Consider the following 144,179-nt stretch of genomic DNA (forward strand, 5'->3'; position numbering starts at 1 on the left):
TCATTTGGGGAGGAAAGGTACCCAGGGTCAGTAGATCCTTACTTCAGAGATGCAAATTAAGTGGAGGACTTGCACTACCTAACTTTTTATATTACTACTGGTCAGCAAACATTCATAAATTGCCATTCTGGCTGCGTGCTCCAGACGCCCCATGGTGCCAGCTAGAGGTTCAATCTCTCACTTCGACTTCGCTCTCTGCTTTACTCTGCTCCTCTCTCCAAACATGCCCCTCGCGCTTTACTAGTAATCTTATAGTTCTCTCTACACTGAAGATTTGGTACCAATTTCGCAGTCACTTTAAATTTTTCTCTGCATCTCTTCAGGGTCCTATTGTTAGAAATCACCTATTTCCTCCCTCTCTGATAGATGACGCGTTCTCTGTCTGGAAAAGGAAAGGTATAAAGACATTCCAAGACCTATTTGTAAATGACACTTTCGCTAGCTTCCCCATCCTGGCCTCTAAATTCTCCTTACCTGCGTCTCATCTTTTCCATTATTTTCAGATTAGGCGTTGTGTCTCCTCCCATTTTCCTGACTTTCCTGCTCTACCTCCCAAGCAACCTTGGGATAATTTATTGACTTTACTGCCTCGACAGAGGGCAGCCATTTCTCAAATCTATTAATCTATTATGTCGCTAGATACACATTCCACAAACAAAACTAAAGCTGCTTGGGAACAAGAAATGGGGGTTGAACTCACTGAGGAGTGGTGGGATGAGGCAATTGACAGGGTACGAACCACCACCTCTTGTGCTCGTCTTGGGCTCATACAATTCAAAGTTTTACATAGATTACATTTTTCCAAATCCAGGTTGTCTGAAATATATCCAAATGTAAATGACAGCTGTGATAGATGTCATGCTTCCCCCTGTGACCTTAGTCATATGTTTGCTCATTGCCCTAAATTACAAACTTATTGGCATTCCATCTTTAAAACTTTATCTGATGTTCTTGAAATTACTCTGCAACCATGCCCCTTAATAGCCATCTTCGGGGTCCCTAAAGTCTTGTCTTCATTAAATCCTAAACAAGCAGACATTGTCACTTTCACAACTTTGTTAGCTCGTCACAGAATTCTTCTTCAGTGGAAATCTGCACAGCCCCCCTCCATTTCTACTTGGCTTAAAGGCCCTGACACACCAAACCGACGTCAAAGAACCAGCGGCGACGAAGGCCGACTGTTGCAAACAGTCGGCCTTGCGCCTGCGTCTGGTCCAAAAAGTTGCACTTGAACACACTGCAAAGACTACAGCCGACGGCCAACTAGCATGTGCGCCTGTGTGAGGGGAAATAACCATATGTCTGATAAGAAGTTGCAAATGGCACTGGCGTTGTCAGCCCTTGGTCTTTTGGTTGTGGAAGAAGAAAGGAAGAGGAGGAGGCGAAAAATAAGGAGAAACCGCACTAAATGGGTGAAATCATGAATACTCCAGCTGCAGGCTCAAGGGGCTTTCCCGAACCTGTGTCGAGAGCTGGAGATAAATGAAACCTCCGATTTTAAAAATTTCGCTCGGCTCTTTCCTGTTCAGTTCCACATGTTGAAGGAATTTATCAGTCCAATCATCCAGAGGCAAAACAATGAACTATCAATCAGAGTGATCTCTCTCACCAACGGGCTCCGACGCCGATTCAACATGCTCAATCGGCCGAAAAGCCGCCGACAGGGTCTGACTAGTGCCGACGGTGCGGGACACACCACAAAAACTAGGGACACCGACGCTTACCGACGGCCCGACATTGGCCGACGGCCGACCGTCGGCCTGGTATGTCAGGGCCTTAAGGATGTAATGTTCTTTCCTAAGCTTGAGAAAATTAAGTATTCTCTGAGGGGTTCAAATAATACATTTGTTACAAAGTGGCAACCATTTATATCATTCTTTAATGCTCTGCAGAGGCTTCCTTCTGATGAGGTTCTGTAACTTTAATGATTATAGGTACTGAGTCACTTTATCGCCACTGACCTTACATTAACAGTATGCAGTCCGGGCAATTTGCAAGTTTTATTTTATTCATTTATATATTTTTTTTATATATAAATCTTTTTGTTCCTACTTCATATCATCCTATTTAGTTTGTGCCTCTCTACTTGTATGTTATGTTACTCTGGCAATTAGTTATGGGGTCTGTGTATCAGTGTATGTGTGACGGTTTTGTAATATGTTGAATTTCATGCATACGTGTACACTCAGGGTTCACTTTGCCCATTACCTCTATTAAGAAATTGATGTTTGAAATATTGTGTAACTACTGCGATGACTATTTTGTCAAATTTGAAATTTGAATAAAAATATATGTGAAAAAAAAAAAAAGTGATTTTGACTGTATTATTGGTAATTGCTGCGTACATTATTTAAAAACTATAAAATATGAAAGGGATCTTGACAGAACCCAATATAAAGTTTCAAAGGGGAACCTGTAAAAAATAAAAGGATTTAGGTAGAACCAGGGTAGAATGAACAGGGGTTCTGTGCAGAACCACCTGGATAAATTCTAGGTATAACCCCAGGGTTCTTTACTGAATCCTTCTTAGAGGGTTCCATATGTAACTACCTACTGTGAGTTCTAAGTAGAACCATTTAGTAAGGGTTCTAGATGAATCCCTCTGAGAAGGTTCTAAGTCTAACCTGCAAAAAAGGTTCCACCTAGAGCCAAAAAGGGTTCTTCTATGAGGACAAGTCAAAGAACCCTATATGGTTCTAGTTAGCCCTTCTATTTCTAAGAGTGTACAACTACAAAAATTTTCCAGGTAGCACCAGCAGAACATTCAAAGATCTTCTCACGAAATGACAACACTAAGTTAACCTGTGCAACAGATACACAAATGCTAGATGCTAATAAGAACTTGGGCAACAAAGTGGCCTATGAACCTGATAAGCCTAGACAGGATGCTAATAAGGAATTGTGCAAGAACATATGCAGGTTTGCAAATAGAGGTAATAATTGTTGGCTAAATGCTACAAGCAATACTGTCAACCCCTAATTCTATGACAGAAATGTCATCTATGACAAAAAAAAATGCTATCCAAGCAGCTGTCCAAAACCCAGGATGAAAATTTTACCCCAAACAGCTCCATGAGGTTTTACAAGAAATAACACTGAAAGTCCCATCAGCATGTCTCAGCATAATGATCCACTTGATTTGATAGAACCACTGTTAGCTTGCATGTGCATGTGGTGCCCAAACAATTGTTAAAGCCAAACATATTGATAGTTGTGAAAAATGATTCATTTTTAATAATTAATAATGAATTAAGTGAGCCCCATTTTTTCTATTACCACCACCAGCTACACATGCCTCTCTCAGCTCTCTTTTCAACCACTCTATTGTCTGATCTTGCCCTGATATTTTAACCCTTCATGTGTCCTGTGTAGGTGATGGTACTATCACCTACACGTATTGTTTAGAAAAGCTCTAGAGACATTAAATATAGTCAACACAATAAAGGGTTTATCAACATTGGATACACAGTAAGTGGCTAAGGAAGATGTATGTTCCATGATAGCAAGTTTTGTGAAAGACACCCTTGTAGCAGATTTTCTTGGGGAAGTCCTACTGTACCTATGACATCTCTGATGATATTTGCAGTCAGCGTGGTGATCAGGCAGCACCTTTTAGCAAGACAATGAAACAACTTATACTGCATTTGGAGGAAGTGTCAGAACACAACATCGAGGAGTCTATTAACAGCTGTTCTACAGAGAAAAAAGCCCATGGAAAAACTGTGAGCAGAAAAGCACTTTACAGTTATTATCCTGCAATGTAATTCACACACCACATACTGCTTATATAACCAAACCAACTATGCTGCATCCAATATCATTGCATTTTTTGACAAATCCTCATTTTTGGCATTGTACACCTAAAATAATGAGACATGGCAAATCATAGCCATCACAAGCAACAATTAGTTATTCCTTTCACTTTATGAAGAAATTTCTGACTACAGCAAGCTTCTTTCTTATGTCATATGAGAAAACCCAGAGTATAAAATTACTCAACTTTCAAGAACAGGAACAAAATCACAGATGTACAGACAGATGCAAACAGCATCAAAAACCAACCAGAACCATACCAAAGCTACCCAAACTCAACAGGACTTTGATCATGTATCGAAAGGTGGATGGCTGAATGACAACACAATTGAAGAGTATAATGACCTCTTGCTCTCAAATGTTAAAGACAATGCTGCACATATTTGTTATCCTACTTTTGTGACACAAAAGTTGAGGAGCCTTTGGTGTGATGACATTAGTTTTCTTCCAGAAGTTCCAGAACCACCAGAAAATTGGTGGAACTTATTGTAAAATCCCATTGGGGAAGCATAGTTGTAGATTTCACCAAGAAAAGAGAGAATGGTAACAGCATAGTATTAGATGTTGAAATTATGGATTCACTGTTGCAGTGTGAGAAAGAGCTAGTAAAGTTATTTCATCCACTACAAACATTGCAGTACTTTGCACTGCATGGAAGAGGTGTAGGTATTGTGTTTTGTTTCAAATGTTATCATCAACTTCCTAAAACAAACTGATGGCAGCAGTTGTTGTATTGTCACTTGTTTGTACACCAAAGCTGTTCTGTTTGGTGTGAGCCTGAACACCTTCACTCAGAGTGAAAAGCAAAAGTAATGTATGAGTTGACAGAGCGAAAGTGAATTCTGTGATTACATTAACAAGAATCTTGTGTTTCTGCTCTAGGGACCCAAGCTGACACATTCAACCAGGACCAAGAAACATCCACATTTATTTATTTATTAATTATTTACATATTTAATATCTAATTTGTAACATTTATTCACACCTGCTGTTGAAACCGGGAAAAAGACTTGAGACTATTGTGTGTGTTTCAAATGTGTGTCTTTCTACAACAGCTTGGACCTAAATGTTTGTGTGTTGTGAAAGTACAGGGGTCCATTCCAGAAAGCAGGTTCAACAAACTTTGAGTCTAACCCTGAACTATGAGTTGATTAACCCCGAGATAGGAAACTCTGAGTTTTCGGTTCCAGAACAGCTGATCTGAGTTAGTTCAATCAACTCTGAGTATGTTCACCCTGAGTTAAGCACGTGCGTGACGACAATAAAAAGCCATCGTCAATGGAGCTCCGATACTACGATTCACCATGGCAACCGGCGAGAAAAAAAGGTCGTCCTACTTCACCCCACTGGCTCCCCTATATTCTCCTTTGTTCTCCGCTTCAAATCATGCCATCTTCTTTTGCAGTCTGAAGGTGTGTGTTTGGAAACACCAACAGCACTGACAGACTGGGATATTAAATCCCAAATATGGTTTCTCGCAGTCCCGGTTAAATTTCTTGCCTGAAGTTTTGAGGAATGCCTCTGAACCTCGTCCGTCAGGACTTGCAGCTCGCGGTCTAAAAAATTAATTTTTCTCTTTCTCTCTGCCATTGTCCTGCCTACTGTGTTCTTGGCGCAAAGGCAACATTTATACTTTGCCACACTGATAATTGCAATCAGACGCAAAACAGGGGCAAATTGCACTCAGTTGCAACAGGTTATGGGGGTGTTTGCGCTGGCATATCATTAGCGCAATATCTTTTGTGAATCGGTCCTTGAGACGGAGCAAATAGCGGCTGCAAATGATACGCAATTCATGGTGCTATTAGCGGCCGCAATCCATTCTTTGTGAATTCGCCTACAATAGTAGTCTATAGTACATAAACACAGCAAAAACATTTGTGGAGACAAAAAAGAAAGCGCTGCAACGTTGCCTTCCATTTTTGTTGAAGACAGGTACACTCACCTGTTGCCTTTTTATAGTGCTTACGCCTGATTGGTGAGTTTACAATTAAGCACCTAAGTGTCTGTACACCTGACGGCTGTGTTTGAACAATTGGTTATAGGTGTGGTATTTTGAAAGGCAGTGCCTTGAAATGGCAAAGAAGTGACATCATGTTAGATTTCTGTGTCTAATGTAGAGAAGTGTGTTTAGTGTTCTGCAAAACACTGTGTGTAGTGTTTTGCAAAAAGTGTGAGGCTGAGAATGTGCTTATAGTTGTGCAGATCTGGGCTGAGGTTTTGCTCTCTTGAGTGTCAGTTTCAATAATTGTGCTTTATGTGTCATTTTAGTGTGTAAGCAATTGTAAAAAACAGTAATTGTAAACTCACCAATCAGGCGTAAGCACTAGAAAAAGGCAACAGGTGAGTGTACCTGTCTTCAACAAAAATGGAAGGCAACGTTGCAGTGCTTTCTTTTTTGTCTCCACAAATGTTTTTGCTGTGTTTATGTACTATATTCTATTTAGAATATGTTCTGTTCTGATTTTCAGTGCAAAATGCAACCTTTGGAAATGCATGGATGTATTGACTGATTTTACAATGTGGAGAGAAATAAATATTTTCATCAGTGTGCAGTACTGGTCTTGTGTGTTGTGTTTGGTCAATATATTCATGTACTTTAACAATATCTCTGAAAAAGTCAAACCCAGACTATATCATTAGAAAAGTAGAAATGTTAAAAGTGTTTTAGATTGAGCACAGTAGTGTGTAACTGGTTTAAACAGAATCAGATCGTATGAACCATGTGTGTGCCATATGGTGACAAAATTGGGTTTTTTAAAATTATTGTATAGTTTTGAATGAAGTGTTTAATTTTGCAAAAAGATCTGAGGTGTTCTGCTACTTGTGTGTGTGGTTGTGTGAATTGTGTGTAGTGTTTTGACAAAATGAGCCCTGTTTTCAAAATCGTGCTTAAGCAATCAGAAAAAAACTGTAATATGAGGGGTTCTCTTGTCACATAGTGGTAGCCTATTGGCATTTTTACCCTGTAAAAGTTTACGTTTCCAACCATGTTAAGTCCGGTCCCCCTGTGAAAACTGACTGCCCCCCGTTCAATTTGTTCTGGCTACGGGGCTGGGGTGAGGGGTGTGAATTTGTCCCTCTCTGAGGTCTTTGTTTCAGCATCAGCTAGCAGTAGGGCCATTAAGCAAAACAAAAGACTGACAGTTTGATGGGGGAGGGGCGGCTGTGAGAGTAGAGAGAAGGAATCTCCTAAAGTTCATATTTCTCTGCCCCTCAATACTTAATGTTCATTCAGCGTCTTGAACCCCGGTCTCCCAGACCACGGACAACTGCGCTGACCACTCAGCCAAAGATCAGCTCTGCCAAACACACAGACCTGCAGATATTTATACATTCAGAGTGGAGCAGAGGAGAGAGACGGAGACAGTGATGTAACCTCGCTACGCTACGAGTCCCGACCTGCGCGCTGTTATTTGACATGCGGGCGCGCTAGCAATGAGTTCACTTTCAACTTTATTATTATTGATTATTAAAACTGTGTAGATAGATAAGTCCAAACTGTGTTGACGGATGGTTGGTTTAAATATCATAACACAAATGTGAGAGACAAAGAGACTGCATCTGGACGGCTCACATGTGCCACCTGGTGGTTGTTGGTGCACACTGCAACTACTCCTGGATAAATAATTTCACACTCTTCACTGCCGCCGCAGGATTACCGCGGTAGTACTGCAGTAATCAGGTCAATTGAAACGAGTGTTCTGTAAGTGTGTGTGTGTGTGTGTGTATATATATATACTGTGTGTGTGTATATATATATATATATATATATATATATATATATATACATATTCCTTTTTTGGGTTTTTTGTTTTTCCCAACAGTTACTGATGGTGTTGTCTGCCTTGTTGAGCCTCCTGCCACAACAGAACTCCTTGCAGTTGTAAGTACTCAATACTCCAGAGATCTTGCCACATATAGTAGTTTAAAGTATACCGAAATAGAATGGTGAGTATGATGATGATGATGAAGAAGACACGTTGTCTGCTGCCACAGAGAGGGATTCAGAGAGGCCTACAGAGGTATACATCTTAATATTATGTATGGTAGCTACTGATAGTTCTCTCCCCATTCACATTTCTTTACATTCTTGTGTGGAATTTGGAGTTTGACATTTACACTGAAGTGATGAGAATAAATAATGAATGGACAAACAACCTGCACATTCTTATCCTTTTTAACAGAGCATGGCTGGGCATTACCAGGAGGAGGGTCCATCAACCTCCACAGCACAGATTGACACATGTTCAGTAAATGCCAGGTTAATTCTGCATGTAGAACTGTAGAATTTAATGCCATCCTTATGTTTTCCCAGTTACTGGTAAAAGTTGTACAAAATACATCTCATCAAGAAGATGGCAAAAACTGACCAAGAAATGGTGTACTTGGGGCGGCAGATTAGAAAGGCAGAAAGGCAACGCCTCTGTTGTGCGCAATGTCCATCCATCTGTTGTGATTGCAACTCGCATAGCTTCTTTAAGTCCTCTATTATCCCTGATAAGAGATTTGGGATGCATTTTTCGCTAAAATGCTGTCTGGATGGCATAACATACCTAGGCTCTGATGTATGCACTAGGTCACGAAAACCTTTGTTTTCAACCACACTGTAAGGCCTCATATATCTTTACAAATGAAGTATGCAATGGCAGACGTTACACTCACTGCTCAATGTATCATTACATCCCTACAGCTAGCCAGGTGGTTAGAGCTGCTAGACCAGTATCATGACATAGTACACCGTCCAGAGAAATTGCACAGTAATGCAGATGGTGTGTCACGGTGCCACATGCAGTCAGAGGGCGCTGGGCAAATTGACCACAAATGTAATCCAGTAACACTAATCCAGTTACTTCATGTGGTTATTACAACATTTTGGGAATGTTATGTTTAACAAAAACATTCGCGCAACATTCTTAGAACGTTGTGGGAGGGTTACCTAAAAGGCTACCAGCAGGGAACCTCAGGGGAACATTACAAAAATTACCGGTTACAGATTCTGGAGCAGCAGCCACGGGTTCCCTGGTTTCAGATTCTGGTGCAGCTGCCACAGGCTCATTGTCCTCAGATCCACTGCCATTGTCATTGCCCTCGGCCTCAGAGTCACTCAAGGTAATCTCATCTGCAAAAGGATATCAACAAAGACACACAGGGCATAAAAAAAGGTTATTTTTTGCTTTTTAATTTGCTTCTTCTGGCCATGCTACTGTTCATTGATTTCTGTTGTATTTGTGATCTTTTAAATTGACTCATGTTCTTAATTGTGGTTATGTTACTGTTTTTGCCTCTTGGCCAGGTTGTCATTTTAAATGAGAATTGGTTCTCAATTGACTTGCCTAGTTAAAGGTTAAATAAAAAAAAAAAAACATTTTCAACACAATATTGAATTGAACATTTTTCACATGGTATGTGGGTCACTGAGGTTTTTTATTAGCACTTTTGAGGCAGTTTCTGTACAAACCTTCAATTTAAATTTCATCGAGAGATTTCCCTTGCATGCTGGAAAGTTGTCCTTTTTCCATTGCCAAAAGCAGTTTTGAAATTTTGGCCAGTTGTGTGGTGGGAACTGGTAATCTGTAGAAATCTCGATGGACCCGGATATCGTGACCCAGGAAATCTGCGACTTGATCCAGTTCATTATTTTTTAAGTTGAGGACTTGTGAGATTGTTGCCACATGTTTCTGGAGTTGTGTCGACCTGAGGTGCTCAGGGTTTTTTGCTCCGCATTGGCTTGCATGAATGCGCAGACAGTCCTGCCCTCTGTAGTAGCTCATGCATTTGGGTCTTGCAAACAAGAAGACGTTTGTGTCGCAAACACTACATTCAGTTCTCTTGCTGACCAGTAGTGAAAACGCATCCACCATGCTTGGTGTAAGCAGAATAGCAACCTTCCTGCCCCTTTTCCCCATGATCTCAATTCGGCTGAAATAGTTGCAGAGCCTCTGTTCAATTGTTGACAATCCCATAGCTTGTCTTGTCTCTTTCATAAAAACTTCTGAGACGCATTTTTGAAACCTCACCTGCACGTCGAGGTGATTTGTGCAAGTGTAACTTTTGCAAGTTCAACATAGCTCTGAGGGGTTGCTGTCTCCTTCAAGCTGCAAAAGGCACTTTCTGCAGATTTCTCAAGGTGCCTATGAAGGATCTGAACATCTTCAGTGAAGGGTACTGTCGATGGCTTGTTGTACTTTGCATCACTCAGTGTGTTCAGGGCTGTGTGAGACACCTACTCAGACCACTTGGAGGAGTACAACTTCTTGAACGTTTCAGTGGACTTTATCAGTACCTCATCTTCTGCTATGAGGGCCCTACAATGAATAATATCGCAGATTTTCTGCAATGAATGTCTCAATTTCAATGCAAGGCTTGGGGTTTGGTAGCAGTGTTTCTGTTCATCATAACCTGAACCTTTTTTTACTGCTCGTACAACTCTCTGAAAATTAAATGGTTTGATGGCCTCCTCTATGCTGTGTATTGAGGATTCTTTATTTATTTTTTTATTTTTTTATTTGCACACACATAAAACTGCATAAAATCCAGATAATAAAAAATGTGACAGGAAAGGTCAAGAAGCCACAGGCTTATACAATGGACCTCCCCTCAACTTAAGGAGAAAAACAAACAATAACATAACAAGAAGCACACAAACTGAGCAGAAAAATGAACCAATCAGTAGACAATAATCCAATAAAAACAAAGAAATAAATGAAAAACAATACGGGGAAAAAGAAGAGAAAAAAATAAAATGTAGATATATATATATATATATATATAGATACATATGTGGCGGACTCTATAGACATTATTTACCATAATCTGTGGTTTGGGTATGTTTAACACACGCAGTTATATTGTGTGTTTCTCAGGGTTAAGGAGACACGGTCCCTTTAAGAAAGTCTGGTTTTCTGAGTCTGACGTCAGCTCGATGTAATGTTGTGTTTTTGAGCGTGAGGTAAATTGTCTTGCTCTGTGGGTTAAAAATAAATTACACACGAGTTGGTGTAGTCAACGAGAGAAGTTGTCCGTCTCCGCATTCCTGCCACTTCTACACTGGTGACCCTGACGTTTGTCTGCTGGACGTTTCCAGTGACAGCTCTTCACGAACATGGCGACTAACGCAGTTTCCCTCAAACTACCGGAGTTCTGGGAATCATCGGCCTCGGCCTGGTTCGCCCAGACGGAAGCGCAGTTTGAGCTTCGGGAGATCACCGCGGACACCACAAGATACTTTTACGTGGTGTCGGCCCTTGGGAGTTCAACTGCATCCCGAGTGGTGAACCTCCTCAAAACTCCCCCGCTGCAGGATAAATATGAGACACTCAAAGCCCATCTGTTGAGAGCTTTTGAACTTTCCGACGCCGAGCGTCTCTCTGCAAGGCCTCGGCGACAGCAAGCCGTCTGAGGTCATGGACAGGATGCTGAATCTCCTGGGTGGGCACAAACCCGATTTCCTCTTTGTCCACCTATTCCTGCGAAAGCTGCCTTCCCAGGTACGGGCTGCCCTGGCCAACACCACCATCACTGACTGCCGTGCTCTGGCCGAGGTGGCTGATAAATTTTTCCTGGCTGGTCAACAACACTGCGCGGCCGCGCTGCTTCCTGCCCCAGCTCTTTCGCCACTGCCTGGAGGCACAACGGTCGCCGCCATAGCAACAGCTCCTCGTCGGCGGCAGGACCCCGGCCTGTGTTTTTACCACGCAAAGTTTGGGCCCAAAGCCAAGCGGTGCCGATCGCCATGCAGCTTCAGCGTGGCGGGAAACACCGGGGCCAGCGCTCAGTAGTGGCCCTGAGCGTCAGCCGAACAGGCAGGCTGCTGTTCATCCAGGACACCATCTCCGGACGACGTTTCCTGTGTGACACGGGCGCGCAGAGGAGTGTCCTGCCCGCATCGGGAGTGGACATTCTGGCAGACTTTGTCACGGCGAAAGTGTCCGTCTCCCTCCTCGGCACGGATTTCCTATGCATCTATGGACTGCTGGTGGATGTCAAACACCGCCGCTTGATCGACGCTGTCACCTTCAGTTCATACGCGTGTACACTCAGCGGAGCAGACCCCATCAGACTGTCTAGCATGCTCTCTGCCGCGGACGAGTTTCTCCGTCTTCTCGCCGAGTTCCCGGACCTCACGCAGCCCACCTTCTCGTCATCCACCACCAAGCACGGGGTGGAACACCACATCGCCACCATCGGCCCCCTGGTCTACGCCCGGGCCCGGCGCCTCGACCCGGCCAAGCTCGCCATTGCCAGGACGGAGTTCGAGACTATGGAGCGCCTTGGCATCATTTGCCGCTCCAACAGCCTGTGGGCTTCACCTCTCCACATCGCCCCGAAGCCCAATGGCGGGTGGCGCCCGTGCGGCGATTAGCGCCGTCTCAACGTGTCGATGCCGGACCGCTACCTGGTTCCGCACATCCAGGACTTTTCCGCCCACCTGGCGGGGAAAGTCATCTTTTCCAAAGTGGACCTCGTGTGGATACCACCAGGTGCCCGTCCACCCGCTGGACATCCCCGAAACGGCGGTGATCACCCCATCCGGACTGTTCGAGTTCCTGTGCGTGCCTTTCGGCCTTAAGAACGCCGCACAGACCTTCCAGCGCCTCATGGACTCGGTGCTACGGGACCTGCCTTTCCTTTTCGTCTATCTGGACGACATCCTCGTCGCCAGCACCTCCAAAGCGGAACACCTGTCCCACCTTCGGACTCTCTTCAAGCGGCTCAGCCAGCACAGGCTGATCGTCAACCCAGCCAAGTGCCAGTTCGGGCTGACCACCATCGACTTCCTTGGTCACTCTATAGACATTATTCACCATAATCTGTGGTTTGGGTATGTTTAACACACGCAGTTATATTGTGTGCTTCTCAGGGTTAAGTCTGGTTTTCTGAGTCTGACGTCAGCTCGACGTAATGTGTTTTTGAGCGCAAGGTAAATTATCTTGCTCTGTAGGTTAAAAATAAATGACACATGAGTTGGTGTAGTCAACGAGAGAAGTTGTCCGTCTCCGCATTCCTGCCACTTCTACACACATATATATATATATATATATATATATATACATCAAAAAATAATTAGACATCATGAATTAAATGTGATGACAATTTCCTTTTAAAATTTTCTAAAGATAACGAGCTCTTGATAACGTGTGCTTTAGCGTTCCATATCTGTACACCACAATATCTAAGGGAGTACTGGCCATGTTTCGTTTTGTAAAAAGGAAGGTGAAGATGATCAAACTGTCTAGTATTATATGAATGAATTTGGGAATTAAATTTGAAGAACTTGCTAAACGATGATGGTAGAGAAAAAGGCAAAAACATATATTTATATATAAACACACATATCTGATGAATATTTATGTCATATACTGAAAGAATGTTCAGTTTTCTGAACAGGGGGACAGAGGCCTCATTAGAGTTTGAGAAAGTTGCCAATCTTACAAATCGTTTTTGCAGCAAATAAAGTTTATGAAGATTGGAGGGGTATGTATTTGCCCAAACAATATTACCATAAATCAGATAGGGATAAATCATTGAATAATATAAAGTTAATAAACAAGAGACATTTATGAAGCTTCGTAGTTTGCTGATGATCCCCCAGCCAACATGTGTATGTGGGCCCCACATGGGTTATGCTTGGGCTACATGGGTACCTAGTGGGCATGGGCCCAAAATGGACATCTTATCTGGGGCCCATTTGGGTCAACTAAGTAGGTCCCACATGGGCGAACCCAGGTGGGCTCCCTATGTGGTTCCTAGTTGGGTCACTAATGGGAAATGAGTGCATGGGCTCAGAATGGGCAACACAAATGGGGCCCATTTGCGTTTACCAAATGGGTTAGACATGTGCAAACACAATCAATCCCATATAGGCTGATTACATGGGTCCGAGGTAGTACACAAATAGGTAATCAGTATATGGCTTCAGAATGGGGAAATACATATGGGGCCCACTTGGCCAAACCATATGGGTAAGACATGGGCAAACACAGGCCAAACATAGGTGTCTGTCTGTATGGGTCCAAGGTTGGTCAGTAATGGGTAAGAGGATATGTGGGATCAGGGTGGGCAGTAGGTCGGGACCCCTGTATTGGTTACATATGGGCAAACACAGGTCAAACCCGGCTGTAGCTTTTGTGTGGACCCAGGCAGGCGGTTTCAGAATGGTAAATGCATATGGGCCTATTTGGGCGAACCATGTGGGTAAGACATGGGCAAACACATATGAAACATAGGTGGGCTCCTATATGGGTCCTAGTTGGGTCACTAATGGGAAATGAGTGCATAGGCTCAGAATGGGCAACACAAATGGGGCCCATTTGGGTTACCAAATGAGTTAGACATGGGCAAACACAATCAATCCCATATAGGCTGACTACATGGGTCCTAGGTAGTACACAAATAGGTAATCAGTATATGGCTTCAGAATGGGGAAATACATATGGGGCCCACTTGGCCAAACCATATAGGTAAGACATGGGCAAACACAAGCCAAACATAAGTGGGCTGTCTGTGTGGATCCAAGGTTGGTCACTAATGGGTAAGAGGATTATGTGGGCTCAGAGTGGGCAGTGGGTCTGGAATCCATGTGGGTCAACTGTACAGTATGGGTTACAGTATAGGCAAACACAGGTCAAACCCAGGTGTAGTCGGCAAATGACCTGCATAGCAGACGTCTTTTGGAGTCTGAAATTGGGCGAGAGACTGTCGTACAGTCATTGCCATTAAATATCCCAAATGTCAACTTTTAGTGGTCTGATTTAAGCTATTGAGCTATTGTCCGACAAAACTAGCCCACTTATGGTATTACCTCCATCATGTTACTGCTCAATATTAATATGGTCAACAATAAATTATGGACGATATAACTTGCAAAACAACATTAGGGAAAATGAACAGAATTCAATATAGAGCAATTAGATTAGCTACAGGAGCTATGAAGACCCACATGTGCATCATAGTGGAAGCAGAAGACGTCCCGCTCAATTTAAGGTATGTCAACATTGTCAGCTTGGGTCAGATTACAAGGGAGTGTGGATAGCCATCCAACAAAGTCAGTTACATAAGTGTTGGGACTACTCCATGAAGGCAAAAGGGTTTGGGTGGAACATAGACAGATCAGCAGATCAGTTCAGGCTTGGAGTATAGTCCTGCAATAGCTATGGATACTTCCAGCCCCCCAAGTAAACATAGTGATACTAGAGAAAAAGAAAGAGTTCAATGATCAATAAAGTTTTGTGAGTTACAGTAAAATGTTTATCAATATAGTTATATTAAAATGTATAGGCTACAAATGGTTCAAAATATCCAGAAAATGGTCACTTTGGAATAGGAAGAATGGGTTACAGAATCAGTAGGCTATTCCGTAGAGATGACTGGGATTATAATGGCTTTAAGATGGGTGGAAGAAATCAGACCCCTAGCAACAGTCATATACTGATTGGTAGTACTGCAGAGTTTTATATATGGTCAGTCGGTTAGGGACAATTTAATTCTAGAGATGAGGACTTTTGAATATTGAGAGGTTAGGCATTTCAGTGATGAAATAGCCAAAGTGTCGATGAAAAAAGATGGAATGGAAATTTATATTTCTGTAGGTAAAATCCAAAATAAAGTCAGAAATCATGCAAAGGTGGCAAAAATAGGAGACAGAAGGGAAAGCAAAACACTATGGGATACAGAAAAGGATATCAAATGATTGCCTCGTTATCAAGCCCTTGACAAGACTCCTGTGTTAGGTTATTGCAGGCTAAGGATACTGTGCAGCATATCTGTATATTAATGATCAAATACGGGAGTACAGAATAATAAAGTGCAATTTCATTTATTTAGCATATTGTGTTTTGTGTTCAGTTTTATTTGTACAGTAGGCTACAGACTTTTCTTTTCAGTGGCAGAGTGGAGTGTAGCCTACTTAAATTACACCTGGTTACACCCACTTTATTAGGAACACTTGTGCACCTGAACACTAATGCAAATATCTAATCAATCATGTGGCAGCAAGTCAATATGCAGACACCGGTCTAGAGCCTCATAATGTTCAGATCAAACATCAGAATTGGGAAGAAATATGATCTACTGTGGACTGGTTGCTGGTGTCAGAGGGAGTGGTTTGAGTATTTTGGAAACAGCTGCTCTCCTGCCATTTTCACATCCAGTAAGCAGCAGTTCTGTGGGGCAGAAGCACGAGAGGTAAGAGGAGAGTGGCCAGGCTGGTTCAAGCTGACAGGAAGGTGACAGCAACTCAAATAGCCACACAGTGGCGTGCACAAAAGCATCTCGGAACACAAAACGCATCAAATGTTGAGGATGATCGACAACAACAGCAGAATGTCCTTATGCCACTGGAATAATTATAGACTTTTTAAATTATAGACTTTTACAGTAATTGTATTGTATGTCCTTAAGATTTAATATAGAATAATTTATATAAATTAATTAATATTTAATAAAAACAAATGTAATATTAATAAGAATAAGAAAATCTATTTTTAGAGATAAAAATAACCGTCATTTTAATTTTTTTAAGTCAATTAATATTTTTCAAGACATAAAAAGGAAACAGACAAACAAGGAACTTTAAATTTAATGATCTTTTTTTAAAACATACTTTGAGAAGAATTTTAAACCTTTTTCCCTGTCAATTTTCTGTTCATTGTTTCTATTCCATTATTATTATTATTGTAGCCGCGGACTCTACATGGATAATTCACCGAAACCTGTTGTGTAGTGTTGGTTCAGCATGGACTGTTATGTGTGGTGTTTACCAGGGACTGCTATGGGGACAAGTGCTCTTTTAAAGACGAGATGAAATGAAAAATGCCTTTTTAACCCTTTTAGATCACATCCCCGGTCATACTGTGCACCTATTTAACAATATATGCCAAAAAAAATACCAAAAATCAATTTCATTGTATTCTTATATCAAAATTCAATCATGTTTTCTTTCTGTAAAACAAAATATGCCGTGTGCTTACGTAAGCATGCCCGTAACTAATTTCAACCAATAATATCATGACATCCACCCATCAATCAATCTACAACTTTTAGCGCACAGAGCTAAGAGGCTAAGATTCATTAGTTAGCTAGCTAGCAACAGCATGGTACTTCGGTGTGTCTTCGGGTGTTATGACACACCCACTTTTCAACGTTCAAATCAAATTCCTCCCAACGTTATGTCCCGCCTGTCTTTCCTGTTTCACTCGGAAATACGTCACGATACGGAAGTTAGATCTCTCGAAATGCCGTTTCATCTCGACTTTAAGAGCCGGGTATGTCGGCGCCATTTTAAGGCGCTGTTATTGTTGTCTGTTTCGTATGTGAAATTACGGAGTCCCTCTGGGGTCACATGATGTGGAGAAAATAAACGGCCACAGGTGTGCAATTTTGTGTGTGTGAGTTTAGGACATGCGCATGCGACATGACCACTTGGCGGTCTTTTCTTCCTTTTCTTCACTGACAGCGAGCAGCGAGCAGCAAGCAAGCTTCTAGCGGTGAGTATCTGCCAATTTGATTATCTATCATGTAAATTTCTTTTAATAAACCGTCCTAGCAATACCGAAGTATTGTTTTTTGATAAAAAAGCTAAGACACTGTGGAATTACGGTAGCCAATTTGCTAATTTGAACTCAGCTAGTATTGTTCTAGAGTGTTTAGCTAGCTAGTACAAATCAACCTAAGTTAGTTGACATACTATTACTGGTCTTCATACAGCCCCTCCCGAAATCAAAGGCAGTATAAATAGTTAAAGTTTAAACACAAAACGTTTGTGGATCTTGAATATTTCTTTATTTTTTGTCATTCTCCCAATAATGTAAGCTTTTTACAGTGAAGTTCAGCAGCCGCCATGATGGCACTTTTTTTCTTATAGCCGCACCTGTTTATTTTTCTTTTCTTTTTATGTGCATTTCAGTCCGAGCTTTCTAAGTCAGTCTTTTTCTCGTCTTGACGTTCCGATAAAATCAAACATGTTTAATATTATTGGAAGTTTTTGGCTCTGTAAAACGGCTATAAATGTCCCCACGTTTTTGCGGACACGTAAGGAATTGTTATGTCATATTTCTTAAAGGGAGTTTGGCGTAACATTTTCCCCGGAGAGCGCAGGAGCTTTAGTTTAATTCAAACTGCTAATACCGGTATGTATATTTTTTTTAACGTTTTGTCATCACTACAGAAACACGATGACGTTGACTGCTGTTATTGGTTTGATTAATGGTTTACACTCTAATAATGTGTGTTTGTATTACTGACAGTGGCTGATCAGGCTAATTATCAGCTAATTGTACTCAGTTTCTAACGACAGTATGCTGTATACTGTAGGGTTAGGGTTTAGTAGTTTTAGTATGCAGTATACTGTGCCATGACGTTATAACGCTGTACCCTACAACAATCATGGCCTTATAGTTCACTAAGAAACATTAATAATCCATTACAGAGCTTACAGCTTGTTCTTTACAGCAAGTTATTCAACGGACAGTAAAAATAATTCAGTTGTTTATCCACTGTATTGTAAATATTGTACTTCAGAGATTTTATATACAAATATATATATATATACAAAATATATTTTCAGTTTACAGAATATGATGCAATGTTAAAGATTAAATTACCCAACAGTATATAAAATTGTTAAAAATAGCTTTTCTTTAACCAGCCACAACATAAAATGTTGCATACACAAAAATGCATTTGTAATAATAATTTAGTAATATAACTAACAGGGGTCATTCTGCTGCCAATTGAGTAATTTTACTTTAGATATTTTAAGTATATTTTGCTGCTAATACTTCTGTACTTTAACCTAAGTAAGATTTTGAACGCAGGACTTTAACTTGTAGTGGAGTAATTGTACCTAAAGGTATTGCTACTTTTACTTAAGTAAAAAAAGAAAATTTTGCCATGTGCGAATATAGAGTTTCCCCCAGGATATTGAAATCAGATGGACCGCGACGCATCTTATCTCATTATTAATGTAGTTGCAGTGTTTGAGGACTGTACACCTATACGTTTAGTATGCTGTGTGATGTAGCGCCACTGGTTGTTTTAGGGCTGAAACTATATTATAATTATATTCCAACAAGTCCATATTTACAGACCTCGTGCTATGTCATTCGGCTGACCGCTGCACGTGTTTAGTGGTTTCTGTAACTAGATTCCCCACCACCACAGAAAAATTCTGTGGGAAACACTATATGATTATTGTCTCCTCTGTGTATTTTAGTGAAATGGATTACCTTCATGGCAATTCACGGACAAGGAGGAGGAGAATCGAAGTCAGAGTGCAGCAGCATTTAATGAGCCTTGCCATGGAGGCTGTGGAACAGGCAGATCAGGCTGTGGACCAGGCAGTGCAAAATATCGAGGAAGATGTGAAGAACAATGCTGATGAAGCTGTAAATCTGGATTTTGACATTGATAGTGAAGTTGGCATAAGTAAGTATATATATATATATATATAAGTAAGGCATTTGTTTATGGAGGTGTGAATCCTTTCCAATACTTGGTTTTTGATGTTATAGTCCAATATATCCTAAATTTCCAATGGCCGAAATTTGCAAAATCATCTATCATATATATATATTTTTTCTTTTACTTTACATGGTGTATACAACATCAACGATTTCCCTGAAAAAATATGCAGCATGAGTTCAAAGTGTTAATGCTGCTTTCATGGTTGTAAACGCTTATGCAAAGGACTGCCAACTGCCGTTGTGACATAAACATGACATAATATGATGGGTAGTTAAATAAAAGTGGAATTTTAAAAGATTTCAGTCTCACCGTGTGCTCTAATGCTTTCTGCCATGGTAATATTTAGCTAACTTATTTGTGTGGTGTTGCTACTCAGATTTGCTTGATGATGGATTATAGGACAACATTTTTAAGTGTAACCATGTGTAAAAAATGCTGTGTGTCATGTTAACATAGTAGTATTTTTGACCTATTGTGCCATATCTATTTTGCATTAGTATTTACAATACTAGATGTAGCAGAAGTTGGGGTTTTAATTATACCCTCACTGTAAATGTGTACATCTAGGTCCAGTGTGAAACCCATGTGTGTGCAATCTGTATGGGGCCAACATGGAACCCGTGGACAAATCCACTTGCAACCCAGATTTCAGCCCATGTAGATCCCATGTAGCACCCACATAAAGCTTGAAGATGGGACCCAGATGGGTCTTGCGTATGTTGCCCAGTTGGGCCCCACCTAACACCCAGTGTAATCCTGCATGAAACCCACATGGGCAATTGGCATGGGGCCAACATGGAACCCGTGGACAAACCCACTTACAACCCATATTTCAGCCCATGTAGTCCCCATGTAGTACCCACACAGAGCTTAAAGATAGGGCCCATATAGGTCTTGCATATGTTGCCCAGTTGGGCCCCATCTAACACCCACTGTAATCCTGCATGAAACCCACATGGGCAATTGGCATGGGACCAACATGGAACCCGTGGACAAACCCACTTACAACCCATATTTCGGCCCATGTAGTCCCCATGTAGTACCCACATAGAACACAATTTGATGTAATTGAATGTAATAACTACATAATGTCTGGTGTGGATTTGTTTCCTATCGCTAGCCAGTACAACGGCTATTGTAAGACACTTCATGGAATAACATTACAGCAGCTATCCAAGTAGCCAGCTAAAGGCTACCGACACCTACTGTGTTGATGAGCTTGTAACGTTAGATATCCTTTTAATGGGATATAAATTTGTCCGCTACGGCTATCCAGAAAGACAACATAGCCGATGCAACCACATACACACGCACGGTAAGAATGTACGAAAACAGTGAAATTTCAACCTACCGTTCAGAGACATCTTGCTGTAACCGTGTCTGTAAAAATTCGGCAGCTGCCTCCTCTTGTTCGGTTGACAGATTCCGCCTTAAACATGTACGGCAGGGTTCCCCAATTAGTTTTCCCCAAGGGCCAAATTATGTCAAGCATGCCAAGCCAAGGGCCAAAACGTCCGGGTTTTTTTTTCCATTGCGCCAATAAAAGTTGTTTTATGTGCAGATGTTGTTGTTGCTGCTATTACCATTATTATTATTATTATTATTATTATTATTATTATTATAATTATTGTAGTAGTAGTAGTGGTGGTGGTGGTGGTGGTGGTCGTGCTAGTAGTAATAGCCTAATTTAGGCCTGGGATTCTCAAAGCCTGTGTTGAGGGTCACACAAGAAAATGAAAACTTGTATTTTGAGTTATGATGTTTTAAGATTGAGTTATGACATGGGATTAGTTTGGTAAAATGCCATCTAATCAAATCATCAAACATGGGTCTGAAAGTATGAATCATGACCTGAAATTACTCTTATCTTTAAATCTGCAAATATGAAGCTAAATAAATGTTATGATGACCCTTGACCATACGCGGCGCTGTGGGTGGGCCTAGGTGGGCCTGGGCCCACCCACTTGGAACCCAGGCCCACCCAATCACGAGACGTAAAATTTCGTCATGTAAACACTCATTCCGATCACTTTCTTTGGTTGGACTCTCTCGCCTCTTTCTACACATGCTCGCGCATTTGACATAAGTAACGTCAATTACGTTCTCTATTTTTCCGGGAGAATTTGAATGGATGTGCTTGTTATTTACCCCGGGGTAAGTGCTGACTCCGCCTAACCGGGCCAGTTTCGGTGTACGGCGGTGAAAATTACAAATGGACCCAGTCAGCGCGGGGGCAAAACAAAATGTCTTTTTCTGACACTAATGGAGTCCTATGTTGTGATAAAACTGTTGCTTTATCAGAAAGAACAGCAGTAAATCAACATGGTATGACAGGTGCGTTCACGTAAGTGCCAATGGGTCAGCGCGGGCCAGACATTTGGCTCTCGCGGGCCGGACCTGGCCCGCGGGCCGCCTATTGGGGATCCTAGTATAGATCCTTGTGGTATGCCACATGTTATATGAACTGTGTTTGAAGCAAAACCATTTATTAATACATATTGCTCTCTTTCACTCATGTAACTAGTTAACCACTTTAGTGTATCACCTTGGAAACTGTAGTGTTTTAATTTGGCTAACAAAATATCATGGTTAACGGTATCAAATGCTTTAGAGAGATCTAAAAAAAATACCAAGTGCAAATTTGTTATTCGTAGCTGCATGTATTTTGTCTACGAGTTGTAAAAGCGCCATATAGGTAGAATTATCCTTTCTAAATTCATATTGATGCTCATATAAGATGTTATTCTCATTTAAATGCATTAAAATTCTGGTGTAAATTAATTTTTTCTGAATTTTTGAAAAGCAAGGTAAAATAGATACAGGGCGACAGTTTGTAAAGTTACTTGGATCACCAGTTTTAAATAAAGGTATAATTTTTGCTTTTTTAAGATCCTTGGGAACAATACCAGTTTCCATAGATCGGCCTAAAATATGAGTGAGAGGTTCCAGTATGTATTTAGATACCTCTTTTACTAATGAACTACTAATTTTGTCATGGCCAGCAGAGGTGTTTTTTAGATTTTTAATGATATCCTTTACTTCATTTAGTTGTGGTGGCTCAAACTGTAACTTACATGGATATTGTTGTTCTGAGAAATCTAAAGGACTACCCAACGTGTTATCAATTTTATTAGAGAGAGAAGCACCCACGTTTGCAAAAAAATTATTAAAACCACATGAGATTTCATATGGATCACTAATTAGTTTATCTCCATTTTGAAACTGAGAAGCAGGGCCCAATGATGATTTCTTTTTTTTATTTAGTAGTTGATTAATAACATTCCATGTAGATTTTATATTATTTGTTGATTCTTTAAATTTCTTTGAGAAATATATTTTTTTTGCTAAACGTAAAATATGCACAAATTTATTTTTATATGTTTTATATTCTTTTAAGTTTAGGGGAGTTGGGTTTAAAATATATTTTTTGTATAACTTATTTTTTTTCAAAGAAGATTTTTTGAGACCTGAAGTAAACCAAGGTTTATGAAAATCATCATTCATCTTTTTTCTTGTCTTTTTGAGTGGAAAACACTTTCTCATGAAGGACATTTTCCCATGAGATATTTGCTATCTTAGACCTGAAATTGTCCACATTTTTCTTGGTATATACTCTGTGGTGATAATTAACAGATGAGATTATAAGCCACATTAAAAATAGGTAAATGATTAGAGATATCAGTATATAGTATACTGCTGGTGGAATCCCAATCAAAGAAATTTGTAAAAATATTGTCAATAAGGGTTGCAGATGTATCAGAGATCCTAGTTGCCATATGAATTAAGGGATAAAAATAATTTGAATACATAGTGTTTAGAAATTCTGCAGTTTGTGGATGATTCTCTTCCTTGAACAGATTGATATTAAAATCACCAATGAGATAACAAACTTTACCCTCTTTTGATATAAGTTTGAGAACATCCGATAACTGTTGATTAAAAAGATCAATATCTGAATATGAGATCAATATCTGGTGGTCGGTAAATACCTCCAACAATTGCATTTCTTCCCCCAACAGATTCTGCAACATTAGATTCAAAAGTCACAAGATCACCTCTGTTGACAAATTGGTAACTATTGTGGATGAAGAGAGATACACCTCCTCCAGTTCTCATTCCCCTTGTCCAGTGAATGGCTTTGTAATCAGGCAGTTCATATAATGAAACCACAGATTCATTTAGCCATGTCTCGGTTAAAGCTACAATGGAAAATTTATGATCCAGGCATGAGAGATAATGGGTCAAATTATCATAATTCTTGGGTACTATTACTTTTACTCTTCTGAGCCTAAGAAGCTGGGGAAAAACACAAAAAACCCCTTTCTAAAAAATACTATGTACATCTGGCATGAGGCCCAAAAATATATAGGGGAAACCCCCCCACTGTCAGGTTTCACGCCCATATGCCCATATGGGGCAATAGCAAATTTATACCTGGAAGAGAAGATGCTGGTTTTAAGACTTGGGCAGGCAAGGGATTAAGCAGGATAATGGAACGATGGAAAGCTAATGTCATTTACTGAACTACAAGAAAAGTATGATATTCCTTCAAGGCACTTCTTTAAGTTTTTCCAAATAAGAAATTTTATCTCTGTATCTCAAAACCACTCACTTTCAGCCACCTCTCTCAATGCCGGAAGACATTACAGTGAAACACGCTGTTGGTAGGGGACAGGTATCGCTGCTCTATAAAATGTTTGTAGATAAGTCACCTGAGTCTTCAGAAGATAAACTTAAAAGCTGGAGGCTAGATTTACAGGAGGAAATCTCAGAAGAGGAATGTTCTGAGGTATGCCTGAAGGCTCAAACACAAACAATTAACACGCGGCTTAAGTTGCTTACAATACAACTGGATTTTGAGAACATATATGCCACCATCAAAATTACATCACTTTAATCCCAACACACCAGACACATGCTTCAAATGTAACAATGCTAAAGGAACACTCTTTCATTGCTTTTGGGAATGTGATGTGGTCAAAAGTTTTTGGAAGGAGGTTCTTGACATGGTTAGCCAGATAACAAAACTGAGAATCCCTTGTGTGCCAAAGTTGTGCATCCTGGGTATTTATCCAAGTGATTTTATTAGTAAGAAGAGTGACCGTGCACTAATAGACTTGTGTCTCTTACAAGCTAAGAGAGCAATAGCTATAAGATGGAAAAATGTGAACAAACCAAATATGAATCAATATATTAAGGATCTATCATCATGTGTTGCTATGGAAAAACAAACACACATTACTAAAGGAAAGCTGGAAGTTTTTGAAAATATCTGGGGGAGTTTCATGGAGTTTTTGAAACAAAATGTTGGTAATGATCAATAAAGCCAAAGACTGGGGTGGGGGTGGGGCAACTGGAATAAGACTATGAAGTGGAGTAGCCCATGTGATCTTCAAGATTTCTGTACATTATAATTACGGTAACATCTGTATCTTCACCTCTGTTTTAATTACTATGTTTTTATTTACTTGCCTATTCATTTGATGGTATACTGTATTTGCTGCCAAGACTGACCTTTTTTTTTTTTTTTTTAATAACTACGGTTTGTTATAATTGAAAAACCCCAATAAAAATATTGTTACAAAAACTTATGTCGTTGATTTCTAGTGACAAAAAATAGAAGTTTTGTCTTTAACATACAGTGTTTTGCCATCTATTACCGAAATTAAATCATTATTATCAAGACCATGGAAAGGAAACTCCGATGTACATTTTTGACAGGTCCAATTAACCCACTCTACTGCATTTGGAAAATTCAAAGGTGTACATTTTGGATGATAACCACTTTTGCAGATATCACATTCATATACTGAACTTTTTATACTCTTATTACATACATTGCAGATCTTTTGGGAATATACTATGTTTGATATGTTATTTTGATTCATAGCAATACAGAATGAATACTGAGACAGTTACTAAGATAATATATGAGCATGTTATCAAATCATTCGTCATTTCATTCGTCAAATCATTCATGAAGAGCGTGGTTGGTGAACTATGAATTGATCATAAAGTAGATATGCAATCTGTCCCTTGTCACGTGCTTCCTTAAGTTTAGGCTGCTGCTCCATTCGTTTCTGTCTCACATTGTCTGTAAAATCTTTATTGATGAAGATCTTGGTGCCTTTAAGTTTTTTTCCTCTCTTTAGAATTTCTTCTTTATCCTTGAATCTGAGCAGCTTCATCACAATTGACCTTGACCTATTAGCTTGCTCTTCAAACTTTCCCTTGCGATGTACATATTCAACCTCAATTGATTTGGGGTCAAGTTCCAATTTCTCTACCAGCAGTTCTTTAACTTTAGATTCTGTGGCTTGCCATGATTCACTCCTTTCTTCAGGGACTCCATCAATGATGATGTTGTTCCTCTTTGACTGACTCTCCAGATACTCTGATTTTCCAGAAAGTTTGTCAAAAGAAGCTTGGATAGATGCAAACTCACTTGAAATGCTCTTAAGACCGGTGGCATGGTCAGAGAGTTTTTTTTTAAGATCATCTACATCCTTTTGTGAGAATTGCAAACTGATCTTAATGTCCTGTACATCTTTCATGATGTTGTCCATCCTTTGGAGTCCATAAATAATTGAACAAAGGTCTTCAAGTTTCTTTCCTGTTGCTCAATCAAGTCTTTGAAAAATGATTTCTGCTGATCAAGCAGCTCATGGATCATAGACGTTGGGCCTCATGCAAGAACCACTCGTACGAACAGATTCGTTCTTAAATCACTCGTACAAGCGATTTAAGAGAACTTGCCGCATTCACCGCATTTTTTCTCGTATTTAGAATTTTCTCTTAGGTACGAACAAAATTTACGAGTGGTCCAGACCTGTCGTACGAGTCACGTACAATCAACCTGCCGTTCTCCAAAGCAAAAAAAAAAACTTTGTTGTTGACTAATGGATTGTATCTCTGTCACTTTGAAGAAATGTTGAGTTTGAATATATAAATGACACTGTAAAGTAATGTATAATCATGTTGAGATTAACCAGTACAGTGGTTATAGTCATAGGAAAAATAGCAAGGGAGCACTTTTGGCTTTTTCAAAAGAAGGTAGTGCGTAATTTATTTTACCCGAGCCGCATAAAATCTCATAAGTATCCATGCGGGTTACATAGTAGCCTATAAGTGCGCTCAATACAAAGACAAAACAAAAAACACTAATTTGCCAGGTTATTTGACAAACATTCAGATGAGACAAAGGCAAGGTTAGATTGTATTGGGGGAAATACATTATAGAGGGAGATAAATCTGATTTCTAGGCTATTTTACTCCAGTTGATAACGTTAATGTGGGTGCAAGTGAATCTAAATTTAGGTCTTACCAGGTTGAGGTGCAAGTCGCTGTCCAGGGCGACATTGCTGAACACCTGACGCTGCTATATCGCCAATTATGGCAGGTATAGGCCTATTCTTTCATCTGTCTGTGTAACAGAGAATTCCTCCTGGCCCCCTCCTGTTGCAGTCATGGATCGCCTTGCTTTTTGCATCTAATTTCATGTCAAGCCATTTCTTTTTTTTTATTTCTGTGACGGTGCCCTAACGACAAATCACTATAGTCCTATAATATTCCTATAATACTCCGATATGGACTTAGAGTGTCTGTGGTACTCAATAGTGAGTTTATAGTGAACTTATCATGGTATTTTTGTCTTCTGTAGTATCACTATAATATTCCTATAGGGAATTAGCTTTGTTGGGATATTTATTTAGTATTCATCTAAAATGTATAGGAATACTATAGTTGTTTTTCGTAAGGGGACGCACAACAGACAACACTGCATTAACAGCACAAGTTATTTTCTCCCATTCCTTGGCTTTAGCAGGACCTTTGATTCCACTATTGAATTATATTAAATATTATATGCTTTGGTTGACTTATTTCTGATAGTAGGACTTCAGTCTCAGAGCTGGTAGACTTCTTCTTCTTCCGTGTCATTTTTATTATTGAAGCTTCCCGACATATGAGCCGGACGCCTAACCTTATATGGCATTATTGGGGCGTCAATTATGCAAATTCACAATTCTCATGAACGCGCGTTCATTTAGAACAGGTGCCATTCATCATGTTTACGCAAGTCATTTATGACTGTTTTCTTAAGATACGAGCGTTTGGTGAATCTGACGTGGCACACTCGTACGAGTCCACCTCACGAAAAAAGTACGAGAAATTTAAGATAAGAATACGAAAATGTTCTTGCATGAGGCCCAATGAATAGGAATCTTCCTCCTGGTTGACTTTTTTCGGCCCCATGGTGGACAAAAAAAAAGTTGTCAGGAAACTAAGAAGAAGAACGCCTCTGTTCCTAGTTGCCAAGATAAAAATTAAGCAATGAAAACTTACAAGCTGATGCACTTAAGTGTGCTGGTGCAGGTAGGCCAGGAGAGAGAAAAATCTGCAGGTAGGCCAAGAGAAAGGAGAATCCACAAACAATCACATCAATGTGAATGCCATCCATGACTTTAGATAGTATGATAGTAGATCTGATCAATTGTCTGTCAAAGCCGAGTAATTAGTTTTGAGTGTTTGCAGAAAATCCAGCAGTATATTTTTCTTAACTCAGGAGGCTTGTTGAGGCACACATGCAGGTGGCAGCCACCTTGAAGTTTACTGATGGTTTCAACCACAGTTCTTTGCGCAGAATCAACAATAAACATCCAGCTTCATGCAGCTTCTGTCATATGTATTCATATTTGGTAGGGTCATGTCCATGTTTGTTATAGAGTGACTGGGCAAGCTGAACAATAGAAACGTAATTTCGCACAACTGAGGCAATCTCATCACACTTCATGACACTGAGTAGCTTCCACACTCCACCCGAGATCTGCTGAGGGCATGCAGCCTCTGCAGCTGTAGCCAGTCCCAGCGCTTTGGTTCATCCAGGCTCTTCATTCACCATTTCTGGCTTAAAGGGGCATCTGCGGACATGTCTCTACAGCTCCTTATGCACAAACATTCCTTTGCAGTACATGCAGTGAATGAACTTTCCTGAAATGTCAATACTAGTATAGGAAATGTCAAATGCAAATGACATTATTAGGGCCCGAGCACCGACCGGTGCGAAGCCCTATTGTATTTCAAGGAATTATTAGGGCCCGAGCACCGACCGGTGCGAAGCCCTATTGAAATGCAAGGAATTATTAGGGCCCGAGCACCGACCGGTGCGAAGCCCTATTGAAATGCAAGGAATTATTATTAGGGCCCGAGCACCGACCGGTGCGAAGCCCTATTGAAATGCAAGGAATTATTATTATTATTATTATTATTATTAGGGGTCCTAGCACGTAGTGCTGGGAACCCTATTGTTTTTGTTCCGATTATTAGGGGTCCTAGCACGTAGTGCTAGGAACCCTATTGTAATTGTTCCGATTATTAGGGCCCGAGCACCGACTGGTGCGAAGCCCTATTGTATTTCAAGGAATTATTATTATTATTATTATTATTATTATTATTATTCTCTCCAGTGAATCGCATTTTTGAGGGGCTAAAGCTGCTCGAAAGCTCACCAAACTTTGCACATGCCTCACAAGTGCTGAAAAATTTAATATTTTATGGGTCTTGCGCATGGGTGTGGCAAAATGGCTCAATAGCGCCCCCTACAAAATTTCAACTAAATACCCCTCGCCGTACGTTTCACCTACATGTACCAAATTTTGTAGGCACATGTATCATGTCCAGACTTAAAAAAAAGGTCAATGGGTGCCATGACCTAAACCCAACAGGAAGTCAGCCATTTTGAATTTATTGTGGCATTTTTGGCCATTTACAGGGGTCATACTTTAACGAACTCCTCCTAGACGGTTAATCGGATCCACCTCAAACTTGCTCAGCGTATATAACACACCTTGACGATTACAAATTGGTAAATGCTTGAGTTTTCCTCGAACGGCGTGGGCGTGGCCTGGCGTCGAATTTCCATGTTACGCCACGAAACAGGAAGTGCTTTGTAACTCGGCCGTACATGGTCAGATCTGGCCCAAACTTCACATGTTTGATAAGTGTCATGGCCTCAAGACATCGACATGGCAATATTCACTTATAGTCATAGCGCCACCTACTGGCAAAACAGGAAGTGGTTTGTAACTCCACTGTACATGGTCACATCTGCCCCAAACTTCACATGTTTGATAAGTGTCCCGGCCTCAACATTTCTACATGCCAATTTTCAATCACAGTCATAGCGCCACCTACTGGCAACACAGGAAGTGCTTTGTAACTCCGCTGTACATGGTCACATCTGCCCCAAACTTCACACGTTTGATGAGTGTCCCAGCCTGAACACATCCACAGGCCAATATTCAGTTATAGTCATAGCGCCACCTACTGGTAACACAGGAAGTGGTTTGTAACTCCACTGTACATGGTCAAATCTGCACCAAACTTCACATATTTGATGAGAGTCCCGGGCTGAAGACATCGACATGCCAATATTCAGTTATAGTCATAGCGCCACCTACTGGCAAAAGGAAATGACATGTTTTATAATCAAAATTCAGAGCTGCGTCGACCGGTCTGTGTCCAGTAACGATGCCGCGGCTACGGCACACCCCAACGTGCGCGAAGTGCGAGGGCCCGATCATCGCTGCTTGCAGCTTTAATTAGGGCCCGAGCACCGACCGGTGCGAGGACCTATTGTATTTCAAGGAATTATTATTATTAGGGCCCGAGCACCGACCGGTGCGAGGACCTATTGTAATGCAAGGAATTATTATTAGGGCCCGAGCACCGACCGGTGCGAGGACCTATTGTAATGCAAGGAATTATTATTAGGGCCCGAGCACCGACCGGTGCGAGGACCTATTGTAATGCAAGGAATTATTATTATTATTAGGGCCCGAGCACCGACCGGTGCGAGGACCTATTGTAATGCAAGGAATTATTATTATTATTAGGGCCCGAGCACCGACCGGTGCGAGGACCTATTGTAATGCAAGGAATTATTATTAGGGCCCGAGCACCGACCGGTGCGAGGACCTATTGAAATGCAAGGAATTATTATTAGGGCCCGAGCACCGACCGGTGCGAGGACCTATTGAAATGCAAGGAATTATTAGGGCCCGAGCACCGACCGGTGCGAGGACCTATTGTATTGCAAGGAATTATTATTATTTTTCTTTATAAAAAAGAATCACATTTTTGAGGGGCTAAAGGTGCTGGAAAAGTTGCGAAAATTTGCACATACGTCAGAAGTGCTGAAAAATTATATATTTTATGGGTCTTGCGCATGGGTGTGGCAAAATGGCTCAATAGCGCCCCGTACAAAATTTCAAATAAATACTCATCGCTCTACGCTTCACCGACATGTACCAAATTTGGTAGGCACATGTATCATGTCCAGACTTACAAAAAATGTCAATAGATGCCATGACCTAAACCCAACAGGAAGTCAGCCATTTTGAATTGATTGTGGCATTTTTGTGCATTTTGGCCCATTTACAGGGGTCATACTTTAACGAACTCCTCCTAGACGGTTCATCGGATCCACCTCAAACTTGCGCAGCGTATATAACACACCTTGACGATGAAAAGTTATTAAAAGCTTGAGTTTTCCTCGAACGGCGTGGGCGTGGCGAGGCGTTGAATTTCCATGTTTCGCCACGAAACAGGAAGTGCTATGTAACTCGACTGTACATGGTCAAATCTGGCCCAAACTTCACATGTTTGATAAGTGTCATGGCCTCAAGACATCGACATGGCAATATTCAGTTATAGTCATAGCGCCACCTACTGGCAAACAGGAAGTGCTTTGTAACTCGGCTGTACGTGGTCACATCTGCCCCAAACTTCACATGTTTGATGAGACTCCCGGCCTCAACATTTCTACATGCCAATTTTCAATCACAGTCATAGCGCCACCTACTGGCAACACAGGAAGTGGTTTGTAACTCAGCTGTACTTCGTCACATCTGCCCGAAACTTCACACGTTTGATGACAGTCCCGGCCTGAAGACATCTACATGACAATATTCAGTTATAGCCATAGCGCCACCTACTGGCAACACAGGAAGTGGTTTGTAACTCCACTGTACATGGTTACATCTGCCCCAAACTTCACATGTTTGATAAGTGTCATGGTCTCAAGACATCGACATGGCAATATTCAGTTATAGTCATAGCGCCACCTACTGGCAAAACAGGAAGTGGTTTGTAGCTCGGCTGTACGTGGTCAAATCTGCCCCAAACTTCACATCTTTAATAAGAGTCCCGGGCTGAAGACATCGACATGCCAATATTCAGTTATAGTCATAGCGCCACCTACTGCCAACACAGGAAGTGGTTTGTAACTCCACTGTACATTGGTTACATCTGCCCCAAACTTCACATGTTTGATAAGTGTCATGGTCTCAAGACATCGACATGGCAATATTCAGTTATAGTCATAGCGCCACCTACTGGCAAAACAGGAAGTGGTTTGTAGCTCGGCTGTACGTGGTCAAATCTGCCCCAAACTTCACATGTTTGATGCCAGTCCCGGCATGAACACATCTACAGGCAAATATTTACTTATGGTCATAGCGCCACCTACTGGCAACACAGGAAGTGCTTTGTAACTCCACTGTACATGGTCACATCTGCCCCAAACTTCACATGTTTGATGAGTGTCCCAGCCTCAACACATCCACAGGCCAATATTCAGTTATAGTCATAGCGCCACCTACTGGCAACACAGGAAGTGGTTTGTAACTCGGCTGTACGTGGTCAAATCTGCACCAAACTTCACATATGTGATGAGAGTCCCGGGCTGAAGACATCGACATGCCAATATTCAGTTATAGTCATAGCGCCACCTACTGACAACACAGGAAATGACACGTTCTATACTGAAAATTCTGAGCCGCGTCGATCGGTCAGTGTCCAGTAACGATGCGGCGGCTGCGGCACACCCCGACATGCGCGAAGTGCGAGGGCCCGATCATCGCTGCTTGCAGCTTTAATTAGGGCCCGAGCACCGTCCGGTGCGAGGACCTATTGTATTTCAAGGAATTATTATTATTATTAGGGCCCGAGCACCGACCGGTGCGAGGACCTATTGTAATGCAAGGAATTATTATTATTATTATTATTATTTTTCCCTCCAATGAATCGCATTTTTGAGGGCCTAAACGTGCTGGAAAAGTTGCGCAACTTTGCACACGCCTCAGAAGTGGTGAAAAATTACGTATTTTATGGGTCTTGCGCATGGGTGTGGCAAAATGGCTCAATAGCGCCCCCTACAAAATTTAAAAAAAATACTCATCGCACTACGTTTCACCTACATGTACCAAATTTGGTAGGCACATGTATCATGTCCAGACTTACAAAAAACATCAATAGGTGCCATGACCTAAACCCAACAGGAAGTCAGCCATTTTGAATTGATTGTGGCATTTTCCTGCGTTTTTGGCCATTTACAGGGGTCATACTTTAACGAACTCCTCCTAGGAGGTTTATCGGATCAACCTCAAACTTGCTCAGCTTATATAACACACCTTGACGATTAAAAATTGTTAAAAGCTTGAGTTTTCCTCGAACGGCGTGGGCGTGGCTAGGCCTCGAATTTCCATGTTTCGCCACGAAACAGGAAGTGCTATGTAACTCGGCAATACATGGTCAAATCTTCCCCAAACTTCACATGTTTGATAAGTGTCATGGCCTCAAGACATCGACATGGCAATATTCAGTTATAGTCATAGCGCCACCTACTGGTAAAACAGGAAGTGGTTTGTAACTCCACTGTACATGGTCACATCTGCCCCAAACTTCACATGTTTGATAAGTGTCCCGGCCTCAACATTTCTACATGCCAATTTTCAATCACAGTCATAGCGCCACCTACTGGCAACACAGGAAGTGCTTTGTAACTCGGCTGTACGTGGTCACATCTGCCCCAAACTTCACATGTTTGCTAAGTGTCATGGCCTCAAGACATCGACATGGCAATATTAATTTATAGTTATAGCGCCACCTGCTGGCAATACAGGAAGTGCTTTGTAACTCCACTGTACATGGTCACATCTGCCCCAAACTTCACATGTTTGATGAGTGTCCCAGCCTGAACACATCCACAGGCCAATATTCAGTTATAGTCATAGTGCCACCTACTGGCAACACAGGAAGTGGTTTGTAACTCCACTGTACATGCTCAAATCTGCACCAAACTTCACATATTTGATGAGAGTCCCGGGCTGAAGACATCGACATGCCAATATTCAGTTATGGTCATAGCGCCACCTGCTGGCAACACAGGAAGTGGTTTGTAACTCGGCTGTACGTGGTCAAATCTGCCCCAAACTTCACATGTTTGATGAGACTCCCGGCCTGAACACATCTACAGGCCAATTTTCAATCATAGTCATAGCGCCACCTACTGGCAAAAGGAAATGACTTGTTTTATACTGAAAATTCAGAGCCGCGTCGACCGGTCGGTGTCCAGTAATGATGCCGCGGCTGCGGCACACCCCGACGTGCGCGGAGTGCGAGGGCCCGATCATCGCTGCTTGCAGCTTTAATTATTATTATTTTTCTTTGTAAAAAAAAAACGCATTTTTGAGGGGCTAAACGTGCTCGGAAAGTTGCGAAACTTTGCACACACGTCAGAAGTGGTGAAAAATTACATATTTTATGGGTCTTGCGCATGGGTTTGGCTAAATGGCTCAATAGCGCCCCCTACAAAATTTCAAAATAATACTCATCGCTCTACGTTTCACCTACATGTACCAAATTTGGTAGGCACATGTATCATGTCCAGACCTACAAAAAACATCAATACGTGCCATGACCGAAACCCAACAGGAAGTCAGCCATTTTGAATTGATTGTGCCATTTTTGTGCGTTTTTGCCCATTTACAGGGTTCATACTTTAACGAACTCCTCCTAGACGGTTAATCGGATCAACCTCAAACTTGCGCAGCGTATATAACAGACCTTGACGATGAAAAATTGTTAAAAGCTTGAGTTTTCCTCGAACGGCGTGGGCGTGGCGAGGCGTCGAATTTCCATGTTTCGCCACGAAACAGGAAGTGCTATGTAACTCCACTGTACATGGTCAAATTTGCCCCAAACTTCACATGTTTGATAAGTGTCACAGTCTGAACACATCTAAAGGCCAATATTCAGTTATAGTCATGGGCGGGGCGTCGCATTTCCATGTTTCGCCACGAAACAGGAAGTGGTTTGTAACTCCACTGTACATGGTCAAGTCTGCCCCAAACTTCACATGTTTGCTAAGTGTCACAGTCTGAACACATCTAAAGGCCAATATTCAGTTATAGTCATGGGCGGGGCGTCGAATTTCCATGTTTCGCCACGAAACAGGAAGTGGTTTGTAACTCCACTGTACATGGTCAAATCTGCCCCAAACTTCACATGTTTGCTAAGTGTCACAGTCTGAACACATCTAAAGGCCAATATTCAGTTATAGTCATGGGCGGGGCGTCGAATTTCCATGTTTCGCCACGAAACAGGAAGTGGTTTGTAACTCCACTGTACATGGTCAAATCTGCCCCAAACTTCATATGTTTGCTAAGTGTCACAGTCTGAACACATCTAAAGGCCAATATTCAGTTATAGTCATGGGCGGGGCGTCGCATTTCCATGTTTCGCCACGAAACAGGAAGTGCTTTGTAACTCCACTGTACATGGTCAAATCTGCCCCAAACTTCACATGTTTGCTAAGTGTCACAGTCTGAACACATCTAAAGGCCAATATTCAGTTATAGTCATGGGCGGGGCGTCGGATTTCCATGTTTCGCCACGAAACAGGAAGTGGTATGTAACTCCGCTGGACGTGGTCAAATCTGGCCCAAACTTCACATGTTTGATAAGTGTCATGGCCTCAAGACATCAACATGGCAATATTCAGTTATAGTCATAGCGCCACCTACTGGCAAAACAGGAAGTGCTTTGTATCTCGGCTGTACGTGGTCTAATCTGCCCCAAACTTCACATTTTTTATGAGAGTCCTGGCCTCAACATTTCTACATGCCAATATTCTGTTATAGTCATAGCGCCACCTACTGGCAACACAGGAAATGGCTTGTAACTCGGCTGTACGTGGTCTAATCTGCCCCAAACTTTACGTTTGATGACAGTCCCAGCCTGAACACATCCACAGGCCAATATTCAGTTATAGACATAGCGCCACCTACTGGCAACACAGGAAATGACACGTTTTATACTAAAAATTCAGAGCCGCATCGACCGGTCGGTGTCCAGTAACGATGCCGCGACTGCGGCACACCCCGACATGCGCGAAGTGTGAGGGCCCGATCATCGCTGCTTGCAGCTTTAATTAGGGTCCGAGCACCGACCGGTGCGAGGACCTATTGTAATGCAAGGAATTATTATTATTATTATTATTTTTCTGCCGAATGAATCGCATTTTTGAGGGGCTAAAGGTGCTGGAAAAGTTGCGAAAATTTGCACATACCTCAGAAGTGCTGAAAAATTACGTATTTTATGGGTCTCGCGCATGGGTGTGGCAAAATGGCTCAATAGCGCCCCCTACAAAATTTCAAAATAATACTCATCGCTCTACGTTTGATCTACATGTACGAAATTTGGTAGGCACATGTATCATGTCCAGACCTACAAAAAACGTCAATAGGTGCCATGACCTAAACCCAACAGGAAGTCAGCCATTTTGAATTGATTGTGGCATTTTTGTGCGTTTTTGCCCATTTACAGGGGTCATACTTTAACGAACTCCTCCTAGACGGTTAATCGGATCCACCTCAAACTTGCTCAGCGTATATAACAGACCTTGACGATGAAAAGTTATTAAAAGCTTGAGTTTTCCTCGAACGGCGTGGGCGTGGCGAGGCGTCGAATTTCCATGTTTCGCCACGAAACAGGAAGTGCTTTGTAACTCGGCCGTACATGGTCAAATCTGGCCCAAACTTCACATGTTTGATAAGTGTCATGGCCTCAAGACATCAACATGGCAAAATTCAGTTATAGTCATAGCGCCACCTTCTGGCAAAACAGGAAGTGGTTTGTAACTCCACTGTACATGGTCACATCTGCCCCAAACTTCACATGTTTGATAAGTGTCCCGGCCTCAACATTTCTACATGCCAATTTTCAATCACAGTCATAGCGCCACCTACTGGCAACACAGGAAGTGCTCTGTAACTCCACCGTATATGGTCAAATCTGCCCCAAACTTCACATGTTTGATGACACTCCCGGCATGAAGACATCGACATGCCAATATTCAGTTATGGTCATAGCGCCACCTACTGGCAACACAGGAAGTGGTTTGTAACTCGGCTGTACGTGGTCAAATCTGCCCCAAACTTCACGTTTGCTAAGTGTCACAGTCTGAACACATCTAAAGGCCAATATTCAGTTATAGTCATGGGCGGGGCGTCGCATTTCCATGTTTCGCCACGAAACAGGAAGTGGTATGTAACTCCGCTGGACGTGGTCAAATCTGGCACAAACTTCACATGTTTGCTAAGTGTCACAGTCTGAACACATCTAAAGGCCAATATTCAGTTATAGTCATAGCGCCACCTACTGGCAAAACAGGAAGTGGTTTGTATCTCGGCTGTACGTGGTCAAATCTGCCCCAAACTTCACATTTTTTATGAGAGTCCTGGCCTCAACATTTCTACATGCCAATATTCTGTTATAGTCATAGCGCCACCTACTGGCAACACAGGAAATGGCTTGTAACTCGGCTGTACGTGGTCTACTCTGCCCCAAACTTCACATGTTTGCTAAGTGTCATGGCCTCAAGACATCGACATGGCAATATTCAGTTATAGTCATAGCGCCACCTACTGGCAAAACAGGAAGTGGTTTGTAACTCGGCTGTACATGGTCAAATCTGCCCCAAACTTCACACGTTTGATTAGAGTCCCGGCCTGAACACATCTACAGGCCAATTTTCAATCACAGTCATAGCGCCACCTACTGGCAACACAGGAAGTGCAATGTAACTCCACCGTACATGGTCACATCTGCCCCAAACTTCACATGTTTGCTAAGTGTCCCAGCCTTAGCACATCTACAGGCCAATATTCACTTATGGTCATAGCGCCACTTACTGGCAAAACAGGAAGTGGTTTGTAACTCGGCTGTACATGGTCACATCTGCCCCAAACTTTTGATGAGAGTCCCGGCCTGAACACATCTACAGGCCAAACTGGAATTATAGTCATAGCGCCACCTACTGCCAACACAGGAAATGACACGTTCTATACTGAAAATTCTGAGCCGCGTCGATCGGTCAGTGTCCAGTAAGGATGCGGCTGCTGCGGCACACCCCGACGTGCACGAAGTGCGAGGGCCCGATCATCGCTGCTTGCAGCTTTAATTGAATTTGAATTTTGAGCCAAAAACTGCACATACAAGTCGCAAATTAAAATTAAAATGTAGGATTAGACAGGGATCATGTCATGATCCCTGTCTAGCCCTTGTGTTTCCCCTTCCTTGTGTTCCTAGTGCTCCCCTGTCTGTCTCTCTCCCTGTCTATGCTTTGTTTGTGTGTGGGCGTGGTCTCCCTTCCCTGTTCTCCTGGCTCCCAGCTCAGCTGCCTGCTATCAGCTCATCACCGGTCTGCTCACCTGCTTCCCATCTGCTCATCAACCCACAGTATATCATCCCCAGTTTGCCAGTCACTCCTCGCCAGATCGTTCCGTCACCCACAGTGGTAGCAACTCTCTCGGCCACTCAGTAGCATATCAAGAATTCTAGAGTTTATTCCCTGTGTTTCCTTGTGCCTGATTCCTCACGTTGTTTTTCCCTGTGTCTAGGATTCCCCGAGCCCGCTCCTCCGTGTGTCTCTCCACCTTACCTGTGGATTCCTCATGTCCTCTCCCCTGTGAGTTACCTCGCCAGCCCACGCCTTTTCTGCCACCCAGTCTGCTCATCTGTTTGTCTGCCTGCCAGCCAGCTCGGCCCAGGATCCTCCTTATCACTCAGCCTCGCTGCCGTCTACCTCAACCCCACTCTTCGTCCCATTCCCTAACCAGCCACCAACCTACCAATAAACCTTTTCCACCTCCTATCTCCTTACTCCTGACATTACATGACCATTTTACATGTTACATTTCCATTTGAATTATGCATGCGATACGCTTCCATAGTTAATGTGTTGAATCCCAAAGCATTTGGCAATAAATGGTACCGGTTTGCTCTACTGGCTTGTCTAATCCAGAGAGCTCTGATGATCACAGCGCTTCCCACACACAGTGTAGCCCCCCCTCCCTCCACTGAGAGTGGGGACTGTAGGTTATATATTGATATGCAAAGTAGCATATGATGTTGCGTTTAATTGCGGCGGTGCGCCACAATTAAACCTATGTGTGAGAAACCCTGCTTTCTTTGCAGCTAACTGGAGCGTTTAAATGCCAATGTCATTTTAGAGGACATTCTTTACATAGGGGGTAAGTGACCCAGTTAAGCCCACCCAAATCTAAGTTTTACATATATTCTCATAGGTATGTTAATTGCTTCCCAAAAGAATCAATCCAAAGATCAATCTCTCATCTTAACATTTGTGGTATATTTTATTGTAAATTGACAAAAATTAAATTACTTAATTTAACTCCAAACATGAAAAGTTGCAGTGGGCTTATAAGGTACATGTGTACCCTTTAAGCCCATATGTGTCCCAAATAAGCCCACAAGAGTTTCAACAATAAATAGCTCAAATTTTATTGATTAAACACTTGATATTTTATTGATCTTTAATGAACACGAGAGCTGTTTATTATGTGAATGTATATGGAACATTTTACAGTATTTTTTGTAAACTGAAAGGGGTAGTTCCATAGTTGTGTATTTAAACAATGAAAAATTTTCTAAATGCAGACTAGTTTCCATTGTTTTGTAATGAAGCAATAAACTTAAAATTCTGCCTTCAGTGTTTATACTATAACATACAAATTCAAAGACTAGTTTCCATTGTTTTGTAATGAACCAATGAACTTAAAATTCTGCATTCATAGTGTTTATACTAGAATGCATTAACACACATGAATTAACAGAGTTCCATGTCTGTGAACTCAAAGTGTTAAAAAAAGAAAAAGCAAATAAAACAGAAGGCACTGTGTATACAGTTGGCTATTAGTCATGGAACGATGTATCGAAATTCAATATCGCAATAATGTGACCATATGTATCGTGGTTCAGAAAAAATATAATTGCAATATTAGCTACATTTTAATCTGCTGTAGTAATAACAAATGAGATGGCTTGTCATCACAATTTTACAAGCTCTCCTCCTCTCTTGCCACAGGTGAATGAAATGTTCAACAGGCAATTTGTACCTGGTTCTTTCTGAACAAGTTTCTTTGTAGAAATGAAATAAAACTGCAGTTTTTATAACCAAAATAGCTGATACAAATAACTGACTGAAGAAGTCACCGATATGTTGTATATCGGAGTATACAATCATATAGTTCAATATAATTTCCATATAGAATATTTTTCATGTGGAGACATGAACCATAACATTTTGTCAACAAAACAGAAAACGCAAATAGGGCCTAGAAGGCATGAATCCAACAGCAACTTCAAATTCTTCAACGTGTGTCACCCGAGTACCCACCAAGGTGGCTTTAAGGGACATGGGAAGCATGTCACATATGCTTTGTATGTCCTCACTGGGGAACAGTTCTTCCGTGATGCATGGGGTACTTTGGAGTTCTTCAAAGTCTTCTGTCATCCAGATGAGCATGTCATCTTTCTTTGCTATGCCAACCAGTATAATTTTCTCAGTTTGCTCAATTGATGGAACGTCCTGTAAAAATGTATCATAAAAAGTAATTCACCAGCAGGGACCACGCCACAACAATATGCCATTTAAAGGTTTAATGGAAATTCTGAAATATTGGATGTTGAGGACAGGTGAATGGATGTAAAGGGGAGGGGTGAAGGTGGAAGGAGGATGTTGTCTGTTGGGCTGGTCTGGGAGGACGTACTGAAGACCGGGCGGAGGGAGACTAAGTGTGGGGGTTCCGTCTCAGGCGTGTTTCCACCCGAGCTGATTACAGGCCCCCAGACTGTACCTAGAATGACACGTGGGAGAGGTATGCACCGGATTGAGTAAGAAGGGATGAGGGGAGGAGGGAAGAGAGGATGTGGGTAGGGATGAGCGGAGGGAGGGATGGGGTAGGGACGAGGAAGGAAGGTGGATGGATGAAGGGAAGGGAAAGGGAGGGTGGGTCGAGAGATCTGAGACAAACAGGGCAGGATGGGTTGACCAGGTATAAGTAGGCTGGGCAGGTGATTAGAGGTGTGGTTGAGGCGTGGCCCTGCTCCCGAACCTAGGTTAACAAGTTAACTTCATTTAATGGCTGTTTTCACAGATAAATTTTAAATTAAAGGAATAGTTCACCCAAAAATTAAAATTCTGTCATTATCTGTTCATTCTCATGCCAGTACAAACTCGGGTGAGTGTTTTTTCTTCATACAACTTACCTGGAGTTCTCCAGGCTCGCTGCTGGAGGAGCTTTCCATGTACCAGGCAGTGACAATGTTGATATGAAACGTACAGTTATTATGCATCAGACTACTGTAATTTGCCCTTCAGGGTGATCACGGTGTTCAGGCTGGCTGCAGCCTGTTCCAGTGGCACTAATGTCGACGGTGGAAAGATCAGCATTCTCATAGTACTCTTCACGTCTATTGGTGGTTCAAAGTTTCCAGCCCGGAAAATAGTTGAGGTCGGCTTGAAAAAAAATTGGCATAGTTGGCATAGTGGCTTTCGCTGGAATCAGTCCATAGTCGCGCAATATGTAGCACTTGTTTTCTTCTAACTCGACGGCAATTTTTTTTCATCACCTCTTTGTCCGCTGTTGCCTTAATGGCGTTCAACATATCACATAGACCGTATTGGACAGTCATTTTTGTTTTCTTGGCAGTGATGCCTTGCTCACTGAATGAGTACTCGGTAATTTTTGTAAGTGCTCTTTTGCACACACACGTACATCTGACTGGCGGTGACAGCCTTTTGTCGGAGAGTTCGAAAATGACATGAGGTCCTCAATGGACATAGCCTTGCTGCTGCTAGCCAGGTTGAACGTTCTGCCGCACGTGCTCTCATCCAATGGTCTAACGGAAGCTGTTCTTCTTCTTGTTCTTCCTCAGTGATAGGCGCTTTTCATTGGTTACTAGTACTATCAGGGATTTTTTTCCCATTGCTCGTTATTAGGGAAAATCAGTTTACAATTCAGTGTTTGTTCTGTATGCGGAGTTGGTCTACTAACAATGTTTTATTCCTTAGTGCAGCCATGTAGGCTTTGTCAGAAATTATGTTTGTTTGGAAATATTCCATAACAAATAAATAAATAAGAAGACAAATACGAACAAAAACAAAGTGAAAATGAAAATATCCACTATAAAAATAGCCACAAGGGAACAAATTAGAAGACGTGAAGTTAGCTGCTGACAGTGACGGACTGGGATCAAAAAACAGCCCTGGCATTTGCAACACAACAGCCCTATTTCCAAACTCAACACCAACCCCAATTGTTAACATAAAAAGCTTGAGATAAAACCATACAGACTGACTAGAATGCAGAAATTCGGAACACAGAACACACACGCAACCGACACACACTACAATCGCTGATGAATGCCGACAACAATGCACACAATACTGTGAGCGGCAGAGCACCACGACATGATACGCGCAACTAGTAAATTAAGGCACATTCGGCACAAATACATAGGCCAGACTTATTAAGCCTCAGTAAATAATAATACAATAGCTCTACCAAAACATGAAAACTGCCAGCTGTATAATTCTAAAATCAAACTCCAACACAGCAAAGTAATATTTGAATTCTTTAGTTGGCTTATTCAACTTCAGTTGTACATGTTTCTCTCTCTCTCTCTGCTACCGCAACTATATCCGGGCTCTCAGTCTCAGTCAGCGGCGGACTGTTTCGAAAATAAATTATTTTAGCACATTTTTCACCCTCTGCCAGCAGAGCTTTCTTTGTTTTTTCTCTCTTTTTCTCTGCCCCACCCTTTGGTCGTTTGGTGCCCCGATTCATTTTCTTTTAGCCTGGCGTAATTTTTCTACCATGTTCTGTCTATCGTATAATACCTCCCATCATCCCTTGTCATTTCCACTAGCTAATGTTGCGTTGCGTAGCAACGAGTTGATTGCGAGAAAATGCGTGTGTATTTATTAAAAAGTACAAATATATGAGGGCCAATATAAAATGTTTTGGGCCGCTGAAATAAGTTATTTTCAATGAAAATCATCAAAGACAAAATTATTTCGTTTTTCTTTTTTTCTTTTCTTTTTTAGATCAATGTAATAATCCATTCTGAGTGGCCCAAGCAGCCCATAGTCTGGTGGCCCTTCTGGCATTTGCCCACCTTGCCAGATGGCCAGTCCATCACTGGCTGCTGACCATAATGTCTTGTATAAAAACTTTTTGAGTTTATATTTTATTAAGTTCGGTTGTGGTCCTGTGACTTGTGTGGAGGTGGGCGGGGTTTGGAGTTGTTCTGGACCACACTCCGTCCCTGGTCCACACTCCGAAGCAGAAGGTGGCAGTAATGCACGTATAACGCTGGTTGTCAACAGCCGTTAAAGACAAGAAGAAGAAGAAGAAGAAGAAGAAGAAGAAATTTCCGCATTGGCTTGAAAATTCAACTGCCTTCTGATCATCAGCAAAAGGTAAACTGTTTTAAGAGGTATAATGTAAGGTAAACATTAAGTAATGCACGTTAAACGGCATTGACCATCTAGGCCTACATCTTTCAAGCTGCTCTGTGGAGGTACAATACATATTTGTTGTATAGTTGTAAAGTATTAGCTAGCTATAGCTACCTAACTTACAAGAAACACACGTTTGTGTGTGGCATAAAGAGTGTGTGCTTACTGTATATATCACGTGAGTACACTACAGTGATGACGAGAGACCTGCTTTTGAGAAGCAGTTTATAGAGTAACTCAGAGACATATGGTGCATTCCACGATTTAATCGTCAAATCCAATAAGTGAGCACCCTTATTACACAGGGATGTGATTTTTCCAGATTTTCCGACCTGAAAATGTGACCCACGTGAATCATGCAGATCCGTAAAAAAAAATGAACTGCCCGATTGAAATGGAGAGGATTTGAGGACATTTATAGGCTGAAGTGCGTGAAGATTTTTTTTCCTTTCCAAGTATCCACAAGGATGTTTGTTTGCGTTCAGCTCGAGCTCAACATGCCCAATTCCACACCTGCGTATCCCAGTCACGCTCGTGCGTCAGTAGGCTCGTTTGAGATGACAGCACTACAAAACTAACCGCGAAAAGTAACATTGTTTCTGCCACACTGGACAAACTTTCCACTGATAAAACATTGAGGCTGTAAAAATATTTTCTATTCATAAAGTTGGCCTCATGTTCTTCGGGGCTGCGGTAATGGAATATGAATGCAACAGCCTACATTGAACCACTGTCGGGAATCCAGTGAAAAAAATTCAGTGCAAATTCTGTTGCACTTTTAATGACATCAGACAACAAACAAGGGTGTGCTTATTGATGATGTAGAGTAGACACTACTGACATTGTAGGCTGTTTGGGATAAAACTGTTAGTACACATAAACACTCACCATACTGTGAGATGCGCATCACTTCCTCTGCAACACTACTACTTCCCGCCAGCGTACTACCCAGTACACTGCCACTCAGAATTGAAGAATAAAAGTGAATGTTTTGCCACAAAAAAGTAATCACATAGAGCTTTAAGTATTTAGACATCTCAGTCACCCCTGCGCTTAATGAATTATTTCAGATAAATTATCCACCCACTCAAGAAAATTAAACAAGACTTAGTCAAATGGTCTTCCTTACCAACCTCCCCTTTCGGGAGAATTAATAATGAATATACTCTCCTGGCTGAATTACTTGTTCCAGTCTCCCATGCTTTCTTTCATTCACCTTTTTTAAAAGACTGAATACTCATATTTCTAGATATAAATGGAATAATAAAAAGCAGAGAATTAAGTTTTTGTTAAAATGGTCAAATGAAGAATAAAAGTTAATGTTTTGCCACTGGAGCATCATTGCCCAATCTCCAGCTTTACTACTGGTCTGCTCAAATTAAAAATTACATTTAAAATTGGTTTCTGGATAGGCATGACTCACTATTGATTAGCACTGAATAATTTTCTTGCCACTCAAGACTGCTTAAATCACTCCCCTTTATTTATAATATTGATCAGGTGGAGTCTTTAACTGGTAATTTGATTGTATACAACACACTTTTAGCTTGGAAGGATGTGAGAAAATATTGTTTAAGTTTACAAAGTGCTTCACAACCAGTAAAAAAAACAATAGACAGATAAAAAAACAAAAAAAAAACAGAATAGAATAGAAAACAGAATATCAAAAGGTACATAAAACAATGCAGGTTATAAAACAGAGTAGAAAGACAGCAGGTAAGGTATAAAATGGGGTAAAGAACAGTTACAAAAAGTTTGCTTATGAAAGTGAGCTTCAAGAAGGGATTTGAAGGATGATACAGAGCTTGCTAGCCTTGCTAGCCAAAGAGACATGATGAGACAAGAGACATGATGCCTCAGTGTGATTAGCTCACAGGACAGATCATGACGATCATGACGATCATGATGGCTAGAACAACGGACTGTGAGAACGGATATGGACCCAAGAGCAGACCCGTGCAGTTGTGGGAAAGTACCGAAGAACTGGAGGGGGCTGAATATTCATCTCACCAAGATAAGCTGCTCGAGCTCAACGCAGCCAGCTACATGCACAAGGCACAGCCTTGGTGAGACTCTGTCTCTCGCTCTGTGGTTTGCCAGGAGACAAATCACAGAGCGAGGAGCCTCCAGGAGTTAGTTGAGGTGAATGTGGATAGCACTGAAGGTGTGAGTGAGCAGAAGCCCAGCCAGAGTACAGATGGCGCAAGTAACAATAGCCCAAGTCAAGAGCAAAGCACAACATGGTGGAGAGAGAGAGAGTGCTGTGTCCCAAAGCGACCTAGAGGAACAAGCGGGCCTGATTTGACATGGACATAGACACTGTGCTGGAAAACATACTGGAAGGAGGAGTGGAGAGGAAATTGGAGGCCCTAACCACCTACATCCTGCGATGATGCCCGGGCACAGAGTCTTACAGGCTTCTCTGTGTTGAAGTATCCAGGAAGAGCACTCACTCGAACGATTATTAAAATATTGGTGCTAGGGAGAGAAGATACAACAGCTAGGTAACAGACTGAAAAGGTAATGTTAGATCCGAATGAGGCACTTTAAGCAGAGTTCTTTTAGTTTGATAAGGCGTGGGCCTATGGGTAGGAGTGTAGACACTGAAGATTCATGTGAACATGCAAGGTCTGGGTGTGTGCAAGCTTTAACGTTTTTGAAAACAATGGCTGTAGTGAAGATTTGCACTAAATAATAGTGTGTATATATAGGTCTTTTCCACTCAGTGTGATTGTTTGGCCTCAGAAAACTTGGATTGTGCTGCATGAGCTGTATGGAGTAATTTTATGGTCATTTTTTTCCTATTTTGGAACTCTAAAGAACTGTTTCCCCGCTGACTTCAGTTGTTTTGCAGAAGGCAATCTCTCTGTGGGTTATATGGACAAAGAAACTTCAGCCGTGTTTCAACTGGCATATTTGGGTGAACTTTGAGGACCACTGCCTTAAAACAAGGAAGGGGGCTGAGCTTGCTTTCAAATGCACCATTAAGTACTCCTAGTACACATACATTATTAAAGATTTTACTTGTACTACATGAACAACAGTTGGTCTTATTGTTTGTATTGCTGTGATAAATATGCACAGTACATGTGACCGGTGTCTACATTGCTTCACCTGTGTGATTTACCTGTTTAGCCCTGATGAAGACCTTCAAGGTCAAAACCAGTTGGTTGTTTTTAAAATTATATCTTAGATATACTACAACAATAACAGCTTTTTAACTACACCTATAGTTTTCCTTCCCTCTCTGTGCAAGAGTGCCTGAAGATTACAGCCTATGACTTTATTCTAAGTTTTGTCTTTTTTTTCTCCAAAATATCCTAATTTCACACCAATTCCCTAAGAAATCTCCTTACATTAATTTAGAAGTTATATTCAATTTAATACACTTGAACATACCAAACATATTTTACATCTGTACAGCTTGTTTTTTGCAATGATACCACAAGACTCAAAAACAATTCAAATGTATCTGTACTGCTTTAACACTATACATTTGGTTACTATTTATCCATGATGCTCATGTAATGAAACATTAAATGTGGTGACATAGCCTATTTCCGAGTTGTGTGACATTTGTTTTTGCTTAGATTTCCATAGATCCTCTACAATGGAATTCAATTCATAGACTTGGTTGCTCACTCCAAGTTTAGCATTTTTTGGCGAATCTTGGTCTATTTTTCTTACAATCCTGCATTTCTTTGTTTCTTGTTTGTCCATTTGTTTATTGTTTGCTCTATTACTGTTCTGTTTAAAGGATACTCATTAGCAATAAAAGAAAAATAATGACTGCAAATTGAATGTTTATTAAGCATCATTGTCATTCATTACAAATTAATATACTGCTATTACACGCACATATGTGACAAATGGGCATTGAACCACAATATACACTGAGATGCTTTAAGCAGCAGAATTGGGCAGAAAGACATATATGGTTGAAACTCTGTCTTCCATACATTTCCTGTCAAGTAGAGTATTGAGATTAAACTCATCAAGTGCCATTGAGCATGTTGTAGCAGGTTGCAGTTGCTTTGAGCAGAACTGTAGTAGTTCTAGCTAGTCATAGTTTAGTCTTCGTTTTGAGTCTGCTCCCATGATTTGTGTTAGTTGATTTAACACAAGACTCTTTCTCCTCAGTGTGATTAAGAATTGAGTTTCTCCAGTCTCAGTCTGGACTTGGTCTGACCAGGCCAGGAGGGTTATTCCAATAAGGATACATGACTGTAAAAGCTTCTCAAGGGTTACTAATAAGAGATTATCAGTTGCTATTTTTGCAAGACATCTGCTAGAACCATTATTCAAGTTTAGTTTTAATAAATTATTCAAAACATTGAGTTGCATAGAATTATTTCTCGGTTTTAACGCAGAAATCCGGAATCCTAAGTCCACAGTGGCAGAACAGTCACAATAGGCCCTTTTCACATTCTGTTTCTCAATGCTTCTGCATTGAGAAACCGGTGCATTACAACTTCCTGTTGCCAGGTTTGGCCTTCACTAAATCGCTCCACAACCTGCCCCAAATTTTTTATTTGTTACATTATGTGTCTAGTGCTAGTAACCATTACAATTTTGTTGTTTTTGTTGGATTGGTTTGTCAGTAAGTTGCAAAAATAAACTTGCCACAGGAAGTTATAATGCACCGGTTTAGATGTTACCATGAGAATGTGAAAAGGGCCTATACCAGCCCCCGATTGACCGACAATGAAGTCATTCCAGTGGGTGTGTCAGTTCAAATGCTGCCAACTTGCCTGAATGGAAGGATTTTAGCAACTTTTAGCGAGGGGAATCAATCAATCAAGGCCAAGAGTGAGTTAGTCTGAAACTGAAAAAAATGATGGATTTAAAAAAACACAAAAAAATATTATAAACAATAAAATTGAATCCTCAAACAAAATCAAATTTTAACAATGTCTTCATTAAATATCTTTTGAAATGTTTTAATTCCTGTAATAGGACCCCTTTAATACAAACACTGGGAGTAGAAACAATTCAAAACGTACCACTGGGCTGTATCTTTCTCTCTTCTCAGTGTCCTGACTTGGTCTCTAGATTTCATTGCAAATTTAAAGGTCTATAAGCCTTTGATTCATAGTAGGAGAAGGCATAGACACATATACACATGTTAGGCTAACTGAGAACAAGGTGGATCATCACTGTCCAGGCCAAGAGGCTCTGAGGTTGAGGAGAATCAGAACATCGCAGGGCGCCAGACAATAAACGCCCAACTCATTCAATGCCGACTCAGGTGAAGGATTCTCCTCTCCTCCTCCTCTCGTCTCCTCCTCTGACTCCCTGAGGAGATCCCTCAGCAGGAGAGCAGAGCCCACGTTAAGACACAGGATGACACAGGCCTCCTTAACACTGGGGAGGGATGGATAGGGAAAGAGACAGAGACAAAGTTATGGCCATTTAAAGTTATGATGTTGCTATAGCTCCACCTATTGGCAAAATGCCACCAAATTGTGCAGGGAACCCAGGGAAAAAGAATGTTGTTTATATGACTTACAGTTCAGAAATAATAGGCCACAACGTGAAGCTGGTTGTTATAGCAGCACCATCTGGCCAATTAGTATAATTTGTATTATCTGAGTAGTGGCTGGGACTTTGAACCTATCTGCCAAGTTTGGTTGCTGTAGCTCATATGGTTTCTGAGATGCAGATACTTTTAGGGCAGAAGAAGAAGCGGAATAATAATAATCCAAACTAAAACAATAGGGCTCCAGCACCTGCAGTGCTTGGACCCCTAAATATAGCTGCAAGCAGCAATATGGCAGCCAGGAACAGCTTAGCTGTTTAGTCATGAGGAAAAAAGACAAAATTTAAATTCCTTAGGCCTAAATAACGTCTTTAAAGTATTAGAGGAAGATTAGCATAGTAGCACTGGTGCCTACACCATAGAGTGGTCCAGTGATGAAATTTTTTTACAGGCCAACGCGGATGTTAGCTCTGCCATGGTTCAATGGCCGCAACCCCACTATCTTGTCATACATTTTGTTATATGAGATAATTTGGACAAATCAACACTGCTTTCATGAAACAAAGCATAATTGTAATCCATATTAGTAAAAAGCTAACGCTAGACTAACCTGTGAAAAAAATTAACTACAGCAGAGGTTGCGTTCCTCCAACGTCATGAACACTCAAAGGTTCAGTTTCAGGCAAGCTAGCATGCTAGCAATTTCAAAAACCTACAAGTGCAAAAAATCATATATCACATCACATATAAATCATTTAAAAAAGAGCGCGAGAACCACAGTTAAGAGGCTTTATGGCAAACTATTCTGTGTTATGACATGTTAACCCATTGTAGTAATTTGTTAGCAACGTACTTTATTAGAGCGCATAAAACCTTCAAAATGAACTAATGGTATGTTTAATAGTGGGGACCCCCACTATTAAACCCCCACTATTATTTTTACTATTAGTAAAAATCTAATATTTAATATAATATTTTCAATCTAATATTTAATTAAAAACTAAGTAAAATATCTGCTCTGTGTACATTTAGATAGCATAGTTGCATTTGGAGTGCTACACCCCCTTTCCAACCCAAGTGGTATATTCATACCCAAGCTAAAAATAGTCTACACTACCTAGTTGCATACACCACAGAAGATGGGATGATGTGATCATGAATGGAGTGACAGCAGCATAACTGTTTTGAACAATGAAATGCCAGCTACCATTGCACAATTTATGGGCAAAGAAAAGGAGAAAAGGAAAAAACAGTACAGGTAGAAGACCTGAAGACCTTGACTGTGTGACAGAGGTGAAAGGCAAAAAGTTATGTGACCTAGCATTTAGCTAGCTAGCTAAAACTGTTGTTTTTTTTAAGAGATTGGGTTGGCTAATGTTCCATTTTGTGTTCTGTGTGCCGAAGGCAAGCTATCTAGCAAAGCTAAAGTGAGATGTTTTCAACAGATTATTGAAGATGATACTGTTAGCAGTGTCAGCACAGCAGAGCAACAGGTAGGATGCCAAAGCAAAAGGATAATGTTAGAGAAAAAAAGAACTATGATATTCAAAATGAATTAATAATGTTTTCATGTAACTGGCTTATTTGTCATTTTGTCGCATCTCACATGAAGGAAGTGTCGGCAGCAGTTACAGCTGCTAAGGAGGTTTTTTTGATGAACGTATAGTTTAATTTTTCAGTGTTATCGCAAATATTTGCATGTATGTTTTTTTGTCTCAAACTAAATCTTGTTAGTCTTTAATGGGGTTAAGTTATTGCAAACCGACAAAGAAAACATGCCTATTTATTAGGCATTTTCAAAAGCTAGGTGTCCCCAAACTTTTGACGGGCAGTGTATATACTGTATATACCAAGCATTAGGGGTAAAAATTGTTTTTTATGTGGTAAACAAAGGCCAAATTCAATGTATAGCAAAATCACAAAATGACCTCCTAAATTCCAAGTCCTACCCTATACTAACCTTACCTCATACCCTAACCTAAACAAGAAAACACACAGACACACACACACACTCTTACTGCTTAAAGAAGTTCTCAGGTCTTTTGCAGTAGTGTCCAAACAGAGGAAACAGGTTCCTGGTCATGTCAAACTGGAGCTGAGCTGCCCCACCCTCGTTGAAATGATTAGACATGATCACCTGACAGACAAACATATGGATAAACTGACATGTGTAGATACACATTCTAATAAAACAGTTGTATAGTGGGGTATATCATATATTGACTTGCCTATAGCAAATGTATTGTCCCTCTTCATTATGTCAAAGACATAAGTCTTAATTTATTGTGATACGTCACAGATTTTTTTAATAGAGAAAAGACTGTTTCTTACGTTGCCTTGCTGTTTTTAATTTCAGAGAGAATTGATTATTTAATTTCTGAACAGTCTGATTATTGTACTCATTTCTATTTGTTAATAAACAGTGACACCTCACATATATTTATCTAACGTTGTATTATGAATTTTATAACCTACATGATTAGAAACAGTTGAATTTATTGGACAGAATTACCTTTTTCCATCACACAGACACTAGCATGTAATAACTGTTGAATTAAGATATATATATATATATATATATATATATATATATATATATATATATATATATATATATATTTCCACATGATTAGGCAGCAATGCCATGCAGCCATAACAACAATCTGTTAAAAACAGTGCTATATTGGAATTTTATTCTTTATGCTTACTGTGCACTTTTACATGATGTGTTGTTGTTAGGAGAAAGTCTAGGTAATATGCGTCTTTTAAAGCTACACTAAGCGATTTTTTCTGACCACTAGAGGGTGATAGAAACCTCAACACATTTTGTAAACACACACAGCAAAGCTACTGGTCTACGGCAGCCCTTAAGGACAAACCGTGCATAAAGGCTAATGTCTAAAATAAACGTACCTATGGAGAAATATCGCCGGTTACCAGTCTCGATTTGCCAGATTTTTCTCCCACTGAAGGTTACATGTGCCACAATGACAAGTGAAGAGGTAGGTAGCAGGTTTACTAGTTGAAAACGTTTACTCGCTCGGTTTATCGATCCGCCATTACTCAGGCCGAATTTGACAACAAGCTTTAGGAAAGAGGTGAAAACAAAAACACAGCTGGCCCGCGTGTGGCTGTTTGTTTATATTATTACGTCTCATGGAAATCTCCACGTAGAACACGTTATATATATTATAGTTTCAGGATTGGTTACAGGGTCTGAAATCGCTTGCGGGTTTAAATCGTGATCTGATCAGTGATCAGCGGATCACACTGTCTCAAAATCGGAATCGACCCCAAATAACCTAATCAATGCATCCCTACTTTGGAGTTTAGGTTTTTACGATACATGCTCTGTGTTAAATCAACATGAAACAGAAATGGAAAGGAAATTTCCAGTAGTTGTCAATCTCTTACATCCTGGTAGAGGAAGTTGTCCAATCTCTCGGCCAGGCCCTGCCAGGCCAACTGGAACAGTGGAAGACTCAAGACCTGATTAAGGTTCAACAATCTGTCCCTCACACAAAGCATCATGGGGCACGCTGAACTGGACAGGGACATGGTGGACTGGTCATACTGGGATGGTAGGGACAACCACCTGATAGAGAAACACAGAGCGAGGGAGAGGGAGAGATGGACTAAATCAGTGCTAACCTGTATACTGTTTGTTAACAGGTTGGCCGGAGCCTATTGAGTCAAAGCAGTAGAAACAAGCACAGATCCTGTACAGACCCACGGTGTGTGTTCAAGTCTATGCACTGAAGCACTGCGACACGGTTAAATGACCTAATTCCACTAACGTTACTTAAATACCACAAGATGACGTCACCTACCGCTAACGTTTGTAGGGCAGCAAAGACGAGTTACTGTCTGCAAATTCCCGTTACTAACTATGGAATGTTAAGTTTCACTTTTGTTATCACACCGGAAGACTCTGTGGATTGAGTTCAATGCTGCTGGTCTGCTGTCTGTACATCTCCAAATTATAGACATGATGTGATGTGCACATCAGGTGCATTAAAGATCGATTTAGATCCATTTCTACACACTGACCAACTTTTGATTTTGTGCCTCTGTATGGGAAACTGCATCTGCATCTCACAGTCAAAAACGCCCTCTAGAGGCCATCTGACGAAGTGCCTCATCTCACTAAGCGTTACCTGACTGACTGACTGACTGACTGACTGACCTGAATTTGGCTTGTGATGCCCTTGGCTGCGCCATGGGCAGAGATGCATACATTTAGTTGGTTATGGGCAGAGGAAATATATCACTCTCCCAAGAAAACAATACTGGAGACCACGCTGCCATGGCTGAGTTTCTCTCCATGTAGACTAAATTTGTATAGCACCTTTCATACAAAATTGTAGCCCAAAGTGCTTCATATAATCAAGAAAAAAAAACAGGAAATTAAATAGACGTAAAGAAGTTAAACATAAATACTTAACATTCAAGCAGTAAAATTGTTGATGCAAAATAAAAAAAATTAAACAGGTTATTAAAAGTAAGAATGAGAAATTTACATAAAATCCTATGTACACAGAATAACCTTAATTAACAGCCACATAAGAAAGATATGTCTAACTTTTTCTTGCAAATACCAACAGAGCTCGCCATTCTGGGATCTTGTGGGAGGGTATTCCATAGTTTATAGGTGTAAAAATAGAAGGCAGCTTCACCAGTGATCTGTAAAACCTTTGGAACATCTAATAAAAAAGCAGTGGAGGACCTAGGTGTTCTGGCAGGGACATAAAATAATAAACAATCTTTGATGTATGAAGGTGCTAGACCATTTAGTGCTTTACAGACAATTAAAAGGACTATAAAATCGATTCTAAAAGACACAAGTAGCCAGTGTTGTGTAGCCAGTACTGGCATAATGTGGACTCTTCTGTTACTTTTTATTGAAATTCTTTCTGCAGTATTCTGAATTATTTATAATTTATCTATGTATTTTTTTGGTAGCCCAGTAAAAAGAGTTACAGTGGTCCAGTCGGCTTGTGATAAAAGTGTGTACAAGCAGTTCTGCCTCTTTCTGAGTTAGAAAAGGTCTCAAGCTAGCTATATTTCTGACTTGAAAAAGTCTTAGTGACCTTGTTAAAATGAGAGTAAAAACATCCCTTACTTCAGTTTTTCTGTTTTGCCAGGAAGCCTAACTTTGACTGCAGTGTGTTTGTTTTGGCTTTGGGTCCTACAAGGAGTATCTAATTTAACTTTTTTCATTTAATTTTACAAGGTTTTTGCTCATCCAGATATTGATGTCAGAAACACAGGCAGTCAGTGCACTCAGAGCATTTGAGTCATCTGGTAAAACAGAAATATATAGCTGTGTCGTCAGCGTAACAGTGGACATTGTGATGACTTATAATTTTACCTGGCGGGAGTATTTATATAGAAAAAAGAATAGGGCCAGTAATACTTTCTTGAGCAATGTCATAGTCAATATCAATTGTATGTGACATACAATCACCCAGGCTACCAAAGAACGGTCTCCCTGTGAAATAGGAGTGGAACCAATCAAGGACACTGTCAGAGAGACCAACACATTTCTCAAGTCTATTATGTCCCAGAAATGAGTTTCTGGGACATTATAAATTCACCCCGCCCGCCGTCTCGTCCGCCGTCTCGTTCCCCGCAGATCCTTCATGTGAATGCGATAACTTGAACAGTTTTTATAAGAATCTTTTCAAATTTGGTATGGACATTGATGACCCCTAGAGGAAGAACTCTATTTATTGACTATTATTAATTAAAGGATAACACTGGTGTTTTTTAATGCATGTCTTACCGTCAACAAATCCTATGAAAATAACAAAATCAGCAATGATTTTGTTTTGCCAACAAGTCTCGTCCATGTAGCCGATGCCCAATAAAGCAATGTCCCAGTAGCCATAGAACTCCATTGTATTAAAAACATTAAAAATACGTCAGAGAGCCATGCCGTTGCTCTGGGCAGCATATTTCATCATCGCAATGCACCGGGCCAGCCGACTTTTTCCTCAAACAACTTAATAAGCAGACCGTAAACACGTTTGCGATCTCAGGAAAGTAGTTCCATAGCACTGAAAATAATCCCCGGTGTAATGAAGAATTTGTTCCCATTTGAATTTGATTTGGTAATAACTACAATACCCTGACTTTTCGTGGTAACAGTTAATTAATTTTTAAAATGGAAACTACGTCTTTGTGAGCTGTATTTAAAGGTTTTTAGCTTACAAATGGAGCCAATGACTTCCGGGTTGAAGGCTAAAAAGGGTATGTGGGAAGTCGGAAAGTAATGGAGTACAGCAAACACATTGTTGATTTTGTTATTTTCGTAGGATTTGTTGACGGTACAATGCATTAAAAAACATATCTCACCAATGGTGCATTACATTGTATTGAAATTTGTCAAGAGACTTGTGCAGGCAATTATGGAGATTTGTGTGAAGTTTGCACTTTCTGTGATTATTATTAATAAATTGATTAATTAATTTTTGTACTGGCACTTTTTTTTATTATTATTGTTTTTCTATTTGGGCTCAATTTCCCATGAGATGGTAAATGCTAGAGCCATGAAACTTTGCACCATGGTCTAGTATGGCTTCAATTAGACCCACAAGAAATATGACCCCCATCGGCCTGATGGTGGCACTATAATTAAAGGTCAAAAATAAAAAGTTTAAAGTGCTGTATCTCCCACACTGTTTGTCCAATTTACACATGTCGACCTAACCGTACTCAACAAATTTGCCATAAGGACCCTCAAGGTTTGCCTGGAACATTTTTGAGATATTTTGAATTCTTTGAAAAACACATTTTTAACATCTCCTCCTACACAGTTGACCGATTACCACCAAAATCGGTCAGTAGCATCTATGGTCCAAGCTCTTTAAATTTTGTTTATAGATTGTTGATATCTACTGTAGTTTTGAAGATATTAACTCTTAAAGTTGTGAAGGAGGTGTGGCCTCCTTCACAACTTTAGCCATTTAATTATTGACCAATAGGGGGCGCCACAAAGGCCAGAAAACTGTATCTCCTAATCCAATTGGTGAAATTACACGAAATTCGGTACACATGCTCTAAGACCATGTCCTAGTCAAAATCTGAAGTTTGGTCATCATTAGTGAAAGTGGGCATGGCCTATGACTTTTTGGCTTATAACCAAGCGGCCAAAACCACGGGGGAATTTTGAAGCCAATAAGGAAGTGGCTGAAAGCTGCAATTCCTCTAATATCCATTAGGGTCGGCTCCAAAAAGACTCTAAATCCCGCCCAACTCCATTCAAGTTAATGGGACCACAGCTCAACTTCTCACTCAAAATATAAAGTCAGTAAATTTTTTCGACAAGAGATTATGGTCTCAGTAGCTAATTTCACTTCTTCTAATGTGTCTGTATGACGATTTTCAAAATAAGTGCGTCATTAACAGGATATAACGGTTATAAAATGGGGTAGTTTTCCGAGTGATTGACAGGTCGCCTGTCCAGTGATCGCGCAGGTCACCGTTCACGGACCAATAGCAAGTGGCGCTGCGGTAAACCGCTGGCTGCTCCGGCTCCAAAAAATGTCAACATGTCGGCGCTCGTGAACCCCAACTTTTGGCTTCAAAATGGCCCTTCAGAAACCTATGGGTGACGTGGTAATCATGTTCCAACCCTTATGTGGAACATGCACACCAATTTCCATACAGATCTGACCAGATTTTGCCCAACAGCAGCATTTTGAGTGTACAGCTAAACACAGTAAAGCCAATACGAAGTTGGATATGGACACCTTTTAACTTGCCATTACATTCTTCAGTATCAGAACTTGATAGCCTTGGGGCCTGAAAGCTCAACAGCCTAATATGACAAAACTGACAGTAATCTTAATGCAAACTTCCACGTTTCAGCTCTGGCTGCTGTACTGGCATGAACCCAGCCATCGCCGCTAGCGGCTATATTTAATTAGTTACATTTATTATTGAGTGTTGAAAAAATAGTTAAGGTACATACCCTTTATTATTGGGGAGACAATCCCTAGAGGATTATATCTATACATTTTGGAGTGTTTAGGAGTAATAATAATAAAATTAACTTTAGATTAGCCCAAGAAGGAAAAATGTTATTATTTGGTGAAATAAAAATAGTTGGGACATACAACCAATATAATTGGGAAGATTAACCCTGGAGTCTCATTGTGTGATTATTGAAAGGCTTTTTATTACCTTTGACTTAATGAGGCCTTCAAGGATAGGCCTTCAGACCTAAAAGTATGAGGACAGCCACACTATTTGCATTAACATTATTTGCTTTTTTTTAGCGCCGAACCTGCAATAACTCAAGTTTCCATTCACTGCCCTTGGTCTAAGTGTGGAAAAAAGGGCTATTATTGAATGTTCCATTTGATTGTCAGAGGTGTTACAATGTGGTGTCAAATGATTGATTGGTTGATTGAATGAATGAATTAATAGCCTGATTAAAACTTGTTTCATGTTTCATATTCTGGAACTTTCATTCATGAGCTTTTAGCTTGTCTTTGTAGTTTTTGTTAGAGCTGTACTTTTGTCACACACACTCCCATTTGACACACAGATATACTGTATTTGCTGAGTGACAAGTCACATCTTTTTGATTTTGTTTTTATTTTAGCCAACTAAATGTTGGAATTAAATATATTATAATTCCGCCACAAATTTCCAAATGCAGTGTAAACAATATAATATCAATAAACATTAAAACAAATATGACGGGTAAAAATAGACCAATGTTTTGTAATCTCATTTGTCAAAATGACTACTCATGATTAATTCCATCAGAATTCAACAGGACAGAGTTGGTGTCCGACCTGTCTTGGCAGTAGGGCTTGGCCTTTTCTCTGATTTCTCTCATGACGGCATCCAGCAGTCTTCCCATCATGTCTCCTCTTAGTCGGTCCAACAAAGCCAGCAGACCTTCAAACAGCGAACCCTCCAGAGAGGCTAGGCGACCCACCTCCATCACCCCCAGACCTCCCAGCACCTCCTCCTCACCCAGTGACACCGCCGCCTGCTGCAGCTGCAGGAAAAACTGGAAGGAAAACAGAACGAATAGAGGCTGTAAGAAACACTTAAGTGTCAGTGTGGAGGGGAAACCATAATCTTGCCTCCCTTGTGGTTGACCTCCAAGCTCGGTGCAGCCTGTTCTCATATCTAGTTTGTAGTTATACTTACGAAATGTAATTTCATATGATATTGTATGAATCATGTACTGCCAGACAGTCTATTTTTGTACATCTTATAGCTTTCTTCCTTTTCTTCCTTCTCTTTCTTTCTTTGTTTATTCTAACAAAACCTGCCTTCCCTTGAACAAAAATTAACAACATTTTGCACAGTAGTCCGGTCCGGTTAAAACAGTGCACTGTGTATTTGCCAATAGGCCAATCTTCCTGATGGTGGCAATATATCAACTGTCCAAAGTTTAAAACTTCAAAATTTCATTGAAGATAATGTGGAATAATTTGCATGATATGATAAAAACCTAAGGCTCTTGAAAGGCTGAACAGTATATCTAAACAAATAACTAATCTCTTCTCTATCAATTCAGCATTCAAAGTAAAAAATAAATAATAAAAACTAACAGTTATGTCACAGAATGTCTCAGGTGTGATTCTGTGAACTGTAGCAATAAAATGTTCTGTCATGTTTGTAATAGACAGTTTTCTGAATCTGAATGAAAAATGGCCACCATGGCTGATTGCTACCAATTTTGCGATGGCTAATTAATTATGACAATGACATCAAACTGTATATGTATACCAATTTTGGTGGTTTTGCACACATTTGAATGATTACTGTCATGTGGAAACACACCACATTGTCTCCCCAGTCTCCCAGTACAGTGGAAATATAGTTGGCAGCATTAAGGATAGCACAGTAGCGGGCACCCAGCGGGCAGCGAGACTCCTCCTTCATCACCTGGAAAGAAAGAGAGAATATCAACCACCTATCTTTCTCACAGCATTTATGTCTTGCCCTTTCTTTCTTCATCTGCCTTGTTTTCCACTCACTCGTTCTCTTTGCGTCACTTTCTCACTTTACTTATTGTACCTAGGCCTACATTTTTTGTTTTGATTTCACACTGGCTTTGGCAATGTAAACGTATACGTTTCTCATGCCAATAAAGCCTTTGAATTGAATTGAATTGAGGGAAGAGAGACACAGAGACAGATAGATAGATAGATAGATAGACAGATAGAGAGAGAGAGAGAGAGAGAGGTAGTAGAACTAGTGTAGGCGCTGGATTGAACAGTCTTCGATTGGTAATGCCTGGAGCGAGTAGGCGCAGGCTTGTGGCGTCAGAGTGATGTCGACGGTGTTGTGTTGTTGAGAAATAAACAGAGCCGGTTTTCTGACGCTCCAAGAGTACAAGTTCCTGAGTTTTTGTATGCATAAGAGTATATTTGAAACCCACACACCTCGGACGCTACATTGGTGGCAGCAAGTATTTGGAGTGTGTCTTTGCTTTTGGATTAATTTTCTCTTTGGACAATTACTGAACTTTCTAGTCGGCTCCGCTGGCTAACTGTGCTTGTGTGTTTGCGTTGGAGCGTCATGTTTGGAGGGCTGAAGTGTGACAGTATGAACGGCGACATGGAAGACGATTATTACAAATGTACTGCTTCGTGGACTGGTTCTGTGAGTGATGTTAGAGTGGCGCTCCCGCCGGCATTTCGTGGCGACGGCCAGAAGCCGTTTGCTACGTGGCTTAAACAGTTTGAAGCCACAGTGCGCGCTCAGACGAGAGGGGTGAGAGGCGCGAGCTACGCAGCTACTTTAGTGAACACTCTCCCTGCCAGATTGACGGGGCAGCTTTCCTGCTGTGGGACAGCTTTCCTGCAGATGTACAATCCGATTACGAACGTATGAAGGAGAAATTAAAGGAGGCGTTTGGACAGAAACAATTCCTCCTATATTTCCAGACGTGCGTGACTGCGCCATTTGAAAGAGAGTTTGGAGGTTTACGTGGCCGACGTTTCCAGGCTCGTGGCTGAAGCGTTTCCTGATTATGACCATGCTGCTATGAATGGGGAGATATTCAGGCGTTTTCTTGCTGGCCTGGACCCTGCTCTCCAAGCTAAGTGCCACGAACAGGGGGCAACTGATATGGAGGAGGCGTTGATAATAGCAGGCCGTTGTGAGCGTGCTGGGCACGCTATGAGGGCGAGCACGCCTGGTTCACCCTACTCGCCCCCACATCCTGCTGTTGTGGCCACTCTCGATTCGCCACCGGCTACTGTTGTGGACTGTAATACTAATGCAACAGAGAAGCTCATCCATGTTGTGCCCAATGCCTCACTTTAAAGATGGACAACTTACAGACTGAAGTGAGGGACTTGAGAGTGAGGGACTTGAGAGCACGTAGCCAAGTGTCACTGAGAATAGCAGATGGAGCTCCCCCTTTCCCGGGGATCGTCAGCATGACCCAGGGGTGTGCAGAGAGCAACGGCGTGCCTGTCGCTGTGACTGTGGCAAGTTTGGCTGCAGGTCTACCGCCGGGGATTTCCAGATGGACAACCGCATGAGGGGCCATTCTCCATAGCGCAGACCACAGGGAGGATACAGCACTAGGGACTGGTCTCCACGAGAGCGAGGGACCCGAGACACCGCTTTTGACTCTCGCCACGCCGACCAGACAGTGAGAGCCCATGGGGGCCACACGTTGCAGAGGAGTGCCAGCCAAGGCGTGGAGTGAGGTTTTTATCTCCCTCCCAATGATTACCATCTCCATCCCCACACGGACAGGAGCGGGGAAACTTCCGGTAGTTGGCATCGAGACCCGTTTCACCCCAGGGTCAACATGGCAGCTCGGCAGTAGTAGCCCCTGATCCTTCAATGGACTCATGTTCGGTGGGTGAGTCCAAGCCTACAGCCTATGTTAAAGGACTGGTAGAGGGTGTTGATGTGACTGTACTAATTGATTCTGGTTACAATGTTTCACTGATTTCTGAGGAGTTCAGAATGTCCATTCCAGCTTTACGTAAACATGTGTTAAATGCGCAGTACACCTTTGCACGTGCAGTAAATGGTCAATTATTGGACACTTTAGGTACAGTGACCCTTCCCATGCGGTTGGGTGGCGAGTATTGGGAGCAGGTTGTTTAGGTAGTGCGGGGGGCAACACAGACTATTCTGCTGGGTTTTGATTTCATGCTACAGAATCACACTATTATGGACGTTGGTTGTGGACTACTCCACCTTGGAGACATTGACATTCCTCTCATGCAGGCCACAGACTGTATACCAGAATGTTGTAACATCTCTGTGTCTGTTGATGCTACTATTCCGCCTTTTAGCGAAATGATTGTTCCCGTTCAGGTAGGGCCCCCCCCCCGCACTGCTGGACCACCCATCGACTCTTATCTGGGCTATTTAGAGCCTGAGGTGCGTAATAACATGGGCCTGGTGGCCGCATGTACAGTGGCGCCGGTGAAGAATGGGCGTGGCTGCTCAACCCGACTGACCATGAACTAAAACTGCACCCCGGCTCCCACCTGGGGGTATTTTACCATGTTAATGAATGCGACTTACTCACCCCTGCAGAGGTTTTTGATTCTCAACAGGTGGCTGCTTCTCTGCCGGATGTATCTGACTGCCCATTGTCTGCTGAACAGGGACAACAACTGCAGGCCTTGCTGGGAAAACATCAGGGGGTGTTCCGCTCCGGGGAGGGTGGGGCAGGAAACCCCAGTCTGATCACAACACCGCATCCAGACAGGTGACCATCCCCCGATAAAGCGATGGGCCTACCGTACTTTCCCCGAAAAGCAGAGGGAAATAAACAGACAAGTGCAGTGCCTTTTGAAGGAAGGCATCATTGAGGAGAGCTGTAGCCCTTGGTCCTCTCCCGTGGTGCTCGTCAGGAAAAAGAATAATACATGGAGATTCTGTGTGGACTACAGGGGTCTCAACTCTGTGACAATAAAGGACTCTCATCTGCTGCCGCGAGTGGATGACACGCTGGATGCCTTGTCGGGGACCACCTGGTTCAGCACCTTGGACTTTTCTGATGGCTACTGGCAGGTGGAAGTGCCGCAGGAGGACCGTGAAAAGACCGCTTTCACCACCAGCCAGGGCCTGTATCAATTCAAATCCATGCCTATGGGCCTCACCAACGCACCGGTGACCTTCCAGTCATGGAGCTGGTGTTAAGGGGGCTGCCATGGCACGTCTGCATGGTGTATCTTGATGATATGCTGATCTACAGCGGATCGTTCAAGGCCCACCTCTCTGACCTGGGGGAGGTCTTCGCCCGGATTGGAGCAGCTGGGCTGCGATTAAACGGCAAGAAGGGCCACCTGGCTCGCGATCACGTGGTCTTCCTTGGTCACGTCATCTCTGCTGTGGGGCTTTGCCCAGACCCCCGAAACACAGAGAAGGTTAAAACCTGGCCCGTCCCACGGTCTAGGGCTCTGCTCTTATTACAGGAGATTCATGAGCCACCCAGACTTCACCCAACGTTTCACGCTGTACACAGACGCATCACAAATCGCTGTGGGGGCAGTGTTGGCACAAGAAGTGGACGGCCTGGAGAAGGTGGTGGCCTACGCTAGTCACTACCTCACGGCGGCCAAACGACAATGGTCTACATACGACAGGGAGTTGTGGGCAATAGTGTGGGCAGTTTGTAGTTTTAGGCATTACTTGGGTCTTCGCCCGTCATGGATCACCGGCCGTTGTTGGGCCTACGGGGGCTCCCTATTGACAATGACAGAACGGGCCGTCGTAGCCGTTGGGCCCTGGAGCTGAACCCATATGATTGGGTGATCGTGCACAAGAGTGGGGCTCAGCACACAAATGCGGATGCTCATTCACGCAGGCCTGACCCCTATGCAGTGCAAATGGACTGTGACGCCCCCGGTGCCACCCACACTCTCGTGAACACAGGTACCCAAACAGATATGGACAATGAACCCAGTACTGTGTGCGCGGTTGACACTCCTACCACAACACCTGCTGTGGACCTCAGCTCTAGCCCCCAGTCTCCTCCTGATCTCCAGGGTCCTACGGACCAGGCCTTAATGTACACCCTGTCACACAATGGCTCCAATGTCAGGGAGCTCCAGCAGAAGGACGCAGACACTGGGCAATTTTTGTCCTGGCTGGAAAATGATCAGAGACCTCCTAGGTGGAGGTTGAAGGGTGCTAGTCGGGGTCTGAGGAGATTGTGGCAAGAGTTTCCCCATTTAACTTTCATTGATGGACTGTTATGCAGAAAAATAGTGGAGCTGCTACCTTTCTCAGTGTGGCTTTAATCGTCAAATCCAATAAGTAAGCAACCATATTAATGTTTGATGTCAAAATAATAATGAAAAATGCCATAAACTGTGCCATTTTTAACTATAAATGCTGCATGTATTACACTGTGCAGAATACATACAGAACAGAGACTTAAGTGGACATCAAACATTAATATGGGTGCTGACTTATTGAATTTGAGGATTAAACACAAAGTAATTGGTTAAAACAGTATTTTCAAATCTTGCGCTTTTATTTTGAAGGCTAAACGGCCAAACCGGAAGTCTTGTTTCTGCTAATTCGAGTTAGTCTTACCTATCGAGGCTGGGGTGCGTGCAAACTGACGTATTTTGAAATAACAGCTAGAGTGGCGATTTCAGCTAAATAATGGTGTAAATGTTGGTCTTTTCAAGTCACTTTGGGATCGTTTGGTTGGATGGTTATTTTCCGTTATTTTTTTCACCGTGAAGTCAAGTCAAGTCAGGTCCCCAGCAACTTCAATTGTTTTGGAGAAGGCTTCTACGCCGTTCCGCTGTGGAGCTCAGGGCCTGCTGTATGGACTAACAAACTTCACCCGAGTTTCAGCTGACATGGGGGTGAGTAGATAATGACTGAAATTTCATTTCCTATAAACTATTCCTTCAAATGAAAATTATGATTTCAATGATAATGATGATGATATAAGCTATATTTATGGTAATCAGTTCTCTGTAAATGCCAAACTGACTCTACTGTAATCCTCTCCCCCACCTCTTCCCTCTTTTCTCTTCCTCTCCTTTTCTCCCTTCCCCAGTCCACGCTCTGAAGGAACACAATGGAAATAAGCTTTTGAGCTTTATTGTGTTATCCTTGATACTTTTTTATATAGGTACTTTGAAGATGTCCTTTTTTAATGAAGCATCCTCCTGTACTTTCTTATTATCGAATAAATTCAATCAATCGGGACACCCTAGTGGCTCAACCCGTAGAGCACGTACCATTAAGGCAAAGTCCTAATCGCAGCAGCACAAATCTGGCCCGCGCCCTTTGCTGCATGTCATCCCCTCTCTGCCCTGTCTTTCCTGTCAATCTGTACTGTCCTGTCAATAAAGGCAAAAAAGTAAATAAATTCACTCAATTACCACCTGTGAGTGTCTCTCTCTTCATTATTAACTGTCTTTCTCTCCATCATTACCTGAGTGTATGTCTCCATTATTACCTGAATGTCTCTCTCCATTACCTGAGTTTCTCTCTCTCCATCATTAGCGGAGTTCTTTCTCTACATCATTACCTGTCGCTCCTTCATCACCTCAATGTCTGTCTCTCTATCGTTAATTGACTGTCTTTCTCTCCATCATTACCGAGTGTCTCTGTCTCTCCATCATTACCTGATTTTCTCTCTCTCATTATCTAAGTCTCTCTCTCTCCTTCATTGCCTGAGTTTCTCTCTTTCTCAATCATTACCTGAATTTCTCTCTTTCCCTCATTACCTGGGTGAGTCGGATGCGAAAGTCATCCACCAGTTCTCTCTGTAGTTCCAGAAATTTCAGCTGAGCCCGAGGACAGGGCAAGGACCGGTAGCGCTCTGATGGACAGAATTCAGCATGATTACAAATAACACAAAACTTAACAGGTAACACTTTCTATGAAGGCCATGTCTATAATGCAGAGGTGGGGGACTCGAGTCACATGACTTGACATGGTCTCCCGATTGAGAGTCTGCAATCTAACTCCCTGCGGCACTCCACGTGACCAAAAGTGGAGAACAGAGCTCCTGCTGTCACGAGCTGAAAGTGATTGACATTCTACATTATAAGACGGGCCTTGAAGTCCCATTGACTTATACTGAAGTACGAGAAATTTCAGCCAGTAGACGGCATCAGAGTATATCCTAGGTTGTCCTAGGACCTAGGACGTCCATATTGCTTTTAGAAGCAAAGGCCAGTTTTTGACACTTGGATGGCCTCAGTGGGGACTGGAACCCTAACCATTGCAGTTTCAGAAATTCTTAATTTCTGACTGACAAAAATGCACTTTGCAAATATACAGCGTGTTGCTGATGAGGAGCTCTGGCTATGATGACTTTTTATAGGATGGTGGAAAAATGCTCCCACAGCATAAACACACTGGCACCTAAAATGCACAGAATGAACTACAATGGGAATATAAAAGTGCATGCATTCTACATTTTTCTGAATGGATAGCAAAACTGGAATTGCGATTGTAAAACAATGAAAAGGACAAAACAGGAAGAGCAATAAGAGATGAGAGAAGGATAGAAAATGAGCAAGAGTGACTGGCAATTGAAAAAGGTACTTCAAAATGAAAAATAAAGCTTACATATTATGTACACTGCATCACACATATTCCAAAACTATAGTGGTGCACTACTTCCTTCGTTTTCAGAGTTAATTGGTTTTCATAATGAAAGTGAATTAGTTCTCAGGCAGCCTCAGAAATGGGGTTTTATATGAATTCAACTGAAAAAAAACATTCCAACTAAATATCTATTGAATTTAAGATCTAACTGAGCATTTCTCCAGTGCAATAATTCATATCCAAGGTAATACCAAAAGAACACTGATGTGCAGTATGGTTGAACTGAATAGTCCTACCAGTGATGACCAGTAGTAGAGTCATGAAAGTCTCAGCACAGTCTGGAGCCTTCAGCTCATCCACATCACTGATATCTCTGTACTGAGAGCTCCACGCGCCCTCAGCTGACAGCATGGCATCCACCTTCTCCACTGCCACTGGATACACAAAGGAACACAGGGTTGTAAATACTGGTCATTCATGCAATTGTTTTTATTGAAGGCTTTCAGGTGATGTAATGCATCCTCTAACAGCCATATTTGAGGTCCACAGCTCTTGAGCAAAAACAGCTGGTTGTACTTCTAAATGTACGTTTAGAACCCTAACCCTTTGAATAGGAGCTGATCATTTCATGACTGATATATCTAATACATTTTATGTTTAGATAATGTCAGCTTGTTACCTAGCTAACCATAGTATCTGGTCAGCTAACCATCACTGTTTTGTTGTAATCTAGGGCTGTGAATCGCTAAAAAAAACAACTATGAATTAATCGTACAACTTGCTGCGATGAATCGCTTTTTTTTTTCTTAAGACTAAAGCTAGTAATCATAGATACTTAAACACGGAATGACCAAATTAATCACTAAATCACCAAATTCATGTAGAATCAGCAAAAATGAAGTATATTTTAAATCAAATGCTACTGTTTAATGCCGTTTTAATTGAAAACAGATCGGTCATTTCCATCAAAACCATAAAAATTCACCTTGAAAGGCATATTACTTTATATCCACTGACTGAAATAATAACAAAAGCTACATGTTCATGTGCCAGCTGAAAAAAAAAAAATGCACACAGATCCTGTACAGGCCCACGGCGCCCTCTAGAGGCCTATTAATGAAATGTGAATTACCGAGTACTTGCCTGACCTGAAAATGCCTGTTCGTGCGAGTAGCCCCTCGATGCAAGCTAGAATTTGGGGTGGGGCTACATGTTGGGCGGAGCCACTTGTGTAGGTCATACACATCATACACTTTATTACCGTTCCTTGTAGTTAGTGACTCAGAGGTTTGCAGGTCTATATACAGCAACTGACAATTCCGTTAATCAATATTCATCTAAGCCAGTTTTCTCCGATAGTTATGCTGTCACCCCTTTATTGCCATCTTTGCTGGTTCATGTCTTCCACTGTTCAAGTCCTGTACTTGTGTCTGCTGAAATATTGGTCTAACTATCATTATTATATGCTCATGATCAGCTATTCCTATATTGCTATTTATGTATCACAACCATAGATCTACTTCATATATATATCATATTAAACTGTAATCACCTGATCATTGAGTGTGTCTTAGTTTAGTAAATATATTCTTTCACATAAAATAATCTCCTGTGTTCATTGTATGGGTTTAAATTCAAGCAAGCTCATTCTTTCAGGTGAGACCCGTTGATGCTGTCTGTTATTTGGTGCCCCGTTCTTTAATTCTCATTGAAGCTAACTCTAAATTGTATTGATATCAGACACCATCAAACTACTTACACTACAGTGTGTGTACCCCTGCAACAAATCACACACACACACATACACACACACACATAAACACACACACACTTGCCAACTTACTCTTCTTTTCCACAGTGAGCCACTTCTGCAGCGTGGCATCCTCCAGCAGGAGGTGCAGCAGGCCGGGCAGTGCTGCCGGGTACGACTGGCTACTCCTCAGCTCCTTCTCAAACTGCAGCACCTCCTCCACCAGATGGCAGAACAGAGCGTCATCGTACAGCAGTCTGGGAGCATCGCTAGCCACCTTCTCCTGGACTAGAGACAGCAGCCCACGACACAGCTCCAACTGCTCACACGCACAAACACACACTAATTAGTGTGCCGATCTCCATTTGGTTATAACCCTTCCATGTTGTATATCTGATGACTTATTTGTTGATTTTTCAGTAACATCGCTCTTGAACAAGTGCTCATAATACATTATAAGACATCATGAGCATGAGCAACCTACTCATACTCAGGACTCATTTTCCTAGTTTTTGCCATCATGGCAATTGATTGTGTTGAAAATTTCATCACCTGTGTTTGTGTGGTGGACCGCAGTGCTCCCGGCGACCTGGAGGTATGAACGCTCTATAGTGAAGTAAGTGATGAAATTTTCAACACAACCATTCGTCAATATAGCAAAAAACTTGGAAAATAAGGCCCAGTTTGAAAATAACCAGAATTATCCTTTAATGACATATTAAATTGAATGTAATTGTCTGATGTTTGCTGATGATTTTATTGTAAGAAAAATTAAATCTCTGCTTATAATGGGATTATAATCTTGCAATGCATCACTTACAATGCACTTCCAAGTGTTACTGATTTTCAAATTTAATGTTCTTGTCTATTATTATTGCCCTTGCTATCTGCTCCCCCTAAAAAGAAGGCCATCATTGGAAGTAAGAATTTGTTCTTAATTGACCTCCACAGTTAAAATCAAGGTTTAAATCAGCCTCTCCTGAGATCAGGAGTAAAGTAAAACACAGAATAAAGTGCTCCAGGATGTGTGTATGCATACACAGCCAGTGAGAGAAACGTGTTATACGGTTATAGTTTATTTAGTATACATAGCATCACTAATGTCACTTTGGTGCATTCCAAAGCAGAGATGAATTATTCCGTATTCTATTCATTCATATGAAAAAACAGGAACACAATATCCTGGCCCGGTTGAGATCAGAGATGGCAAATACCTGTATAGACTAAATCAGACCCAGTCCAGTACAAACCAATATAGAAAAGGGCAGCATACCCTGGCATTGATGTTGACTCCAGCTCGGTCCAGAATAGGTTGGATCTTCTCCTCCATGAAGGCCGAGCTGTTCCCCATCCACATCAAAACCTGTGTGAGGTACCACTCTGGCTGAAAAACACAGAGAGAGAGAGTGTGTGTGAAGTACCACTCTTGCTGAGAAACACACACAGTGGTAGGCAACACTGCATTAACATTAACATGGTGACTCCTTAATTTTTTAAACATCAGTTAGCCACACACTGAAGTCAGCACTGCATGAAGACAGTACAAAATGCTGTTTAAGAAGCTCATTGAATGCATTTCTGATTCTCTACAAGAGAGACACCAGAGCACTCCATCTAATGATTTCATTACTAGGCTGGCCTCGGCCGTTTTGTATAATAATTTCATTGATTTTGAAGGGACCACATACAAACAAGTCAAGGGGGTTGCCATGAGAGTAGCGTTGGTGCTCTCTACTGCCTCCTTGTATGTTGGTAGGTTTAAGAGAGACTACAGTATATAAACAATGCATCAGCCAACCCATTCATTGGTCACATTAAGATGTGGTACCGTTTCATTGACGATGTGTTGATGCTGTGGTCTGGCCCAGGGGAAGAACTGCAAAAATTTTTCCCATTACTGAATTCATAGGACCCCAACCTAAGGTTTACTATGGACCATTCCTCTGAGAGCATCAGTTTCCTGGACATAATCATTAAGAAAGAGGACAATGTGCTCTCTACCACCATTTTTAGGAAGGAAACTGACCGTAATACGCTACTTCTTGCATCCTCATACCATCTTAAATCAATGACAATCTCCCATTTAGCCAATTTATCCGTGTGAGACGATTGTGCTCCAGCATGCTTACAAGCGGGCTCTTTACACGCATAGGGAATCTTTACTACAACCCACAGGAAAAAGTCCTGCCTGGTCTGCAGTCTTCACTACTCAACCCGTCAATCGTATCCAATAAAATCAAAAGAAGCCTTCTCAGACATTGGCATGTATTACAGCTACATGATGTGTTCGGAGAGAGACCCATTGTGGCACTTAAACGCAACAGTAACCTCAGAGACTGCCTGGTTCATGCCCAATCTATTCCCCCCACAATGATACAGAGCACCGTGGACAGCCTACCCCCTACATCTGGACACCAACCCTGTGGACACTGTTCCATCTGCACTCTGTCCCATAAACTCAAGGATTTCCTGAACACCAAGACCGGTGAGACGATCAAATTGAAAACACTCACAACCTGTGCTTCACAAGGGTAAGTGTATGTCATTCGGTGCCCCTGCCCCAAACTGTACATAGGGAGGACATCACGGCACCTCAGGACTTGTATCATTGAACACAGGAGCAGTATCAACAGCAGAGACTCTTCCTCCCCTCTCGCGAGCCACTTTGTGACCCATGGACACTTGGTTGCAGAACTCAAGTTCTGGGCCATACAGAAGGTCAAACCCCCTGTAAGGGGTGGTGACTATGACCAGGTTCTTCTCAAGACAGAAGCCCAATGGATTTTTAACCTGGGTACCTTATCCCCTGAGGGGCTTAATGAAGAACTTGATCTCTCATGTTTTTTGTGATCATTTTTTCATCATCCATCCATTTCATCGTCCTTTTGTTGTTGCATTAGAGTCTCACTTCTCCTTGCCGTAACTCTTTCTTCGTTAGGCTAGGGAGTGCCATAACATTATATAATATAGTAGAGAATTGTTTTGTAGAATACAATAGAACATAGTGTTGGAGTTTTGGCTCTAATGGCTACATAGTCCGGCATTCACTATTTACTATTCACTATTATCTATCATGTATTTTTATTTTTATTTGTATTTTCATTATCTAATCAAGTCTGTCCCAGGTAGCTCACGTCATTACCTTTCATTTTTCCCTCCTTTTTTCATATCCTCCCTCCTCTTTTCTCCCTCCTCCCTCCCTTCCACTCCCCTTCAATGCTGCCTGAGGAAGAGCACTGATCTCGAAACGCGTTACAGATTCTGCATGTTTACAGCCTATATATGTTCACCTGCTGATTATGCACTGTTTGTTTACTGATGCTCTTCTGAAGCTTTAATAAATCGTTGATGTTGCACATGTAAGATGCTTAAAACTACTTACTTAAACTGCACATGGCTGCAATTTTTCAATGTTATTTTATTTTGCACGTAAGGTCAGTGTCTAAAGGTGCTTTATCACCTAGTCCCAAATAGTCTGTGTGCTTAGTCTGAACCAGTGCTACATTGATACATTGTTTACTTTTTTTGATTAGTCTACTCAATTGGTCATACTATAATCTTAATCTTCCCAAGAACAAATCATGACATTGAGTTTGTTTTCCAAAAGGAATTTGAAGACTATATAAGCATTCTTGAATTTGTTTGTTTGTAAATGCACTTTTCCTTTGACAAGCTTATAGCCTCAGCAGCCCAGTTCTTAGAGTCAGGCTGTTCACTTGGAGCTCTGCAAGGTGCAGTTATATCTGACAGTTGTTATAACCATGACTGCACATTCTAACTGGAGATTTAGATCAAATTGAGACCACAGGTTTTTTCTTCAGAGTTTTGCGCTGGTGTGATCCTGTGTTCCTCAAGTGTTTCCATTTAAAATCAGAACTCGGATTTCTTTCATAAGTTATATACACTGTATATATACTGTACATAGTGAAAGTTGGCAAATTGAGACATAATAAAGAACCATTTTATTGAGACATATACAGTATAAGGAACAGGCTTTCCACAGGCTTTCCATCAGCCTGTGATATGATCCCCTATGCGCAGTGGATTTTTCCTATAGTTGTTTTAGTTGTGCCTGCCCTTACTAAGGGGAGATGTAGATAAAATTAATGCCTAGGGTATTTTCTTTACAGTCTTGAGGAGCAAATGGGTCTAGAATGGGTGGATTAGATGCTTTTGTTTTCGAGCCTACATGATTTATTTGCAGCTTGGATATGGCTATTTTGTGTATTTATTTGTATTTATAAGCAGGCTTCAGATATCCTTCATAAATTAGATTTGCATAGTGTTAGAGTTGGTATAATGAGGAGAATATATAAAGGACCCTTTTGATTATACCAGTCATAGATTTTGGTCAAACCTTAAGTTTTCATCAGTATATGAAAAGGATTTGGGCTGTTTCATTCAACTGATGCAAAAAAAAAAATCCTTGCCTTTCAGGGCTTCCCTAAATTGCAATTACAATATTAAGTTAAATAATCCCATTAGGATTTTTGTTCTCCATATCATGCAGCCCTCATTTACAGCACAGGCTGATATGATGTAGCATCACCAACCTGGCTCAAGGCAAAGAGTTGGTCTGTCTGTCTGTCTGTCTGTCTGTCTGTCTGTCTGTCTGTGTGTGTGTGTGTGTGTGTGTGTGTGTGTGTGTGTGTGTGTGTGTGTGTAACCTTGCTGAGGGAGTTGGTCTGTCGGTTGCCAGTGAAGTGGTATCTGAACCTCTTGCTGAGCGGCAGCAGCATGATCTGGATGGGCAGACAGAGCGGTGGGGCTGGGGCAGAGGGTCCACCAAGACGGGAAGCCGACACCCTCTGAGAAACGAGGTCATCACTGGAGGGGGAAGTTAAAGAAACCAAACACCAAAGGTGAGTAGCCCTTTCGTGGCTTGAACCCCCCATATTGATAAGCAATGCAAGTACCGATGTTCAACTTTGTAGTCTACATAAACAGTAAGCATTAACAAACCTTATGCAATAAATAAGCCAATATTTTATTCCATCACATTGTAGCCCAGGCATATTGAGGCAGCAATCCAACACCTATGTCTGTCCATAACATTAACCACAAGACAGAAAAAAGTAATAAAGCATATTGGGGGTCTGCTTGGTCAAACTGCATCAGCCGTGCTATACATAACTATGCATAATACTATACATAATAACTATACATAATAAAATTTTCTTCACAAGCAATAACCCCATTTAGCTCAACAAGCAATGAGTTACGAGCACTAGTTTACCAAAAAACGAATGCTTGGCTAGCGAGTTTTCCACCGGTTGGCCTGATAACAGGATGTTCCAGCAGCGAAAACAAACAAACATCTTAATTTTGTTTTGAAATCTGTTTTTGCACTTTTCTAGATTGTGTGTAAGAATGTGTGTAATCCATGTTGAAGGATACGAGGTCTGCAGGGCCAGCAGCTGTGTGGCCAGCAGTTCTAGCTGGCTGTTGATCTCCTGGGCATTGGCAGGGGGCGCCAGAGACTGGGTAGGAGGGGAGATGAAGGGCCAGTGAAGAAGAATCAAGACCTCCTCAAAATCACTATGGAAGGGTAGAAAAGGAGGATTCAGCATATGGTGAAGGGAAGAGAATGATTAAGGAGAGGGTGTGTGTGTGTGTGTGTGTGTGTGTGTGTGTGTGTGTGTGTGTGTGTGTGTGTGTGTGTGTGTGTGTGTGCGTGCGTGCAGTGTGTAACATGGTGGACCTGGCCAGCCGGTCTTTGATGATCTTGTGCCAGAAGCGAAGTGTTTCTCTGAGGAAGGCCTGGAGGTGAGAACACCCAGACTGGTGCAGTCTAGCATCCAGAGCAGCCATGCTGTCAACTGCTCTGATGGCCTCCCACACACTGCTGGTCATCAGACACTGCTGGACCGAAGCACTGCAGACACACAACACTCAGCACATTACTGCTGACAGGAGGATATTTATTTAGTGTCAAATCAAATAGTAAAAAAAAAAAATGTCAATGGTCCCCCACTGACATTGCATTGCCCCACTTCTGTACTTGTTTTGTAAACATTGTGCTAGAAATGGTGGTGGTGGTGGTGGTGGTGGGGGGGTGGATGAAGTACAACACCAACACCTCCAGGGGCTTATCAACAGTGCGTACGTACAAATATGTGTGTAAACCATGCGTACGACCACTTCCAAGCAAAGAGTCGGATTTATCAATTTGTACTTATGCTTGAGAATGTGCGTAATATGTGCGTAAATTTAAGCACAGCTCTGACCATGCTTACACACAGAACCAAGCAGTTGAAAATGAAAGACCACCAAGAAAGACAGAACAGACAATCAAATGAACAGGCCTGAAACTGAAAGCGATGAGTGGCTACTCAGTAGATTTTGTTTTCCAAGGCCTGTTGTATTGGACCTCTGCCCCCACCTTCTCCTACAGGGAGGACCTGCAGGCTTAGAGTAATATTTTGTATATTCACGTTTGATTAATACAATTTTTTTTGTAATTATGCACATTCAAAATTTTATTCGTAAGAGAGAATTTATAACTTTTTCTACGCAATGTTGACAAATGAGGGACCAAGTGAGTGTATAAGCAAGGGTGGGTGCAGGATGCCTATGGTGGCAGCTAGGTTGGAGCTGGACTGGACACGGATAAGTTGAAGTTGGCAACTGACCATTTAAAAAGAAAACATTGGGCCTCATTCACGTAACGTGCGTATGATCAGATTTGATCTTAAAGTGTACTTACGAACGTTTCCACGAACATTTCGGCATTCATCATTTTTTTTCTTACCTGAATTTGTTCTTTGGTACGATCAAAATCTACGTGTGTTTGGAAACATGCGTGGGGGCATTACGCATGAAGTGGTTTCTACTTAAAATGCCTTATTCTTTAAGGGAAATCTATTAAAGCAGTTCCAGACCTCATATCAACCAACAAAATTGGAAACCTGAGTGATTAAAGTGATTAATTATTACCGTATATATATTATCATACATATATTATATTATTTATTGATCAATAAAGTTATATCTTATTTTACCACAGGAGCAATAGAGTGCGCACCAAAGCACCGTCTCAAAACGCTTTCCCCTATTTAAATCGCAAACAATAACACACCATAAACATTCAATTAATTTGTGACGCCAACCTAAACCTACATGTGGTTTCCAGCTGTCCAGGAGGGAGCCGCGACTCGTTGGTGCTGCAGAACAGCGGGGTGTCGTGCGTCTTGAGCAGGTGCTGCTGGAGACGCATGGCGCATATTGGACTGAATGGAAGTTAAATTAACCAGAGTCTGAAGACTAGTTTTTCTCTAGGTGATAGAGGTTCTGCTTTGACCACATTGCTAAAGCCACAACTGATAAACCTTCAGACCCCTCAGCAGCGTTCATATAATTATCATACGTGCACTCGCTCCGCCACAGAGCGAGCGCAGCATACTGAGCTGGAAGGCCGTTGGATGTGCTTGGAGACCGCAGGAAGAAAGCTCCTGTTAAGAGCTACAGTCAAAACCAACAGTATTATTATATAGTCTAAAGTCTGAGCTTACCATCAGATGGAGATGCTGCTTGAATTAAACCAGTGTCCAACTCCGCTGATGACTGGACACCTGACAGCACAGTCTCCATATTATTCCCCCAATCCTTTTGACAGTGCCCTGCCGTCCGCCGGGAGCTAATAAACTGCATCTATTTGGAATTAGACTAACCCTAACCTGATTTAAGTCAAACCGTTTCTTTTTCATTTAATTCAAGGTGTGTGTTTCTGATGTTGCAGCATTGACAGCATCAGTAATTTCTTGCCATGTTTTTTTTTTCTCAGTTGCTGTCACTCCACCGCTTACACTTTTAAAAAGTTCACTCCCGACAACAACACTTCTAGTTTGAATTTTTCTTCTTGGGTCTGTTTGGCATTCTCCACCACTCCAGTAATGCTTTCCATTTGCGCACGACCCTTCAGACAGCAGGCCTTTTATGGAGTTGCCAGGGCGTCTACCTATGCTAATCAGCATCAACAGGCACGCGCATCCAATTAAGGAACAAGTGGCATTCATCATCAGATACACCTAGAATATGCAAAAATCGAGACTCTGCGCATGCTTCATGAATCCCACGTTGGTTTTGCGTAGGCATGTTTCTTAAGAACAAAAGTAAGAACAATTTAAGAAAAGTTTCGTGAATGAGGCCCATTATCGGTAACTAGGATGCTGTTGGGGCCAACAGCAAGGTTATATCCCCGAAATTCCCCAATCCTCGAAGGCCCCATTAAGCCAAAGGTAATAAAAAGCCATTCAATAATCACACAATAAGACTCCAGGGTTAATCTTCCCAATTATATTGGTTGTAGGTCCCAACTATTTTTATTTCGCCAAATAATATTTTTTTTCCTTCTGGGCTAATCTAAAATTAATTATATTATTATTACTCCTAAACACTCCAAAATGAATGGATATAATCCTCTAAGGATTGTCTCCCCAATAATAAAGGGTATGTACCTTAACTATTTTTTCAACACTCAATAATAAATGTAACTAATTAAATATAGCCGCTAGCGGCGATGGCTGGGTTCATGCCAGTACAGCAGCCAGAGCTGAAACGTGGAAGTTTGCATTAAGATTACTGTCAGTTTTGTCATATTAGGCTGTTGAGCCAAAGGCCCAAGGCTATCAAGTTCTGATACTGAACAATGTAATAGCAAGTTAAAAGGTGTCAATATCCAACTTTGTATTGGTTTTACTGTGTTTAGCTGTACGCTCAAAATGCTGCTGTTGGGCAAAATCTGGTCGATGGAAATTGGTGTGCATGTTCCACATAAAAGTTGGAACATGATTACCAAGTTTCATAGCGATTGGTGAAATTCTGTTTGAGTTATAAGCCAAAATGTCATAGGCCACGCCCACTTTAACTAATGAAGACCAAACTTCAGATTTTGACTAGGACATGGTCCTAGAGCATGTGTACTGAATTTCGTGCAATTTCACCTATTGGATTAGGAGATACAGTTTTCTGGCCTTTGTGGCGCCCCCTATTGGTCAATATTTGAATGGCTTTGCACACATGTTCATTCATTCATTATATGTGAACATGTTGTCCAAGTTGTCATGATGATTGGACCATCTATCACAAAGTTATTACAATTTATCTTATAGGCCACGCCTCCTTCACAACTTTAAGAGTTAATATCTTCAAAAATACAGTAGATATCAACAATCTATAAACAAAATGTAAAGAGCGTAGGACCATAGATGCTACTGACCGATTTTGGTGGTAATTGGTCAAACAGTGTAGGAGGAGATGTTAAAAATGTGTTTTTCAAATAATTCAAAATATCTCAAAAATTTTCAAGGCGAACCTTGAGGGTCCTTTTGGCAAATTTGTAGAGTACGGTTAGGTGGACGTGTGTACCAAGTTTCATGTAAATCGGACAAACTGTGTGGGAGATACAGCCCTTTAAACATTGTATTTTTGACCTTTAATTATAGCGCCCCCATCAGGCCGATGGGGGTCATATTTCTTGTAGGTCTAATTGAAGCCATACTAGACCATGGTGCAAAGTTTCATGGCTCTAGCATGTACCATCTCACGGGAAATTTAGCCCAAAGAGAAAAACAATAATAACAAAAAAAAGTAACAGTACAAAAATGTATTGATTAATATATTAATAATAATCACAGAAAGTGCAAACACACTTGCTACACTAGTGAACTTTTGATGTCATTACCATGCTAGTTTTGGGTGACCAAACGTCCCGGTTTTACTTGGTGCTAACGTACCCACATACCAAGGGCCCCGGCCCTTTGCTAACTCTCGTTAGCCAGCTGTACTTAGATACAATATTCAAGCCAAAACAGCTTGAGTACGGTGATTAGCTGCCACTTCAAAAATAATTTAAACCATCATGAGTATCTGTCATGCCCACAACTCACTTCGTAAAACCTCTCACTTTACAGGTCAGTGTATTTTTGGTCATTCATTTCTCCACTGTAAAACAGAAAATAAAATAGTAAGAAAACAAAAATGAAAAAAATCACGTTTTCATTGAAAGTTTATTTCATTGAAAAGGCTGTGATAAGAGGGTGAAAACAATAATGCTACATAGCCAGCCAAGTGTAGACTGAATTGCTGTAAGCTAGCATTGTAATGGCTTTGGAACCATATTCTAACATTATATTCTGTCATCCACAGAAGTCTCTCTGAGTATGTCGCATGAGTACAGGGAAGCCAAAGGTTTTTGAAGAGACATGACAGAATTGAAATGGAATTGGCCTTTGTAGCCTTTGTAGCTCTCACTACAGATGGTTGGACATCAAGGACATTAAGGGGGTTGGAACTGAAAGTTGCCTGACTGTAATTGCCCACTACATGTTGCCCACTCCATAATGCCAGTGACTGGCATTATGGAGTTGGGCCTCTCTAGCTTCAACAGATAATGCACAAAACATTGTGAGTGCTATCAAAGAAGCAGCTGGATTAGGGCCACAGATTGGATGCACCACAGCTGCTCATGTGTTGAAAAGCAAGCAGGAGATGCTTGATATACCAGTTCACAAGCTAATCCATGATGTCACAACTCGCTGGAATAGCATCTATGATATGCTGGAATGTTATCTGTAGCAGCAGCCTGCCATCTACTCCGCCCTGATGGACAAGACTGTGAAGAAGAATGTCAAGGACATTGCCATACTGTCTGACAGTGAGCTGAAATTGGCAGAGGAACTCATTTATTTTATTTATTGGTTTATTTTTTCAGGGACAATGCACATCAATCAACAGTCAAACTGTAAATGAGCCAGAGTTAGCCAGAAAGGCTAGTTATCATCTGCTGTCCCTGGCCATATGTTTAAAAGGCAGCCTAAAATTTCAAATAAGATAGAATTAAAATGCATGTAATGCATGTAATTCTCTGTAATTCAGCTGCTCAAACCCCTTAAGGCAGTGACAACCCTCATGAGCACTGAAACAACACCCTCTGTGTCAATGATACTCTCTCTGAAGATATTTAGAAACCCTCTATTTGTGTGTCCGTCTCTCTGTCTAGCTCATCACTCACTCTCCAGCATTTGCCTTTGTCTTTTAAATTGTGTTTTCATCCCCTCATCGCAGCTTACCTGAGTTCCTCTATGTGTTGAAGGCACTGCAGGTATTTCATGTGTCTCTCTATAGTGTCTACTTGGCCAAGTGTCTGGCCAAGTTTATCCATCCAAGGCTGGGCCCCCTGTAAGTGCTAGAAGATAGAACAACAAATAAAGACAAATACATACTTGTTCATTTGTTTGTTCACTGAATAAGTACTTATTAATGTATTCCTTGTCCTCCACAATTAAATCTGGGGAGGGACTATCAATCAGTCTCCTTTCATTTGTCCGTCTGTCATACACGATAAACCAGATACCACTGATCGGATTTTGATGATACTTGGGATAATAATGCATCTCACCACTGTATTCCGGCATTTTCAACTTTACAGTCATTGGTCAAATTAAAGGTCAAAATAAGGTGACATTTGTAACCAATTGGACTGCATCATTCGTGGGCAACAACATGTTTACTGCAGTGTTCTCAATAAGCACCAGCTGCTGCCTAATGTGAACCAACAAAATCTTTATCATTGACTTTATTCTTCTCCTCCGACGCACCTGGCACATACACATGGTTGTGCAAAGATTATCTTTTTAGAAAATGTGCCACAACGTCAGCCGGCTACACATTTTCTCTTAGTTGTGGAGTGTTAAGTTGTTTCAAGTTGCGACACATTGTCGTAACAAATGGATTTTTTTTGTTTGCACCATTATCATTTTGTTGAATTTTCCACCAATCACAGACAATGTACTACGACAGACACCTGCACATTGAGCGCCAGTTGTGAAGTCCAGCAATCCAGAGTTAGGTTACACACAGAATTCTGCCAAAAATACCATAATTAAGCTGGTTTACAATAACAGATCTAAAGACTTACTTTAAAATATGTCATGCACCTGCAGCACATGTCTGTGGCTTTCCAGCAAGCCCTTTCTTGCGTTTATATTCCATTCAGAGGCTTTGTAATCCAACGGTGAACAGCAATGTTATTTTGAACACTTACTAAAACCCTTCACTGACTAAGAAAATCGGTCCTCAAAACGTGTATGGTTATTTATTCATGTATAATATTCCTGTTACTGTAGTTTTGACAAGAAGATCCACAGCTTTCACTGGATACCTTGGTTAGGTCGGTAGACCAATCAGAAGCTGGGTTGCACAGCTGTGTGATTTCTCAACTGAATAACATGGGTATTGACGAAATTTTCATCTGTTCGACCATTACAGTCTATGCTGATTGTTTGTAGATATATAGCATAGTTGTGCAGCAACATTCAGAACAGAAATAATGTGTAGGAGCCATTTGTTAACATTGACAAGTTTATTTTATGCCTGTGGTTTGGTTATGTTGTAGTTCATTTATATAATTTATAGACAGGTACAAAATAGATTAATAAAATTTGATTTACGTAATGGATTGCTGACATTTAGAAAGATGTTTTTATTTTGAAAGGCTTTACCTGTCACGGTTGTAGGGAACCGTGGGTAATTAATATGGTGTCGCAGGGAGCCAGTTGTCAGTTGTTAAAAAGACACCAGTACACAGTTTTTCAACTGTTTTTTGTTATAGTGTTATCTTTATAAGTTCAATCAACACCTTCATACTGCCACCATCAACCTGCCAGGACCAATACTACAATCAACAATACAATCAACCACTTCATACATGGAAAGCGTGTTGGAAACCCTGCTGTGGTGTCTATCGTGGCAATTGTAAAAAACTATGTGGAACATACACAATTGGAAGCCACATAACGCGTAGAATAGCGTAATAATATGCCAATTCTTCAGTGCGCTTTTTGGAAAGCACTTGTCACAGACTGAGTTTTAAATCTAAAACAGTGTAGGCTTGTGATCACAATAGCCATTGTCATACATTCTCTCGTGCTGACAGAAAGTAAAATAAATAATAGTGAAATTACATTATTCATCATTTTACTTTGAATCCTTGGATCCTCCTCTAGGATTCCAAGTTGAGAACCACTAGTCTAAGATATTAGCATAAGCATCATTATTGCAACAATTACATCATTTCATCAGTTCTTTTAAGGTTGGCTTATCCTGAGTTTTGCTTAAACTTTAAATAACTCAGGAAAATATTTCTTCAATTATTTATATCTGCCAAAATTTTCATATCCATGCAAGACTATGTCTTACAACCCTGCGTCACATTTGGTATAATATAAAACTGTTAAGAGTGCCTTAGAACAGTGGTTCTCAAACTTTTTCACGTCAAGGACCCCTAAACTGACACAAATTAGACCACGGACCCCCATTTGATACGATTTTTGCTTTTAGATGTTTTATTACAGAAAGTGTATGAAACCCATGACCAAAATAGTCATACATTCTGTCATTGTGTTACTTATGGATGGAATTATAGTGAAAATAAATTATTCCCCTTTTTGCTGGGGACCCCCTGGAACCCCCTCAAGGACCCTTGGGGGTCCCCGGACCCCACTTTGAGAACCACTGCCTTAGAAAACACTAAATTGAAAAGTGGGGAGCTTGTTCCCGGACCACCCTAGCTGAGTACTCTACTCATTAAGCTGGCTACTGCAAAATTTATCGAGAACATTATTAATGCTGACTTGTTTGTTCATTAAATAAATATTCATTCATGTTTTCTCCGTGTTGTCTCTACCTGTTGCAGCGTGTTGGAGAGAAGCCTCTCTCTCTGCAGCAGATCTTCAAGGGATAGTCTGGCCTCCTCAGCAGCAGACAGAGCTGCAGACACTTTCGGAGGCACAGAGCTGGATACTGTCAGGACCTGAATGAAGCAGAGTACAGTACAGTAACTAGTGGTGTTTGACACAGCCATAGACACAGATAGCACCAACATTACAAGCCAACTTTGCCATACCTGACTTAAAGGAAAAATCCACCCACCATGAATTATTTTGTGATGAACTGTTGTAATTTACCATTTTGATGTACACACTTTACCTCAATCTGCCTTTTCTACTTCAGTTAGTGATTTCCTACATTTTCCAATTCTCCACCAGCAAAGGCAGCGAGCACTGTAAACCAATCCTATAAATTGAGTCACATGTATGCGGTACAGGACGCTTGACAAACATTAAATTGACTGACAATAGTTTGGCGTGTTGTAGCTACTTTTCATATAAAAGAACGCCACACGTGGCGGGCTACTGTTCCTCCAGTTGGCTGCTATAAACTAGCATTATGAACTACCTACTTACCTCTTCCTGTAGTAACTTATAATGAACTATATAGTAATAATTATTACCTGTTCCTCCAGTATCTTGTTCTCCTCTCTCAGTTTCTCCAGCAGATCGCCGACATTCTTCAGAGATTTCAGGTCACTGCCGACCTCTTTCTCCAGGAAATCCACTACATAGTCATGTAGTTCCCCCGAATCTCCTGAAACTGACTCGGTATCTTGGGTTATTGTGGAAACAGGGTTTAAAAAACCATCTCCCAGCTTGTTCATAGTTTGTTGTTCTGCTGTGGGCGCCGCCATCTTTAGGCTACTCTTCGCTCTTCCACGTCAACAAACAGAATCAGCACAGCGCCCCTCCCGGACCGGATGCTGCCTTAAAACACTGTCAGGAATATTTAAATTCACATCAGTTAACCCAACAAAGTGGTGATACCACTAGGAAAATCAGAATTTTGTAGTATCCCCGAGTTGCTGAAATGTCAACAATTGATTTAAAAGTGATTTATACAACAATTTGGGGGTAATAAATTAATGACATTAAAAATACATGGGTGGTGCACATTTGTCCTCTTCCCTCTGCTGTTGCTAAACAAAGCAGCTCAGTACCAATTGATTTAGAATTAGAATAAAACAGCCACCACAACTATGTGTTATGGTCCAAGGCATGCAGGCTTGTTATTTCCTACCAAAACCAGGCCTACTTGAATGTGCAAGTCATAATGACCTAAGAGGTCATAGGAGCTCACAAGGAGCGGTTGAAGGCGGCACAGTGTCTGATAGTGTGCTTGTTGCTCTTATTAATGAGGGTCCACTTACAACTTTATTAATCCCCAAAGGGCAATTTGATTTTGGGCATAAAAACATGACATAACACAGACACACTTGTGCTTACTATGGTTTGGAGGTGGTTTCTGTTTTTGACAGTGAGTGATGGGAACCAGCAGATGAATGAGAAACACAGAATACTTTCAATGAAGGAACTGTAGGAGGTTTGGAGGATAGTTTTTTGGACGCTGAATGAATTCAGTTTCCTGAGGAAAGTATTGATGTTGGTGTGCTTTTTTGATTATGGATTGTGTGTTTTGCTCAAACTTCAGGGTGTTATCAACGATGGTACCAAGATATTTGTACACTTGCGTTTTAAGTGCGTAGGCCTTGTGTTCCGTATTTCCGGTAATTGCCCACAGTGTCCAAGTAGGCGTGAAGACTGCAAGTGTGCGGAGGATTTTCAGTGCACATTGGGGCACCCTTATCGACTCAAAGATGTTGTTTCTGGTTGCCGTTATAACTGCAGTTAGTACTGTATTATTGTAAATATGTATAGTTTTGCACATTTCTGCAAGAAAATGTATGATTATGATTAGAAGAATGGCATGGTATATGCCATAATTGTATTCATAGTATAAACCAGAAAAGTAAACCAAAATAAACAGGTTCAAACTGGTAAAGATTAGCACTCAATCAGCACAACCAGGAGGATAATACATACTGTATATTAATCCAAGATAAAATAATTTTAATGTTGCTGGCCTATTCTGTAGAAAACATGCAGAGACAAATTAATGTAGTAGAAGCAGGCCACAGTAGTTTATAAATTAATTCAAGCAACACACAAAGAGGAAGTGATTTAAATATTTTAATTTCCTTTACTTTCATATAGACATTTTGATTGATAGCAAAAATAATTCAAAATTCAGTCCCAGATTCATTTGGAATGAAATACCTTCTAATAGACGGTGTATATGTAATACTGGTATGCCTATTCAACTGGGAATTATTCCCTTCCCTTATTCTATGTGATTAGTATATTTTATTGAATATATCTCTGTCACATAAACACTACTGGATGCAGTTGTATGGGTCAGGAATAACTTAAGATACCCAGACTTATCCATGGCATCAATATTGACCCACTTCCCAAAATCCCAACTTTAATGATTAGTGTGACAGAAACATTAAAATGGTCCAAGAAATTCAGCTGCCTCCAACCTCTTAGCACAGGCAGTATAGTCAAAAGAAAAACGGTAGCACTTGTGGTTCAAACCTATTGCATAATTATTGGATGGGTATGATATAAAATGCAGAAACTGTTCTGCCAGACACACAGGCATATTCTCTCTCCCCAAGTAACATCCTGGTTGAGACACCTGATACTCCAGCTTTGAGTCAAAACACACTTACAGTGTACCTAACAGTAACAGAAAAAACATCCTATTCAAACATCCCTATTCCAAACATCTACCTGTTTCTTTCCTTTGTAAAATTACCACAGAATATTATTCAAATCTGTCTCAAAATGAAATGGGACAAACATAGAGCATATTGTATAAAAAGCATTAGGCTTATTTTTGACATACACGCAGACACGTACATGGCTTTTTTCTAGCCAGTCTAACTTCAATCAATCTCTTCAAAGTTTCTTGCTGATAACTTGCCCTTGCTCTGGAGGGTAGATGGCCTTTTCATTCATTCATTACAGTTTCAGATTTAACCAGTACTTATAACAAATAACAGGTAAGGGCCACATTAATAAGGTAATCATGTGGGTCAATAACCAACATATTAACTCTCCTAAAAACCAAAAGATATTGATAGACCACTGCAGCCTGTTGGACCAGCCTAACATGCACTGGATCCTTATAGTGTAAAGTCTACACTGAGCATTACATTGAAACTAGTTACACACTAAAGCTGTGTTTTTGTTTAGTTGCACCAATGACTCAAGGTCCATCTTAAGTAGTAGAGCGAATTAGTGCTAATTAGCTAATTTATGTAAAGCAAGACAAAACAGAGGATAAACCTGCTTAATTTAACATCAGCAAACGTCAACAAATAGGTACGTTATCTAGTACAAAGTATTAGGAATAATTTGTAGTTTGCCCCCTCTACCCACTATGACCACAGACATACATCTATGTATACAACTAGATGTAACTAATACAGACAACAATAGTCATATCAAGTGGTGTAATTGTAATCTGGAAAGCGTTATTTTATTGTTAGTAAGCTAAAATTGTAGTTTGGTTCCTCAACAGTTCAGTGATCTCATTTCATGTTGTCAGCATAAACCACGCTGCATTTGTTCCTCCGGGTTTTCCAGCAAGTTTTCCCATCTATCAAATCGATGTGCCATGCCAACAGCTACTTTACAGAAGAATTAACACTTAGTAGGGGTAGGTCTAAGTTTTAAGTTGTAACTTGAGCAACTATTTCAGCTGGTACAACCATTTCAATTTTATTAACGTGTAAACTCAATTGGTGAGAATTAACCTATACTTGAACTCAAGTTTCACTGGTGCAACAGGCTGCAGAGCTTTCACATAGGCATTACTGTAGCTTCAGGGTCAAGTGCACATCGTTATGGCACAAATATCACCCAGTAATACAAGCAGATCCATTAGGTTTCTATTTGCCTCTCCAAACTGCAGTTTAGGTACCATTAAGCTTAAATAAAATCATTACACTATCTCATAAGTAACTATGTAAAACATTTGCTTACTAAAGGGAAATTAATTTATCCTAATGCTCTCCCAAATTCCAAATTTGTTCTTTCAGTACATTCTCGTCTATAATAATGCAAGTACAGTAACAGAGTAGGCTAAGCTCTAGCAAGCTACAATTCATTAGTTCACAGGTTTGTGTTCTGTGTGTTAATATGGCTTTTAGTGTTTTCAGTCTGTATGTGTGCATAGTTCAGTTCAGCTACCTGGATTCCTATGGGAGTGGAGTGTTAAGGGAGTTAGTTTGAATGTAAAGGGTCCTTATACTACTTCCTGGAATGCTCCATTGTGGACTATCACAGGGGGTTATTTTGCTGGTCGTCTGCATCTCTGTGGCCAGGGAGCCGTGTGATCCTGCGCACCCCCTTCTTCCCGGTGGGACCTTTAGGTTTGGCAAAGGCCTGTTTGTGAGCATGCTGTTTGGGATGGACTTCCTCATACAGGAAGTCAGCAGTCAGATCATCACCACAGTCAACCTCCATCTGCAGCAGACAAACAATACTGGTAAGAAACACAATATACCTGACGCTACAAGGTATAGCAGACCATTGGTACCAGTGTGCCCTTGAGCAAACAGACACTGTTTCAATGTGTGTATGTGTGTGTGTGTGTGTGTGTGTGTTACCTTCTTGGCTATCTGGATGCGCAGGTTGTTCTCAACTGTATCAAGAAGAGGGTTTTTACAGCTGGAATACAGCATCCTCTCTCTGATGCTGCACTTATAACCTGGCATGGAGTAGATGAACACTATAGCACACACACACACGCGCGCGCGCACGCACACACACACACACACACACACACACACACACACACACACACACACACATATACACACACACACAGGTCAATGCCATTAACAGTGGTTCTCTAAGGTGCAACACTAGTTTGTGTTCTATAGTATTAAAGGACTTTTTCACACCATATTTGTTGGAGCTGAGATCATTTACAGCGAAAGTCCGTTGGTGTGAAGGCTGTTTGCACTATACGTAGTTTACGTGCATATCATATAATAAAATTAAAACATTTGGAGTGGAGATAACATCTGACCACGGTGCAAGTGCATGCATTGAGAGCAAAGCATAAAACGCAAGTCTTACATTAGCCTGTGCTGTTACAAAACATTTAATTGAAGAAATTGAATTATTAATTATTATTTGAAGGTGCTGCAGCAGAGCTGTGTATGCACCCAGGCGTAATTGGTGCTCACAGTGAAAATAAACAAAAGCAGAGCTAGGAACACCAAGCATCTGCTTTCTTCCATGTTTACATGCGCAAGTGACAAAAAGTTGTGACATAGAGTGATACGCGCACACACCATGGTTCAGAAGAATTTTCATGTGTGTGAAAGCAAACCTTTGAGGGTGAAAAACACCCCCGAAATGATCTCGGGTTCGGACCCAAGTATTCGTCCAAAGTGTGAAAATGTACCTAACAAAAAAAATCACCAAATTTGAGTGATAACTCACCTCAAAATGAGAGATCTTATCCATACATTAAAGGTCCCATATTATTCAGGTTTCATGTTTTTATTTTCAAATATACTGTGGCTCAGTATAAGAATAATGTTCTTCATCATGTTTTGCAAATAAATGTAGTTTAGTAAAGTTTAATTTAATTAGTTAAATTTAATGAATTTGAAGACCAAGTCCTCACAATATTGGACGATGATTGGCCGACAACACTAGCTCCTCCCTAATTCAAATGAGATAAACCTGCTGAGTGGAGGCTTTCCAGTTCAAATGCTACAAACTGGCCTGATTGGAAGGATCTCAGTGATTCTTTAATAGGAGCCAATAAGAACCAAGTCTAGTTGTGATGCATTTACTGGAATTAGCCTGAAATATGGGACTTTAAAAGGTATACAATGTAAGATTACCGCCCCCCTCAACTCCATCCCAGCAGGAGAAAGATGAAAGACAAATCTAAATCAAACCAAAGACAAAACTTGTCTCTACTTGTCAACACTAGGCCTCATAAAACATTAAAAAAACATTAGCACTACCACTAGAGAAAACCCTAAACTGGAATTATGTCGAGCGAGGAGACCGGTCGAGCTGATAGTGACAGTAATAGTGGATCAGTGTGGGTTACACTCTAGTGCTTGTAAGCTATAGATTATTACCATCAAAGTTAATAATTTTATAATGGCACATCAAAATGTTGTTTGGTTTTTGCCAAAAGACCAGCTGATCATCATAAATAGCGCTGATGGGCAATATGGTTACCTCTCCCTTATGTGCTGCGTTAGATAAGTCTGCTCTCTGTACATACTGTATATTTAGACAACAGAATACAGAAGACATCATAAAACTACACCAAATCTAAGTCCTCCATTCATAATTTCTCAGTGAATCGGTCAGCTAAATTTAGCCATGGTTAGCATAACAGACAAACAACTTTCAATGTTAGCAGCTTCCTGCCACTACAGCAGCCCAGCATAGCAACAAACATAACGTTGGCCTAGTTACCTCTGTATATAATGGAAGCACATTATGAACCAACTGGGCTTTGCCTTTTGCCGCACAAAAAGTACATTGAGCTAAATACAGGGGACAACAACAGACCAACTGGGGAATTCATCTATTGGAAGTTCATCCTTCCACCATATCTTTTGACCTAGTGAGAAGATTGTAGGCTAGGTTAAAGTAAAATCTTACATAGGTTATATCAAGGCAAGAATGACAATGGACACAAGTGGCATATCTATTGGTTGAAAGAGCAGAGAGTTATTGCTGGTACCTGGGGACTCCAGGTAGTCTCCCTCATGAGAGTGTTTGTACAAGAAGAAGTGATATCGAGCAGTGTCCTTGGGAATCCTCTTGGGCAATTCTTTCAGCTCTGTGGGAGCAGTGCTGGACAGCTTAATGGACTCATTCCGGAAATCTATCTCCTGTTTAAACACAAATACACAATCTTATATTGATAGTGATGAATTAAAACCTCTTCAGCAAAGATTCAAATAACTGCTTGCCAGATGGTCAAGCATCTCCATGTCCTGATGTGTCTAAGATACTGTATTATTTTTATTAGGTCCTTGTTGAACTGACATGTCTGAAGGGCCTGTTGTAGTAGTCTTTAAAAGCCAACTGATGGACCTTAAGTTACAGCTCCTGCTGATGCTAGTTTTCACCACTGTTGCATTGGAAGATTGATTTTTCCATTTCACATATACTCTACCATTCAAATTGTTTGTGGAATTGTTTGGCTAGCTAGTAGAACATACATTTCAAGTTCCCCGGTTTCCTGATAAGGCAAGTTCTGTCATTTTATATATTTTTTTATATTTATTTATTACATTAATCTTTTGTTTGATTTAGGTGTTGCATATGGTTGATAAGTGGGTTTAAATGAATAGTTCACCCAAAAATTCTGTCATTATCTACTGACCCTCATGCCAGTTGAAACACAGTTGAAGTTTCTTTGTCCACATAACACACAGGGAGGTTGCCAACTATTCCTTTAACTCTTTGTTGAGGATGTAACATTGTTATATTTTCAGGTGTCTTTTCAAAACTCGAATATGTGGTGACTGTTGTTCTGCGTGCTTTTGTTTGTACATGTTAAAGGCATGGTTCATCCCAAAATGAACATTCACTAATTATCTACTAACCCTCATGTCAGTCAAAACACTGGTGAAGTTTCTTGTATGTCCAGATAGCACACATCAAGTTAGCTAGCACAGCTCCATGTCAGCGTTCTACAAAAGTGGCTGGGAACTGGTTCTTTAGAAAAAATTAGAGTAACATTAGTCCAAAAACCTTGTGCAGCAGTGTTTTATAGCCAAACGCAACCCAAAAACCCAACATTTACCTCATTATCTCCTAGATTTTCCTCGCTCACAAAGTTCTGCTGACTCTATAGCATTCTGGAGGAAGAGTCTTGCTGCTTTCATGTGCTCCTTGTAAGCTCCTACTTGTACAACTTGTCGCGTATTCAAATGATGGTGACTATTTTAGAAACCAAGTTGTACAGAGCTACTTTGTACTGCAATGGCAGAATGAGAGGAGAGTATTGGCTAGTTAGTTTATTGGCTAAAACTTGTAACTTTTAATGTTAAGCAAACAACAGTGTTTTGAACTCCATGGCGATGCCCAGTTTCTAACCCTTTTAAATAGGTAGAAATACTGTTTTAAACCAATATTAATACTAATGTTATTAATGTTTGATGTCCACTTTAGTCTCTGTTCTGTGTGTATTCTGCACAGTGTAATACATGCAGCATTTATAGTTAAAAATGGCACATTTTATGGCATTTTTCATTATTATTATGACATCAAACATTAATATGGGTGCTCGCTTATTGAATTTGACGATTATATACAAAGTCATTGGTTTAAAACAGTATTTCTACCCATTTTAAAATCTCACGCTTTTATTTTGAAGGCTAAACGGCCAAACCTGAAGTCTTGTTTCTGGTAATTCGAGGAAGAGTTACACATGTAGTTCTTCTCGTTCTCGCATCTCGGGTGCGCGCAAACATGGGCTTTTCAACAGCTAGAGTGCCAATTTCAGTTAAATAATGGTGCAAATGTCTGTGTTTTCAAGTCACTTTGGGATCGGTTGGCTTCCGGAGACTTGGATTATGCTGGACAAGCTTCATGGAGTCATTTTATGGTTATCTTCCGTTATTTTTTTAACCGTGAAGTCAGGTCCCCAGCAACTTCAGTTGTTTTTGAGAAAGCTACTACGCTGTTCCGCTGTGGAGCTCAGGTCCTGTTCTATGGACTAACAAACCTCACCCGAGTTTCAGCTGGCGTGGGGGTGAGTAGAAAATGACTGAATTTTCATTTTTGGGTGAACTATGCCTTTAATGGACTGACCAAAAAATTGAGAATGAAGCTCAGCTTCCTGTATAGAATAAAGCCTGTTTCCCCATGTTCTGTAGGTATAGGTTAGTGCAAGCAACCTTTCTCTCACTTCTAGGTTATGGTGATGTCATCTATAGGCATTTATCAACTTCCACACTAAAACCTTTAGATACTGTCTAACACTCAGAATAATAATAATAATAACAATAATAATAATAATTACTTTGGTCGTAGTAATAATAATAATAATAGTTATAACAATAATAATAATCATAATGATACGTATTATTGATTATTATCATTATTAATAATAATAATAATTTGGTGTTTTGTAAAATGTAATTATTGACTTTGTCCACCCTTACTGTAGCCTGGTTCCAGACTCCTGAATCGCGACCCGCCCACTCTTCAGATTTAGTTGAGCGATTCAGGGTCTGGTGTTGCACTATTCAAAGGCGATTTCCCATTGCCGTTTCGGCAGAATAATATTTGTTGAAATCATTCCTCATCAACAGATTGTCTTTGCAAAGATGATATTTTTGTCAAAAACGACCAACATTTTTGGTAAAGTTAGTAAATACACCCAGCATCAGTGTAACTGAAAATAACATCAGAGCGACTGGAAACGTCAGTCACTAGTGATTGGTTCAGGGAAAATCAACACCTCCACACACAGAAAACGGCTAACATGGAGGCAATGTCAGACTGAATAATGGAATGGAAACGAAATGGCCATTCAGTCTGAATATCAGGCTACCCTTACTGTTCTTTTGTTTTTTTAGCTTTGTTTTGGCACCAAAAAAACAGGAGGGCCTCGTAAAAAAGAAAAAAAAAAAACATTCAACCTTTAATATTCAGTAAACACATTGAGGGGTGTTTACTGAATATTCAAGGTTGAATGTTTTTTTTTTTTCTTCCCATTTTTGGGTGAGCAATTTCTTTAAGCTTGATTAGCGTCAGCTGTAGCTGGTCACCATTGTTGACTGTCTTGGCTTTGTAGTAATCTTGACAGCTTATTAGCCAAGACACTCACAAGCATGGAACTAGCGCTAAGCTAGGCTTCAGTAGTTGACACTAAAATTAAAACAATAGTTAATCTTTGCTCATAATGTGCATGAAGTAGTTAGGTTTTTTTTCCAGATTAGTGATATTCCAGATGTGATATTTCTAGTATACAGACAGTGTACTGACCAGCTGGACATAGTTGATCTTCTTGTTCCTGAACTGTTCCAGAGCCTGAAGAGCCTCCCTCTGCATGGGGAAGGACACACCTGACAGAGTCTGCTGCTTACTGTCCACACCGATATCTGTCTGAACCTAGAAAGAAGAGGAGAAGAGAAGAGGACAGCATAATAATAATAATAATAATAATAATGATCTGTCAGTCGTTATGACTTATGTAGTGTCATGTGATCGACAAAAGCTTCTAATGCTCTGTACATATTTCTCTACAGATATGCCACAGAGCATTATAATGATGCTAATTTTATTGTAAGGTAATTGATATGATGTTAATATGGCAGATAACCGATCTCACAAATCTGGTTATCAACCAGTTCTGTCAACCAAATGTTTACGTATGTAAACACGGTTTTATGAATGAAGTGAACCTTGAACCATTGATTATCTACCCTCAGGTCAGGAGCATTATACCAAATTAATCACACCTGTGTGGCGTCACCAGCAGTGTGCTATATCTCTGCTGCGCACCCACACACTCACTCTGAGTGACAATGAATGGTTCCAGGTTCACTTCATTCATAAAACAGTTTACACACGTAAACGTTTTATTTCATTCCAGTGAACCTGTAAACATTAACTACTGTATATCGAATTAGTCACGAGGGGAGTGAAGCGGCGCACACTAACAGGCCAACAGAACAATCTGCAGAAATGAACGGAATAAAGACGTGAGAACCCAGTACCCAGGACTGGGTGATTTAAGCAATTTATTGCAACCATAAGGACATGTATACACAACATCAATCCCCTGCCTTAACAAAAAGGATCTCCAATCCTGCAGCATAATAACAGTGTCTCTAACACAGACTGTTTATACTGTATGTTCATACAGTACACAACAGAAAATATGGGGCTTGAACTTGAAACGCAAACAAAACAGCAGCCCCAGCTGTGATGAAACATGCGCCCCCACCACCATAGGTGCTACACTCTTAGGGCATAGAAAAAAACTGAAACAGACATATCACAAATGGATGACATTAACCATCCCCTGCCCCCCCGAGAACTGAGGATGAAATAGACGAGGACAATGCCACATTAAGCTGATAGAACCTGGTAAAGGTCAAAGAGGAGGCCCAACCTGCTGCATTGCATATGTCGTCCAATGACGCCCCCTTAACAGGGCCCACAAAGTGGACACCCCTCTAATTGAGTGGGCCACCAGACCAGATGGCGGACCTAGACCCGACTGCCCATAGGCCAAGGAGATCAGGTCCACTATCAAGTGGGCCAGCCGCTGCTTTGATACAGCCCAGCCTAATAGGTTTCCCTCGTAAGAGACAAAAAGTCTATCCGAGGACCGAAGGGACCTAGTGCGGTCCACATAGCACCTAAGGGCCCTCACCGGACACAACTTGTGAAGCCTCTCTGCCTCTGCAGAAGGGTGTGGGGGTATATGAAACCAGAAGCAGGGGTTTAGAGACAAATCCCCTTGTCAGAACCTTAGTCTGAAAAGCTGGGTTTGGAAGGAGATAGACCAACGCATCTCCTTCCCCAAACCTGAGAGAAGCCCCGTCCACAGATAGAGCACTCAGCTCACTCACCCGCTTGGCCAAAACAATAGCTAGAAGGAAGGCTGTTTTTAAAGAGAGAAGCCGTAGATCAAGGCCCAATAAAGGCTCGAAAGGAGGGAGACAAAGAGCCCTGAGCACCACCTGAAGATCCCAAGTGGGGAGAAGACGCTGCCCAGATGCACTGCTCCTCCTCACCTCCTTTAAAAACCATGATGCCAAGGGGTGAGCCCCAGGGGACACCCCATCACACCTATCATGACCTGTAGAAATAGCTGGCAGGTAGCCCCTAAGTGTTGATTCTGCCCGCCCCATGGTGAAGCACTGAAGATAAGACAGGATCACAGAGATGTGGTCGTGGGGGTTTTCCCCTTTGGAAGCACACCAATCCCTGAACACTCTCCACTTGCTGCTGTACTGCAGTCTGGTGGAGAAAGCCTGAGAGGCTTGCAGAGTGTCCATCACATCCCCGCCTAAGCCGAGTCCTTGCAAGCGCTGCCGTTCAAGGGCCACAAATGAAGGCTCAGAACCTGTGGCATTGGGTGCCAAATCTTGCCTTGCACCTGTGACAACATGTCCAGCCTGACTGGGAGAGGCCACGGGCTGCCCTCCAGCAGCTCCATGATCCCCGTCTGATCCATGGTCTTTGTCGCCAGTTCGGGGTCACTAAGAGCACCTGGGCTCCTAGCAGCCTGATCCTTGTCAGACTGTAAGAAGAGGAAGTGGGGGGAAAGCGTACAACCTGGCCACTGGTGGGCCCTGAATTGAAAACCCTGAGGGGCAATGAGTGTTCTCTTCTGCAGCAAAAAGGTCCACTTCTGCTCTCCCAAAGCGGACCCAAATTTCCTTTCGCCAAATTTCGCCACTCACCTGGGTGGGGACCCCCCTGTGACAAGAGGTCTGCTGCTACATTTTGAGACACCATGGCACCGTGGGCCTGTTCCCACAAAAGGTTGGGCCTGCACCGTGGGCCTGCTCCTCACCCCACCCTGCCGATTTATGTAAGACACTACTGTGGTACTGTCAGTCCTCACCAACACCTGCCTTCCCCAAATAGCTGGGAGGAAGTGCTTTAAAGCCAGGCTGACTGCCTCCATTTTGAGGAGGTTCACATGCCATCCCCGCTGTGCAGGACCCCAGTGCCTCCAAACGGACCTCCCTTCCCACACTGTGCCCCAGCTCAAGAGGGAGGTGTCGGTGGTTATGGTCACCCTGGAGGAGCCCTGGCCCAGGGGAACCCCTTCTTTGACAACTAAGGACCGACTCCACCTCTTGAGGACCCCTCGACTCTTCTGAGGCAAAACAAGCAACTTTGATTTGTCCTTCTGTGGACACACCATCTGACTTATGAACCACCGCTGAAGGGGGCGGGTGTGCAACAGGCCCAACGGCACAACCTGGGCGGCCACCGCAAAGAGGCCCAACATGCTCTGGCACCTCGCCACTGACACCGACCTGCTGGAAACGCAGTCGGCAATGCACTCCATAATTGCTCTCCTCCTCTCCTGCGTCAGACATGCCCTCATTGTTACAGAGTCCAGAATAAGCCCCAGATACCTGATCCTTCTTGTTGGGTTGAGGTGGCTCTTCTCTGGGTTCAGATGCAACCAAAGGGAGAGGAGATGAGCCAGCACAGCCTCTGTGTGAGCTCGAGCCTGGCTCTCTGACTGAGCACAAACCAGTCAATCGTCCAGGTAGCTGCAGACCCGTATGCCCCCCTAAAGCAGAGGGACCAGCGCTGCATCCATACACTTTGTGAAGACGTGTGGAGACAGAGACAGGCCAAATGGAATGAGTTTGTATTCGAACTGGACAAATAGGGATGTGGAAATATGCGTCGCGAAGGTCTACCGCTGTGAACCAGTCGCCTGTCCTGATGAACTGAAAGAGTGCCTTCAACCTGAGCATCCGAAAGGGAAGTACCTTGAGGTACTTGTTTAGCCACTTTAAATTTAGGATGGGGCAGAACCCCCGTCCCGCTTTGGCACATGAAAATAGCCTGAGTAATACACCTGCCCCATCTCCCCTCAGGACAGGGGCCTTATTGCACCTTTTTTCAGTAAGGCAGAAATCTCATTAGCCAAAACAGCAGAACGAGATTTGTCCCTCACCTTGGTCTCCAGAACGCCTCGGAAACGAGGGGGCCTGGTCGCAAACTGTAAGCGGATCCGGACTCCTGGGTGCTGATTTCCCACAGGCATGAAGTGCACTGACACCAGACAGAGAGGTGAGAAGTGGAGAAGGCTGATGCCAGGGGCCGCGCACTGTCAGGTACACTGCTGCGGCTTGGAAGATGAATGAGTGGCTTGCTCTCTAAAGTGGGGGCGGGAACGTTGACGGCCCTGCACCTGCTGCGGGGCAAAACCCTGCCTGAAATTGCCAGAACCCCAGGAAGGGCCCCACTCTGCAAACTAGACTGATGCAGGCTGGCACGCCTCCCCTGGGGTCCCACGAGATGGGGGTCTTGACTGTGCAGGCTGATGGATAGACTGGGCAGCCCAAGGCAGCCTGAAAAAAAAAGGCTACACAACCGTGAAAATTAACAACAATTTTGTGACAACTTCTCAGTATATGCTCTTACCGACCAGGAGGATAAAAAGGGAATGAGGGTGTCACAGGTGTGCTAACCAGAGCACATATATCAGGTAACATGAAACCACTGATCACTGCAAGGAAATTTGGTCGTTGCAGTGGCAAAAGTACTATGATTCAGCAGAGAAAAGGAAATAGAATATAAGCACACAACTAGAATATAAAAAGAAGCAATAAAAGTAGTAGAAAATAATCAAACAATAAAAGCAATACGTATGGATGTTTGTGGGATTATGTAAACATGCTGATGACAATTTCAACATGTTAAGTAGACTGTAAAATTGGGTATGGGAAAGAATTGGATTACTAACATTTATATTCTTCTCTCAAGAAGAACTATTATAATGAATAAATATGAGCAATACAAAAACATTGTAACAGCGAAAAGTAATGCTGCTGCCAAGGCTGGATTGCAGGAGGAAAATTGCAGATAGCGTAAATAAATTGGCTTATCACTGCCCGCCATTATGGCACAGTAGGCATATTCATTGATACAATATTGTGCCATCATATTGAGGAACAGCAGCCCTTTTTCCCAAGGGCTGCTGTGCCTTCTGTGTTGGGAGTGTGCAATCTATTGCATCAATAAATATTGGGAATCATATGAAAGAATTTCAGCACTTAATATGCAACAGTATATTTCCTTCATTATTGATAACTATAGTCAACTAATAGCTACCTGCTATTTGATAAAAGCCGTGTTATATAGCCAGACTGGGCAAATGGATCTCTGATATAATAAATCATGATGGAAATCAGTGGTTCTCTAAACGTTGTTGCCCTGTGAACAGCCCTTCTTACTATCTGTTAATTCAATACTGCCCCCATGTACAGTAGTTTATTACTTGTCTTGTTAATTTTAATGCAATGTTTTTGTTCATATTGGGTTTTGGAGATGAAATTGTTGCAATAAAGGTTATTTTAAAAAAAGGGCATGGGATCCTCTAGGAGTGGTGACGCCATTTTTCCAGAGCGTTGATTGATGAGGAGGAGGGCTTTTTCTATGTTTGAACCTGATCGCCTGAAAATAACCTCCAGAGCAGGTTAGCTGTGCATCCTGACTTACCATGGCGATGTACCCTTCTTAAAAGTTAGCCACCGCCGTGAGACAGAAAAAACAGTTTTAAGATCAAAGTTAGCTCGCTAACCCTCTAATCTCAATTCATAGTATACCCCCCAGATGTTAGCAGGGAGATGGAAACAAAGGCAATGAACTGGATAAGAAAATGGACACACTTTTCCACAAGGCAACACAACCAATCATATGATATTTTAGACCAATTGCAGACAGTCACGCAGTGGAGGCTGGCATTTACATTGCAAGCCAATGCTAATATACTGTAGCCTTGAGGGTTAGAAGTTAGGCTAAGTGCTCCAGTCTTCCAAGTTCTTATATATCAACAGCAAACTGAACTACTCTGAGAATACTGATGCCTCTACAAGAGAGGACAGAGTATACTGTTCTTGAGGAGGGTAAGATCTTTCAATGTATGTAACAGACTACTCAACATGTTCTACAAATCAGTGGTGGCCAGGCCACTGGGGAGGCAATATCACAGCTGGGGATGCAGGCAGGATTAACAGATTAACAGACTGGTTTGCAAGCTGTCTGTTGTAGACTGGTAAAACAAACTGGTTAAAGGTTGGCTCTCTTATAGGGCTGACCATGAACAGTAGCATAAGGGAGGTGGAGGATTAAACTGTCCTCAGAACTAAACTGTTATAGCTATATTTATTTGCTGTAATATTGTCAATCAGTTTGGCTAGTATAGTTATTTGTTTTTATTATCTTCAATACTGTCTTTATCTTAATCTGATCTATATCCCATTGTCTGCATCTCCAATGACCCAATTTCCCCACAGGGATCAACTAAAGTTGAGAAAAATGGCTTTCAGTTGCCAACAGTAGAAGACTGTGGTTGTACTTTGCAGCGACTAGCATCCAACAGTAGAAGACTGTGGTTGTACTTTGCAGCAACTAGAATCCAACAGTAGAAGACTGTGGTTGTACTGGTCATCTTAGAAAAAGTTGAATGGTGTGCACATCCAACCCAACTTGGGTACAGGTGGAGGACAAAAGTAGCAACTTAAAGAGAGACAAGGAAGGACGTCCGCACACTGAATATAAGCTCCCAAAGAATTTATTGCAATGTTTCGACCAGCACGGTCTTCGTCAGGCAACATTGCACTGTACTGGTCAGCTCCCAGTTGGAATATGTGGAACTGTATGAATGTAAAGCAGGGTGATGCTGGAAAAGAGCATGGGGACTTTCCCTGGATAAAAAAAAGTACTGATATCAAACTTTGCATATCTGTCCCTACTCATTTGCAAGTATCAGATTTAAGAGAGTGTATGAAATGTACAAAAAAACATTGATGTTGATATTAAAAAGGTGATACTGAAAGCCCACACTGTATGTCCATCCGAATTGAGATGGAGTGGACAAAATATCAAAAACAGCACATGAAAAAGGACTTTAACTTTGAAGTTACTAAATCACAATCACAAAGGCAGATACAAACACTGGTCTAATTAGGTTGAATGCCAGTCAGCAATATGTGTGGAAATGAGCTCTGACAATCACCACTTTTATATATGAGAGTACAAACAGTAGGGGTGTCCCGAGAAATCGACAATTCGATGCATCAATCAAAAGACCCAATATCGACCATGATGATCATAGACGAATCATCAAAGTAAATGTAATTATTTAATTCTCAACTCATTTATGCAAACTAAAGTAGTAGTAGTAACAAAAGGCAAGATAAATAGATCCAGCCATAGGGAAAACAAGAAATGAAGAAATGAATAAAAGTCAAAGCCTAAGAGCCCTTTGGTGTTTAACCTGGACACAGGAACAGTCAGAAGGGCCCTGCCTCAGGATCTCAAAGTATGTACAGAATCATGAGGGATAAAAAGTCTGGAACGATAACTCGGGGCCAGGCCATAAAGGCCATTTCCACCCTCTTGGTGGAAATGAGTTGTGTAAGCTAGTGCATCAACTGCTAGACTAAAATGTAAAATCAATGAGGCAACACAGCAACATCTGCCTTCCAAAAGTAAAGAAGCACAAATGCCAAAGCACACTAGCTCAGCGAAAAAAAACTCTTCACTCCATAATGTGGGTAAACTGGTAGGGCATGGTTGAACAACGTACCAAACACCAAGACAGGGTCTCACAGACCTCAGTGTGCTACAGGAGCCAATCCAAAGTGGTAGCCTGATTTGGCCATGTGGTACATTGTACCCACAACAAAATGTAGTGACAGGACTGTGAGGGAGCCTCATGGTACTGTGACTAGTGTTTTCTACTAACAATAACTGAGAAATGTACACATTTAACAGATCAAGCTTTGCAAACAGGGGGTGTAAGGATATGAGAAGAGAGAGGGGGAGAAAAATAACTGCATGCCTAGCCTATGTAAAGTTTCACTTTTTTCAAGCACTTTCACAACAATTGTGCATCACCAAAAAACACCACAAGATAAGAGCTAACACAGTGAATCATTACAACAATCACATATTGACAGCACGAGCACTTGAATATTACACAGGTCAATGGGCCAGCCCAATGCCAACATCGCATCACAAGCACCTGCAGCATATCACTCAAAAAGGCACAGCACAGACAGCCTTATCACATCAAGACATTACTTAGGCCTACGATGTCTATATGTCAGCTCAGTTAAAATTATCATATATGCAGAAATGGCCAACAAAATTTACTGAGAATGAACTTAATGTATTAAGCCCAGCCACACATATAGTAAATGATTTTAGACACTAAATTAGTAAATTGAAACTTCCTGTTTTACTGAGTTGCATAATTTGCAACAATTCTGGTGATGCTGATTTCCTGGGTCTTCTCTATCTCTAATATTCCCAAATTTGAGACTCTTCTCTGTCATTGTGGTCCTCAGCCATCACAAAATTCTACCACTAGGCTAACTAATGTGACCAGTGTGGCATTACTACAGATTCTTGGGCTGGCCACAAGTTACTGGCCCAGCCAAAAAGTAGTCTGATGAGTCATCTTTCACCCTTTTTGGCTACATCAACAGCAGGATGAAGTCAAACTCCTTCCTTCGCTTCCCCCATCAGCAGATTGAAACATCATTAAACCTTTATGGGAAGTAGATTTCCACCTCCTTTATCCCTCAAACATTAGAGGCTTTCCTATCCCACTACACACAGTTCAGGATGCAATATTACAGCAAGACAAGGACTGAAGGGTGGCCCTACTTGTTATTAGATACTTGATATTCATATATTGTTAGGTTTCTACTTATTTTGTCCACCCACTGAACATACATATGATACATAAGATAAATAAATTGATTTGTTTACCAGCCTGCTTCTCAATGATAATTGAATAACGGTTGTAAGCTGCAGATTTACTGTGGGGTTTTACCCATGCTGACATGCTATGTAAGGCTGATGGAGTTGGATTGCTCCCAGCTTGTAGCCTATGAGTCTACAGGATGGGGCTTTTTTTCACCCATCTACTTAATATGGCTCCTGTTTATCAGTGAATAAATAATAAATATCTGAAAGCCTCTTTGCTTCTGCCCTGCACATGTAGATTAGTGTAGAATTATCTGCTGTATACAGATGGGGTGCTGAACAGTGGATGGCTATGTAGACTGCCAAGGTGTTTTTAGTTGGTAGGTTTTCAGAAATGGCCTATAGGTAGCTTAAGACATGATTTCTCCAGTTATGGAGAGCCGATTGTGTGCACAACAAATGCACCACAGATGCTCAAAGTATGGGATATACTTTTTGGCATGATTCACATGCTGATTTACTGTAGTTCATGAAGAGAATCTAAATGTGAAAAATGACACTGACAGGAACAGAAACCAAAGTCAAATGAGAGTTTTCAGATGTCAAATGTTTAAAAAGCCTGGCGAAAATTGATCCAAATCTATTCTATACACCCAAAGTAATCTTTCAGGCTAAGTGGTTTTTATAACATATCAAACCAATGCATGCAAGACAACGCAACACATTATTAAGACTTTAATTATAGGTCAGGAAATGTAGGCTGGGGATGCAGTTTAATCTTGTGTGGAAAATCATTCAATCTCATTGATTCTGTACATGAATTCCTCTCTTTAATCTTTATCGCTGTATGCCCCTACATCTGATGCCATCTTGGTTTTGTTTTACAAATTGTTTAAAATGGCCTTGTCATTATTATTCTTTATTAAGATTTATTAAGAACGTCTCAGCAGCTGCTGGTCTTCTTAGGATCTACAGAATACAAACTCTGATAAATTTGTCTATATACATGTATATTGTATATGTGTGTGTGTGTGTGTGTGTGTGAGTGTGAGTGTGTGTGTGTGTGGGGGGGGGGGGGGGGGGGACTTCTTTGGGGACTTACTCTCTCCGAATGTTTTGACATTAGCCACAAATATCCATTGATCAGGAAATATATATGAGTCAGGTTTAGTTCAAAATTTCTGTCACCTCGCCTTCCACGCGTCATTATGAGCATTGCCTACAGAGATTTGGGCTGCACAAGAGTGTGGGGTAAGTTTGATTTAGAGGTCAGAGAGGGCCTATTATTTTATGTGAGCCAGCTTTAAAACCTGGTCTTGGGTACGTCGAGGTATCAGGACACAAATGGAGCTTGCCTGTCTACGCTTGGTATGTCTGTGTGTTATGTAATTTGTGTAGAGCTAAAGGAATACATTTTGTGTGATTTTAATTGGTCAGTCTGGTCAGAGGAAGCAAGGTAGAGCCAAAAAACACAATGTCAGAAAAGCCCTGGCAGGATATGGATCTTCTTAATTTTTTTCAAAATAAGAAGAAAGGTAGGATATGTGCTAGGTTTGGTTAAACAAGTGATTAATTATACAAATATGGAAAGACAACAAAAACCAGCCAGCTGTATGCTGGTGAGCTGACTACCACTAGTGGCCAGATGGACACTGGAGTGCTAGCTTGGATTGACACTTCACTTGGATGATAGCTTCATGGTTAGGTGTCTACAAGCTTACAGCTAAACTCTTGAATGTCTCCAAATGCAAAATGGCTTTTCAAAGGTTTGACATCTACCAGAGCACAACGCCTTTGCTAGAGTCAATGTAATATGGGATTATTGTAAACAAAATGTCTCCTGTCTCCAGTCTGCCAGCTAGTCAGTTAGTTACTGAAGTACGGTCTTGTCAGGCTCATCCTCCCATTCGGCTGTATTTGTTTGAGCTACTTAAAATTAAATGCAGAACAACTATTCCATGTGAAATGCGTATTATTTTAAACTTGAGACACTGTAGTATCCCTAAAATGTAAGCATATGTGCTTAATGGCATAATGATCTGTGTTACTACACCTATAATGCAGCATGGAAAAAGATCAGCTTTCTAATAGAAGATGAGAGGTGAAGATGAGAGGTGAAATAATTTGCTTCTTAAAATAAGTGAAATAGATTCAGGATGTGGAGTGATCTAAGATGTGTGATGCTATTGCTCTTGTTGGATGCCCATTCCTTGTGGAGCTTGGTTGAGAAGTAGACTCAACACATGCAGAGAAGATGAGTTGTTGAATGTTTAGTTATTGCAGGATTGCAGGCAGGGGGTTACAGAGTTGCAGGGATGTGAAGCATATTCTTGATCCAGTTTCAGTAAACATTTATGTATGGATGGCTGTATATGATGCAGATGAGTATGTATAGGTATGGTTCTATGGAGACACAGAATGACAACAATTCGTTCAGGTTAACTGAGCTGACTCAAGCTACAACTCAGAGTGTTTTGGAGTTGAGAGTAGATCTAAAGACAAGACTTACTCTGTCACAGTAACTACATTTGTAAACAAATCTAACTTATCAGACTATTCACTTTTACTCATAACATTACACATAACATCTCATAACGCATAACATCTCTCTTTTCCTAGCCTAGTTGTGCTCTGCGACCAACAGCTAGTATAAGCCACTCTGTTGGTCGGTCAGTCGGTCAGCCCCAAAAATTTCAAAAAACTTAACTGCGCATGTGCTATTGTAGGACACAGCTATAAAGACTCTATGACTCTCGCTGCTACATCAATTTGACTTTACCTCAGTTGGTAAAACATAGGTTTGCCAAGCCAGAGATCCCAGGTTGGCCAATGTCCACCAGACACGTTTTTTGATCCAGCATTTAGACGTGCATGTGTTGGAGCCTACACGCAGCCATAGTGTTGCTGTGTTCACCGGGCATGGTGTGGGAGCTGGACGGGAGCTGCGCTGCATTTTCTGCCGTTCCGTTCTTTTGTCTATTTTGGGTGTATCTATACACAATAAAGAAATAGAAAATCAATATTTCTTTATTTATTGCGCCAAAATTTCAGATTCCTGATTGAAACCAAAACACTTACCATAGACATGCTAAGTCCCGATAGTAATACTATAGGAATATTATAGTGATTTTCGCTCTGTGTTTTTAAAGCTGCACTAAGCGAGTTTCCAACCACTAGAGGGTGACAGAAACCGCAACACATTTGTATATAAACCGCAGCAAAGCTGCTGGACTATGGAGGCCCCTAAGGACAAACCATGCATAAAGGCTAATACCTAAGCTAAACGTACCTACGGAGAAGTGTCACCGGTTACCAGTCTTGCTTTGCCAGATATTCCTCCCGCTGAAGGTTACATGTCCCACAATGACAAGTGAAGAGGTAGGTAACAAGGTTACTAGTTTATCAAGTTTACTCGCTCACTTCATCGATTCCGGCATTACTAGAATTTTTTTCAGGGATGGGAGGGGGTGAGCGTCATGAGGAGCTGAGAGTCGGGCCAGGTTTTGACAACAAGCTTTAGAAAAGAGGTGGAAACAGCAACACAGCTGGCCCACGTGTGTGGATATTGGTTTATATCATTACGTCTCAAGGAAATCTCCACATAGCACAGGCTAGTTTCAGGATTGGTTATACGGTCTGAAATCGCTTACTGCACATTTAAGCTGTATTTTTTTTTTTTACTTTTTTTCTCTGGGTTTGATGCTCTGTAGCCTAGTTTGTCATCTGTCTTGTCAGATCTGTGCCTAGTATAGCCTAACTTAACTAACTTTTAAGTAAAGTTACTCTTAAGTAACTTTTTTTTTTATTGTGCCAGGAGTTCAGTTTCCTGATTGAAGCCACAGATTGAAACAACAAAATGTGATGTGACCACCACACCTTCTCAAAGCCCTGAGCTGGTCACAGCTTATCACGAATTATGTGCATGTTATATATTTAGACATTGTTTGTGCACAGCCAATTCTCCAATGGACCTTCATGTCTGAGCCAGACATGGTTGATAGGAGATTTGTGACGCAAAGCCTCTGTACATGATCAGGATATAAAGATGCATATAAACAGCTCATCATAAAACAGACCAGATATGCATATAATCTGAAATACTGATATATTACTCATTCTCTGTAAAGTCCTCTGAGACATGCTTGTGATAAAGGGCTATATAAATAAACAAACTTGAACTTAAACTTGATGTAAACATAGTCAGTTTGTATGCTTGTATGAAGCAGTACCTCATTCAGTTTGATCTGTCTCAGTTCCTCCTCAGCAGCGGTTAACGGTAGAGGGGCAGCCAGGGAGGCAAGGTGCGTCCTGTAGCCACTCAGAGACACATCGTCCTGGCAGAGACAACACCAACAGATTAAATAAGCTGATCATGGTAGAAAATGAACAAAGAGTATTTGTAAGTGCCTTGTTTTCATTGTTTTATCCTTCTTAGATGCCAGATAAATTGGGTCAATGCGGACAATGCAATGAGAACCAGTAAGAGAGTGTGTTTAGAGTGTGACAGGACACTATTTGAATAACAACAATAGTGTCATCCTCTATATTTCCCTGTAGGGATATAGTCTTTTCTGTTGCCCCCCTGCACAGGGAGGTCAGAGGTCAGGGTCAGCTACAGAACAGCACCTCTGGAGCTGGTAGGGATTCAGTGTCTTGCTCAAGGACACTTCAGCAGGGAAGGGGTTTGAACCCAGGTGCTCTGGTTGAAGAGTTGTCTCTCTACTCACTACACCACCCTGCTCCCCTGAAAGACAGTTGTGTACAGTTGTCTGTGATTGACAGCTTACCTGACTTGTCCTGTTACAGTGAATCCCAGTTATTTGCAAATACTAATGAAGTCAGGTCTGCTCATGTGAGTTCTATACTGTTAATGGTGTTCTGCCCCAATCACAATTCCACCTACTGTTTATGAACGAGCTACAATGCACATGCAATTCTTGAATGTACCCTCGTTGTGCCAAAGATTTCATCTTTAACGTGTCCACCGCCAAACTCCTTCTTCAGGGTGGCTCTTGTAGCAGCGTACAACATCTTCTGACGAACCTAAGAGAGGAGAAAACCTTGTTTCTTAAATCGGTCACACTGTCAGTCAATTAACATTGGACCAAGTGGTAATACTTATCACACTCAATCATTGGTTATGTTGCTTATGCATTCACAAAACCTATGCAAACAAAATCCACAGAATGTTGAGCCTTTAGGCAACCAGCTTCCTGAGGTTTTGGGATTAAAGCCATGTTTTTCCACTTCCTTCTAACAGAAAGACAGCAACCTCTGAAATTTGAAAAGGAAGATTAGAATTGCAAAACACTTTGAGCAGCACAATGGGAGGTCTGATCTGAAGCACACACCCCACAGTTTAGAGAGCTGGGCTTATATGTTGAAAGGGGAAGGAACCTCCCTCTACTTGCTCTTTAAATACACTGAGGCACGCGTTCACTCCTAAACACACACATACCCCTCACACACACACACACACACACACACACACAGACACTCAAACTTGCAGCAATGGCAACAATAGATGGAAGCTCTGCCATCAGTGTGTCAGCGAGCAGAAGGATGTTGAAGCCCCCCTGTTTTAGCTTCCCTACACTGGCTACCTGTGAGTTTTAGAATTGATTTTAAGATTTTACTGATTACTTTTAAAGCAAGGATGTGTCTGGCTCCTGAGTACATCACAGACATAACACCTTATGATCCAGCGCGTAGCCCGAGATCCTCGGACCAGGCTATTCTCATTGTTCTAAAGTTTCAATGGGCCTCATTCACGAAACGTGCGTACGATCAGATTTGATCTTAAAGTGTACTTAAGAACGTTTCCACGAACATTTCGGCATTCATCATTTTTTTTCTTACCTGAATTTGTTCTTTGGTACAATCAAAATCTACGTGTTTGGAAACATGCGTGGGGCATTACGCATAAAGTGGTTTCTGCTTAAAATGCCTTATTCTTTAAGGGAAATCTATTAAAGCAGTTCCAGACCTCATATCAACAACAAAATGTGTTTCAGGCCATTTGTAAGCCTGGTGATAATAACCATATTAACAAAGCTAGGCCGATATGAACAAATTCATAGGCAATTCTATTCAATTGGAAACATGAGTGATTAAAGTGATTAATTAGTATTGTATATATATTATCATATTATATTATTATATTATTTATTGATCAATAAAGTTCTATCTTATCTTACCACAGGAGCAATAGACTGTGCACATCAAAGCACCGTCTCCAAACGCTTTCCCTATTTAAATCACAAACAATAACACACCATAAACATTCAATTAATTTGTGACGCCAACCTAAACCTCCTACATGTGGTTTCCAGCCGCGACTCGTTGGTGCTGCAGAACAGCAGGGTGTCGTGCGTCTTGACTAGGTGCTGCTGGAGACGCACGGCGCATATAGGACTGAATGGAAGTTAAATTAACCAGTCTCAAGACTAACTAGTTTGTCTCTAGGTGATAGAGGTTATGCATTGACCACATTGCTAATGACACACCTGATAAACCTTCAGACCCCTCAGCAGAGATCATATAATTATCATACGTGCACTCGCTCCGCCACAGAGCGAGCGCAGCATACTGAGCTGGAAGGCTGTGATGAGTTTGGACACCGCAGGAAGAAAGCTCCTGTCAAGAGCTACAGTCAAAACCAGCAATATTATTATAAAGCCTAGTCTGAGCTTATATCATCAGATGGAGATGCTGCTTGAATTAAACCAGTGTCCAACTCCGCTGATGACTGGACACCTGACAGCACAGTCTCCATATTATTTCCCCAAACATTTTGGCAGCACCCTGCCGTCCGCCTGGAGCTAATAAACTGCATCTATTTGGAGTTAGACTATCGCCCTCGCTTTTTAGATTCTAACTGTAAGTCAAACGGTTTCTTTTTAATTTAATTCAAGGTGTGTGTTTCTGATGTTGCAGCATTGACAGCATCAGTAATTTCTTGCCATGTTTTCTTTCTCAGTTGCTGTCACTCCACCGCTTACACTTTTAAAAAGTATTTTTTTTTTCTCTCACTCCCGACAACAACACTTCTATTTCAGAGTTTGAATTTTTCTTCTTGGGTCTGTTTGCCATTCTCCACCACTCCAGTAATGCTTTCCATTTGCGCACGACCCTTCAGACAGCAGGCCTTTTATGGAGTTGCCAGGGCGTCTACCTATGCTAATCAGCATCAACAGGCACGCGCATCCAATTAAGGAAGAAGTGGCATTCATCATCAGATACACCTGGAATATGCAAAAATCGAGACTGCGCATGCTTCATGAATCCCATGTTGGTTTTGCGTAGGCATGTGTCTTAAGAACAAAAGTAAGAACAATTTAAGAAAAGCTTCGTGAATGAGGCCCATTGTCTTTTTTTAAGTCTTAAGTCTTAAAACTGGTGTTTGTGTAACTGTCTTATTTATATTCTATTTTTATATGTTGCAGATTGTTTTATCTTCTTGTGCTTCTTTTTATGTTCCTTTCTTTTATTCTTTTATTACTCCTATTGCTTTGTCATGTTATTTCCATTACTATTCTATTATCTTTAAAGCAGCTTTGTAAGCTCTGTTTTGAAAAGCGCTATACAAATAAATTATTACTATATTATTATTATTATTATTATTGTTATTAATTATTAATTACGATTACTGCCACTGCTAGTACTACTGCTGCTGCTACTACTACTACTACTACTACTACTACTACTACTACTACTACTACAACTGCGATTACTGATACTACTGCTACTACTGTTAGTGCTACGACCTATAATAATATTTTTTCCCTAGAATAATGAGGAATGAGAATACATGTCATTTATTGGTTGTAGTACTGACAGGGGAGTGTTCTGGGGACCAGGCCAGGAATATCCACTCGTAGCCTTGGTTGTTGGTGGAGTCAAGGCGGTAGAGGAGGTAGGAGGGCATGTCGTCCTCTAGCAGAGGCAGGACGTAGTCATCGTACTCCTGATCCCACCTCTTGCAGGCCTGCTGACTTCCTCCCACTACCAGCTGCTCTGCATACACAACACAGGAAACAGAGGGAACAGCATCACAACTGCAGGCCTGCATCAACTTGGCAGATTTCAAGGAGACAAAACTTGTATGCATTAGTAGAGCAGAGATACAGGGAATGCAGGCGATGTAATCCAACCTGAGCCCATGATGCCAGGTTTAAAAGGTGCAAAGAAGGAAGATTTTTACTGTCCAATAACTCATGCTAACTACCCAGTTCTTCTTCTATTTATTATGGATAGCCCCACAGAAATCCCCTTGCCTCTTTGATTATAAAGGAGTTGGATGTGCTATATAAACATCGTGAAAGTATGAAAACGCACGGTCGCCAACTAAATCCACACCATCCATATTAGAAAAGTGAGCCTCTAAACGAGCCGTTTGGACTTCCGTAACTTTGTGGCGTCACAAAGGTTCGCTCATTATCATTTTTGTAAGAAATAATAGACTAACAAAGTGTTTTTTTCAAAGCAGTTGAGCTGTTGCCATTGTTTATTTCCCGGAAAGTTTTCCCTACTTGTAGCTGCTGGCGCTGTGGTGTTTCACTCTTGAAATGGTTAGCCAATCAGAACAGAGGGTCGTTAATATTAATGAGCCTTAAAGACACAGCATCAAAAACAGCCTGTTCTTGGTAAGGCTCAGAGAGTGTTTTTGTATGACACCACACAAACAGCTTTTAATGGACCTCAAGACATAAAATAAAACACTGGAAAGTGTAGAATATGGGACCTTTAAACTCTTTTTGGGGAGGACTAGCAAGCTATGCATCCCAATCAAACAAAACTCACTGATGTTTGTACTTGAGTTTGTTAGGGTTAGGAGATTTGGTGTCCTTGCCAAACAGAACCTCAGCATTCCTGTCACCTCCATGCCAATTGGAGTGGTTAACAGTAGTCCGTACCTGCATCACCCCATAACATATACATCTGCTTTTTCCTTCACAAGAGCCAGGCTCAAATCTAGTTAGCTAGGATTGTGATTTTTTTTTTTCATTTCGGACCATTTAGGACCATGTTGTTGTATGTGCATATACAGTACATATATGAATATATGGATATGTTTTAGCATGGTATGGACGTATATGTGTGGGGAAGGTGTTAGTGTTTTGTATGTATGAACGTAAGAAACGGGAGCTAGGGCTTTTAACGGAAGTCAAATTCCTTGTATGTGTTGCATACTTGGCCAATGAAGCATGATTATGATTCTGATGTAACTTATTCATCTTACTACGTTCCGAGACATCAGTGTAACTACATATAATAAGCATTAAAGGTGCGAAAGTAAGGTTTTTCCTGCCCCATAGCACAAAATGACCATAATATATCTGTGAGGGCTTGAGAGCACTGTTGATCAATAAAAATGACTCAACAATTTCTTGACCAGCTGTTGAGATTTATGTCTTTCAAAACTCTTTGTACTCTGTTTTGTTGGATGTAATGTCCATCACTCCTACATTTACACTCAGTCCAAACCAAACCTAACCAAACCAAACTACAACATTTGGCCTTTTCAAAGAAAAAAGTAGAAGAAATTTACAATCAGCAATTCAACCAAATATGAACCACTAACCTACTGCAAAATGTAGTGAAAATACCAGTCTAGTTACATGTAGTGAAAGTACTAGTTTAGTTACATCCAGTGAAACTACTAACCAACACTAGTCATTTTGGGAATATTTTTCCTTAACAGTGTGCAGCCTCATCTTCCTTCATAAGGTTAACACTACACATGTAGAGAATATCAAGTCTGCACACAAACTAAACTCAACTAAACAGCTCTTCTTACCGTTGGTGATGACCACCTTGATGAGGCGGTAGGCTCCATTCCTGGCCTTGGCAAAGATGTCTCGTACCTCCCCTGTAGCTGCAAACACACACACACACACACACACACACACAGAGGCACTGCATGTTTAAAGTGGTAATATGCAAATTCCTCACTGCTGTGGTGTTTTTTTAATTTTGTCTCCATCTTTGGTGCCAAGCACTCATTGCTGTGGTGTTTTTAAATTTTTTGTCTCCATCTTTGGTGCTAAATGCTCACTGCTGTTTTTGCACTGCACTTCCCAGAGATCACTTGTCAGTCAACCAGTGTGGCCAGTCCACAGCAACTCCCGAATTCACCTCTACTGCACAAGAGACTCAAAAAATGATTTAGGAATCTTTAGCAATCAGCCCCTGGATCTAGTCCTTGCAGAATGCATATTCATGTCGAAGTCCAGAGACACCTTCTCTAATAATGTTAAGTGTGTATTCACTTATATAAGTAGCAGATTCTCAATATATAATTTACAGCATAATTATTGTTTTGGTAACACGTTACTTGAAGTACATTGTGCATTACAAACAGATTATAATCATATTAGAAGCACAGATAAACTTTTTTTTTTTTTACTTTTAGGAAAACAGAAAATAACATTACATTTAATGTCACAGCATCAACTATAAATAAGTATTCAAACCCCTACATTCTTTGCACATTGTGTTTATAATATCATGCACTGACTTTGATGAATGCACTGTTATGCCGTCTAATGCCTTATGAGCATCACTTCCAATAAAGTGCCCCCAGTGTTTTGACTGAGGCCTGTACTCCATGTTATCTCACCATAGCTTACATGTCCGTATGTTTTAATGTGCTGTTGGCCATCTAGTGCTGGTGATGCAGCTTGTGTAAAATAGGTGACCCAAATGCTGTTGCCAGTTGTTACATAAACATTATGGCACATTTACATTAACATCAAGAATGTCTGTATGGTCGGTCTGATATGACCTGGTGGGTATAGCATGTCACCAGAAAGCAGCCTGGAAACTCAGTCTCAGCAGCAGCAATCTCAGACCGGATTAGTGCAACGCATCGCTCAAACACTGTCCTGTATTCCTTCATTCACCCTGCATGTCTATCAACCTGTCTCTCTGCCTGCCTATCTCTCTGCCCGCCTGTCTCTCGCTCTCTCTTTCTGAAGCAGAATAACGGGCAGGTTTCCGTTCATCCGCCAGCAGATTGAAAGCGAAGGAACCATTGCTATTCCAACACACCAAAAAGGATTTTCTTTTACCTTGAATGCCGGTCTGGTGGGACATCCTGTCGTCTGTCGCTCTGTCGCTCTGAAACAACCGGAGCAGGAAGAGCTGAAGTACGCAGCCCTAACGTCGTAACGCCATGACGCAGGACTCTTTAATGGCCGGGACGTTATGCACAGTAGAACATCCCACCTATCTCTGGTGCTCCCACTGTACACAACTTCGTTTTTTTTTTTATTGAACAACATAGAGCATTAAAAAAAAGTGTTTAAAAAATAAAATAGTAAAAATAAAAATAGAAAACAAGTATAAAAACAAATAAATAAAATGAAAAATAACTATAACAAACTAACTACATAAATAAATACATAGATTTGTAATCAGGGTCATTATTATTAACATTATTTGTTTGTTTTTTATTTTAAAGAAGTAATTTATCCACCCAAGCTTTTGAATATGAAGTGAATCGTGGCATGGAATTTTTGTTTTATAGCCTAAACAATACTTTGTTTAGTGAGTTTACAACAGTTTAGCCTTGCGTTTCTGAATAAATGCAGGGTTTCTTAGTTGTTATATGTACTGAGCAAAAAATAGATTCTCTACTTATAGAAAGGAGCTGGAAGCTGAATTACAGGACTCCCCTAGGCAGTAGGGAGTGGTGAGGGACTCCACCCCCCCCCCCACCCCCACACACACACACACACACACACACACAGCTGAGCTGCTGTGGTTAAATCAAAATTTGCCCCCTCCTTCTCCCTTGCAGTACACCCTAGTTTATCCCAGTATATCCCAGCCCCTCAGCAGCTTAAAAGAGACAAGCCTGAGTTTAAAGGATAATTCTGGTTATTTTCAACCTGGGCCTTATCTAATTGTTGCCATCATGACAAGTGATTGTCATGTCCGCCCCAGTATTTAGTCGTCCCGGTACATGTGTTGCACGTAGTGAGCACAAATGATGGCCTCTCAGAAACAGAAGATGGCTCTGCAATATGCTCCACATTGTGCCCTCGTGAATATCCCCCCCCAACCTGACAGTGACACATCGGAGGTTATCACTTTGCACTAAGAAACTGTGCCCATAGTAACACACAGTTTTAGAAAATTGGGATGTCTCCATGGTAGAATGGCATGCATGCATACTGGAGAAATTGTGACTATTCTGTTTAGTGTGATTGAGCCCGAGGGATAGCACCCACCGCTGAAAATCCCTCATTAACAGTAGGCCCAGTGGAATGACCTGCGAACCACGCAAGACACAGGTGTAGCGCTGTCACGTGAGGCAGGAACAGAAATGTCTGGTAGGATACCAAGTCAAGCTCTAGTCCCAGAAACATAGTTCTCTGAAACAGAATTAATGAGCTGTTTTGGTAATTTATTGGAAAACCCAGTGTGCGCTATTAGGAGAGCCAAATCATCTATATAATTCAGAATGCGAAGCCCCCTCTCCCTCAGCGGAGAGGGGGCATTTTGCATGCTGCAAGAGCATGCAAAATGTGTGAGGAGCGAGACAGAGGCAGAACGAGAAACTCACATGCTACTCCCTTGAAAGCAAATCTTTTTGGTGTCTGTGAGAGAACTATGGGGTGAACCAATTGTTGGGGCAAACAGAGCTTAGCTGATTCACATTTAACATTCTGAAAGTATACCTTTTCAGATGTTTGTTCAGGATCCGAAGCTCCAAAATCGGTCATATAACGTTACCTCCGTCCTTCTTTGGAACACAAACCTGGCTTGACCAACGTGTGTTGGTCAAGCCAGTCAAGTCCAGACAGAGTCAATCAGACACAGGTGAGAGCAATCAACTCACAGTTTGACAGCATTCCTCCCATGGGGTAAAGGCAATCCCCGATATTCACATCACACTTCCCCCCCTCCTGGCAGAAAAAACTCATCCTTTAGTCACTACGATGACATCTGGTAATCTCGAGACCAAATGGGTGGTCTCCAAAGTCGTGCAGGATGTCCTTCCTGGTCAGATAGAACACCAGAGGATCCCGCTCCCCTTGACCTGGATGGGGCACAGATGATCCCTCCAGACAAGGGGCTGGCGATGGTGGAGGCCCAGCATGGCCTTCTGGAAGCAACGCCACAGCTCCTTGATCGGTCGGCAAAATGGCAGCCTGGTCCCTCCTTTCCCTGGCTGGTCCTGTTGGCACCACAGGCATCCTGCTCTCCCTGGAGCATCTGGACTGGGCGGCCATCGATGTTGGACCCAACTGGCACCGTAGCGTACCTCAGGGTGTTGGGATCTGGACTGTTGAATTGGCCTCAGGTCTGGATGGCGCCCTCCACTTGAATCAGGAACAGCCGTGGACATCACTGGCAAACAAGTGAAGGGTTTTAGCCAAATAAAGTGTACAACACTCTCTGACCCTCTCTCTAGTAATACTAGCCTATAGAGCACATCTGTGACTCTCTCTGTCACCCTAAAATGCACTTTATAGCGTCTCTGCAATTTATTATTGCAAATTATTCTGTACCCAGACCTCTCCTTCCCCTCCTCAGAAGCACAAATTGATGGTCACATCTCTGCATGTCTTAAAGACATCAGTGCTTGGACATCTGTGCACCACCTCAAGCTCAATGTTGACAATATGGAGGTACTCTTTCTCACACAGACCTCTCCATCACCATTGAGAACACCACTGTGTTGCCCTCTCAGACTGCCAAGAACCTAGGGGTGATCCTGGACAACCAACTGTCTGCCTGCTCTGCCTACAAAACAGTGACAACCCGCTCCTGTAGGTTCTCCCTCTATAACATCCAGGCTACTCGCCTCTGCCATCAGACCTTTACAGCACATTCAGAATGCTGCAGCCCGTCTGGTGTTCAACCAACCAAAATCATCTCACGTCACTCTCCTCTTCCAGTCACTTCACTGGCTTCCCATCTCTGCTCACATCAAATTGAAGGCACTGATACTCGCCTACAGGGCAATACATCAGACTGCCCCTCCCTATCTGCAATCACTGGTCAGGTTCCAAACCCCGCCTAGTTTGCTCCGCTACTCCAACCTTGCAGGTCGCGTCGCCCCTCCATCACTATATGGGCTCAGAAGTCGCTCATCCCAGTCGCGACTCTTCTCATCCTTGGCACCACAATGGTGGAACAAGCTCCCCCCTTCTGTCAGAATGGTTGAATCATTGCCCATCTTTCGCCAGAGACTGAAGACACATCTCTTCAGGTTACACCTGGACCCAACTTGAACTACCCTATCATGTAACAATCTTTTTCCCCTTCTACTCTTACTCTTCTAAAAAAAAAATGATTCTACAATTAAAAGGCTTAGCTGATGAAGACTGTGATACACAGTTGGTTTTACTACTGATGACAAAATGCACTTATTGTAAGTCGCTTTTGGACAAAAGCATCTGCTAAATGATAACTAACTAACTCCCCTTCTGAATAATACTGAAAGTTAGCCTTAAAGTCATAAGAGGTTTTCTGTTGCTCTGAAGCCCTGGCCTAGTGTCACTTAACTGCTTCTCCAACAGTAGACAAAGTTTCAGTAAGTCTTGACACATAATCATTCGCAGAAGAAAATCACTCCCCAACATCTAGGTTTAACATAATGTCAACAGGAAGCACCATCTCCTGCCCAAAAAGCACCTTGTAAGGGGTGAAGGAGGTACTAGCATGAACACTACTACGATAAGCTAGCATTACATAGGTCAAGAGAGAGTCACAATTCAACTGATTGTCCGCTACAAACAGAGAAAGCATGGACAAGACAGTGCAATTAAAATTTTCTACTAACCCATCTGACTGGGCATGGTAGGGTGACATGCGAGACTTGTGAATATGCAAGAGCCTACACAACTCTTTAAACAGCGTGGATTCAAAGTTTCGGCCCTGGTCCGAATGAATGCTGATCAGTATCAGCTGACTCACAAGTCAATGAGGTGGTCTTGAATTTGACAGCTCACACTGCTGATCATTCATGCCACTGCTGCTGTTGACCCAAGTCAATACAAAAACTCCCTCCACCACCCCAACCTCCTCCTGCTATTATCTGTACACAGGATGCTTGTGCAAACTATCTCTGATTATTTTTGGTTTTATGTTGGTTTTCATATTATTGAATGATATATCTACTATGCCTTAGGGATTTATTGTGCTCCCCACAGAATCTCACGGATGCTGCTTGGATTCATTGGGGGGCATCCTCAAGAGCAGAGCCAAATACAACTGTATAACCATGCCATGTGCTATAAATGGTCCAATCTCCTTTGATGTAAGTGTCTCTGACTGAAGTGTCAAGTTTGGGGAAGATTGGACACAACGTTGATAAGTTATGACCATTGTTCTGCCAAAACAAGAAAGAAAAATAAAGTAAGAAGAAACAGAGTGCGGGCTACCTTTGTTTTTTTCAAGGTTTTTTCTTGCTTAGCCATGCACCCTCTCAAGTTTGTTAGTTAATTGTGGCCATGTTGTTAAACCGATTGAGGAAAAATGTTATCTTTGTGTAGCTTGGTCTAATAGTGTGGTGTACAAATTAAAAAAAAATATAAATAAATAAAATTGAGAAAGAAGAAGCAGAAAAACAGTGATTTGTAAAATGCAAAATGTCAGAAAAACTAATATGCACCTGATTTGGCTTGATCAAACAAATGTATGGAAGAAAAGAATTTCCTTTCTAAGTCATGTCAGAAATGTCAGAAATGTTATAGCACTACCATCTGGCCAATCAGTGTAAATTTTGCTGCCTGAGTAGCGGCTGAGATTTCCCAAATAATTACCCCAAATAATCCTAACAATTACAATAGGGGTCGAGATAGCATGTCCTAGACTTATTTCCATTGTGATCCCTGTTGTTCCTTCGGCCCTGGCAAGATTATGACGGGCATCACAAGAAGAAAAAAGTACAATAAAATAAAATAAAATATAATAATGACAACATAGCAAGTAATCAGTTACAATGTAGTCTTTATAGATCTCATAACTCAGATCCCTTTGGATCTTCTTCCGCTGTCATCAATCTGTGATGGTCAATGCATTCCAGGAGTTATTTTGTGATGAAGTGTTGTACTTAACTTTTTGGTATATCCATCTTTCCTCAACCCGTCTTGTACTTCTACTTCAGTAACTGATTTCCTACATTTCCCAGAATGTCTCTTGACACCAAAACCCCACATTTACTGTTGATGTTCGAGATAGCTGATAACATTTTCAGCTAAAACTCCATTGTAGTTACGTTGGAAATATCGTGACATGTCATCTTGATGTTGTCTACGTTTTACCAGCTATCCACAGGAATAAGAAAAATGCACCACCAAATGACAAAATGACCCAGAAATGGAAAGTACATCAATACCACCAATAGCTGTTTTTAACAACGTTAAATGGTTTCAGTGTGGATTTTCCCTTTAATTGTATCAATACAGTTAAAGGGAAAACCCACACTGAAACCATGGTCCCTCACAGGTAGCAGGTACCATGACCATGACCACAGGCCCAAACTCAGCAGAAAAGTTCAAAGATGCATGATGGTCAATCTGAACAAAAAAGGCTAATCTTCCCATTTCCTGAAAAGTTTTGAAGATACAGGCTTTTGATCTGGCAGCAGCATTAAATTCATTGTATACAGTATGGTAAAAAGTTTATACTACTCTGCAAATACCAAATACTTTCTTTCAACAGATAGCTACTTAAAACCTTTGGCATAGAGGATTTCATTTAGTGCATAGCTTACAGGAGTGATGGGAAAAGAATAAGAGAAATGAAGCAGCTGCATGCACACTCAAAGCAACATAGAATGAATTAACCTTGTGCATCAAGATTTTTACTCAGAATTTACAGATAAGATTAACAGTAAACCCTAGTAGTAGTAGGAATCCTTTCTAATTGGTCCTGATGTACATTCTGATTCAATGTAAAAAAGCTTTTCCATTCTTGTTAATCTCATCTGTTTTACTATTTCTGATGGTGCCAACCTACTCTTGGAAAATACTACCAACACTGGGAAAGAAAGATGCTTTAAAAAACTGATCTATGCTACAATTAGATGAACACTACTTGTGTATGTAATCTGAAATCAGCAAAGCTAAATATTGTAAATTAGAAGTAAGAAAAATCATTAAAAAAATGTAAACCCAGACTCACTATTACATTTGTAAAGGTAAAAATAACCAGGAGAACAGAATAAATAGATTGTACGTAGCCATATTCTAAACTGTGCTCTCATTTTGACTAATCTTCTTACATGGTCTTATCTGGCTTGACTGGATCATATAACATTGTCTATAACTGGATAGCATTTACATGAAAGCCTTGTTGATCTTGCCAACCTGACTCCTGCCATCACAGATTTATAATATTATAGTTCCCATTTAGAGGCATAAAGAAGATCAATATAATACATAATACCTCTATACCTCTGTAGACTAGGGATTGTCAAATATTTTCATATACAACGATCTGACCTTCCTCCCTTCAGGCGGATGCCTTCGGGCCCCCATCTCCAGGAATAACAGAGCCAGGAACTCTTTTATCCCCTCTGCCATCACTCTTTTTAATGCACACACATAGAGTCAGATCCACAACATAGACACTCACTCATGAACTAATCTCCAGCTGGCTGGACACAGACAGATGTGACGATAATGACTCTGGGTCTCATTGAATTGTAATGGCTGTTGATCAATGTTTGTGCCCCCTCCCCCCAAACACACACACACACATACACGCACACACACACACACACACAGACACAGACACAGACACACACAGACACACACACACACACACACACACACACACACACACACACACACACACACACACATTCTCTATGCTATGACCCATATAGGAAGAGTTTAGTTGGTGATGATTTAGTATTGAATTGTAGAACTGTCTCCATTGTAGGCGGGGAGATAATAGTGGTGAGAGTGAAACCTAGGATTACAATAGTCATTCTGATATATTGCTGGGGACTCCCTGGCGTCCCCTCTAGGACCCCTGGAGCCCCCTTAAGGACCCCTGGAACCCCCCCAAGGACCCATGGAACCCCGTCAAGGACCCCTTGACAACCACTACTATAGGCTGTATAGGCTTTTCAGAGGTTTGACCTCTTGGTGGCGGCATCTCTCTATATTTGGTCTCTTTCATCAATTCAGGAAAACATTAAAATGTTACAATGCAAATATATACCTCAAGCAAATAACTGTGTATTTATTATTCACAGTTTTCAAACAGCCATTGTGAGAATATAATGTATTACCATCTCCAATCCTTTACAGTAGTTACTGGAAAGACACTGTGGTCGGTGCTTTATGATCTGGTAAAGTAGTACTCTGCAATTTGTGGTGTGATAAAGCCTTCCAGCTGGAATTGAACTATAATCCACAGATGAAGGGGTGCAAATTGTTCTGCTTAAGCCACTGGAGAATGGGATTACAACCAGCATCACTGTCGACTGCTGGCCCTGGGCTAATGTAGAAAGCTAAGAACGTTGTAAGGAAGAAAAGAAGCATCACTACCATGAGGCTACCACCTGCAGCTTCATTTTGACTTCCAGTGATGATTGTAGTCTACAGTAAAATATGCACACAATGTTTATAACCACGATAAAATATTTACGTGGAGCGAAAAACACCAAATGCAAACATTTCTAAAAAAGACATGAAATGCAGGGCAGTTGTTAGGGCATAATTCATGACTTTAATTGTTTGATGAGCTTAAGCAATTGGGTAAGAGGGACAAAAGTGAAATAATACACGAAATGGGTAACTTGCGGCTGCTGATGAAGGTAACTAAACCCCGGGGATTGTTGAACTGAGGATGAAAAAAATGTGTGTGTGTGTGTGTATGCTGTCATATCGCCACTTCCTCTGTTTCTACACGATTGCCTTTATTTTTTAATTGTAACCTATCATAATAACCTAAACAGCACACTATGTTATTTTATGTATTTTTAAGGTTTTGACAAAAGGCCTATTTGAGTGAAATGAATGCCTTACAGTAAGTCTACAATCAAACATAAACCAAGCATTTCAAAACTGTGAATTTACACATAGAAGTAGTTTCCAGAGCCCAATGTGCCGCTGTCTGTCACCCAAATCCTACCCAAGACCTTCCTCCTCTGTGCTTTGATTGGATATTAGCTGCACAATGCAGGGGAGAAGTGTAAAGAAATGAAACACGACCAAAAATGCACTTAAGGTACGACACTCTTACCTTAAGTGCTCACCTTTGTAACCACTAAGAGCGATCATTATTGGGAAACACAGCCCTGGCTGATACTACTGGCTGAACACTGATTACAGCTACCATTCAGCTTAGGGGTTTTAAATAGAGAAGAGAGAGAGATGAAAGAAGGGTGGGAAATAGGTGTGGGAGGAAAAAAGAGTGGAGAGAGAGAGAGACTGAAGAGAGAGACAACAGTTCATTTAAGCCGAGGCATCACAGCTGAAAATGATTTCGGTTAACTTTGTATTTGTGTCCATATTCAGCAATTAAAAAATACATTCTAATAGCATGAAAGGATGAAAGGATGGAGGGAGGGAGGAGGAGAAAGAACGACAGCAGGAGGAAAACAGGGATGAACTGAGAGAAAATAAATGAACATCTGGGATAAGTGGCAATAAAAATAATTATACTAATCACCTGATTTACCAAAAAGATGGACTGCTTTCAAATGTAGATTCAATGTTACCTCAGTGTCACCTACTGCACTGCCCCCCCCTACACACACACACACATAAACACACTGTCCTGACAGGATGAGCTGGCAACCAATGTGGGTATGTATAACAGCATTTGACTCAACAAGCCACCATTTGCTGTTGTTCTGTCTGCTGAAAGATGTCGGCTGTCATTAGAGGAGCACATAGCCGGACAGTTCTCACTTTAACACACTAGTTTCGAGAAAAACCTTCACCTTTGTTTCCTCCATCTGCTGGGAAACTTTGACTGGAGCCTTTAATGTGTCTGTTCATTTCCAGATTGACAGATGGCCGACTCTCAGACGAGCTCAGCAGCGCCGTGGGAGTAGGACAGGCTGACTGTCAAATGATCCATTTGGTAATTAGTTGTAGATGCAAGGCGACAAATTAATCAGAGCTAAATGAATGTGTTGTCTGATGTGCAACATGACTTTGATGGTTGGAGGGGAATGGAACACGCTGCCGTAGTTGACCGTGCACAGGCAGACAGAATGGAATAAATGTATTACAGGGATTACAGTAATCTGTTCAGAAACGTGACAATTATGGTCAGTAACTCTGAATAGCTTATGTGAAACAAATATTGCCAACCTTAACCCCACAGTCTTTCAAAATTAGAAATGGTCTAGGACTGATACACTTGAATATTAGGGGTCTACTCCAACAATATAAGTTGGACCATTTAAAAATGTTGATTTCTCAAATGGACCCTAATATTCTTGTGCTGACCGAGACATGGCTGAATAAAAATATAAATGACTCTGAGGTACTTAAATAATTACAATCTGTTTAGAATTGACAGAAATACAAGAGGTGGTGGGTTGCTATTTATGTTAAATCAATGTTCTCTGTTACAGTTCTAACTGCTGTCATTGTTTATAAATCATTTGAATTCATTGCTTTGGAAGTTAACCTAGCACCTAATTGCTCAGTTGCCGTCACTGGAATTTATAGACCTCCCTTAGCCCCTCTAAATGCTGTTGATGAACTGGCAGATCTGATTTCTCAATTTGGTGCCTCTGAGATGTTAATTTTGGGTGATTTTAATATATATATTTTTTTTTTAACCTTTATTCAGGGGAGTTTCACTGAGAGCAATGCTCTCTTTTTCAGGAACGCCCTGATCACATTCACACACATTCACACCTGGAAGCTGATCAGTACAACCACAGTCTGATCTGCTGGCCACTGAGCAGCTCCACTGGAGCGGTTGGGGTTAAGGGCCTTGCTCAAGGGCACCTCAGTGGTGGTAATGAGGGAGGGGCAAGCGCTGCTTTTCACTTTCCCCACCCAGATTTATCCTGCCGGTCCGGGGGATTGAACCGACGACCTTCCGGTCACAAGCTCGCTTCTCTAACCTTTAGGCCACCACTGCCTAATTTAAATTGGTTGGCTCCTATATCAGACCACCTGAAAGAAGTATGTGGTAACGTCAATTTGTTTCAACCAATCATAGATTGTACGAGACCTAATTTAAAAGATCCATCTAAATCAACATTGTTAGACTTGATTCTGTCTAATAGAAGTGATAAGATCACAGCCTCTGGAGTCTTTGATCTCGGAATTAGCGACCACTGCCCAATAGCCTGCATTAGGAGCACTCGTCTACCTTAAAACAAAATCTTGTGTTGTACGTAGGCGTAAACTTAAAATTTTTAATGAACAAGCCTTTTTAAATGATCTACTATGCAGTGACATTTATTACACCACTGAAATCCAGGATGTAAATCTGGCCTTGGACTACTTTATAAAAATCTTTCTTTCTCTTATTGGCATGATTCTTTTAAAAAGCACAGAATTAAAGATAGATCAACCCCCTGGTTCTCTGCTGAGCTGTCAGCATTGTTTAGAGATAGGAATAAGGCTTGGACTCTAGCTAGGCGCACCAGTGACCCTTTGCACTGGTTTGCTTTTAAGAAATTAAGAAACCACTGCACATCCTCAATGAGGAAAGCCAAAGCTGATTATTTTCAAAATTTAATTTCCAGCTCTTACTCCAATCCTGCAAAATTCTGGAAAGCAATTAATTTGAATAAAAACAAATCTACCTCCATACCTTCCCATGTTACAGTTGATAATTGCCTATTGTCCAAGCAGTCAGAAATTTGCCTAGCCTTTAATAAACATTTTGCTGCTGCTGGTCTATTTGAGAGTCAATATACTAATGTCCCTAATAGCAGACATACTGATCATGTGCATCCTCTGGACCCAGCCTGTCAGTTCACCTTACATCCCTTCTCTCCTAGTGTTGTTACAGAGGCATTACATTCCATTGACCATAGAAAAGCAACTGGTGAGGACAATTTGGATCCTTTCTTTCTAAAGCTCTCCTCCCCACTTATTGCTGAGCAAATAACGCATATTTTGAATCTCTCTGTCTCCACTGGTATTGTTCCCAGTGTCTGGAAATTAACCTGTGTAACTCCCCTCTTTAAGGGCGGAGAAAGAAGTGATCTCAATAACTATCGACCAATCTCCTAACTGTCTCGCCTTGTTCCTGGAATCTTTAGTGAATAATCAGTTTAAATCATTTCTTTCATGGCATTCCATGCTAAGCCCCCATCAATCTGGTTTCAGGACTAATCATAGTATCACTTCTGCTGTTACTTTGGCTGTAAATTATATTCTTTCTGCTGTAGACAGAGGGAAGCATGGTGCTGCCCTTTTCATTGACCTATCAAAAGCATTTGATACCGTTGATCATTCTTTGCTCCTTTAGCGCTTAATCAATATTGGCTTTGATTGTAAAGCAATTCAATGGTTTCAGGACTACCTCTCTGGCAGGCAACAATCTGTTTCTCTAGGTAACTGTCTGAACCGCTTCCTATCTCAAAAGGTGTTCCACAAGGTTCTGTTCACAATTTATATCAACAACATTGCGTCCTGTCTAACTGATTGCTATGTTCACATATACAGTATGCGGACGACACAGTTCTGTATTGTTTTGGTGACTCTGTGCAGCTAGCTACACAAAACCTGCAATGCTGTTTTGATACTCTGCAAGATGAGCTTATCTTAAATTAATCTTGAATTCTGATAAGACTAAATTCATGCTGTTCTCTAGAGCCAGAAATGTTGATTACAGTAACTCTCTAATCTACACGAAAAATGTCTCTCTTATAGAGAAAGTCTCAGAGTACAAATACCTTGGCATCTGGACAAGAAATTTACATTCAAATATCACATAGACAATCTCGTCAGTAAACTTTACCAAAAACTCGGTTACCTATACAGAAACAGAACTTCCTTTCCTGTGCTTTGCAGGAAGAGGATTATTGAGGCAGTTTTTCTTTCCACCTTGGATTATGGTGATGTGATTTATAGACACGCCTCTGCGTCCACCCTAAAACCCTTAGATTCTGTATATCACTCCGCCCTTAGATTTATCACTGACAATTATAGGACCCATCATTGCATTTTGTATGACCAGGTTAGGTGGTCATCTCTTACAGAGAGGTGTGATAAACACTGGTATCTGTTTATTTATAGAGCCCTTGTTGGAAATCAGCCATTTTATTTAACATCTTTGTTGAAGTGTTCTCATGGCCCATATCAGACAAGATCTAGAGACTGGATTTCCCTGGAAGTCCCCCGTGCTCAGACTAATTGGGGAAAGTCTGCTTTTAATTTTTCTGGCCAGATACATGGAACACTCGCAACATACCCTAAAGCTAGATACCTTCATACCCATTGATCATTTCCAATCCTTGATCACAAACCTCCCAATCTCTGTTTGTAATTGTTTCAAATGATTGTCCTATTATCTTGCATTTAATTATTTTTAATTTGTAATTTATTTATCTATTTATCTACCTCTGTTGTAAAAGTCTTAATCACTTTCAAATCGCTTTTATCTTGTATTTTTAACTATTTTTGTACATTACTTTTTCTGTCTCTCTTTGTTTTTTATGTACATTGTTTATCTCGATATCATTCTAAATGAGGGCCAGCCCTCAATGATTCTCGAGTATAAATAAAGGTTGAATGAATGAATGAATGAATGAATGAATGAATGAATGAATATGTAATGACAAGTGAAAACGTGAGGAAAAACGTTCACATATGGAACAAACACTTTTCACCTATGAATTGATATTCCTATCGGAAGTAGAAACTGTCATTGTGATGTCAGAATACAATGTGAAAAAAATGTTCTCACATATGAAAACCAGCATGTGTCCAAAAAGCAGGTGCTTTGGATTCACATGTGGGTTTTCACAACTTTTTTGTTCAGGACAGTAATCAGATTACCCACTCTGGTAACACTTTAAAATAATGAATGTTTATAAGCCCTTAATAAACAATGAATTACTGATGAATTAATGATGAGTTCATGTGGAGTTAATTGTCAGTTAATTATTATCAATGATTTGTAAATTATATTTTAATAATTTACAACAAATTAGTAATGACATTAGTTAAATCTTTGTATTTGTAAGTCAAGAATACTTTTGCTAATACATAATTTGTAAAACATTACCTAATAGTCTACATGTAACTTCCTAGGGAGCATGTGAAATCATTATTGTTCTTAATTAATGATGAACAATGGTTACTGGAGTATAATCCCAGTAGGATGCTTTGCCTCGAAGGGCCCCAACTGACTTTGGTTCGAGTTGCTGTGGTTCCTTCAACTAGCAAACGCCTTCCCTGAGATTATATGTCCCTTAATCTACTGATATAAGCTAGAGTGCAAGACTCACTATATCAATATAAAATGGTGAAGTCATGCTCCACTCCTAGAAATAAAGTGAGAAAGGGGACTCCACTAACAACTGCAATTTCGAGGCATCGTGAAAAGAAGGTGGAAGATTTCCTACTCTTCTCCCAGAAAATTTGTGATTGGTCATCTCAGTTGGTTAAGAAAGAGTCACAGATGGCTTAAACTCCTGACCCAAAGATTTGACCGGTCCACAGGGATGGCTGCCCTCAGCCCATCCGACTCTCCACTCGCCCGAGGAGGGGGCTATAAGTGCCTCCAGAGGAGACTCTTCATGGATCTCCTGTAGCTAAAGGTATTATTTTCATGGGCTATAATAAAATGCCGTTACCCGGACGGATATGGAAGGCTACCATTACCCCTTGTGTAAAGCGACTTGATGCCTCAGTCCAAGTTGGTGTCAGGCTCCCATTTAGGGAGCAAGACTGTGCCTTATGCCAAACCAAGCTGTCCACAGCGAAAGAGGCTGCTGCTCATCTCAAGACTAAACATAGAATTGCGTCTATGAGGTTAATCTGCTCTGGTTGTAGCAGGTCAGGCCCCAACCTCAGGGCTATTGCATGTCATGTTCTAAAATGTGGAAATCGTGGAAGAGACACAAAGTCGGATGGAGACATCACGGTTGCATGTTTTGCCCTAAAGCATTCACTACTAAACAGGGCCTAACAACTCATATGAAAATCAGACACACGGAACACCACTCTACTTCCAAAAAGTTGAATTTCATGTGTCAAGGTGAGGTCTGCAATCTTAAAGAACTTATCAAGTCAGTGGGTGGAGCAACTGGTTTTTATGCCTTTGCGGCACAGAGTTTCCCAACCTTACAGTTGCCTAAGTCAGGAATAAATGCAAGCAATTGAGGAGGATTATGAGAAAACAGGGGACCACCCCCACTAAAAAGGTGGAGTGGGGTGATGTCCTTAAACGGCTAAGCTCTCCGGCCTCCTGAGTCCATGAGCTCTAGTGGTCTCTCCCCACTGTCATCTCCGTTGTCGTAAAGTCTGTTGTGAAAAAACTGATCGGGGAATTGAGTCCTCCCACAAAGCTAAAACGCCTCTTTTGTCAGGTTAAACAACAGCTTGCTCCCTAAAAAAGGGCCAAAGCTGCAGTATTCAGGTCCTACCAAAGAATGTTCACATATAACAAGAAGAATCTAGCCTAAATCCTGTTCGATGGCAGGAAACAAGAAGACTGCCAAATTAAATCCAGTAAGATTGAAGTAGCCTTTAGAGGCAAATGGGAAGCTAAAGATAAATACAGAAGTGTGAGCCAATTCAGGTCATCCTCGAAGGCTGATAATGAGGTATTTGCAACTCCGATCACCTCCAGTGAAGTAATAACAACAATGGTTTCGATGAAACTTTCTATTGGGATGCCTGCTCAGTAAAAGATGAAACAGATGGAATATCAGGGTAATGGAGATCTTAATGTTGAAGTTACTTTGGGAGAGGTTCAAAAGGTGTTAAGTAAAGCAAAATTAGGAAAAGCTGCCGGCATTGATAATGTCCCTAATGAAGTTTTAAGATCTCCTAAGCTGGTGCAGATTCTACATTGCCTATTTAACAAGTGTTTTATGTTAAATAAATTACCATCCCTCTGGTATAATCTATTATTAGTCCTATAGCTAAATCACAGAATGAAGAGTTCCCCTAAACTATAAAGGGATTAGTTTATTGAGTATGGTATACAAATTATATTCTTCAATACTCAACAAGAGGTTAATAACCTTTCTTGAGAAAACAAATGGACTGGCTGAAGAACAAAATGGGTTCAGGAAAGGAAGAGCCTGCATTGATCACATTTATTCAATCTGTACTGTGGGCACAAATAGATTAAAAAAGGGTTTGCACCAAGCGGCCAAAACCATGGGTGAATTTTGAAGCCAATAAGGAAGCGGCTGAAAGCTGCAGTTCCTCTAATGTCTGCTAGGGTCGGCTCCTCCAAAAATACTCTAAATCCCGCCCAACTCCATTCAAGTCAGTGGAACCACAGCTCAACTTCTCACTCAAAATTTTCGACAGGAGATTATGGTCTCAGTAGCTAATTTCACTTCTTCTAATATGTGTCATATGGTGATTTTCAAAATAATTGCACCATTAACGGGATATAACGGTTATAAAACGGGGTAGTTTTCCAAGTGATTGACAGGTTGCCTGTCCAGTGATCGCGCAGGTCGCCGATCACAGACCAATAGCAGGCGGTGCTGTGGTGCTGTGGGAAACCCCCAGCTTCGCTCTGGCTGCTCCGGCTCCAAAAAATGTCAAAAGCTGATGATTTTGTTTTACTGGCTGAGACAGAGGAAAATTTACAAAATATGCTTTCTGTTGCTCGTGAATGGTGCAAAAAGTGGCGACTCTCAATAAATGATATAATGAAGTCCCTAATAATGCATTTTAGATCTCCATCACAGCCCATATGTAAGTTTCAATGTAGTTTTGGGGATAAGCATTTGATTTATACAAGTTCTTATGAATAACTTGGTTTCTACCTTGATGAACACGCAAACTTTGTTAAAGGTACTACGGTGCTCTGTGAATCAGCTGGTAGGGCTTTAGAGGGAGTTATAGGCAAGACAAAAACTATAAAAGATATGGGTTATTCCACTTACACCAAACAATCAAGCCTGTGTATGCCCTGTGTTGGACTATGCTGCTGGGGTTTGGGGTTACAAAGTTTATAAGGTGTCAGGAATCCAGCCGAGGTCCATTGATTTTCTCTTTATGCATATTCAGTTCATTTTGTGTTTGCCTGTCTTGTTTTCTGCTCTGTGTCTGTGTCCAGTTCCCATATATCCAGCCCCTCCTGCTTCAGCTCCAATGATTGGTTTACCTGTTTCCCGCTCTTACCTGTTCCGCCTTGTCTCTGCTTCCTCTGCACCATCTACCAGCCAATCTTCTGCCAGCCCATCAAAGCACACCTGTCTCCATTTCTGTTGTCGGTCAGTCTTTGCCAGTTCGTCCCAGTGTTTTCTCCTGTGTGTCATTCCAGCCTGTTTCCTGGTTTCCTGTAGGCCGTAACTTGTTATGACCTTTTTGCCTGCCTACTAGATTCTGTCTTAGCTCACTGTTTCTGTACTGTTGCCTGGCTTGTTTGGATTATCTGGTTCTGACTTGGATTTGGATTTTGGTTTTCGGCTCAGTAAAGACCCTTGAACTTTTACCCCTGCCTCTGCCTGGTGTGTTCCGCTTTTGGGTCCTAACTACAAACCTGACAATAAGGGATGCGAACAGGTTCATAATAGAGCCATCAGATACTTTTTGGGAGGTAACAAGTTTGCCCCGACCCTAGCCATTGCAGGAGACAAGGGGTGGGAAGCTTGTGAAGTACGTTGGGCAGTATGTGTGAGCAGACTGTGGAATAGACTAGTGAACATGTGTGATGATAGATTGTGAAAAAGGCTCCCAGCTGGCAATTTTAGGTTCCAAGAATGTTCCCCTAACATTCCCATTAGGTTATGAAAACGTTACCTTGGAATGTTCAGATAACGTTTTTTGTGGCAAGTTTTTTAAGTGTTCCCAGAATGTTCTTTCCCTAGTTAGGAGAACGTTATTTGAAAAATGTTCTTAAAACATTAAAAGAAAACATTCCTATAACGTTCTGATACAACATTATTAAAACGTTTTTTGCGGCAAGTTTTTTAAATGTTCCCAGAATGTTCTTTCTATTATTAGAACATTTGAAAACGTTTTTAAAACAACATTCCTATAACGTTCTGACAGAAAATTAAAACGTTTTTTAAATGTTCCCACAATGTTCTTTTGCTAGTTATGTTATTTGAAAACGTTCTTAAAACATAATGTAATACAACATTCCACTAACGTTCTGACACAAAACGTTTTTTAAATGTTCCTAGAATGTTATTTCCCTAGTTATGACGTTATTTGAAAACGTTCTTAAAACATAATGTAACACAACATTCTTATAACATTCTGACAAAATGTTTTTTACAGTAAGTTTTTCAATTGTTCCAAAAACATTCTCTTTAGTTTTATGAATGTTCTTTGAATGCTTTCCTAACCTTCTTTGTACCTGGTTTCAATAGCGTTCCATTAATGTTAACCTTACTTAACATTCCCAAAAGGTTCTTAGAACATTTGTTTGAATACAAAATATGTACATGAAATGTTAATAACTTAAAATATCTCCTAGATTAATCAGACCTATGCTAGACTACAACTGATACCAGTAAAACAAAGTTCATTTGTTTCAACAAATTCATTCAACAAAACAAATCATTTCAAAAAAACATTTCTTTTATTAAGATTTTTTTTCCAGTGGTATGTGGAGGTGGGGTGGGATGTGTGAGTGAGTGTGTTTTTGTGTAGAGATGGGGTGGGATGTGTAGTGGTGGGATGGAATGGGGTGGGATATGGCTGTGTGGCAGAATGTATGTGTGCAAGGTGGTGTGTGTGTGTGTGTGTGTGTGTGTGTGTGCGCGCACGCGCATGTGTAGTGGTAGCAGTTGCTCGGCCATGGATGCTCCATCAAGGAGAGTCCCCTGGACAGGCAGAGGTAGAGGGCACCACTGGATTCCGGTTATCCACCTGCATAATCATAATAATATTTATTTAAAATTCTTATTTTATGGGGTCAAAGGAAGACATGATAACATCCCAGAAGCTCTTTCATGAATCCATTACACTCACCAGAGTCCCTCTATGGGGTGCATACTTTAGTGTTTCCCCAATGATAATGTCAAACACATGCTCTGTGACCTTTGGATGCGTCTGACGGCAGGCATCTTAGAAAAAAGAAAGAAATTAAAAACATAAAACGCAATTCACAAACCACACAGTCCTTATGTGTCTGTGTCTATGACAAAATACTACTTAAAAAATAATAAAATAAATAATAATAATAACATCAGCATATTTATTGTATCATAAATATTGTTATATAGATTAGTGCATTGGCACAAGGAGTAACTTCATTTTGATAACTTCTCTTTTCCCCCCAAACATATTGCTCAGAATCTCAGCAATTCCATTACTGATTGTTGTAATTCAACAATTATCTTTGAGGTCTGTTTGTGCTGAGAATCATTATGGAATTTTGTCTGTAGTCCCAGCCAGTCAAGACTGACTGCTGTTTCACCCATTATCTCCCTATAGGCTTGAATGGGAGGCAACACAAAAAGTTATGTTTTTCAGATATCTTGCTAAAATTTTCTCTGATTCCTCAACTAATAATTGTCATTCAAATGTTCCCAGAATGTTATTTCCCTATTATTGTCACTCTCGTACTCTCAGATCCTCTTCTGCCATCCAACTCACTACACCATCTGCCCGCTTGACTACCATGGGGTATAGAGCCTTCAGTCATTCTGCCCCCCGCCTCTGGAACTCTCTCCCACAAAACATTTGCAATATTGACTCTCTCTCCACCTTCAAATCTTGTCTCAAAACGCACCTTTTCAAACTGGCAGATTCGGTCTGATCCTGACTTAACTGATGGTGATTTTATACCTATTTACTGTATTAACTTTTACTGTATATCATTGCTGTTTGATTTTATGATGTCTTGATACATTGTTGCTTGTTTTTAACTGTGTCTTATAAGGTGTCCTTGAGTGCTTTGAAAGGCACCCATAAATAAAATGCATTATTATTATTATTCAACATTCAGCTTCAAGTTCTTTGTAGGATGCTTATCATTATTATGGAAAGAATAATCCCTGTTTGAATCAATGCGCCATCTCTTATCCCTACAGACCCTCCTCCTATTATTACACCTGTAGGGATCTGTAGGGATCTAGGGTCTGTAGGGATAAGAGATGGAGCATTGATTCAAACAGAAATTATTCTTTACTGACTGGGGCTATTGACAAAATTCCATAATAATGATAAGCATCCTACATAGACCTTGAAGCTAAATGTTGAATGACAGAGAGCTTTCAAACTTGACATGCTAGCAGTCAGAAAGTTGCTTAACCTAATAGAAAAAACTGGATGTGAATATCTTGATGCATGTAGGAAATATAGACCTATGAACACATACCTAAAATAAGCGGAAATGTAAAAAATGAATATCTATGCAGAATGTTCTCATTTACTTTGTAGTAACTCTGCCATGGATTGTCACAGAAACACAGATGTTTGTTGGAAAGGTATGGTTGTGCTGAATCCAGAAATATCATGTGTAAATGTAGCTTGCATAGTCAGGGAGTTACATCACTAAATGTATGAGGTGTCCCAAATGAAAGAAAATGAAACATTGACATAATGAAGTCTCCAGTCTAACACCCATTATCAGTGGTGAGAAGAATGTTGACAAATTCAATGTTACTGCAAAGAAAAGTCACTTGAGGAAAAGTGCTGGTCTATAATGTTAATATATTTATGATACATTTCATATATGGAAACAAAGATACAAATCATTACTACAGAATGGATGTTGTCTCTTTTCAGTTTGAGTTTGAATAAGACTACCTTCTGTTTTTGTAAATATTGGCTATGGTGAGAAGTCTCACTGAATTAGGTTTTAATTTTATTTGAGAACTAAGCTCATCCAATGAAAAGAAATGTTATGGAGTTGATTATGTTAAAATCTGGATGAAGGAATTTTTTTATTTTAGGGTAAATCAATCTGCCCTCGACTGACTCAAATCATAGGGTAGCAGCAAACTTAGAAATGCTGCTTCACAAATTGTTCTTTATAAATTAGAATAGAATAAAATAGAATAGAATACTACTTTATTAATCCCCTTGGGGAAATTAATCTTCTGCATTTAACCAATCCAAACAGCTCATACACAAACACACAGCCATAAGCTGGAGAGGCCTGAGGGCACAATGGCAGGAGCTTGCTAATTGGGTCCAGAACTTCAATTCCGTGACCATTCTCTGGCTAAGATGTTTTGATGATTGATTTGACTTCTATGGACCTTTTATAAAAAATGTAGCCCCCAGGTCCCTCCCAAAAATCCCGGGATTTTTTGCCAGAGGGCCAAATCCAAGATGGTCGCTGGCGCCATCTTGAAAAATTAACTTTTGAACCAGAGCACCTAGAATCATGTATGAAGACACTTTTTCGTGTAAGTCGACCACGAGGAGTCCGATTCTGATGGCCGCCATCCAGTAGAGTGAAAATGTAACTTTTGAACGGGAAGGTAAGATGTGGTGTTTGGGGTTTGCCATTTTTACAGCATGTAAGGAAGGAGAATAACAATGGTAAACTATAGCTATTATAATTACGAATCCATGCCTACCAAACATGTATGGTTTAGTAATGGCAATTTATGTTTTGGGGGTCATTTCATAATTATGTTCACTGAAAAGATGTTCATGTCAAAACCCATTTTACCTTGGTACTGCTGTACTTTAAACAAACTACCTCCATAAGGATCTGCTGCAGTAAAATAATTGATGAATGTATGACAAGAGAACTAATTATACTTCAAAATAAGCTCTTTTTAATAGCTGTAACTTGAATAGTTGAATAATGAAACCACTTAAAACATGTCATATGATCAGTCCGAATCAGAGCATTCTGCCTCACTAGATTCTGAATCATCAGATTCCGATGAATCCCCCCTCCTCCTCTGTACATCATCATCTCCCTCCTCCTCATCATCCTCCTCACTCATCTTCCTCGCTCTCTTCAGCTGGCCCTGGTGCAGGTAGATGCGTCGGAAGAACAGGTCGCGTGTGGCGGACAGGGCGACAGCGACCACCCACCAGCTCCCAGCCATGTCCGAGTGATGAGGGGTGGGAGGCTATCTGCATCTGGAGGGAGACGGATGAATGATTTGTTCCACTTCGCGGCACGGGCCTCAGCCATGGTGCTACTCTTCTTGTCGCCATAGATCACATGTTGTGTGAACTCGAAGAGCTCCTCTACCACCTCCTCCTCAAGGTCAAGGCTATCTCCGCACCGCGAGAGCTGCTGTCGTGCCACAGGGCTCTTCGCCACCTCATCATACACTGACAACTTACCCGTGCCGTAGAAGCCTGAGTTGGCATCACAGCCTGTAATACAGTGTAGCTGCACAATACATCTGCCATCTCTTCAGTCACCAGGCCACGGCAGAAGACTGTCTCCTGCTTTCTCTTGATACAGAGCATACCGGGCAGCTGCTGCGAGATGACCGCTGCCGCGACATAGGCATCGGTATTAGCTGTATCAATGACAACAGGGCCACTGTAGCCTGACTCACGCAGAACTGCGTAAGCAGAGAAGAGGATGGTGTCAGCCTCAGACTGGTCAAAGTTGTAGTTCCGCATCGGTTGCTGGGTTGACAAGTTGGTGCAGTGGGAGCCATCATGTAGGTGTTGGGAACATGTGCCTTACCCTGTACCCGCAGGTCTTGCTCGTCATCTTTAGTTGAGTATGCTGCGTCGTCGGGTCGTTCACACAGGTGATACGGTCAGCATCACCATGGCGGGCAAGGATGATGGATGACACCTTGTGGACGTAGTCCGACCACTTGTATGGGGTGCCATCTTGCGTCTGCCGATCTTCTGCTGATGGAGTTGCCATCCTCCAGATCATGCCCATGTCGACGAGAGCGATGTAGGGTTCTTGCAGATCTACAGATTGGAGAGAGAGCTTCTGGATGAGCTTGCTCTTCTGCGTCTTCCTGTATGTGCCGTTGGAGTTGAATAAGGCCACACACTCCTCGACAACACAATGTTCCAGCAACTTGGGGAGGTTCACAAGTTGACTGACCTCAACCAGGTCGATCACTGCCTTGAGAGCGCTCCGCTCCATCTCAGCAGCTTTTGCCTTGAGTTCCTCCCCGGGCTTCTCCATGCATGGCCCCTTGGTAAACGTCAAGCGTTTGCTCAGAGGGACACGTGCATGGAGGGAGGTATTCTTACTGAACACCCAGTCTCGCAAGAAGTAATTTATAGTTTAACTTATAGTGACTGTAAGTATTGTTTAATTGAATTGGTGCTTATTTCAGGCAATTCCCAAAAAGTCTAATTAAATCATGTACTTTATGTTGATAATGTCATACAATTTGTATATACTATACACAAATGTTTTCTAAAATTAGGTGATTCGTGATTAAAGTCATGTTGTGCATTTGTGCCAACCAGCCCCATCACGGGGTTGGTTGGCACAATGTTAAAATGTGATCAAAATTACTAGCTAGCTAAGCTAGCTTACGACCAGTTGCTAAGTTACTAACTTTAGCTGTGTGTGTGTGTGTGTGTGTGTGTGTGTTAGTGTGCGCATGTGTAGTTATATGAATATATAAGAAACAAACACACACACTAATAATGCTGTGTGTGCATGCGTGCGTGTGTGTGTGTGTGTGTGTGTGTGTGTGTGTGTGACAGCTAAAGTTAGCAACTGGTAGCGATTGTGATCAAGCTAGCAAATATGAAATTTGATTAGCCTTTATTAACAAATACTTCATTTTGATACTTACTTTTACCTCAGGATTACAAGAGTGTGATGACCGGGGAGTAACAACAATTTTCTTAAAGGGCAGTGACCACAATATTTTTAATATTGGGGCTAAATTTTATATAAAAGGTCCATAGAAGTCAAATCAATCATCAAAACATCTTAGCCAGAGAATGGTCACGGAATTGAGGTTCTGGACCCAACTATGCATCTGATTTTGACTCTGACAACCCTCCGGTTGCCAGCTGTCATTTTGCCAGATTTTTGTGCCATCTGGCCAGGGATTCGAACCGGCAACCTTTGGACTATTAGTCTGCTTCTCTAACCTCTGGGCTACATACCGTCCAAGTTGCCCACCTATTATTTCTACCAGCCCACCCTAATATAGCAGGCTAAAACCGGCCCTGGTCAGGTTATGAAGATATCCATGAAGACAACGATACAGCTATAGCTACAGCTGGATCCAACCGGTAGCCTAACAGTAGCCAAGTGTTTTACATGAGATCAACTCAAACAGACTTGATTCAGTTGATTGATTTGCTGTGAGGATGACCTTGAGCATCAGATGAGTGGAGCTTGGTTTCCCTCAGCCATGCAAGCTAAATCAATCACATATTAGTAAGTTTTTCTCTGCAGTAGCATAACTTATACTTTAGTTGGATTTGCGTGTATTTTATGAAGACTGCAGACTTCATATCAATTTCTCATTTTCTTTTGTTTGGGACATTTCATAAATTTAATTGACTTTTACTCAAGTGAATTTTCTCTGTAGTATCATTACTTCTGCTTGAGTTGAATTTGTCAATAGTCTTCTCACCCCTGATAATGATAATAATGGGTGTTAGACTGGAGACTTCATTATGTCAATGTTTTGTTTTCTTTTGTTTGGGACACCTCATACATTTAGTGATGTAACTCCCTGACTATGCAAGCTATATCATGTGATATTGCTGGATTCAGCACAAACGTACCTTTCCAACAAGCCCTCATCTGTGTTTCTATGACAATCCGTGGCAGAGTTACTACAAAGTAAATGAGAACATTCTGCATAGATATTCATTTTTTACATTTCCGCTTATTTTAGGTATGTGTTCATAGGTCTATACTTCCTACATGCATCAAGATATTCACATCCAGTTTTTTCTATTAGGTTAAGCAACTTTCTGACTGCTAGCATGTCAAGTTTGAAAGCTCTCTGAGCTTGTATTATTAATCTACATGAGTTTATATGTCTCAACTCCCATACAGCCAGGCTATATTTTGGTTCTTTTTTAGTTTTGGGGTGTATAACAATATCTATCAATTTAACCATTTTTGCAGTAAAATATTTTTATACAAGAATCCATTTCATATATGGGATACCTTAGAGATGAGGAAAAACATTGTTGTGTTTTGTTCTACCTCCGGTAGGGGTATCTCAAAATTTTGGGGGCATTGTCACTAGCCTAAATGTCTTCGCGAGCGTTACCATTTTTCCAGAGAGTCCATAATTTATCTCAATAGCCTTCTTCAGCCTCACATTTCTAATATCACTCACCGTGGATTCGCCCTCACTTCTGTACAGACTTTATGCATTGCCCTCCGTTTCTTCGCCACTGGAACCTTTCTATATAACATTGGAGATGCAGAACAGATAGGAAAAGCAACCGTGTGTAGGGCTGTCAGAAAAGTGTGCCTTGCACTTAAACATTTTTTGCACATTTTTGTCGTGTGTGTGTTGAACCTAATTAAAGAGGAATTCCACAGAATCGCAGGTTGGTCAGTTTTAACTACAAATCTATCAAAAGGATTTAGACATTGAGAAATTAACACCATGAATAATAATCTTTTTCAGGATTTCCAAGTGTCATCGGCTGCATTGACTGCACCCATATTCCAATTGCAGCTCCTTCAGTCAATGAAGGAGATTATGTTAATAGTAAATCTTTCCACAGCATAAACATGCAGGTAATGGAAAAATATTTTATTCCAATTCAAGGCTTCATTTCACAATATTTTGCGACTCATTACTCTTTTCCACTGTCAAGGTAATATGTGATGCAGACAATCTCATCACCAATGCGGAGGCCAAATGGCCAGGGTCTGTGCATGACTCCAGGATTTACAGCGAGTCCACCTTGTGCAACAAATTTGAACAGGGTATGTCACTTTTCCAAGGGCAATGTTTAAGATCCTACTTTGACTTAATTAGATTGTATATAAAATTAACTGCCCCCCCCCCCCACCCAATGTGATTATAGGACATTTCAATGGTCTTCTCCTTGGGGACAGAGGCTACCCCTGCCTGCCCAACCTGATGACCCCCTACCCTCACCCTGAGCCTGGACCACAAACACGCTTCAACCTGGCCCACTGCAGGACAAGAGCAAGAATAGAGATGACCTTTGGCATCCTCAAGGCCAGGTTCCAGTGCCTGTGTGGCTTAGGGTCACCCCAGACAGGGCATGTGACATCATTGTGGCATGTGTGGTACTCCACAACATTGCCACAATAAGGCGAGAGAAATGCCCTCACCCTGTGGACAATGACCCTGGGGAAGATCATCCGCTTGGCCTTCTTGACCACAGAGACGGTCGAGTTCTCAGAGACACAATCTGCCATAACCATTTAAGTATTTAACAACTCAACACCACCACCACCCCCCAGTCATACATCAAATAGAGACAATTTGGTTTGCATTGTGCATCATTGTTGCTTCTTTATTTCCTGCAAATAAAAGACATGCTTTAATTTTATTTTTCATAATTTCACAGCAATGAATAAACATCATGCACCCACCTTTAACTGGTGCTCAAGTATTTCAATTTGAAGCTGTGTCTTCTTCATGAGAAGCTTTATGTGGTCCATTTGGAGATCAGCTTTTTTAATTTGTTTCTCCAAATGGACCTTATAGAGATCTTTCACAGGCAGCTAGAAAGAGTTAATGACATTTTGACAAGGATGATTTAAATGTTAGAGAAAATAATCCAAAATTTCTCTAATTAGTATTTAAGATATACCTCTCTGAAGCAGCTGAAATGGTCTCTTCATCTTCATCCTGTAAGATAATGTTTGATGTTAGCTACTCAAAAACTATCAGGTGAAATCTGTGGAAAACTAAGTCACTTACAACTGCGGGAGGCTCTGATGTGGGAGGCTCCACCAGAACAATTACTCCATCGCTCACTGTGGGAAAATTAAGGTGGTTGGATTCAAAAGATATAAGAGATAAGAGATAAATATTAATTATGAATGTGATAAACCTAGCCTTTATGTAGGCGTGTGTGTCCTGGGGGGTAGTCAGCTCTTATGAGCTTCCTTCAGGGATGCCATCAATTATTGGCCTGCCACTGTTCACAGAGGGCCAGCTCCTCTGCTGGTGTGAAAGGTGGTTTTACGGACCTCAGCCTTCTTCCGATTAGCTACAGAGTACAGGCCTACATTTAGGCTACTATTAAGAAAATGTAGTTAGAAGCAAATAAATTCTTACCAGTTTGAATTATGTTCTTATATTTTATTTTAATTTGTTGCCAAGTGCGTTTCATGCCTGGATTACACCTAAATTAAACATAAAAATCAGTCATTAGTGTACAATTGAGGCAACATCCGACCTATTACAAATTTACAGAGGTCTGTTAAATGTTTAATGACTAAAATGGGCATTAAACTTGATAGTTAACTCACGCATTAACTCTATCTGCGATGTTTTGCCACGCCAACTCTCGCTCTCTAGCTGCTGCTGCTGTGTTACTTTTTTTTTGGAAAATGTGCTGATATTCATTATATGCTATCATTAATATTTCTTGTTCGGCTGCCGTGAAATATGATGCTCTGCTCTGCTTGTTGCCCTCTGAATCCATGATTAATCCTCTTTTCAGCCCTTGATTGAGGATGGCTTTATAACTTCACCGTGAACGTGCATAGTTCAGTCTCAACCTATGCGAGTTGATCAAACCCGACTGAAATTGGAATCAGCTTTTGTGGAACCGAAAATTCCTGCTATGCCATGTCTGGCTCACTCAAGTCAGAATTCAGGATTTAGTTTAGGATTTCTTAAACTGTCTTTCTGGAATACCCCCCAGCTCATTGACACGCTGTTTGAGTCTTCCTCATGTAAAAACATCTGGTAAAAGTACAGACTCCGACACTACGACCCATACTACGGACCTAGCCGACACTCTCCCCTGGCTTGACCCAACCGCAAATGGACCAGCCGCTGAGGCATCCCCTCCGCCACTCGCTACAGACCCGACTGACACCATCTCCGAGCCGCAATGTGGACAGGCCCCGGGGGCATCCCCACCGCTACTCGCCACAGATATGGGCTATTGGCACAGCAAGGGTGCTAAGCCAAAAGTCTCTACTCCTGGTGAGCTGTGGTCGGACGTTGTCTGCCGTAGGGGCAGCGGAGTAAACAACAACAACAAAAACAAGAGGAAACCCCAATACTCTCCCCAATACACTCCCCGGCCAGGACTGCAACTGGAAAACAGGTACAAAATACTCACTGAGCCGGATCTAGTGAATGCTAATGCTAATGATGGCACTTCCATGATGCAGCCTAGTACTAGCCACAGCGCTAATGCTAATGCTAATGCCAGCACTGGTCCCGGTGCTAACATTAATGCTACCCCCAGGCACTCAACACCGTCGGCTACCTGCAGGCGGAAAATGCGACCTGCTAATTCACATGCTAACCATGCTAGGTCGGCAAATACCTATCGTCGGAAAAAATCTCGCAATCAAGCCACTACCCAAGCTACAACTTGTGAAACTTTACTTTCAATAACTAGAGATATCCGGAGCTCGACGATGGTCAACTGATTTCTCCCTAATGCTACGGTCAGGCGAGTAGCCGAGCTGCTACTGGAGATCCTCTCCAGCCAACAGAACGTGAAGAAGATTGTTGTTCACGTGGGATCATATGACGTTCTCCCCAGGAAACCATATGGGTCTGAACCAGCCCCCAGGCATCAGGTCTCAGCCTTGCTGCCAATTTGACATGGTGGCCAACGGTGGTACTGCAGCCTAAAATTCACCTGTGGCCCAAAAAGCGTTTTTCCCACAGACGGCCATTGTAAAAGACAGTCCTCTAAAACTGTTAAGAAGATACCTACAACACCACACATGACCTTAAAACACTCTTTGAATTTTAATCATGAAGGCCGATTTTTTTTAAAACTCAGAGCCGTATAAAAGGCTGTTTTTTGTGTGTGACGTCACTCCAGGGTACGAGCCAAGCACGCGCCTCTGAGCTCTGCATTGGGGACGAGCGTCCTCCTTCCTCTGCTGCTCCATCTGTCAGCTGTGTTCGTACAGTCTGGCTTTGGTTTTATTAAGATATTAAGTATTTTACATGAGTAGCCCACCGGTATTTAATATGTACAGATCAGAACAGATCACCGAAAACGGAGGTTTGGGATTAGGTGTGTTTTCTGTGCTTGTTCATGACATGGAGATGTAGACAGCAAGCTAACTATATTAGCCTTGTTTTTAGCCTACTTGACATGTATTCCACAGGTCTGTCTGGCGAACCCAACTAGTCATGCTATTCATCACTTTTGTATTTCGTTGTGAATTAACTTTATGTTCTTTTAATTTTTTTAAATAAACGATTTTAAATAACTTGCCCTATACGCAATTTCTAATTCAGTTTCATGACAGTATTGTATGGTGCTGTATGGTTAACCTGCTTGCATGGTAGTGACTGTGAGTCTAGCTGCCAGTCAGAGTTACACTGTGTTTCTAAACAGAAGCATTTGTGGCTGCTGTGTAGGGAAGTGAACCAGGTTGACATTTAGTTTTGACAAACTGTATGATGACATCTTGTCAAACTACCATGGCAAAGTGCTGTAAATGCTTGAACAAGGATACAGGGCCAACTCATGATTTTCATTACCTAGTTCTGCTAAGTAACTCAAATAAAATAGCAAGGAACTGAAGCTGCATTTAAATGTCAGAATGTAAAGTAATTTTCGATTGGATTAATTCAGAGTATGCCTGTTTGAGTCGAAGATAACAGCTCCATCTTGTACATAACTTTCTAAATCCTACAAAAGTTGAATAGGTTATTTACAAATAAAAAAATAAATTAGATCTACATGTTGACGCTGAATGAACATTAAGTATTGAGGGGCAGACGAATATGAACTTTAGGAGATTCCTACTCTGCTCTCACAGCCGCCCCTCCCCCACCAAACTGTCCGTTCCCACCTGCAGCTCGCTCGCTCCCGACCTGCTCACTTGATGACGAGAGCACAGCTGGGCTCTCTCGTGGGCACGTTACTTCTGGTGGGGGCATGTAAGCAGACACCACTGCGCATGCACCGTGGGCCGCACAACACGGAAGTAAACCAGGAAGAAAAAAACTTTTTTGGCGTATGCGCTGGGTGAGCAGCTTACGTTCAAATGAATGGGCGGCCATTTTTCCGTTCATCCTCCAGTTAATATAGAACCTCCTTGGTCTGAACCAGAGCCATATAGAGAGAGAGTTGCGTCAACGGAAGTCCAAAATGCTTGATCGTCACGTGATTCACGTAGCTTCAGATAGTTCCAGGAAGTACTTGGCGGGCAATTTGAAAACGTAAATACAGAGAGACAGAACTGCGATTTTTGGTAATTAGTAGTCAATAAATGCATTGATTTACAATATTTATATACAATATTTATATAGCACACCGACATGTGTATGTAGTTACATCAATGTTTTTTTAAAAAGTAAAACTTGTATGGTAGTCAAGAGTAATCGCATCCTAATGTTTATTGATATATTTAAAGGGAGGGGAAGGGAAGGAATGTTTCAAAATTCAGATTAGATTAATTTTCTACCATTTCTTTAATTCATGGTGGTTTCAGTAATCCCATGGTAACTGAGGGCCTAAGTAATCTTAATGATTTAAGCAGAAATCTGCTTATTAAAAAGGGTACATTAAAACACATCCCATCCAGACAGGACAGGACACATTAAAACACATATATATTTATACACATATAAATATATATATTTTATGTATCTTTTGTCTTTTTACTATGCATTTATTTACCGCAATGAATTCATTAAATAAATCTCTAATAAACTCAGAAACATGAATAGCATGTCAAGCAGGTTGTCTGTGCCCTTTCCTCCGTGTTGTCCTTGCATATAGTCTCCACCATGGTTTGCTGTGCTGCATGGGGATGCTCCAATCGCTCGGAGAAAGGAGTACAAATGTACGAATGTATTTTCACAAGCTAATGTGGTTTATGTCAATCCCTACTTCATCAGTGAGTTTTTATCTAGCTGCCCATGTATTAAAAAGACGAAAGGACATTATGAGCGCTGGCATTTCTTTCTATCAAATTGACCTTGAACATAATTCAGTCTGCCAACTCACGTTAACAGATTATTGAGAATGAATGCAAATATACAGAGTTTAGTATGGCGTCTAGGCTCTAATCCTGTCACTCCCTGCAAGCGTGCACCTAGCTAGCCAAAGAGAGCAGCCAGGGAGGGACAATCCGGGGGAGACCTAGAATCAGAGCCTACAGGTGGATGCTGGGGTGGAGCTGGGGATGATAAAATGATATATGGTTAGCAGCAGCTAAGATAAGATAAGATAAGATTGCACTTTATTGATCCCCTAGGGGAAATTCGGGTGTCACAGCAGTGGTGTACAGTACAATGACAGGAAATAAGGTATATAATACAGTAAAATAATAAGGTAAATAAGAATAAAAATGGTGCAGAAAAGATGAAGGCAATATAGATCAATATAACACACTATAAAAACTATGAAGATAAACAATATAAAACTATTAAAAAAGTGTCTTGTGTCCAAGTGGACACAGTTACTGACTGGTTACCATCCTTGATAATAAACACTTATTTCCAAATGTTATGGAAACCACAAATAAGTGTACGGTTTCCCCACTGACACGGAGAGGAGAAAAAAATGGTTGGCTCAAGTCAGCAGGAGCAATCTTACTATCACTAAAGATCACAACAACAAAAAAATATGCGAGGTAATAATATTCAAACACTTCATTTGCACTTTTTCACAAACAAAGACCATACCATTGGGAAGCTTAATGTTTGGTTTATTAAAAATAAGGAACAGGGAAAGGCTTGTAAAACCCAGGGAGTTGAGACTCAGGGTGCAGGGTGAGGGTGCTGTCTCATTGCAGGGAGTCTTCAGGCTCCATTGAATCCCCCTGTGGTTCTTGGGCTGAAAGAGAGAGGGAGAGAGGGAGAAAAAGACAGAGGAGAAAGGGTTAGACACACCTATATAGGCTTGGATGGGAAATTGCCTTGGGAGATGAGGTGTGGTCTTTGTTCCTCAACTTAAGTTATGGAACTTCATTAGTTGTGATCAACAGCTTTTGCTGCTGATGTTTAACAAAGTATGACAAGTGGCATCAGTTACTGATGTGATATTAATTTATATAAAGTTGTCTCATGTTCTTGGTTGTCTTTTATATATGTAATGAGTGTATACATGTCCAGTGCTCCTACAGCAGGTTACTAATATACACTAACAAGATAAGATTACTTATATAATACAGTAATAGAATACATGTTTAGTATGATTACTTATATAATACTGTAGTATAATACTTTTAGTATTTAGTATGATTCCCCATTTAGCCTAGTATGATTCATTTTTCAAAATTGCTGGCCTATTTTAAATTTACCTTGTGTTTTCAATCTCACTTAGGTCCTCCAACTTCCCTCTCCCTTTGCCATCAATCCAAAATCAGCTGAGCTGCAACATAATATAGACAGGTAATAGTCAACAGAATCACAAAGCCTAAAAACACTTAACCCATAAGTTACGTTTTTGTTTACTGTTTTGAAGTCTCAAATATGCACTCTAAATCCATATCAATAGCGATGTATCACAAACATAGCTCTCTTCCTTATTATTGTGTAACGTTAACTTTATTATTAGCTCTTACTCCAAAATGGATATCCTCATTTCACCACCTCCACCCACCACTCTACAAACACATGCCCCAATGTTATATTTAACTAATATTTAACTCCCCCCACCCCGCAAAAAATCACGTTTAGAAGTATTTTTCTCTAATTCCACAACGTTGGATGAAATGGCATTAAGAGAACAGAATTTATAATTAATAGGCTGTTCGTGGTTAACGTTATGTGTTGCTAACTTTATTCAGTATCCTAGCCTAATCTGTTATCTGTTAACGTTCCCTAAATCTACTAATTTAGAGGGGGATAATCCACTAACATGCTTTAATGCACATGTTAATTTGATACAGATGTGCTGATAATATACAATCTGATTCTTTAAACATCTTACCCTTTCAAAGTACATCACAAACGGTCCATTCCGCTGCAACTCTACTGCGCTGCTAGTGTTAGCCGCTAACTTCCGGGAACTATTGAGAGGCTCCGCGATCCGCCATTGCTGTAAAAAAATGGTCCATTGGAGAGAACGGAGATGACGCAACTCTCTCTCTATATGGCTCTGGTCTGAACTACTGAAAGACAGTCATCCCCCTCCACCCCCTCCTCCTCCCTCTCCTCTGATATGTTTCTGGGCCTGACTGAAGACATGGAGAAGAAACTCAACATGGCTATCAGACACATGACCCCACAGCGTGCTCCTGGGGCTCCCCAGTCTCCCCCACCTCCCCCTTCAAGCAGGTCGCCAACAGCCTCAGGTCAAAACTAGGAGAATTGGATGAATTGCTAGTGGCTGCTACCAAGCGACACTTCAACCAATCAAACCATCGCCAGGCCACTACCAACTTCTCAGCCATGAGGACTGCGATTTGATCCCGTCAGGGTCCCTGCCCAAGGAGGTTCTATATTAACTGGAGGATGAACGGAAAAATGGCCGCCCATTCATTTGAACGTAAGCTGCTCACCCAGCGCATATGCCAAAACATTTTTTCTCTTCCTGGTTTACTTCCGTGATGTGCGGCCCACGGGTCATGCGCAGTAGTGTCTGCTTACGTATTCCCGCCAGGAGTAGCGCGCCCACGAGCGAGCTAGCGAGCCCAGTCAAGTGAGCAGGTCGGGAGCGTGCAGCTGCAGCTGGGAGTGTGGAACGGACGGTTTGGTGGGGGAGGGGCGAGCAGAGCAGAGAGAAGGAATCTCCTAAAATTAAAATCTAAAACTTTTTATATGCTCAACTTTTGATTACTCACCAGTCAATATTATATTAAATATTATAATATTAATACATATTTATATTAATACAATTAATATTTATATTAATATTATAATTAATTATATTTATATATTAATTAAATGTATTATATAATTATATTAATATTTATATTAATACATATTAGTAAGTATTCAGCCAGTAGTTGCTAGAAGTCATTTGCTTGCAACTCTAATTTCCACGTCACTATTCCATTGTGAGAAGTTGTCTTAAGTTTATATTAAAGATAAAGATGTCATCACTTTTGTTATTACTAGGCAGGTTTCCCCAAGCATATCTGCTCATTCAATCTTATAATGTTTACATTTCTCCCAAGCTGACTGAAGCCGCACAGCATAGACCAACTTCATGAGTATGCATGTTGTGTTGCCTGATGTTCACACAGTCCTATCTGCAGCTGTCTGCTGGATACAGCCTGCAGAACCAATAGACTAAAGTACGTAGATCAAACCCATGTCATGCTTGATGAATTTGACTTTACATTCTGACATTTAAATGCAGCTTCAGTTCCTTGCTATTTTTATTTGAGTTACTTAGAAGAACCATGTAATGAAAATCATGAGTTGGCCCTGTATCCTTGGCCCTGTAGCATTTACAGCACTTTGCTGTGGTAGTTTGACAAGATGTCATCATACAGTCAAGAGTTTATCATTAGTCTGTCAAAGCTAAGTCAACCTGGGCCCCGTTCCATAAAGCGAGCTTACCAAATAAGCCAGGCTTCTTTCGGTTAGTCTGACTCATTTTCAGCTGATTCGGTTCCATAAAGCACGTTCAACATAGTTCAAGCTCAGTTACTATGGCAACTTATGCTGGGAAACTAACCTGGTCCGGGGCAGGCTAACTGTCAGGCTAAGCCTGAGTTGTTGCTAAACCAGAGTTCCTTTAACACTGACCCGACGGGAAAGCCATGATTTTACCACTGACTTTCGGCCATATTATTTTACTGTATTAACCACCACCAGTCGAAAAATTAAAGTTAATAGAAAATCAACTTAAATATATAATAAATAATACATGAAATAAATTATACAATGATAAGATATAGACCTACGTGCTTAATCATATGGTGATATCAAACGTTTAGGCTTAAGATACAAGATACATAATTGGTGGGGGGGTCAGAAAAAAATAGTCATTTAAAACACATTTCCTACATTTCTACACCACCTAACCTCTTGGATTATGTCAAGAAACAGCAACCCTGTATAATGTTAACCAAAAGTTAGTAACTTAGTTAGTAACTCACTCTCATTCCTGCCTGCGTGCGCACGGCACGAGAGGAGAGGGAGAGACGCAGAAAAGCCGCTGACTGAGATTACTCTGAGCACCATGCATGGGAATAAATTACAATATAATAGATTAGTGTATATTTCTCGCT

At 41.2% G+C, this 144,179-nt stretch overlaps 2 protein-coding genes and 1 long non-coding RNA gene across 3 annotated transcripts; all 3 read right to left on the reverse strand.

The window, feature by feature from the left end:
- Positions 1-46,738: 46,738 nt before the first annotated feature.
- Positions 46,739-80,502, reverse strand: rint1 (RAD50 interactor 1). The gene is made up of 14 exons (XM_071897735.2): positions 80,390-80,502; positions 77,775-77,890; positions 72,407-72,580; positions 72,103-72,243; positions 71,373-71,532; positions 67,979-68,089; positions 66,799-67,024; positions 65,252-65,389; positions 64,127-64,221; positions 58,233-58,337; positions 57,230-57,450; positions 51,837-52,017; positions 50,441-50,559; positions 46,739-48,307 (listed from the first exon to the last, which is right to left on the reverse strand). The coding sequence occupies exons 2-14, from the start codon at positions 77,864-77,866 to the stop codon at positions 48,097-48,099; spliced, it is 1,974 nt and encodes a 657-aa protein (XP_071753836.2). The 5' UTR covers positions 77,867-77,890; positions 80,390-80,502; the 3' UTR covers positions 46,739-48,096.
- A 3,176-nt stretch (positions 80,503-83,678) lies between these two features.
- twf1b (twinfilin actin-binding protein 1b) lies at positions 83,679-109,986 on the reverse strand. Its single transcript, XM_078282028.1, has 9 exons — positions 109,943-109,986; positions 108,670-108,747; positions 106,708-106,886; positions 103,818-103,913; positions 103,100-103,204; positions 90,432-90,557; positions 87,172-87,322; positions 85,055-85,176; positions 83,679-84,911 (listed from the first exon to the last, which is right to left on the reverse strand). Exons 1-9 carry the CDS (start codon positions 109,965-109,967, stop codon positions 84,726-84,728), a joined length of 1,068 nt encoding a protein of 355 aa, XP_078138154.1. The 5' UTR covers positions 109,968-109,986; the 3' UTR covers positions 83,679-84,725.
- Positions 109,987-140,681: 30,695 nt separating this feature from the next.
- On the reverse strand, positions 140,682-142,032 carry LOC144538108 (uncharacterized). The gene is made up of 3 exons (XR_013504075.1): positions 141,929-142,032; positions 141,297-141,367; positions 140,682-140,830 (listed from the first exon to the last, which is right to left on the reverse strand). It is a non-coding gene; the product is annotated as an uncharacterized LOC144538108 (long non-coding RNA).
- Positions 142,033-144,179: the final 2,147 nt, after the last annotated feature.

Source organism: Centroberyx gerrardi, chromosome 24, assembly GCF_048128805.1.
Source record: "Centroberyx gerrardi isolate f3 chromosome 24, fCenGer3.hap1.cur.20231027, whole genome shotgun sequence".
NCBI classification, from domain to species: Eukaryota; Metazoa; Chordata; class Actinopteri; order Beryciformes; family Berycidae; genus Centroberyx; species Centroberyx gerrardi.

What these genes read in the sequence shown, in the direction of transcription:
- rint1 (XM_071897735.2), bottom strand. Translation starts at nt 77,866, where the DNA reads ATGGATAAACTTGGCCAGACACTTGGCCAAGTAGACACTATAGAGAGA. An exon ending in CTGCTGGCCCTGCAGACCTC is followed by an intron (nt 71,533 to 72,102) that starts GTATCCTTCAAC and finishes TTCCCCCTCCAG; the next exon opens with TGATGACCTCGTTTCTCAGA. An exon ending in CCTGAGAACTTCTTTAAGCA is followed by an intron (nt 48,308 to 50,440) that starts GTAAGAGTGTGT and finishes ATCCCTCCCCAG; the next exon opens with TGTTAAGGAGGCCTGTGTCA.
- twf1b (XM_078282028.1), bottom strand. Translation starts at nt 109,967, where the DNA reads ATGTCCCACCAGACCGGCATTCAAG. An exon ending in CCACCAGACCGGCATTCAAG is followed by an intron (nt 108,748 to 109,942) that starts GTAAAAGAAAAT and finishes GTGTGTTTGCAG; the next exon opens with CTACAGGGGAGGTACGAGAC. An exon ending in GGTCCCCAGAACACTCCCCT is followed by an intron (nt 103,914 to 106,707) that starts GTCAGTACTACA and finishes CTCCTCTCTTAG; the next exon opens with GTTCGTCAGAAGATGTTGTA.